Here is a 144,179-nt window from a genome sequence, read left to right as displayed (position 1 = left end):
GAACTAGAGAGCATAGGTTTAGGGTGAGAGGGGAAAGATATAAAAGAGACCTAAAGGGCAACTTTTTCACGCAGAGGGTGGTACATGTATGGAATGAGCTGCCAGAGGATGTGGTGGAGGCTGGTACAATTGCAACATTTAAGAGGCATTTGGATGGGTATATGAATAGGAAGGGTTTGGAGGGATATGGGGCGGGTGCAGGCAGGTAGGATTAGATTGGGTTGGGATATCTGGTCGGCATGGACAGGTTGGACCGAAGGGTCTGTTTCCATGCTGTACATCTCAATGACTCTATGACTCTATGGATAACTTACTCTTGCTTTCACAAAATCACAATTCATTAGAAAACTCTAATTGCTTAAACTGGTCTTTCAATTGTCTCACATGTTCTTCCATATGTTAATCTACATTAATTGACATTGGATAACCAGTTGGAATGATAAAAATGTATATTTTTTAGCCCTTGAGCTTAAAGGCAATAACCCATACTCCTTCAATAGATCAATCCTTGAAAGAAATGAGGCAATGCCAAACCCATTGTACATACCTTATTGTGGAATAAGAATCCATTTTTTGTAACTACATTTACCCTTCTATAATCTATACAGAATTTAGTTGACCCACTCACTTTAGGAACTAACATTACTGGTGACCTCCAGCTGCTTTGACTAGGCTCAATCTGCATGTCTTGAATCTCTGTTTCCACCTGAGCTTCCTTTTAAGGGGCCAATTGAGAAGGTAACTGTTTTATTGGTACTGATTTTCCTACATTCACAATATACTGAGCTAATGTAATACATCCAAGTGTAACTCTACAGTGATCTCATATCTCCTCAGTGTTCTTACAAGAGCATCTTGTTGATTGTTCTCTTATTATGAGAGCAAAGTATGTGTCATATCCATCCTGGTATTTCTGTGTTGACTAATCGAATTAAATGAGATTCACTTTGAGGATTGTCTGCCTCCCCTTCCACCTCATTCTTATTGTTTATAAGCCATTTGTGCCAATTTATTTGACTCTGGAACTGCATCTTGAATCTCAATTAATAAAGATATGCCAAATACCTCTTTTGTCAGCATTGACTGGTTGGACCAGAGAGTCTGTTTCCATGCTGTATGACTCTATAACTCAATGACTCCATGAATTATCCTCATTCTTGAATCGAGTTTCAGCTACACTAGCGTCTGCTTGCAATATTCATTTGACTAGTGATGGACTTTGTTTAGTCATTGCCCTGATCACAGCGCCTGATGGAAAAGTACCTGGAACCTGTTCTTGCAATTGTTCCATCTCTTTAGTCCCAACTGATCTCTCTGATTGCTTGACTAATATGTGAGATAGCTGACTAATTTTGACACAAGCCCCCAAATGTTAGCTAGGAGGAACTTGACAATACTGTGCATGCCATTGCCATTTCTGATGTCAGGATAGTGGATGTCAGGTGGTCCTGATATATGCTACACAATTAGCATTTCATAGCAGTTTAGAGAAGTGAGAGGCTTGCGAGTCAATTTCAGTGGGAAGCTAAAAGTCTGCCACTTTACTATGGGTTGGGGGTCACCTGTAGGCATAATAGGTAAGGATGGTAGTTCCTTGCCTAAAGAGCATTCGTGAACCAGATGGCTTTTACAACAGTCAACAATGGTTTCATGGTCATTAGAAAGTTAATTCTTGATTTTTCTTGAATTCAAATACAAGTACCTTGGTGGAATTAGAACTGGATCGCAGAATATTGCCTAGGTCTCTGCAACAGACACACCTGGCCATTGCCCCTCACGGTGGCTCCGTGGTTAGCACTGCTGCCTCACAGCGCCAGGGACTCGAGTTCAATTCCAGCCTCCGGTGACTGTCATGTGGAGTTTGTGCATTCTCCCCGTGTCTGCCTGGGTTTCCTCCCACAATCCAAAGGTGCAGGTTAGGTGAATTGGCCATGCTAAATTTCCATAGCATTAGTCAGGGGTAAATATAGGGTAGGGGAATGGGTCTGGTGAGTTATCCTTCGGAGAGTCGGTGTGCTGAAGGGCCTCTTTCCTTTCTGTAAGGAATCTAATAGACTGCAGAAGGGCATTGCAAGAGCAGCACCAGGCTTATATTAAAATGAGGGTCAACCTGGTGAAACTACAAACAGGAGAACATGCATGTCAGCATAAGCAGTAATTGATAGACAGAGCTAAATGATTCTACAACCAATTGATCAGATCTAAGCTTTGTAGTCCAGTCACAGATACCATAAATGGTGTTGGACAATTATGCAGTTCACTGGAGGAGGGGGCTTTTCAAATATCCCATCCTCAATGCTGGGGGAGCTCAGCACATCTGTGCAAAACATGAGGCTTAAGTATTCACAACGACAGGCACAAATGTTGCATGGATGATTCATCTCAGCCTCCTCCAAAGGTCCCATAATCACAGGCAACTCAATTCAATCCATGTGATGCCAAAAAACACAACTGGAGACACGGGATACTGCAAAAACTATGGGCCCTTACAACATTCCAGAAATAATATTGAAGACCTGTGCTCCAGAACATGTCATGCCACAGCCCAGGTTGTTCCAGTACACCTACAACATTGGCATTGTATCCCACAATGTGGAAAATTGCCCTGGTATGTACTGTACACAAAAGCTGGACAAATCCAACTTGTCCAACTGCCACCCATCAACCTACTCTTCATAATTGATAAACTGATGGAAATTACTTGTTTAACAATTACCTGCCTGCTGGCACTCAGTTTGTGTTCCACCAAGGCCAACTCCTTACCTCATTAGTCAAACATGAACAAATGAGCTGAACTCCAGAGAGGCGTGAATGACTGCCCTTAACATCAAGGCCACATTTAACCTATGGTGGCATCCAGGAGCCATAGCACAACTGGAGTCAATGGGAACCTGAGGGAAATCTCTCCAGTTGTTGGAGTCATACCTAGCACACGGAAAGATGGTTGTGATTGTTAAAATCAATTAGCTTACCTCCAGGACATCTCTGCATGAGTTCCTCAGGATCCCAGTTCCTCAGTGTCCTAGGCCCAGCTACTTCATCAATGACCTTCCTTCCATCAAAAGGTCAGTAGTAGGAATGCTTGCTGAAGCATGTACAATATTGAGTACTATTCGTGCTGAAATGATCCATTGCTGAACAGTTGTGGTGTGTCTCAGAATGATAAACAATCCAACCAATGTTCCTTTACTTCCATGCTTAAACACAGGAAACATGTGGGAATGAGTACAACCTGATTTCTTTAAAATGGAAGCGAAAATAGCATCTTATTTTGGTCGACATTGATCACAAGTAGACAAATATCAAGGCAATGTTTAATGCCCCAACTGTCAAAACTATTGAGGTTTTGAGAATTTGTTTTGAGTTTCCAGACGTGTTGGTAATACATAATGATTCCTAGATTAGTACAAAAGAATTTGAAATATTTCTGAGTAAGAATGGAGTCAAACACATTCTAATAGCACCCTGTCACCAAGTGGTGCTTCAAAAAGAAAAATACAGGTTATGATAAGGTCTTTGCTGAAGTATTTTCTAGGTGACAAGCAAGGCAAGATTTTTATGCTTCTCTTCGACACAGGCCAGACAATTTCTGTTTCCTTACAAAATAACCAGATTGCAACAGATTGCTCACTTAATGAGTTGAAGTCTCATTATTTATAAAATCTCAGTGTCACTGGCTGGGCCAATACTTATTGCTCATTTCTAAATGCCCTGGAAAAGGTGCTAATGAGCTGTCTTCTTGAACCACTGCGGTTCTTGACGTCCAAAGGCTCATCCAATGCTATTAGGGTGGAAGCTCTGGGAATTTGACCTAGCGACTATGAAGGCATTACAGCTCCAAGTCAGGATGGTGCACGGCTTGAGGGAGATCATGGTGATGTTCACATATATCCACTGCACTTCTTAGATGACAAAGATCAGGAATTTAAAAGGGCTATTGTAGAAAAAAACTGAGGTATTGAATTGAGGGTGAATTAGAGGTTTGGATCAGAAATTGGCTAGCTGAAAGAAGACAGGGGATGGTGGTTGATGGGAAATGTTCGTCCCAGAGTTCTGTTACTAGTGGTGTACCACAAGGATCTGTTTCGGGGCCACTGCTGTTTGTCATTTTTATAAATGACCTGGATGAGGGCATAGAAGGATGGGTTAGTAAATTTGCAGATGACACTAAGATCGGTGGAGTTGTGGATAGTGCCGAGGGATGGTGCAGGTTACACCGGGACATAGATAAGCTGCAGAGCTGGGCTGAGAGGGGTCAAATGGAGTTTAATACAGAAAGTGTGAGGTGATTCACTTTGGAAGGAGTAACAGGAATAAAGAGTACTGGATTAATGGTAAGATTCTTGGTGGTGTGGATAAGCAGAAAGATCTCGGTGTCTATGTACATTGATCCCTGAATGTTGACACCCAGGTTGATAGGGGTGTTAAGAAGGCATACGGTGTGTTAGCTTTTATTGGTAGAGGGCTTGAGTTTCAGAACCATGAGATCATGCTGCAGCTGTACAAAACTCTGGTGCAGCCACACCTAAAGTAATGCATATAGTTCTGGTCACCGCATTATAGGAAGGACGTGGAAGTATTGGAAAGTGTACAGAGGAGATTTAGTAGAATGTTGCCTGGTTTGGAGGGAAGGTCATATGAGGAAAGGCTGAGGGACTTGAGGCTATTTCCATTAGAGAGAAGAAGGTTGAAAGGTGACTTAATAGAGACATATAAGATAATCAGAGGGTTAAATAGGGTGGACAGTGAGAGCCTTTTTCTGAGGATGGTGATGGCGAACAGGAGGGGACATAGCTTTAAATTGAGGGGTGATAGCTAGATATTGGACAGAGGTCAGAGGTAGTTTATTTTCTCAGAGAGTAGTAATGGTGTGGAATGCCCTGCCTACATCAGTAGTAGACTCGCCAACTTTAAGGGCATTTAAATGGTCATTGGATAAACATATGGAGGATTATGAAATAGTGTAGGTTAAATGGGCTTCAGATTAGTTTCACATGTCATGCAACATCAAGGGCCAAAGGGCCTGTTCTGAGCTGTAATGTTCTATGTTCTGTTGAAGGATGTTTAGTGAGTTACTGCACTTTTGTCGATGTACACACAGTGCAGGGTGCAGCGAATGGATGTTGAAGGTGGTGGATGGGGAGAAGGTCAAATGGGTTTTTTTGTCTTGGATGGTGTCAAGCTTCTTACATGTTGCTGGAGCTGCACCCATCCTGGCAAGTGGAGGGTATTCCATCATATTCTTGACTTGTGCCTTATAGATATTGGACAGAAATTGGGGAGACAGGAGGTGAGTGACTTACTGCAGTATTCTTAACTTCTGATCTGCTGTTGCAGCCACAGTATTTATATAGTTGGTTCAGGTCTTTTTCTCGTCAATGGATGTTGATAAAACATAGAACATAAAACCGTACAGGCCCTTAAGCCCTCGATGTTGTGCCAACCTTTTTATCAAACTAACCTATCATTCATGTGCCTATCCAAGAGTCGCTTAAGTGGCCCAAATGTATCTGACTCTACTCTTATCGTTGGCAGTGCATTCCATGCACCCACCACTCTCTGTGTAAAGAACCAACCTCTGACATCTCCCCTATACCTTCCTCCAATCTTCTTAATTATGACCCCTTGTGACAGCCATGGGTCTCTGACTATCCATTCTATCTATGGACATCATCTTGCACACCTTTATCAAGTCACCTCTCATCCTTCTTCACTCCAATGAGAAAAGTCCCAACTCCCTCAACCTTTATTCATAAGACATGTCCCCGGAAAATCTCTGCACCCTCTATAAAGCTTCCATATCCTTCTTATAATGAGGTGACCAGAACTGAACACAATATTCCAAGTGTGGTCTAACCAGGGCATTATAAATCCGCAGCATAACTTTACCGATCTTAAACTCAATCCCCTGCTAATGAAAGACAACATACCATATGCCTTCTTAACAACACTATCAAATTGGGTGGCAAGTTTGAGGGACCTAAGAACTTGGACCCCAAGACCTCTCTGTCCCTCCACACTGCCAGGAATCCTGCCTTTAACTCTGTAGTCTGTGTTAAAATTCAACTTTCCAAGATGAATCACTTCATACTTTCCCATGTTGTGATAGTAACACTACCAAACATTGAAGGGTAGTTAAGATTCTGTCTTGTTGGAGATGGCCATTCTCTGGCTCTTGGGCAGTACAAATGTTACTTGTCACTTAACAAAACAAGCCTGGAAGTTATTCAGCTCTTGTTACATATGGACACAGAATGCTCCAGTATCTGAGGAGTCACAAATATGTCTAACTTTATCTGTATCCAACCTTTGTGTGTCTGAGCACATGCATAGGGGAATCTATGGTGCATTAATTCACAGTAGGTATGAGAGAATAATTGATCACCTTTAGTTTTCAAACTCGCAAAAATTTACTGCTGAATGATTTAATTGAAAATGCATTCCATGGGTAAGTTATATCTCTTTCCAAACAAAGCATACTGATTATGGACAGGAAAAGACTATGTATATTCTTTCCACAAAACCAGTGACTTATGACATAATTGAACAAATTAGTATAAGTTCAAATCCTTAAAAGTTTCATCACTAACTTCTCTGGTAGACACCAGCATGCTATTTTTCTGTGTAAATTAATTCACAGGAAATCAATTGACTATGAATGAATCAGATGAATCGGTATTCATAGGAAATCCATAAAAGAAATCTGCATTTGCATGATCTGCTGGCTTAAAATATTTATGATATACAGATACTAATTTTATATTGAACCACCTTTCTCAAAGACTACCTCATGCTTCCTTAGTAATTCCTCAATAGGAGACATACAATAACTGAATCCCTACTGTAAATAACTCAGCACAATTTAACTGCATCCTCTTAAGTCAATTTTTCTCATCAGGAAGACATGGCTCCTTCCCACTACTACCATTGCAATATTCTCATACTTCAACCTCATGGTAAGTTGACCTAGCACTGGAATGTTTTTATTAGAATCACTAGTTAAGTTCATACCAGTCTTGGGTAAGGGAACATGACTTAGGGTTTTCTTGTACTCTCCTTGTGAGATATCAGGCATGGCTGCAGCTGTGTCAACAATGCAAATCAATTGTAAATCTCTGTTTTCAATTTTAGTGTGGGCACTGGACTTATAGTTTCAAGCCTTTTATTCTTGTCTTCTGTTTGCTTTGATTTCTTGCTCACTGACAGTACAAGTCTTGATCTTCTTGCCTGATATCATCATCTTCTGTTCCCACCTCCATGTGCCTGAGATACATCATGGTTTGAACTTAGTGCATGGGTGTGATCCAGTGCTTTACCATAATGTGGAGCATTATTGTTTCCTCCATTATTGTTTCCTGCAGGCATAGACTGGAAACAGGGCCATTTAAATGGTTGATGGCCACCGTGGAAATGGTAACATCTAAATCTCTAACTCTGTTACTGTAAACTGAGCTGCCATGCCAAGATTCCATTAAAATCCAGTAGATCTCCCCTGTTGCTTCAGAAAAAAATACTCATTTTCAATCTTCATCTAGATTTTTCTGATCATGAAGCCCCGTGTCTCTAAGTTTGCACCACGTTCACAGTGATGAGAGAGTTTCTCTAGTTTGAGAACATAATCTGCAACAGTCTCTCTTGGCAAGTCTCCTTTTATGAAATGTATTTCTCAATGCACACAAAACAATCTGACAAATTGCTCAGAATTCCTCAAAATTAACTTTAGAATTTCATAAATATGTTATAATGTTTCTCAGGCCTTAAATTCACAAATGAAATGTAAAGAAAAATTCCATCCCAGCATCTTTCTATTGCAAACCTTATTATACTGAATAAGGCTTTTTAAAAATAACTTGTTATTCATCTCTGCGACAGAGAAGGCAGCAGAGAATGCAATATCATAAAATACTCAGATCTTGCAATTTACTCCAATATGGAAAGAAATGCTGCTTTTATTCTTAAATCTATTTATTAAGCTTTAAATCTAAACAGAGCAAGTAAAAATAAATAAGGCTTGTTTTTCTTAAGATCTCCTTATGATATCAATTCAAGAGCAAAGCAGAGAAATCAAAATGGGATTGAGGAGGAGAAAGAATGTTATTGATTTAAGAAAGGATAAATTTAATAAAAGAATAATTAAAGCAACTCACTGGACATGTTTGCTTGTGTATATTTATAAGTTAAGGTTTCTGATAAAGTTAAGCTCTCATCAGAATGTGCCATAATGAATTGGTTATAAATGCTCGGACATTGCCAAATATACCTGGAAATAATTCTGCTCTGGTCTCAGGTCATTGTAAAAGGCATTTTCCTGAGAATGACTACTCTCATCTTCAACTTTAAACTTTTATTGCAGCTTAAAAGCTCGGAGCACCCTCTGGTGGTAGGGAAATTCATACTGCAGGGAAACCTTTCGAATGCTGAAGTTGTAAATACCTAGAGGTACATTTTTGTTGCAAATTATTTTAAACAATGTTTTCCTTTCACTGAAAAGTCATGATGCAGATGAAATTTAATGTGGCGCCTTATACAGAAGAAACAATATAATGATATACAATGCTGAAAATGTGTTGCTGGAAAAGCGCAGCAGGTCAGGCAGCATCCAAGGAACAGGAGAATCGATGTTTCGGGCATAAGCCCTTCAGTCCTCACTTTCTCCTAAATGATATACAATGGCTAACTAGTGCTAAGGGAAAATGGTTAGTATGGAGATGCAGCAGGAACAGGCTTAGTGATCGAATTAAATTCCAACCAGACATGTCAGCAGTGATTGGTCAAGGTGTTGCCATGGGAATGCAGCAGCAATTGGCTTTCCTCACAACACTTTCCATGTCAAATGTAGCCCAATCACTTAGCACCCTTGTCCAAGTTCTATAAATTGTTGTAAGTAAATATAGGGGGACTTGGTGATGGAAACCTGGTCTCTGTGCAGCTATTTCTTTTTAAAGAAGCATTTTAGTTCATTAAGTATCTCAGTTAAATCCATTGGATGCTGGAAATTAAACTTTGACAGTTCATAATAAAAAATATATAAATTGTTGTTTCCTTTCTAAAGTTGTGTTTCTTGCACTTCAGTCCTGATGAGTGCAAGCTGTTAGAATGCTTTGACTTCTTATGTTTTTTCAGCAATAAATATATTCAAGTGATAAATGGTACCAAGGGAATGAAATAATAAGTGTACTCATATTTGGTAGTGACCTCATTGTCCAACAGTGGCTAAGCATGGTTAGTATTATAATGGTATGATGGGGTTAACACCTCCTCCTTTCCCTGCTCCATTGCTCTAAATGGTCCTCTCTCGAAACACAATAAAAAGGGGGTTCCCTTTGTCCTCACCTACAACCCCACCAGTCTCTGTTTTCAATGTATCATCTTAAACACTTCCATCAATTCCAACTCCGTCGCACCACCAAGAACATCTTCCCCTCCCAAATCCTCTCTGCCTTCCGCAAAGACCATTTCCTTTGCCAATCCTTGGTTTGCGTCACTCTCCCCACCAACCCCTCCTGAACCCCAGGTACCTCCCTCTGCAACCGGATAAGATGGAAAACCTGCCAGCACACCACCCCACCTCACTCCATCCAGCGCCCCAAACAGTCCTTCCAGGTGAGACAGAGGTTCACCTGCCTCTCCATCAACCTAGTTTACTGCATCAGGTGCTCCTGATGTGGTCTTCCCTACATCACTGAGACCTAATGTAAACTCAGGGCATGTTTCATTGAGCATCTCAGCCAGGCCCACAGGGGCTGACCTGACCTCCCAGTCACTGCCCATTTCAGTTCCCCTTCCCACTCCCTTTCAGACATGACCATCCCTGTCCTCCTTCATTGCCATGGCAAATCGGGCCGTAAATTGGAGGAACAACACGTCATTTTCCACCTGGGCAGCCTACATCCAGGAGGACTCAACACTAAGTTCTCCAATTTCAAATAACCTCCCTTCCCATCACAGTCTCTCCCTTCCACCTTCCCCCTTCCCGACCCCCCCTCCCCAACCTCCGCCCCCATTCGTTTGATCAACCCTTCCTTCCAGCTACCAACTCATTCCTCCCATCGACCAACCAGGTCATACCCTCTACCTGTGTTCACCTCACCTCACCACCCCGCACCCCCTCCCTTTCCCCCCTCTTTATCTGCAGCTCCCCTTACTCCCACCCAGTCCTGAAGAAGGGTTACACCCGAAACGTTGACATCTGCACATCTTGATGCTGCCTTGGTTAGCTGTGTTCTTCCAGCCTCCTGCTTACCTACGATGGGGCAAGAGGCAGCCTTCCAGACAGTACTCAGATTGAACCCACCGTCTTAGCATTATTTCAAATCATGCTATCGCAATAACTAGCGAACTGCATAAGTTTTAATGATAATGATACTAAATGTCATTAATCTAAACCTTGATGTTCCTGACATCAAAAGCAGTTTCCATATAAACCACAACATTTATTAGATTTTGAAACTTATGAGCTGCTTCTTGTCCCATTATTGATTCCAGTTTCCGCAGACTGCCACCTTGCAGTGGTGAAGCAGCTTGAGTATTCCATTGATTCTGAAAGCGATGGCATCAAGAGTCCTCAGCTCCTGGCAGAGCCACCCATGAAGGTGACATCGGAGGGGAGGAACCAGATGTAGCACAATCCAAAACAAGTCCTCAACAGCACTCTAGAAGGAAGATGTTTGTGTGAGATAAACATGTATGGAGGAGGATGAAGGCTTCAGCAATAGAGAGTTCCACAGTCATTAATGTTTCCTTGCTACTGGAACTGGATCTACCTTCTGTCAAGAACTGTGTGTCTGCTGATCTGCAACAGTAGCATACTCCCACGTAAAGAGATATCTCGCTCAAAGTGTGGACATTGGAGGAAATCAACCCCCACTCCACACACAACACATACTCTGCAACAATCAGTGAGAGGTGGTAGGCGCAGGATTATGAGTCTGGAGCTCCTCAGCCTCAGACTGGTACATACGGGCTGGTGTTTGACTCAGTCAGCTCACTCTTAGAATAGGAACAGGAGAGTGTTTCAGCAGCTTTCTTTACAACTGAGCAGCTCTCCAGGATCCACTCTGTTCACATTGCATAAGAAAGCGGGATAGAAAAGGTGCCCTAAAAATACTGTTCTGTCAATAACCTGTCTGGAAAACCACATCTAGCAGGCTCAGCTACCAGGGATTGAAAATCAAAGTCACATTCACTCTCATAACCTGGAATGTATAAATCCTCATAGCTAACTTACAAACCAATCGTCTGCAATGAACACCTGCCCTGTAGTGAACTCTGACACTGTGACATTGATATTGCTGCCCTGCAGGAGACTCAAACAGCAGGCAAAGGTCAACTGAGGGCAGAAGATGGTGGTTACACTTTCTTCTGAGAGGAAAACCGAGGTTCAATCTAAGATGTATGGATTTGGATTGTTATCAAGAACAAACTAAACAACCAACTCTTGACCCCTGTTGGCATCAACGATCACTTCATGACTCTCCATCTACAATGTGTCATGAACTAGCAGACAATGGTCATGAGGTGATTATGTTCCAACCCTTAATGCCACAGATGAGTCCAAACAAGACACTTTTACTTCCCCTGGATATCATACTCACCCACATCCCAAATGAAGGTAAAATTATCTTCCTCATAAACTTCATTCCCAGGGTTGGAAAAGATAGCCAACTCTGGAAAGAAACAATTAGAAAGGGGAAGGAGTTGGGAATTGTAACACCAACGGGATTCTCCTCCTCCTCAAATGTGCGGAACACCAGCAGGTCATTACCAATACACTGTCCCACCAAAATGATACGTATAAGATTTGTTCGAGATATTCACAATCAAAACATTGGCACTTGATTAACTACATCGTTGATTGATCTCGAGACCAAAAGGATGTCCTCGTTACCAAAGCAATGATCAGTGCGCATGACTGCGAGACAGCCCACTGGCTATCCACTTGTCAATGTCCATCAAATGACACTAGAAGCAGCTGAAGACAAAGAAACAGTTCAGAAAAAAGCTCAATATTGAGTGGCAACCAGAGCTAAGCAAATTAGTGACTTTCTAACAATGTCTTCACCAAAATCTCCAAAACACTCATTCTAATGGAGTGCAGAAAATCTGGCAAGAGCTGAAGACGGCCATCATCTCATGCTGTGCACAAACCATTGGCTACAAGATCAGCAAACATCAAGACTGGTTCAATGTGAATGATTACATCATCCAAGACCTCATTGACTAGAAGAGGAAAGCTCTCTGAGTCTGGCAAATTACCATCACCAGTGAGGCACAGAGAAGAACTCATCAAACAGCAAAGATAGAGTTACAGAGAAGAACGAGGGAAATCACAAGCCAACATTGGACTGAGAAAGCTAATGAGCTCCAACTCCTTGATGACAAGCATGACACCCAGGGTTTCTTTTGTGCCGCCAAGGGAATACATGGACCCAACATACTTGGCTTCAAACTGGGAGGTCATGTTACGGCTGTACAAGACATTGGTTAGGCTACTGTTGCAATATTGCGTGCAATTCTGGTCTCGTTCCTATCGGAAAGATGCTGTGAAACTTGAAAGGGTTCAGAAAAGATTCAGAGGGATGTTGCCTGGATTGGAGGATTTGAGCTACAGGGAGAGGCTGAACAGGCTGGGGCTGTTTTTCCTGGAGCGTCAGAGGCTGAGGGGTGACCTTATAGAGATTTACAAAATTATGAGGAGCATGGATAGGGTAAATAGACAAAGTCTTTTCCCTGGGGTGGGGGGTCCAGAACTAGAGGGCATAGGTTTAGGGTGAAAGGGGAACGATATAAAAGAGACCTAAGGGGCAACTTTTTCATGCAGAGGGTCATAAGTGTATGAAATGAGCTGCCAGAGGATGTGGTGGAGGCTGGTACAATTGTAACATTTAAAAGGCATCTGGATGGATATATGAAGAGGAAGGATTTGGAGGGATATGGGCCGAGTGCTGGCAGGTGGGACTAGATTGGGTTAGGATATCTAGTCGGCATGGACATGTTGGACTGAAGGGTCTGTTTCCGTACTGTCCATCTCTATGAATCTATGACTGTATGATGCAGAGTAAGGATGGCACGCTTTGAGAGTCAGAGAAAACATCAACCTCTGATGGACAGAATATTTCAAAGAACTTTGAAAATACAAGACGACCAATGACAAGAATGTATTTGAGCAAATCTCCTAACTCGCCAATAAAAATTATCTTGTACTCCCACCTAATGGTGCAGAGTTGAAACCTCCATTAGACTCATGAAGAATGTAAAAACTGTAGGAGATTTTCAAACTTTGAGGAACAGAGCATACCCATCAATTCCATCAACTGCTCCTGAAAGAAGAAAAACAAAGAAGAAATCCCTGCCCATCTCAGGGATGCTGTCATTACCACCAACGACAAGAAAGGAGACAAAGTGGACTGTGAGAATTACTGCGGAGTCTCAGGTCAAATTCTGATCCATCCCTCCATTAAGACCAAAGGAGAAATTTTTCCAAATGTGGAATATTTCCCCTTTCCCTTCTCTCACCTACGGCTGACGTTAATGCAGAGAATCAACATCACATCCTTTAGATGTGAAGCCTCCTTTAGATGCCGATGGATGAGAGTGTTTGATGACTATGATATCTATGCTGATACTAAGACCCTTAGTCACCCTTTCAAATCTTCTAGGAGAAAGTGAGGTCTGCAGATGCTGGAGATCAGAGATGGAAATGTGTTGCTGAAAAAGCGCAGCAGGTCAGGCAGCATCTAGGGAACAGGAGAATCGACATTTCGGGCTAATGCCCGAAATGTTGATTCTCCTGTTCCCTAGATGCTGCCTGACCTGCTGTGCTTTTCCAGCAACACATTTCCATCTCTTTCAAATCTTCTAACTGGCTCCAAGACTTCACCCACATATACAAGCTTGAGACCCTTGAGAAGTGCCATCAATGTTGAATAATATAGATTCTCCAGATCAGCTGGGAAGACAGGCATACTGACATCATTGTTGCTGAAGCAGCCAATAGCACCAGCATCGAGGCCAGGATCACCCGAAATTAACTCTGCTGGTCAAACACGTGTCGAGGATGTCCAAGTTCCTACTATCAAAGCAAATCTTTGTCCAGCTCAAGGAAGATACCCAAACAAGTGGAGGGCAAAGGATGTGATTCAAAGATTCCCTGAAAACTTCCTTCAGGGAATGCAACATAGATGTCAATGCATCGGAGACCTTCATTCAGAAGAAACTGACTTGGAGGAAACTCCTGTACGAAAGGATACAATTCTTTGAGAACACCAGGCAGCAAATGTAAGTATGGAAAAGGAACCAGAGAAAGGAATGCCAATAATCTCAAGGCCAAGGGTCAATTCCACCTTCCAGAAACACCTGCCAAATGTGTGGTGGCTATTGTGGCTCTCGGATTGGGCACATCAGCCACACAAGTACCCAGAGAACCCATGGTCAGTGACACCGGTGGGGGGTGGGGGGTGGGGGGGGGGGCAATCATATTCAAAAGCGAGTGATTGCCAATGATGCCAGTTGATTCAGTTATGATTTTACCTTCATTCATTGATTCAAGCTGGCAAGTGATTTGGCTGCATGAGCATATGTACTATTGATACCAAAGTTCAGTTTTAAATTGGGTTTGTTTTTTGTGGTTTTGATTATTTTTTCTGTCTAATTTAGTATTATATGAATTAGTGTGAACTTTACATTTACTTGATGTCTTGGCTTATACAGTTGTCAGGAGCTTAGTGATATCATATAGTTAGAACTCTGGCCTTCTTCTGGGCCGAAAATGTGTTGCTGGAAAAGTGCAGCAGGTCAGGCAGCATCCAGGGAACAGGAGAATCGACGTTTCGGGCATAAGCCCTTCTTCAGGAATGGCCCGAAACGTCGATTCTCCTGTTCCCTGGATGCTGCCTGACCTGCTGCGCTTTTCCAGCAACACATTTTCAGCTCTGATCTCCAGCATCTGCAGACCTCACTTTCTCCTCCTTCTTCTGGGCCTCCAAGTTTGAGATTTATGGAATGAAAGGCTTTTTTTCTCTCTACCTATGGGCAATACGTTTTGAATAAGTCTGTTTGGCTTCTAGTGATTTCATGTCCACATCAGAATATTTATCATCATTTTGTCCAACTAATTGTAAACTTTAGTGGACACTGTTTCAGAGGTTTAGAAAACTTAGTCTTAAGCTCATTACTAAGACACAGCAGAGGGAACTGTTCCCAATCTATGACAATGTTTAGGTGACATGTGAGGATTCACAGCTAATACTGGGCCCATAAATGGACGGTACTCCTTTGAGTAAATATTAATGTATTTCATAAAATAAATAATGCAATGTGAATTTTACCTTGAGGCAGTTCTCTAGTCTATCAGCACAAGTCTAGAATAAATGTAACAAATCTACCCTTTATTAAACCAGTTTTCGAAAAGGCAGGTATATGCTGTTCTACTGTATTCTAATTCAAAGACAGAGCAGGTGAAGCATACAGGCACAGCCTGTGGAGTGTACCCGGAGATGTTGGATGTCCAAGATGGAGATCTGGAGCAGGAAGCAGCAAGCTGGAGTTACTAGGTATCCACACTGCCTTTCATGTCAGAAATTATCAATATCTAATTTCTATTTGGTGGATAGAAGAATGGGAACCTGTACATTAATCTCACATCACATTTGTTCAAATCAATGTACTTCCTTCTTGATCCTTTTACAAGCAAGAACACTCTCTATTGCAACATAAGCATGATTTTGAAAATCTATCAGAGTTCCTCTTAGCCTTCTTCTCTCCAAAAAGAACAGTCAAACCTATCATCATAACTGAAGTCTTCCATCCCTGGAACCATTCTGGTAAATTGCTTCTGAACATTCTCCAATGACTTCACATTCTTTCTATAATGGTATGCCCAGAATTGTACCCAATACTCCAGCTGAGGTCTAACAAGTGTTTTTTACAAGTACCTTCTTGCTCTCATACTCTGCGCTTCTGTTAATAAGATGAGGCATTGTACACTTTATGAACTGCTCTCTCCACCTGCCCTGCCACCCTCAATGGTCTTTGCATGTGTACACCCAGGTACCTCTGCTCTTGAACCCCTTTTATATTTGTACCCCTGATTTTATAATGTCTTTCAGTGTTGTTACAACCAAAGTGCCTCACCTCTTCACTGAACCTCATCTGTCACATGACTGACCAGACTTAGCTATGTCCTTTTGGAGTTCTTCACTGTCTTACTTACAGTTTACAATTCTTTCAGGTTTTATGTCATCTGCAAACATTGAAATTGTCCCCTGCACACAGGATCTATTTCATTAGTATGTATCCTGAAGAAGGGTTTATGCCCGAAACGTCGATTCTCCTGTTCCCTGGATGCTGCCTGACCTGCTGCGCTTTTCCAGCAACACATTTTCAGCTCTGATCTCAAGCATCTGCAGACCTCACTTTCTCCCCATGTATCAAGAAAACCAAGGGTTCCAATACCAATCTCTGGGAACTCCATTACAAACATTCTTCCAGTCTGAAAATATCCCTTGACCATGACTCAATATCCTATCATTCAGCTAATTTTATATTCAAGTGACACTGACCCTCTTATTCTGTGGGCTATAAATTTTCTCACAAGCCTGTTGTGTGACATTGTATCAACCACCTTCTGGAATTCCTTTAAACCACACAACAGTCTCACCCTCATCGCGCCTTTCTGTTACCTCCTCAAAAGCCGCCAGCATATTAGTTAAGTATGATTTTGCCTTCATACGTTAATGCTGACTCTTCCTGATCTACTTCTTCCAAGTGATTACTAATTCTATCCTCAATAATGGTTTCCAGAATGTTCCCCATCACTGCAGTATTATGGCAATTAGGATGCAATGGGAAGAGAGTGATTTAATGATGATTCACAACTGCTAAAACACATGTGTTAAGCCAAAGCTAAGATAGTGGATGAGTATGGAGGTTGGTGGGCTTGCTTATGCATAAGATTGCTTGGCTTGCTGCAAGTTGCTTGGCAAGACACACATCATGCTAACTTGAAACAGTATCACAGTTCTTTCATTGTAGATGGATCAAAATCCTGGTATGTCCTTCCTAACAGCACTGACAGTACTTGTACCCTCCAAGAACTGACATTGATTCAAGAAAAGCTCACCACCATCTTCTCCAGGACAATTAAGGACTAGCAATAAATGCTGGCCTAGCCAGTGACACCCACATTCTATGAAAAAATAAAATAGGCATTCTTTTCCATGTGAATGCTGCTTATACACGAATGTTACTAAAGCATTGTTGCAGGATGACATGGACTGATGATCAGAGGAACTACAATGGAAACTGGACAATGTGGAATCATGTATGACCAGGTTCCTCCTGTTATACTGGTGAACCTGTTGAAGGGGAATGGGCAGAGGAAATTTCCAGATGATGTAGCACATCGGGCATTGTCATACTTGATATCCAACTGTCTTGAATCTGATTACTAGAGGATTTTTCCCTTGTCACTGGTCCAAGGAGATTTTATATCACTGTGCCCATCTCTGGTATGACCTTCCTGCCCAGCACCATAAGGCTTATCAAAGCTAAGTCAAGGAGAAATCTGATTTGTTGATTTCAAGGTATTTTCTGAGTACAACCATATCACACAATTGTTCGACAAGACTTTACAGCAATTCAGAAGGCAAGAAGGGATAAGTGTATATTATGAGGTTGAAGTCAAACATATAATAGACCCAAGCGAGGATTCCAAGTTACAGTCAACTATTGAATCAGATGAGATTTAGACATTTTGTTCTCTCCATTCTTTAATGAGATGTGGGTGTTACTGGCAAGGCCAGCATTTGTTGTCTTTGAACTGAGTGGCTTGTTAAACCACTTCAGAGGGTAGACATGAGTCAACCACATTACTGTGGGTGTGAAGTCTCCTGGCTGGAAGGGTGAACTATGAAGAGGAAGCAAATATGCTTCAATGTGATTTGGATAAATTGACTGAGTGGGTAAATGCACGGCAGATGAAGTATAATGCGGATAAATGTCAGGTTATCCACTTTTCTAGCAAAAATAGATTATTATCTGAATGGCAATAGATTGGGAAAGGGGGAGCCACAATGAGAATTAGTGCCCTTGTCCTCCAATCACTGAAAAATAAGCATGCAGGTGCAGCAGACAATGAAGAAGGCAAATAGTATGTTGGCCATCATTGCAGGAGGATTCGAGTACAGGATATGTTACTGCAGAAGTATGGTGCCTTGGTGAGCCTACACCTGAAGTGGTGTGCGCCGTTTTAGTCTCATTTTCTGAGGAAGAACATTTTGACGATAGAGAGAGGCAATAGACAACAAAGGTTCACTGGACTAATTCCCAGGATGGCAGGACTAACATATGAAGAGTAAATCAATCAATTTGGTCTATCGTCACTGGAGTTTAGAAGAATGTGGGGAGATCTTGTAGAAACCTATGAAATTCTAACGTACGAGACATGAATAATGTGGGAAGGGTATTTCTGATGATCAGAAAATCACTAAGGGCACAGTCTAAGGATATGGGGAAGTCCTTTAGGATGGAGATGAGAAAGAAGTTCTTCACCCAGACAGTAGTAAGCTTCTGAATGATCTGTGACAGAAGCATTTATGGCAAAAACATTAAAGGATTTCAAGAAGGAGTTAGTTACAAGTCTTAGAGCCAAAGGGTATGGGGAGCAAGAGGGATCAGGGTACTGGGCTGGATGATCAATCATGTTCCTGTTGAATGCTGGAGAAGGCTTAAAAGGGCAGAAAGGCTAGTTTTTAATGTTTTCTACATGTGTCAGACTGGGTAAGAATGGCAGATTGCCTCTCTGCATTAGTGGATCAGATGGGTTTTACAACAGTAAATGATGATTGCCATTACTGATCCTAGCTTTATATTCCATGCCTGTGACTTGAATTTAAATCCCACCAGCTACCATGGCGGAATTTATACATAAACATCCCAAGCACTACTGTCAGCCTTAGGATTACTCCCTCACTATCATTTCCACTGCATGACTCCCTCCCCACTTGGAGTCTTTCATGATCAATTTATCTGGTACCAAGTAATTTTTCCTCACTGTGACCAATGTGACCATGTAGGATTTCAATGTGGACCCAGTGAGTCACCAGACATTTAGACCCCTGCAAAAAAATTTAAAGGGCCCACGGAATACAAAAGTAAGGTTAGAGAAGCAATCCTTTTGCAATGCTATTTGCTGTATGTAACCCTATTTTTACTGTGTGGTATTTTTGCACATTCACATAGCGTTGGGAAACGTTGATACTATCCAAATTACTAAATTCATTGAATTCAATGTCACAAGCTGCTATGACACAATTTGAAATCACAACCTCTAGGTTGTTAATTTGTTGCTATCAACTCTAAATCCTCAAACCCAGATTCAACTTTAAGGGTCACTTATGTGATAATGATGTTCTAAAGCTAACAACACTTCCACCCAATGACAACCCAATGCAATGCAAACTCAAGTCTCAAATAATAAAGATGTACAATATGCATTTACAAGTTGAGGTATCAAAGAGGAAGTCATTATGATTATGAGAAAGGAAAATTCAATGCGGTGAAGACTGAAATATTATTTCACATGTTTATTCAGCATTGAATGCATGCCCTCAATGCACGCATGGACAAGATCATGTAGCACCCCCTGCTGTACTCCTATCCTCATTACAGATTTTTGTAAATGTTTTGTGTTATCCATTTTGTATCTAGAATTAAAATAAAATCATAGAGTCATAGAGATGTACGGCACTGAAATAATTCAGTCGAACTCATCCATGCTGACCCGATATCCTAAACTAATTGAGTCCCATTTTCCAACACTTTGCCCATATCTCTCTAAACGCTTCCTATTCATATACACATCCAGATGCCTTTTAAATGTTGTAATTGTACCAGCCTCCAACACTTCTGCTGGCAGCTCATTCCATACACGCACCACCCTCTGCGTGAAAAAGTTACCCCTTAGGTCCCTTTTAAATCTTTCCCCTCTCGCCCTAAACCTATGCCGTCTTGTTCTTGATACCCCCACCCCAGGGAAAAGACCACTATCCATGCCCCTCATGATTTTATAAACCTCTATAAGATCATCCTTCAGCCTCCGATGCTCCAGGGAAAACAGCCCCAGCCTATTCAGCCTCTCCCTGTAGCTCAAACCCTCCAACCCTGGGAACATCCTAGTCAATCTTTTCTGAATCCTTTCAAGTTTCACAACATCCTTCCCATAGGAGGGAGGCCAGAATTGCACACAATATTCCAAAAGTAGCCTAACTAATGTCCTGTACAGCTACAACATGACCTGTCAACTCCTAAACTCAATGTTTTGACCAATAAAGGAATGCACTCCACTCTTTACTTTCCTACCTACCTGTGACTCAACTTACAAGGAACTATGAAACTGCACTCCAAGGTCTTTGTTCCCAAAGACCCAAAACCTTACTCCCCAAGACCTTACCATTAAGTATATAAGTCTTACTCCATTTGATCTTTCTGAAATGCAACACCTCACATTTATCTAAACTCTACCTGCCAGTCCATTGGCCCATCTGATCAAGATCCTGTTGTACTTTGAGGTAACTTTCTTCGCTGTCCAAAACGCCTCCAATTTTGGTGTCATCTGCAAACTTACTAACCATACCTTCTATGTTCACATCCAAATCACATATATAAATGATGAAAGTACCCAGCACCAATCCTTGTGGCACACTACTGGTCACAGTCTGAAAAGGCAACCCTCCACCATCACCCGCTATGCTCTACCTTTGAGCCAGTTCTGTAACCAAATGGCTAATTCTCCCTGTTTCCATATTACCTGATTTGGAGATGCCGGTGTTGGACTGGGGTGTACAGAGTTAAAAATCACACAACACCAGGTTATATCCAACAGATTTTTTCGGAAGCACTAGCTTTTGGAGTGCTGCTCCTTCATCAGGTGGTTGTGGAGCATAAGGTCGTAAGACACAGAATTTATAGCAAAAGTTTACAGTGTGATGGAACTGAAATTATAGATTGAAAAAGACCTGGATTGTTTGTTAAGTCTCTCATCTTTTAGAATGACCATGTTGGTTTCAGTTCTTTCGTATGTAAATTGCAAAACTTTTTTAAAAGTTACACCCTCAAGTGAACTGTAACGATTGGTGTCATGTCGGCCCAGATAGTACATTGAAGGTGTGAGTTGCCCTGTGTGAGGCTGTCTGTGCCATAATGGTCAGACTGATTCTAATCTAAAAAACGGATTTACAAAATCTTACATGGATTCATGCAGTTTTTGTAAAATGTAATTCTGCAAGTACCAATGATCTAACCTTGTTGAACGGGCCTTACTAAAGTCCATATAGAAATGCCCTCATCAATCTTCTTTGTTATCTCTTCAAAAAACTCAATCAAGCTCATGAAACATGATTTCCCATGCAAAAAGCCATGTTGACGATCCATAATCAGTCTTTGCCTTCCAAATGCACTTAAATCCTGTCAGTCAGGATTCCCTCCCACAACTTGCCCACCATCAATGTCAAGCTCGCTGCTCTGTAGTTATGATTTGGAGATGCCAGTGTTGGACTGGAGTGTACAAAGTTAAAAAATCACACAAGTGCTTCCCAATAAGTCTGTTGGACTATAACCTGGTGTTGTGTGATTTTTAACTTGGTCTGTAGTTCACTGGCTTTTCCTCACCACCTTTCTTAAAAATTGGCATCACGTTAACCAACCTCCAGTCTTTTGATACGTCAACTCTGATTATCAATGATCCAAATATCTGAGCAAGGGGCCCAGCAATCTCTTCCCTAGCTTCCCACAGAGATCTACGGTTTATCTGATCAGAATGGGCAGCACGGTGGCACAGTGGTTAGCACAGCTGCCTCACAGCGCCAAAGACCCGGGTTCAATTCCTGCCTCAGGTGATTGACTGTGTGGAGTTTGCACATTCTCCCCGTATCTGCGTGGGTTTCCTCCAGGTGCTCCGGTTTCCTCCCACAGTCCAAAAATGTGCAGGTTAGGTGAATTGGCGATGCTAAATTGCCCGTAGTGTTAGGTGAAGGGGTAAATGTAGGGTAATGGGTCTGGTTGGGTTGCACTTCGGCGGTCAGTGTGGACTTGTTGGGCTGAAGGGCCTGTTTCCACACTGTAAGTAATCTAATCTAAAGATCATAGAGTCATAGAAACGTACAGTATGAAAACAGGCCCTTTGGCTCAACTCGTCCATGCCGACCAGATATCTCAACCCAATCTAGTCCCAAACTCTTCCTATTCATATACCTATCCAAATGCCTCTTAAATGTTGCAATTGTACTAGTCTCTACCACTTCCTCTGGCAGCTCATTCCACACACGCACCACCCAGCATGAAAAAGTTACCCCTTAGATATCTTTTATACCTTTCCCCTCTCACCCTAAACCTATGCCCTCTAGTTCTGGACTCCCCGACCCCAGGGAAAAGACCTTGTTTATTTACCCTATCCATGCCCCTCATGATTTCATAAACCTCTATAAGACCTCCCCTCAGCCTCCAACGCTCCAGGGAAAACAGCCCCAGCCTATTCAACCTCTCCTTCTAGCTCAAACCCTCCAACCCTGGCAACATCCTTGTAAATCTTTTCTGAACTCTTTCAAGTTTCACAACATCCTTCCGATAGGAAGGAGACCAGAATTGTACATTATATTCCAACAGTAGCCTAAGCATTGTCCTGTATAGCTGCAACTAGACCTCCCAACTCCTTTACTCAATACCATGTTAACCATCCTCCAGTCTTCCAGCAACTCACCTGTGACTATCGATGATATAAATATCTCAGCAAGAGGCCCAGCAATCCCTAGCTTCCCACAGAGTTCTGAGGTACACCTGGTCAGGTCCTGGGGATTTATCCACTTTTATGCATTTTAAGACATCTAGCATCTCCTTCTCCGTAATATGGACATTTTTTCAAGATGTCACCATCTATTTCCCCATTCTATATCTTCCATGTTCTTTTCCACAGTAAACCCTGATGCAAAATATTTATTTAGTATCCCCCCCATCTCCTGTGGTTCCACACATAGGCCGCCTTGCTGATCTTTGAGGGGCCCTATTCTCTTTCTAATTACTCTTTTGTACTTAATGCATCTATAAAATACCTTTGGATTCTATGATTCGGAGATGCCGGTGTTGGACTGGGGTGTACAAAGTTAAAAATCACACAACACCAGGTTATAGTCCAACAGGTTTAATTGGAAGCACACTAGCTTTCGGAGCAAGGCTCCTTCATCAGCCCTCCACAATCACCTGATGAAGGAGCGTCGCTCCGAAAGGTAGTGCTTCCAATTAAACCTGTTGGACAAAAACCTGGTGCTGTGTGATTTTTAACTTTGGATTCTACTTAACATTATTTGCCCTTTCCATTTTTGCCCTCCTGATTTCCCTCTTAAGTATACTCCTACTGCTTTTTTACCCTTCTAAGGATTCACTCGATCTCTGTTGTCTATACCTGACATATAGAACATAGAACATAGAACATAGAACAATACAGCACAGAACAGGCCCTTCGGCCCACGATGTTGTGCCGAACATTTGTCCTAGCTTAAGCACCCATCCATGTACCTATCCAATTGCCGCTTAAAGGTCACCAAAGATTCTGACTCTACCACTCCCATAGGCAGCGCATTCCATGCCCCCCCACTCTCTGGGTAAAGAACCCACCCCTGACATCTCCCCTATACCTTCCACCCTTCATCTTAAATTTATGTCCCCTTGTAACACTCTGTTGCACCCGGGGAAAAAGTTTCTGACTGTCTACTCTATCTATTCCTCTGATCATCTTATAAACCTCTATCAAGTCATCCCTCATCCTTCGCCGTTCCAACGAGAAAAGGCCTAGCACTCTCAACCTATCCTCGTACGACCTATTCTCCATTCCAGGCAACATCCTGGGAAATCTTCTCTGCACCCTCTCCAAAGCTTCCACATCTTTCCTAAAGTGAGGCGACCAGAACTGCACACAGTACTCCAAATGTGGCCTAACCAAAGTCCTGTACAGTTGCAACATCACTTCACGACTCTTGAATTCAATCCCTCTGCTAATGAACGCTAATACACCATAGGCCTTCTTACAAGCTCTATCCACCTGAGTGGCAACTTTCAAAGATCTATGAACATAGACCCCAAGATCCCTCTGTTCCTCCACCTCACTAAGAACCCTACCGTTAACCCTGTATTCCGCATTCTTATTTGTCTTTCCAAAATGGACAACCTCACACTTGGCAGGGTTGAACTCCATCTGCCACTCCTCAGCCCAGCTCTGCATCATATCTAAGTCTCTTTGCAGCCGACAACAGCCCTCCTCACTATCCACAACTCCACCAATCTTCATATCATCTGCAAATTTACTGACCCACCCTTCGACTCCCTCATCCAAGTCAATAATAAAAATTACAAACAGCAGAAGACCCAGAACTGGTCCCTGCGGAACTCCACTTGTAACTGGGCTCCAGGCTGAATATTTGCGATCTACCACCACTCTCTGACTTCGACCGGTTAGCCAGCTTTCTATCCAATTGGCCAAATTTCCCTCTATCCCATGCCTCCTGACTTTCCGCATAAGCCTACTATGGGGAACCTTATCAAATGCCTTACTAAAATCCATGTATATTACATCCACTGCTCTACCCTCATCCACATGCTTGGTCACCTCCTCAAAGAATTCAATAAGACTTGTAAGGCAAGACCTACCCTTCACAAATCCGTGCTGGCTGTCCCTAATCAAGCAGTGTCTTTCCAGATACTCATAAATTCTATCTCTCAGTACCCTTTCCATTACTTTGCCTACCACCGAAGTAAGACTAACTGGCCTGTAATTCCCGGGGTTATCCCTATTCCCTTTTTTGAACAGGGGCACAACATTCGGCACTCTCCAGTCCCCTGGTACCACCCCCGTTGACAGTGAAGACGAAAAGATCATTGCCAACGGTACTGCAATTTCCTCTCTTGCTTCCCACATAATCCTAGGATATATCCCGTCAGGCCCGGGGGACTTGTCTATCCTCAAGTTGTTCAAAATGTCCAACACATCTTCCTTCCTAACAAGTATCTCCTCTAGCTTATCAGTCCGTTTCACACTCTCCTCTTCAACAATACGGTCCCTCTCGTTCGTAAATACTGAAGAAAAGTACTCATTCAAGAACTCTCCTATCTCTTCCGACTCAATACAGAGTCTCCCACTACTGTCCTTGATCGGACCTACCCTCGTTCTCGTCATTCTCATGTTTCTCACATACGCATAAAATGCCTTTGGGTTATCCTTGATCCTATCCGCCAAAGATTTTTCATGCCCTCTCTTAGCTCTCCTAATTCCTTTCTTCAGGTCCCTTCTGGCTATCCTGTATCCCTCCACTGCTCTGTCTGAACCCTGTTTCCTAAACCTTATGTAAGCCTCCTTCTTCCTCTTTACAAGACATTCAACCTCCCTCGTCAACCAAGGTTCCCTCACACGACCATTTCTTTCCTGCCTGACAGGTACATACATATCAAGGACACGTCGTATCTGTTCCTTGAAAAAGTTCCACATTTCCACGACATCCTTCCCTGACAGCCTATGCTCCCAACTTATGCTCCTCAGATCCTGTCTTACAGCATCGTATTTACCCTTCCCCCAATTGTAAAACCTACCCTGTTGCACGCACCTATCTCTCTCCATAACCAAGGTGAAAGTCACAGAATTGTGGTCACCATCACCAAAATGTTCACCCACTAACAAACCCATCACTTGTCCCGGTTCATTACCAAACCCAATATGGCCTCCCCTCTGGTCGGACAATCTACATACTGAGTTAGAAAAGCTTCCTGGACACACTGCGCAAACACCGCCCCATCCAATCTACTTGATCTAAAGAGCTTCCAATCAATATTTGGGAAGGTGAAATCGCCCATGACTACTACCCTGTGGCTTCTGCACCTTTCCAAAATCTGTTTCCCAATCTGTTTCTCCACATCTCTGCTGGAGGGCCTATAGTAAACACCCAACAAGGTGACTGCACCTTTCCTATTTCTGACTTCAGCCCATACTACCTCCAAAGGCAGATCCCCCTTGAACTGCCTTTCTGCAGCCGTTATACCATTTCTAATTAGCAATGCCAACCCCCCTCCTCCTTTTTTACCACACTCCCTAATCTTACTGAAACATCTGTAACCAGGAACCTCTAACAACCATTCCTGTCCCTCTTCTATCCACGTTTCCATGATGGCCACAACATCGTAGTCCCAAGTACCGATCCACACCTTAAGTTCACCCACCTTATTTCTGATACTCCTTGCATTGAAGTATACACACTTGAGCCCATCTCTGTGTCCGCAAGTATTCCCTGTCAGTGTTACCTTCTTCACAGCCTCCCTACATTCTTGGACATCCTGACAAACAGCTAGCCTACTTGCTGGACTACAAGTCCGGATCCCATCCCCCTGCCAAATTAGTTTAAACCCCCCGAAGAGTGCTAGCAGGTGGGACCTGCTTGTACAGGTCCCACCTTCCCCAGAATGCAGTCCAATTGTCCAAATACCTGAAGCCCTCCCTCCTACACCATCCTTGCAGCCACGTGTTCAACTGCACTCTCTCCCTATTCCTTGCCTCACTGTCACGTGGCACCGGCAACAACCCAGAGATGACGACTCTGTCTGTCCTAGCTTTTAGCTTCCAGCCTAACTCCCTGAGTTAGGCTGGAAGCTTCCTTCTTTTTCTTAACCAAAACCTCACTTTCTCTAAACATCCAGCATTCCCTACACATACCAGTCTTGCCTTTCACCCTAAAAGGAATATACTGTCTCTGGACTCTCGTTATCTCATTTTTGAAGCCATCCCATTTTCAATCCATCCCTTTACCTGCGAACATCTGCCCCCAGTCAATTTTTGAAAGTTCTTGCCTAATACTGTCAAAATTGGCCTTCCTCCAACTTAGAACCTTAATGTTTAGATCCAGTCTACTCTTTTCCATCGGTATTTTAAAACTAATAGAATTACGGTCACTGGCCCCAAAAGTGTTCCCCGACTGACACCTCAGTCACTTGCCCTGCCTTTTTTCCCCAAGAGTAGGTCAATTTTTGCACCTTCTCTCGTAGGTACATCCACATGCTGAATCAGAAAAATTTCTTGTACCTACTTAACAAATTCCTCTCCATCTAAACCCTTAACACTATGGCATTGCCAGTCTATGTTTGGAAATTTAAAATCCTCTACCATTACTACCCTCTTATTCTTACAGATAGCTGAGATCTCCTTACAAATTTATTTCTCAATTTCACGAACTATAGTACAATCACAATAAGTTAATCATCTCTTTCTTATTTCTGAGTTCCACCGAAGTAATTTCCCTGAATGCATTCCCAAGGATATCCACCCTAAGTACAGCCATAATATTATCCCTTGTCAAAAACGCCACTCCCCCTCCTCACTTGTCCCTCTTTCTATCCTTCCTATAGCATTTTTATCCTGGAATGTTAAGCTGCCAGTCCTGTCCATCCCTGAGCCACGCCCCTGTAATTACTATGATATCCCAGTCCCATGTTTCTAGCCGTGCACTGAGTTAATTTGCCTTCCTGCTAGGCCTCTTGCATTGAAATAAATGCAGTTTAATTTCTCAGTCCTACCTCGTTCTCTGCTTTGTTCCTGACTGTTTGACTTGATCCTTTTCCCACTGTACTAGTCTCAGACTGATCTCTTTCCTTGCTAACTCCCTGCATCGCCCCCACCCCCCACACCACCTTTCCAATTTAAATCCTCCTGAGCAGCTCTAGCAAATCTCCCTGCCAGTATATTAGTCTCCGTCCAATTCAGGTGCAATCCATCCTTATTGTACAGGTGACTTCGACCCCAGAAGAATTCCAATGATCCAAAAATGTGAACCCTTCTCCCCTGCACCAGCTCCTCAGCCACGCATTCATCTGCTCTATCCTCCTATTGCGACCCTCATTAGCTTGTAGCACCAGAAGTAATCCAGATATTACTACCTTCGAGGACCTCCTTTTTAAATGCTTGCATAACTTTCTATATTTTCCCTCCACAATCTCATTCTTTTCCTTTCCTATGTCATTAGTTCCAATGTGTACAACGACCTCCTGCTGATCCCTCTGCATTCTGTCAGAGATATCCTTGACCCTGACACCAGGGAGGCAACACGCTGTTGGCCGCAGAAAAGTCTGTCTGTGCCTCGGACTAGACAGTCCCCTATCACAATCAATTGCTTGGAACATGACATACCACTCCTTACATTAAAGCCAATCTTGGTACCAGAAATGTAGCTGTTCATGCTACATTCCCCTAAGAGTCCATCACCCACTACATCTTCCAAAGCAGCATACTAGTTTGAGATGGGGATAGCCACAGGGGTCTCCAGCACTACCTGCCTCCCTTTCCTACCTTTTCTGGAGGTAACACATCTACCTGACTTTATCTGCAGTTTTTATCCCTTCCTATAACTGCTATCCATCACACCTCTTAGTTCCTGTAAATTCCTCACTATTCCTAATAGCCACTCCAACAGGATTCACAATCAAATACACTTTCTGCCACCATAATCATCAGTAATATGGTAACTCTCCCTAATCTCTCCATCCAACAGGAAGGGCACATCACTCTTTAGGGCAGCATGGTGGCTCAGTGGTTAGCACTGCTGCTCACAGCACCACGGTCCCAGGTTCAATTCCAGCCTCGGGCAACTGTTTGTGTGGAGTTTGCACATTCTCCCCGTGTCTGTGTGGGTTTTCTCCGGGTGCTCTGGTTTCCTCCCACAGTCCAAAGATGTGCAGGTCGGGTGAATTGGCCATGCTAAATTACCCATAGTGTTAGGTGCATCAGTCAGAGGGAAATGGGTCTGGGTGGCTTACTCTTTGGAGGGTTGGTATGGACTGGTTGGGCTGAAGGGCCTGTTTCCACAGTGTAGGGAATCTAATCTAATCTAAAAACCATCTTTGCACCTTAACAATCGACAGACCCCAAAAATAGCAGTCTCACTGCTCTAAGAAAGCTCCAGGCTAACTTAGTACCTATGTTTGCTATTTTTAAAATTTAATCAAGAGACAGATCTTAATACAACAGAAATGTTTTAAAAACCCACTATGTTCACTATTGTAGATTTACAGAAATAAAGAACATCACGATTATACTTAAAACCCATGCACTTAACGGGGCCCATGATGTGAACTCTCCCACACAACTCCTCCAAGGTCAGCTATGAATTTCATTGGAGTGCATCTAAGAAAAATAAACAAACAATGTCCAGATATACTTGAACTCTAACAGCAAAGACAATAGCTGTGCAGATTTGCCGCTGTGCCAGACAGCAGTGTAGGTTTCTTTCTCCGTTTTAATTACTGTCCACGTGGCCTCTGTCTTCGTCTCTCTCCCTCCTTTTTAAAGTGCCGTTGTTTTGATATTATTCCCCCCCAAAGTTCCAAAACAATGCAACAACTTATAAAATAATACTTAGCGCTCGTGGAATTCAAGGAAATCAGCTCCAACACCTAAAATACCTCAAGAAAAGGAGCAGCTCTTACAGCCACAATTTCTTCCCATTCTCTATCTTGGATTACCCAGAATATATTATTCTCAACCACATCTGAAATGTTCTTAAGAGGTTTTTATTGTACTTATAGTAACCATTGTACCATAACACTGATTTATGGCCCCAAGGTCTGGAATCCTAGCACAGAGTGTAGCCAAAGGGTATTAAAAGTGAGTAGCTAAAGGTCATTAATATCACCAGAGAGAGAAATGTAAGGGACTGAAATCTGACAAATCCCTAATAGGATTCTGAGCTGCTTTGATAGGGTAAATACTGGGAAGATGTCCCCTCCGGTTGCAGGAGTCCAAAACTAGGGGCATTGTTTAAAGATACAAGAATGCCCATTTAGGATGCATAACAGGAGGAATTTCATCTTCCAGAAGGTCATTAATCTTGTAATGTAGAATTCTCTTTCACAGATCGTGGTAGAGGATGGGGCATTGAGTATATCCAAGACTGAAAATATACAACCTTTTTCACTGATAATTGAGTCAAGGGGAACATGTGAGAAAATGATGTTAAGGCCACAAACATAGAACAAAGAACATTACGGCACAGTACAGGCCCTTCAGCCCATAATGTTGTGCCGAGTATTTATCTTAACCTAAGATCGATCTAGACACACCCTTCAATTTACTGCCATCCATTTGCTTGTCCAGCAGTCACTTAAATACCCTCATGTATCTGACTCTACTACCATCGCTGGCAGTGCATTGAAAGCACCCACCATCTACTTCTGCTATCTCCCCTAAACCTTTCTCCAATCACCTTAAAATTATGACCCCTCGTGACAGCCATTTCTGCCCTGGGGAAAAGTCTCTAACTATCTACACTATCTATGCCTCTCATACACTTCTATCAAGTCACGTCTCTTCCTTCTTCTCTCCAGTGTGAAAAGCCCAAGCTCACTCAACCTTTCTTCATAAGACATGCTCTCCAATCCAGACAGCATCCTGGTAAATCTCCTCTGCACCCTCTCTAAAATATCTACATCTTTCCAATGAGGCAACCAGAACTGGACACAATATTCCAAGTGTGGTCTAACCAGGGTATTATAGAACTGCAGCAAAACCTCGCAACTCTTAAAATCAACCCCTCGTTAATGAAAGCCAAAACAGCATACTCCTTCTTAACAACCGCATCAACTTGGGTGGCAACTTTGAAGGATTTATGTTCATGGACCCTAAGGTCCTGCTATTTCTACACAGCTAAGACTCCTGTCTTTAAGGTTAAATTCGACCTTCCAAAATGAATCACTTCACATTTATCCAGGTTGACCTCCATCTGGCACTTCTCAGTCTAACGCTGGATCCTGTCAATGCCCTCTTGTAGCCTGCAACAACCCTCGACAGTACCTCCACTACGATTAACCTTTGTGTCATTGGCAAACTTACTAACGCACCCTTCCACATCTTCATCCAAGTCATTTATAAAAACTACAAAGAGCAGAGGCCCAAGAACAGATCTTTGCAGGACATCACTGGTCACCAACCTCCAGCCAGAATATTTTCGATCCACTACCACCCGCTCTCTTCTTTTGGCCAGCCAATTCTGCATCCAGATAGCCAAACTTCCCTGTATGCCATACCACTTACCTTTCTGAATGAAACAGTTCAGCTATAATCAAATTGAACACAACAATGAGCTCAATGGACTGATGACAATCTTTTTTAAAATTTATTTTTGTGAGATGTGGACACCGCTGGCCAACATTTATTACCCATCCCTAGTTGCCCCTGAGAAGGTAGTAGTGAGCTGCCTTCAGTCCACCTGCTGTGGGTTAACCCACAATGCCATTAGGGAGGAAATTCCAGGATTTTGACCCAATGACAGTGAAGCAACAGCGATATATTTTCAAGTCAGGATAGTGAGTGCCGTAGAGGGGAATTTGAAGGTGGTGGTGTTCTGTGTTTCTGCTGCCCATGCCCTTCTCGATGGAAATGGTTGTGGGTTTGGAAGGTGCTGTCCAAGGATCTTTGGTGAACTTCTGCAGTGCATTGGAAAAAATATATTATCTTATGGCCTAATGGCCTGCATCTTAGGGATCTAAAATAGGTAGTGAAAATATTCACTATGCTAATTATGATTTTCTAAATTTCCCTAGATTCTCAATTGAAATTTAGCAATGTAACTACCCCATTCAGGAAATGAGGAAAAAAAGAAATCGCTAGTCAATTACCCTGACATTAATCATGAGGAAAGTGTTAGAATCTCTTACGGAAGTCTTAACAGTGCACCAAAAAAAAATATATCTCAAACAAATTCAACCTGGTTTTACAGAAAGAGAAATTGCAAGCTCTTTTGAGGAGATAAGCAATAGTGTAGATAAAGTGGATTTTGTCTACTTGAATCTCCAAAAACATTTGATAAGATGCCATATAAAGAGTTAATCATTTGAGGAGAACTGATATCAAATTGTTTAATGAATAGAAAGCAAACAGTAGGCACAAATTCAACATTTCAACTTGATGGGCCATCTCGGGGTGGGATGCCACAAGAAAGTGTGCTGGGCCTCAGTTATTTACAAATTATAGTACCAACTTAGTCATAGCGACATGGGTCTATTTCTATGCTGTGTATCCCTATCAGCCCAAATCATCCAGGTGACCAAATAGCCTATATAAATTGAGTGCCGTTTGTCAGCATTTGGCCTATATCCTTCCAAATCCTTCCTATTTATATACCCATCCAGATGCTGTTTAAATGTTGTAATTGAAGAGTGTGGCGCTGCAAAAGCACAGCCGGTCAGGCAACATCCGAGGAGCAGGAGAATTAATGTTTCAGGCATAAGCCTTTTATCAGGAATGAGGCTTGTGGACTATGGGAACTGAGAGATAAATGGGAAGGGTGTGGGGCTGGGGTGTGGGGGGGGGGGGGGGGGGGAGGAATAGCTGAGAATGTGATAGGCAGATGAGGGTGAGGGTGAGAGTGAAAAATCGAAGAGGAGGGTGGAGCAGACAGGTGGGAAGGAAGATGGACAGGTAAGACTGTTCAAGAGGCGGTGCCCAATTGGGAGGTTGGGACTGGGATAAGGTGGAGAGGGGAAATGGGAAAATTGGTGAATTCGTCATTGATTCTGTGTGGTTGAAGTGTTCCAAAACAGAAGATGAGACGTTCTTCTTCGAGGCATATGGTGGTTAGGATTTGGCAATGGAAGAGGCCCAGGGCCTGCATGTTCTTGGTGGAGTGGGAGGGGGAGTTAAAGTGTTCAGCTACAGTGCAATGGGTTTGGTTGGTGTGGGTGCCCCAGAGATGTTCTCTGAAATGATCTGCAAGTTGGTGTCCTTGTACCAGCATCCACTACTTCCTCTGGCAGCTCTATCCATACACACACCACTACCTGCACAAAAAAGTTGCCCCTTAGGTCCTTTTAATTCTTTCCTCTCTCGCCTTAAACCTATGACCTCTAGTTTTGGACTCCCCCACTCTAGGGAAAATACCTTGACTGTTCACCTTGTCCATGCCCCTCATGATTTTACAAACCTTTATAAGGTCACCCCTCAGCCTCTGACACTGCAGGGAAATAACCCTAGCCTAATCAGCCTCTCCCTATAGCCCAAACCCTCCAACTCTGGCAATATCCTTGTAAATCTTCACTGAATCCTTTCACATTTCACAACGTCTTTCCCATAGCAGGGAGACCAGAATTGCACGCAATATTCCAAAAGTGGCCTAACCAATGTCTTGTACAGCCGCAACATGACCTCCCAACTCCTATACTCAATTCTCTGACCAATAAATGCAAGCATACAAAACACCTTCTTCACTATCCTATCTACCTGCAACTCCACTTTCAAGGAACTATGAACCTGCATTCCAAGGTCTCTTTGTTCAGCAACACTTCCCAGGACCTTAGACAGATGTAGAGCAATGTTTCTACATTTGCGATGATACAATGCCAGACAAGCTGTTAGAAGGACATAAAGGGGCTGCAAAAAGACAGATAGATTGAAGTGAGTTGGAAACAAGTTGACACAGGGAGTAGAGTGTTTGGTTTTAAGAATGGAAAAGCAGAATTTTAATTAAAATTTTGTAGGATTGAACAAAAATCCCATAATCTAAAATATTGGGCAAGACTCTGGACTTTTCTAATATTTAAAACACTGGACAAAATCCTGAGCTCAGGCTGCAACAAAACACACACACAGCCAGAAATGATTTCAGTCTGGGACTATTGTTCAGCCCGAAATTCCAACTTACACCTCCCCTCGAAGACAGCAATCGACCAAACCTAACACTCTCGACTGAAACTAACTCTTACACCTCAGGCTACCCAATACAGACAATATGGTGGCCTACACAGATACTGAACTTTCAACTTCAATCAAAATTCACTCACACATACTATCAGAAAACCAACTGAACTTCAGAAGGAAACACCAGAAACACAATGGACAACACAGATTTGAGAGGAGATAATGGGTCTCACAGTCTGTATAACTGGATGCAAGTTTGCTCGCTGAGCTGCAGTGCTCAAATACCCAAAATTCACAAACCAGGACCCCCCTCAGATTTATAGTCTTGCTACCTGGAACATCAACGTACAGAAATAGCCAAGGAACTACAGCAAAGACTAAAATACTTAGTAGAAGAATCATGCCACTCCATTCATTCCACCCAAGAATTCCTGAACACCAAAGACATCAAGATAGAAGAGGATGAAATAATGGCCTCCTTTGATGTAACAGCCCTGTTCACAACCATCAACATCAATCTGGCCAAAGAAACACTAACTAGAGTATTAGGAGAACCAAAGACACATGCACCAAACACCACCAACTTCATCAGCAAAGACATCAAGCTAGTGGATCTATGCCTTCCCACCCACTTCACTTTCAACAACAAAACCTACAGACAAACCAACAGAACACCCATGGGATCTCCAATATCAGGGTTCTTAGCAGAGGCAGTAATGCACAGACTCAAACAAACAGCTCTGCAAACCTTCCAACCTAAACTTTGGGTCTGTGACATGGATGGCACCTTTGTCATCACTAAATGAAACAAATTAGAGGGAACTTTCAAGACCATCAATAATACCCTTATGGCATAAAATTAACTAAAGAGGAGGAAAACAACAACAAACTGCCATTCCTAGATGTCACAGTAGAACAAACAGCCAATGGGGAACTTCAAACCAGCGTCTACAGGAAAACAACACATTCAGACCAAATATTGAACTACAGAAGCAATCATCCCAACACCCACAAATGAAGCTGCATCAAAACATTGTTTCAACAAGCCACCACGCACTGCAGCACAGAGGAACTACACAGAGCAGAGGAAAATCACCTATATGGTGTATTCAAAAAGAACAGGTACCCAATGAACACAGTCCACCGATTTCTCAGTAACAAACCCCAACAAGCAGACAAAACATGCCCAGAAACCCTAATCACTCTTCCCTACATCAAAGACATCTCAGGAATGACTGCCAGACTACTCAGACCCCTTGGCGTCATGGTAGCCCACAAATCCACCAACACACTAAAACAGCAGCTAATGAACCTGAAAAGGCCCCATATAGACAGCAAGCAAAACAAACGTCATTTACAAAATACCTTACAAGACCTGTAACAAACACTATATTGGACAAACAAGCAGAAAACTATCCACCAGGATATATGAACATCAACTAGCCATAAAAAGACATGACCCACTATATCTCGTATCCTTACATACAGATGAGGAAGGACATCACTTCGACTGGCCCAACACATCCATCCTTGGATGAGTCAAACAGAGAGACACATGAGAATTGGTGCCCTAGAAGCACCACACTCCAACTGGAACCCTATCAACAAAAACATCGATTTGGATCCCATCTATCACCCTCTGAGAAAAAGAACAGGAAATGACAGTCACAGGAAATGACATCATCTACCCAAGGAAACCTAAACACAGATAGAAAGCAGGCCATAACACAGTGCTTCACCAGAGGCTCACTGACGATGTTACCTAGTATAGTGACAAAACATCTGAAAATGAACCTTCCAGCTCAGCGAGCAAATATACATCCAGAACCTCAACCTGAGCTACAAATCTTCTCCAAACTCACTAGTCTGTACAACTGTCAGGGCCAATCTCACCTGGAGAGAGCCTGTTTCAACAATAAGTTTCCACACAAACAGCTTCCCCACAGGCTTCCAGCCCCAACAAGCAGCTTCAGAACAAAGAACCACAGAGGCCAAATAGAGAAGCTGCATTGGGAAGCCAAATCAAGGACATCATTGCAACAAATGACATCCAAGAGGGGGCAAGCCAACCAAGCGCTATCTGAACAAAAGTTTCCAGATATTGGCCTGTTCCAAATCAAAAGAACCGACAGCAAGCACCTCAGCAATTGGACGCACTTTAAAATGGTTTTCTCCTCACGGAGCTGAAACTTGAGACTGCAAAGTTCTGACCTAGCTAGCAGGGAGGGAAAGGCGGGTGGTGACAGTGCATGGGACCTCAAGGGTAGCAAGTCTGATTAACGTTTCTGTGATTAAAATTGCTGTTTAGGTTCCAATTGTTTTTAGTCTGCATTTAATTTAATAGTGCATTTGATTACTGTCCTCTATACAGCTGATTGTTTCAATTTCATTGGTAATTATATTTGCCTTTTTTTTTGTATTATACTTACCTTTTGTATTGTAAATAAACATAAAGATCTTTTTTGCCCTGAAACACCTGTTTACTGCCTTCTCCATTTCATAATCCTAAATAAGTCGTGTCTAGAACCAGGGATTTGGGGGCGATTTGAAGCACCTAAAATCAGCAAATTATTGATTGCAAATCAGAACCCTACAATTTTGAAACTTATAAATGTCGTATGCTGTCACCTTTGCATTTCTTAATACTATTTAAGTCATAATTAACGATTAATAATCATACAAGTAACATGGAAAATTAGCATGCAGGTAGAGCAAGAAATGAAAAAGGCAAACTGCATGTTGTTCCTAATTGCATGGGAAATAAGGTGCATAAATAAAAAAATTATAAACAAAAACAAATTGCTGAAAAAGCTCAGCAGGTCTGGCAGCATCTGCGGAGAGAAATCAGTTAACAGTTCAGGTCAAGTGACCCTTCCAACAATTTCTGAAGTTGTTTCTTTCAGCTTTTAAATTTTTAAAAAGTTTGCTATAATTGTACAGGGCTTATGTGAGATCACACATTGACTATGTGCAGATTGCATCTCCATATCAAAGGAATGAAATACTTGCTTTGGAAATCGTTCAAAGAGTCACTAGATTGGTTCGTGATTAATTGATTGTTCTGTGATAAAGAGGCTGTGTAGTGATGAGCAATAAGCAGATTTTAGTCCTGACAAGATTCACATTTCTGAACAACATCAAATCAACTAGCATTCCCGGTGACTATGGGAATTGACAGACTCTTCTATTAATGGTTTATGTTGATTGGCCAGTTATAGAATGTTAAAGGATTAGCTTATTTGAGATTAAATTGTGGTTAGAGTCCTCAATGACAAATTCTGTTTTTTTGTCTAGTAAACTTTATGTTGGAGCAGACAATCAACAAAATGATGTTGCTGAGCAGAGTGTAAAATTTTGTCAGTGTTTGTCATGCAGTTGTAGCAATCCTGCCTCTAGGCCAGGAAAGGCTGAGGTTCAAATCCACTTGTGCTGGAAATGTCCCAACATATTGGAACAAAGTTGATTCAAAATACTTACTTAACCTGTGGAGCAGGCGATGTGTCAGTAATGTAAACTCTCTTGGAGCTGCACAATCTAGGTTGAAGTCCCTGAAGTGTGTCAAAAACATATTTCAACTGGCTGTCTGAGAACAGATCAGTACATTTTTAGGGAGCAGTTGACTGGACGGTTTGCAATGTAAAGGGATGCAAACAGTGCGGGTTCAACTCCAACACTGGTTGAGGTTACCACAAAGGACTCTCCTTCTCAAACTATTCCCTTGCCTGAGGTGTGGTGACCCTCAGGTTGAACTATCACTAGTCACCTCTTTCTAATGATAGCAACACCCTATATTCTGGTAAGGCAACAGCTACTTTATATATAAAAATGATTCCAATTGATGGACTGGAGAGGTCATTCATCATAATTTCAAGGCTCAGTCCAAACCTATTAGTTAACTAGAATCAAAAATCTCAGCCTTACTGAACAAATAGTCAACTGTAGCAAGGGAAGGCAGGAGGATTAAGGGGCCTGGTGATGGGGCCCAGTGAGATTGAATATCCAGTAACAAGGGCAATGAGGGGATCCCCAATTGCAGACACTCCACAGGCAGGCAACTGGATCCAGGGAAAAAAAATGCTGCAAAGTCACTTACCTCCTGAGTGAATGAAGACCTTGTCACAATCAAGTTGTGGACGGCACGGTGGCATAGTGGGCGGCACGGTGGCACAGTGGGCGGCATGGTGGCACAGTGGTTAGCACTGCTGCCTCACAGCGCCAGAGACCCGGGTTCAATTCCCGCCTCAGGCGACTGACTGTGTGGAGTTTGCACGTTCTCCCCGTGTCTGCGTGGGTTTCCTCCGGGTGCTCCGGTTTCCTCCCACCATCACAAAGATGTGCAGGGTCAGGTGAATTGGCTATGCTAAATTGCCTGTAGTGTTAGGTAAGGGGTAAATGTAGGGGTATGGGTGGGTTTCGCTTCGGTGGGTCGGTGTGGACTTGTTGGGCCGAAGGGCCTGTTTCCACACTGTAATCTAATCTAATCTAATCTAATCTAAAAAGTTGCTGGGTTTCCAGATCTTCAGCAAATGACAAACCAAAATCAGGTTGAAAAACTGAATGACAATGTGACTCAATGCCACATAAACATAATTTAAATGTCACTCCAGCTGCTTGGAGCAGGTTGATCATCTGCAGTCTCAGTTAAAGCTGAAAATGGATGCATTGCTGACAGCTCCGAGAAATACTGTTATAAAATATTGACACTCAGAGCTCTGTTGTAATAGTTATGTATTGTCTTTGTTACGCAAGCAGGGAAGCCAACATTGGCACTTCACCACTGAGGTTCAAAAAAATAAAGTTTTAATTATTAATCATGACTTAAATGGTATTAAGAAATGCAAAGGTGACAGCACAATGGCCTCCACAGGCTGATAATCATGATCCTGGACAGTAATCACAATTGCACAGGCTTATTATTGTCCTTCCAGAAACAGTAAAGAACATCTGTGTATTCTGCATGAAAGGTTTACTGGGGTGATTTGATATTGTTTAGGACCTTCCCCAGTTCTTAATTAGATCACCCTGTGCATTTTTGTGTCACCCATTGCTTATTCCTGTGTTTTTTAGTCTAAAATTCAACCGTTGTATTTACCCTTCACTAGAATATGGGCTTGTCATTCTATAAATAGCTATAGGAATCTCAAATTAGTCACAACTTAATATTACGTTGTCCATGCTGGAGTTGGGGTAAACCTTTCTTCATTATACAAAATGGCATAATTAGCCAACCATCAGCCGCTGAGGTTAGATTTCTGAAGAAATTGCAGCTCTGGTGTAAAGATTTGCAATTTTTTTTTGCTGGACTTCCCTCAGCATCAGCAGCTGGACTCTCCACATATGATGCAGCCCTTTAACAGGCTGTATGGAGACAGCACGATCAAATACTATAATACATATTGCCAACAGTCTTCAATTGTACAGTCTGGCAAACCCCATTTTAAATGCAAGTGTACTCAACAGAATTATGCTTTTGCATTAGGGAATAGATTAGCAGAAGCAGGTGAACATCAGATCTTCCTCGTCCTTGCAAATTCTTAAAATTATCTACTGCAACTTACTTTAACCAACATCAGTAACCTTTTACAACAGCCAGGAGTATTGAGAATTCAACCATCAGAAAGTGTAATGCTACATTGCAGCACTAAATTATAATCAATTTGGCAAAATACTATGAAAACATCTGCAAAATTATTCTTAATGAGGGAGTCAAACATTTATAGTGCCTTTAATGCTGTAAAGCACACCAAAGTGTTTCAAAGGAACAGTATCAAAATAAAATGCTGGCTATTTAATATATTCACTGAAATCTGAGCATTCACCTTCGCTTATATGTTAGGGATGTTGGAAATTAGACATTAAACAAACATACACTATTTGACCTAATGAAAAGAAATTTGTGAAATAAGCAAGGAATGGACCATCCATAGCATTTATTATACAATTAATCTTTACATACTTCAAACATGTTAATTTTTGGAAAATGAGAAAATTTGCAAAAGAATGGATTGTTTCACACTTTTAGCACCAAGAATAAAAAGAACTGAGCATTCCTGGATCAGTTGTAACATTGGGTAGGTGTAGGCATCCTCACACTCCAATCAGTTAGTCTTCATTTTCCTGCAAATTCAGAAGACCAACTCCTACGAAATTAGTGAGTCTTCCATTTCTAACAAAAGTTCCATTTATATAGTGCCTTTAATGCTTTAAAACACCCCAAGGCATTTCAAAGGAACATTATCAAAATAAACTTTTATGCTGAGTCACACAAAAAAACGTCGTGACCAAAAGAGGTAGGTTCGAAGTAGCATTTTGAAAGGAGAGAAAGGTAGTGAGGCAGAGAACTTTGTTTAAGGAATTCAAAAGCTTAGAGAGTAGGCAGCTAGATGATTGGCTGCCAACAGTGGAACAATTAAAAACGAAAGGTGCACAAGAGACCAGAATTGAAAGCGCAGAGAACTTAAAAGGTTTTACAGATGGACGTGGTTAAAGAGATAAGGATCAGTATGGAGAAATTAGGATGTATTTCAGTTATGATTTTGATCAATATATTTCTATATGGTAAGTATCATGCTAAGGATTCAAAACTCATTAGCAATTTAAGAGACATTCAAGACTGTGCCAAACTTCTTTCACTTAGAAATCTTGTCAAAGGTTTTGACAATATCAGTTTAGGTTAAATTTTAACTTGAGCTGTATATCTGAAAAGGATAGTGCTATAAATTAGGACTAAATTATTACTGATGACTGGAGTATTACTGTGAAGGTGTTAGAAACAGAAATAAAATCACATGTTATGAATAAGTGTTCTAATCACTATTTTCTCATGTCTTTATTCAGTATCTTAGCATAAGATTATGTACAAAGTTGAACAATCCCATTCATATCTTATGAACCGTGTAATAAATTTTGGGGATTCCATGAGCAAAAAGAAAGACAAATCACTAAAATGACTTTTCAATTTTAAAAAAATTAAAAATGCTCTCACAACATTGTACTTGGTACAGTTGGTATTTAAGGAAAATGATATTTTAAGCTTGTTTATGCAAATAGTTACAATTCATCTGATGGTATGGCCATAAATGGTTTTAAAAAACACTAGTATTGTATGCATACTGGTAATTGGAAAATAGATTTTTCCCCCTTTCTGTACACATCCATTTAATCCAGCCTGACCGAACCATATTCTGAACTAGTCAAAAATGTTTTCCAAATTTAATCATGTACGAATTCTTAAAATCCATTTACAACGATTCACATCTATTCTCTCAAAAATTCGCTATGCTGGTCTTTCCAGCAGAGTAGCAGTGAATTCATGAATCTAAACTCCTGATGCGTATAAAGTACATACAAATAAGAAAACTGAAAACAAAAATATTGAATTTTGTTGTATCTGCCAGTTCTACAATGGCAAACAAATAGCATGAATGATTGAAAGTTGAGGTATTCACTTAAAAGAAACCCTCTCCTAAAATTAAACCAGATCAACTGATATCTACAATGAACAAGACCAAACAAATCTGAATTGTTTCCTGCCAGTGTCTTCCTTAAGTAATCCCTATGTAACCCTCCAATGGTTGATTTCACTGAAAAGCTTAGGGTGGCAGTGCAGTCTGTCTACCATACAGTTTGCCCTAAAGTATTTGCTGAACTGTATGACTTTTCTGCATCTATAATCATAAGCTTACTTTCACAAAGGAGATACCTATGCAAAGTTCTGAGCATTTTGCTCTGAAACACAAATAGGTTTAAGTGGGTGAAAGGATTAAAACAGGAACAGCATGACAAACATTGTGCAAGAACCAATGTGATTTTACAAGGGTATTTTCTTGTAATACAGAGGCAGCACCATGATATTTTAACTGCTGCTGTACCACATTTCTAAGAGCAGCCTGTGAGTTTATAACCACCTTATAGCTGGTGCATGCCCTCTTTTTTAAAAAAAAACCCCAAAAGCTTTTGAATTTAAAATGTTAAAATTCTGTCTGGCCAAATAATAAAGGAATCGAAAAGGGTGCTGCTGGAACAGCATAGCAGTTCAGGTAGCCCTGATGAAGGGATTATGCCTGAAACGTCAACTCTTCTGCTCCTCAGATGCTGCCTGACCTGCAGTGCTTTTCCAGTGTTACCCTTTTCGACACTGATTCTCCAGCATCTACAGACCTCACTTTCTCCAAATAAAGGAGACAAAGAGATGCACTACAATGCAATTTGCTAATTTTGTTTTACAATTTCAGATTGAGGTTTGGGAATGTATGTTTTAGAACGTAACTTTTCATGCAAGAAAACCTTCACACACCATTCTTAAGCCCATTTGTCCTACAAATTGGAAAAAACTTTCCAAAATGGTCTTTAGGTAATGAAAAATATTAATTTATAAAAAAGGTACTCAAGTCACAAACTTCTCTTTTGAAGAAAACTCAGTTGACATTTTGTTGCCATTTATGCTGAATATACGGAATTGGTTGTATTACAGTACGTACTGAAAATAAGAACTTTCAGCTGGGCATCAACCTGTCGTACAAACCATATGAAAGAAAGTGGTCTCTTTTTTTTTCCTTTTTTTTAATATATAAAATCAGTGATTACAGCTGACAAGAAACAATAAAGAAATTATACAGATGATCGGGATTCTGATGCATGGACCAGCAATTAAGCTCTCAACCATCCTCCTGTCTGTTCCTGATAAACTTCAACCACATCTTCATCCTCCATGCCAAGCTGAGGAAGTTTAAAAAAAAAGTACATTAGTTAACTGAAAATGGTCTTAGTTTCTGAAAGATACATTTACTAACAGTCCTATTTTTTTCAATTTGTTTCAAGTGAAATGTAAAAAATGGTATAAACAGATGTCTGCTATTCATTACTATAAAAGCACAAAAGACTGATTAAAATATAACTAATAATTCTCAAAATTACAGCATATTTTTGTCTCTCCTTGCTTCTGTCTCAAGCTCCAATAATCTATGTTAATTTTATATGTAATTTAAATAATATTCATAATATGAATGAGTTACAGGCAGTCATTGCATCAATGAAAGAGGATTCAAACCAAGATTAATAAAAACAAGAAGTGTTCAGAAGTTTAATTGTACTTATTTTTATTAATTTAACGATTCACTTGAATCAGTTTAGACTTCTACTATATCTTTAGCTGCTGCATTCTTTTACAAAACTACAAAACTCACTGAAAACTTACAGCTTAAGCCCAGTCCCCCAATCCAGATATGTGGATTCGTTCTGGATGCTCAAAGCTCTTGCTAAGCAGAAATGATGCAGCATGACATTGCTGCACTGAAATCAGACTGAGGAGTCTATTTCATGTTACTATTGCAAGAGGTATTTACCCTGTACACCTTGTGACAAATCTACTGGAATTGAGCAAGACACTGGTTCAAAAGTTGTAAATCTGAAGTCGTCTCTGGAACTTCAGTCCATGCTGGAATCAAAGCAGTCAAAGGGTTGAATGTGCAAGTCTATCCGAGGCTTTGAAAGGAAAAGTGCTGAGATGAGAAATGCTGGACATGCTCAAGAACCAAATTTTATAAATAAATCTATGCAGGAAAGACTGCAGATTCTGTTTCATGGAAACTCTAGAACAGTCAGAGAAATATCTTGAAACAAGACGTTCACTTCCTTGCTATAAAAAAAAGATGCTGGGAAAATGGGAACGCCAGCATCCATATTCAGCCTGACCATCAAGTTTAAGCAATTGCATTAGTTTGGATTACCACATGCAACAAATCACATAATGAATTAAAACCACAAAGTGCTGGGGAAATACAGCAGGTCTGACAACATCTCTGGCAAGAAACAGAGCAACATTGAACTGATGTAATTCGTTAAACCAACAATTTATTACACAAGTTGTAAAGAGTCAACATCTAAGAAAATGTTGAACTATTAATACAAAATTAAGGAATATTGTAGTACCCTGAGCACAAACTAAAATGCCCCGAGTAGGCACTGTGTGGCCATCTCCAGCAATCAGCTAAATACGAATTTGAATCTGGGAGTTAAAAATCTCCAAATTGTAAACAAGTTAGTGATATCTGGTGTTGACATCGGAGGGCAGTGCTGAATGTTTTTTTTGGACGCTCTATGATTAGAGACTATGTACTGCATTGATTTTAAATTTAAAAATAAAATCAGTATATTTAAGCACCTGAAAAAGGTGCTATTAAAATAGCATACCAGATGCTTCAAGTAGGCAATTCATGTAGTATCACACCAAACTCAGTCACCCATCACATCTCTTAATACCAAGAATGATTATCAAGCTGGAATGGTGACATGGTTTTACAGCATTAAATGCTCATAGTTGATTGGTGCAAAAAATTCTAAATCTCCAGTTAAAAAAAAGTCTGTACTCTCTATTCATCAAACCACAAAGAGTTGTTTGTTTGTTTGAGGCATAACTTACTCAATGAAATGTTGATGTCAAACAACAAACAAAGCCCAATTAGACTACAAGAGTGCTCATATCCAATACATATTGATTTAAAAATAAACATTTTTAAACAATGCAGAAAGAGAAAATGAAATGTGTATTAATTTTGTATCTTTCACAATCTTTGGCTGCCCTAAAGCAGTCTGTAACCAAACTGTGACAATACATTGCTGCCACTTCTGTATGTAGGTAAATGCAGTATTTTTTTTAAAGTTTTTTTTGTTTCCTACAAACGACACCGTAATGTGGCTACTGTAAACTTTTCATTGTACTAATTTGAGTACAGTCATAGAGTCACAGATGTACAACACGCAAACAGACCCTTCGGTCAATGCTGACCTTATATCCTAAATTAATCTAGTCCCATTTGCCAGCACTTGACCCATATCCCTCTAAACTCTTCCTATTCATATGCCCATCCAGATGCCTTTTAAATGTACCACTTCCTCTGGCAACTCATTCCATACATGTACCATCCTTTGAATGAAAAAGTTGGCACTTAGGTCCCTTTTAAATTTTTCCCCCTCACCCTAAACCTGTGCCTGCTAGTTCTGGATGACTCCATCTCAGGGAAAAGACCATGTCTATTTACCCTATCCATGCCCCTAAAGACTTTATAAACCTCTATAATGTCATCCCTCAGCCTCAGATGTTCCAGGGAAAGCAACCCCAGACTATTCAACCTCTCCCTAAAGCTTAAATCCTCCAACCCTGGGAACATTTTTGTACATCCTTTCTGAACCCTTTCAAGTTTCACAACATCCCCCGAGTAAATGTGGCAATAAAACAAGTTCAATTCAATGTTTGTGCAGCAAGTAAAATGGCAAGTTGAAGTTCAGCTGATCTATTTGTGATGTTTATGAAGAGAGTAATATTAGAACACCAAGACAACTTTTTGCTCCTTTGAGAAATGCCTGAATTCTTTTGAATCTGAACAGATAGATAGGCCCTTTGCACAATGCCCCATTCAACTTGGGGTAACAACTGCACTGTCAGACAATTCTGAATAAGTTGGGGCAAACGAAAAAAAGAATGAAACTGAGCGCAAGTGGACAAAAATGTAACACGAAAGAAATGGATAGAAAAAAAATTGAAAGAAAAATACTATTAATCTGTCAGAGCAATTTGCAAGATTTTGCAAAAACACTTCAATAATCCAGACACCAGATTTACTGAGCAGATACTTTGGCATTTCCGTTGTTAGTTTACACCACAAAATATGACTAATGCCAATAAATGTCAAAGGAAATTTAAACTTAAACATTTATCACTTTGGCAATTACACATTGTGTGACAAATGTTTTGTACTGATAAATTATACCAATTTTAATACCTTAAATACTACAAACACAGCTTGCCAATGAAATAGATTCCACACTACAAGTGGAAAAACCTGGTCTAACTATACTTATTTAATAAACAATAAGAACAATGTGAATCTCATTTAAAATGCAACAACCAATAAGCAATGAAAATAATTCACCATGGTCTAAAAATCATTCATATAGCCTTCATCTCTAACTTCTGCAGTTTGTTTCCAGCTAGTTTCATCTATTTCATATGCTACCAAATTCATACTCTTCAAAAGAATACTCTCAAAGTCTAGACAAACTCAAATTAATACTAAAAGAAACCCAAAAATGCTTTATATCATACAACTGAGAACTACATACAACATTAACATTGAATGTTTTCAAGAAGAAGGAGTCAGATACTGTTATTTGGGCTAAAGAGATCAAATGGTGTGGGAAGAAAGAGAGAACAGCTATTGAGTTGGTAGATCAGCTGTCACATTGAATGGAAGAACAGTCCTGAAGGACCAAAAGTCCTATTCCTGCTCCTATTTTCCATGTTTCTATTAATTTGGATCTTTTGTTAGTACCTATGTATTCAAATTCAGTGACAGCAGTCAGTCCCAGTTTCCAATTGGGCATGGTTGGATGCTAAAACTATGCTCATTCACTGGATTGCATTAATCCCAGACAGAAAATCAGTTCTTTCTCAGAGCCATGGAATTAGCATACTACTTCTGAGTTGTCCAAACAATATGTAGGGAAGGCGGGATGATGGGTTAATTTTGTAAAAAGGAAGGATTTAAAATTTAAAGGAACTATAACATGGGTTAGAATAACATGCACCAACACGGAGACTGCAGCAACCACAACAACAACAAAAGTAGAGAAATCAAGGAAGATTAATCCTGGATCTCTCACTTGGGAGGTCTTGCTTTGGAATCTGAAGCGAGTTAAACTCTCCAAAAGGAAAGAACTTCTCCAAACAAGAAGGCATGGAAACATGATGTGCCCAGATAGGTCACAACAAACCAAAAGACGGTCAAAATATTTAAGAAAAACACCCCTCATACAATATTGCTTTTCTGTGGTCTAGGCCTGAACAACTACAGGTGCAGGCACAATGGGGGAGAGGAGGGGGGGGGAATATAGAGTTTAACTGGAGGAGTAGTGAGTGTGGGAGAGGCAGAGTGTGTGAGAAGCTACTCCTCCAGAGGTAGGATCAATGGCAGGAAGGAAGAAAGAAATTGTTGATTGCGGAATTAGCACAACTATATGGAAGGGACAGGAGAAATGCATTCGCAAAGAAACCAACCGCAAAAAAAAAGGATGTTTGGGGCTTGGAGTTTGCACACTCTCCCCATTTCTGCATCAGTTTCCGCTGGGTGCTCGGTTTGGACTGTGGAAGAGAACCAATGTGCAGGTTAGGTGGATTAATAAATTCCTTAAATTATTAAGTTTCTTAAATTGTGCAGTGTCTAAGCATGCGCAGGCCAGGTGGACTAGCCAGGGTAAATATGGGGCTACAGGGATAGGGTAAGGGAACTGCATCTGGGTGGAATGTTCTTCAGAGGATTGGTGTGGACTTGATAGGCTGAATGGCCTTTCTCAACACTGAAAGATGACAGTGTAAGAGAGCGCATCTGAGAAAGACAAAAAAGAAAGAATTCCATTTAGAGCAGAATCTCAGAATTTAGGAGTGAATGGATAGTTGACACTATTTGTCCTCCCTGTGGTGTTACTGTGGTGATTCCTTTTGAAGAGGAGTTATAAAATAAAGCAGCTTTCACCCTAAAACATTCGCAATCACAACAACCTTCCTACTTTAATACAAGTGAAAAAAAAGAATGGGGATGTTGGCACCATCACTGGCAGATCTTAGAGGTGAAAAAAAAGAGGCCAGAATGGCAACAGAACAAGTGCAATCCAACAGGATTGATGGAAGGGAGAACACGAAACAGATCAAGGGAGGAAAATAGAGAAAGAGCGCACACTGATTCATTTTCAGACTCGCAGTTTGTTTACTTAAAAAGAAAATGTTAGAAATTGCATACGCTTATGACAATGTATTTATCCTCTAAAAGGACTCTTCCGGTGTCTGGCTTCCATGGAAAAGAAATTCCTCGTCTATCTTAAATGGGCAACCACTTACTGAGATCAGTCCTCTGGTTCGAGACACTCCACAAGGGAAACAACCTCTCAGCATATACCTGTCAAGCCCTCTCAGGTATCTTATATTTCAATAAGGCCAACGCTCATTCTTCTAAACATCTAAAAAAGTACAAGCTCAACCTCCAGTCTTTCCTCAAGAAAATCTCGTGAGCATTCTCTGGACTGCCTCCAATGCCAGTATATATTTCCTTAGATAAGGGAACCAAAATTGTTCACAGTATTCTCGGCATCATCTGACTAGTTATCTTGCATAGTTGCAGCAAGGCTTCGCTTTTTTTTTTAAAGTGCTCCAATCCCTTTGAAATAAACATTGTTCATTTTGCCCACCACCCACTGACTTTGAATGCTAGCCTTTTGAGAGAGATTTACAAGGACCCTCAAATCTCTCCATGTTGCAACTTCCTCCAGTCCTTCTCCATTTAAACAAACATTCTTCTTGTCAAATACATTTTCCCCACATAACATTCCAGCTGCCAAGTTTCTGTCCATTCACTTGACCGATCTATTTCTCTTTGTAGACTCTATGTCAACCTCATTTGCCTTCCCAGCTATTTACAAACTTGACAACTGTAAATTCACTAGCCTGCTCCGCAATTCAGTAATATCATGCTGATCTGGCTGTACATCCTTTGATTCTCTTGCCTAACAAAAATCCATCTTCCCAATTTCTTAAAAATATGCAATCACCCTGCTATCACTGGCTACTAAGGCAGAGCTCCAAATTGGAAAAAACCTTTGGAAAAAAGAAATAGTCTTGTCTCTGCCCTATAAAAATGCTTAAATTTTACAGTTCTTTTCTCTGCATTTCTCCTGCTGTTGCAGGACTCAGCCACAAGAGGAAATATCCTTTCCACATCCACCTTTTCAAGGCCATTCAGGGTCTGAAGCACTTCAATCAAGTCAATCCTCACTAACTCCAGTGGAAACAACTCCCGCCTGTACAATAACCTACCACTGAAAAAGACACCCTTTCTTAAATGGTCTCACCAAGGCCCTTGATGGACTTTTTTTTTATATTCAATGTCTCTTGTAATAAAGGGTGAGCTGCCTTGATTATATTCTGTACCTGCATGCTAACTTTTTATGACACATGCACTAGAACACTTCTCGTGCAGTCATTCTCCTTTTAATTAAATACTCCTTTACTTAATTGACTCCACAGTCCACAGCAAAGCACTCCATGACGTCAGTAAAGTAGGAACCATAAAAAAAATTGTTTTGGGGTGTATTTTGTTTGTAGACTTGAGTTTTTGTACTGAGTAGTGTTGGCTATTTTACAATTACTATAAGCTTGGTTTAATGTTTATTTTAGTTTGTATAATAATTTCTATTTGGTCGTTAAAGAAAATCTGCATTATTGTGTCTCTATGCTGGCATGATTAAGCATCACATTAACTAACTAAACAGAAAAAAAGGCCGTCAAGCTTTCACTCAGAGATCTGAATGTTCCAGTGTAATATCAACAGCATCACGGGCAAGCTCCAAGATACCATAGTCGTGACCATTTTCAAAAATAAGAAGAAGTCGAACTGTGATACCTACAGGCGAACTTCCCCGCTGCCAACTGTTGGAAAAGCCATCGCCAAGGTCCTCATTAACCGTCTCCCCCTTGTAGCTAAGGAACACCTCAGTGCAGTTTTCAGCCACGGAGGGGCACAATGGATAAGTTTGTCACTGCGCAACAGCTGCAAGAGAATTGCAGAGAAAAGAATCTACCTCTGCACATGGCCTTCATGACCTTAAAAAGGCTGCTGACACCGTCAACCAGGAAGCATTAAAGGAGAATCCTTCTCCGCTCTGGCCACACCATGAAGTCTGTCACCATCCTTCACCTGCTCCAAGATGGCATTGAAGTCATAATAACAAATAACTCCACCATTAATCCATTGGTTTGGACCAGTGTCAAGCAAGGCTGTGTCATCGCCCCACCACTGTTCTTGATCGATCTCGCTGCAATGCTTCACTTCACCACCAAGCTCCCTGCTGGAGTGAAGCTAGCCAACAGAACCAGTGGGAAATTATACAACCTCTGCTGCCTTTAAACGAAAACCAGAATCACCTCAACCAGTATCAACGAACTGCTGGAAACAGTTGATAATATGATACTAGCATATGTACAAACTTGAGGACAACTTCAGACCACAGTCAGCACGCTCACAGAGGTACTGGAGGGCATGAGTCTCATGTTGAACATCAGCAGGATGATGGCCCTGCACCAACCCGGTCCGGCATTGGAGGGGCAACTCCCAAGCATTAATGTCCACAGGGCGGCCTTGGAGAATGTTGGCCATTTCCAATACTGCAGGGATGAAGACATCTAGCACCGCCTTCAGTTGCCCGAGGAAAAAGGGTGCTGGAGGACAACATCAAATCCGACACCAAGCTCATGGTATACAGAACTGTGGTGGTTCCCGCAATCTTATATAGATCTGAGACATGGACTGTATACAGCAGACACCAAAGCGCTGGAGCAGTACTACCATCGCTGCTTGTGTAAGATACTGAGAGTCGACTGGGAAGACAGACACACCAACACCAGCATCCTCGATCAGGCCAACATCCCCAGCAGGAAGACCTGCTGGCCCACCTTGATCAGCTGCGATGGGCTGAGCACATCATTCGCATGAAACTCCCGAAGCAGGTGCTCTACTCCCAGTTCTGAGATGGCAGGTGAGCCCAGGTGGACAGAGGTAATGCTTTAAGGACACCCTCGAGGCCTCACTGAGGAAGTGAGGCATTCCCACCTACACCTAGGAATCACTGGTCCATGATTGTCCAAAGTGGAGAAGGAGCATCCAGGAAAGAGTGGAGCACCTTGAGGAAAAAGTGCAAGCCTGGCAAAAACAGCAAAAAGGAGCACACTGTCACACCAACTCTCCACCCACTCCTTCCCACAACCACCTTCTGGCCCAAGTGTGGCAGAGTCTGCAGAAGCCGCATTGACTGTACAACCACCTAGCCTCATCAAGTCAGTCATCCTCGTCTGCAAGGGACCGCCAATGAGATGTCACGATCAACTATAAACACATCAATGCCATTGGACTCAAAAGGAATCGTAAAATTGTCTTCACAGTTCAGGAAAAAGGAACTGGACAACATTGGTTAAGTAAAAGCTTAAAGTTGAAATAAGAGTAATATTTCTCTCGACTTGAATCTCTAAGAAATTGTGTTGGGGAAAAAAGGTTGAAACTTTGTCTTAATGTTTGTGTATTTAGCTCTGTTTCGTAAAATGAACTTATGCTCTGAAGTTAAAGATGATTTGCAGGGTCATGTGAGCATGTTTCAGTGACTAACTACCATGTTAATCAAATGCAAGTCTTAAATGTATGGTCTATCAAGTCCACTCAGGGATCTGATTTGTCGAGTATTACTTTCAGTTCGGATCTAATCAGTATCAATACTCGAATTGCTGGTGCTGCATAGGAAATCAGTTCTCACTCCAATCATGAACGTATACACTCATTTTTCAGTGCTCTGGATAATGAGAGTTGTCTGTTAATGGGATGCCCATACCAAAACTATCATGTAACACTGACTTTTACTGAAGTAAAGAGATATGTAGATGATTGCATGGCATTATTATAAAACAATTACTTCTGGCATTTCTGGAAATAGCTCTGGTGAAAGCCAACATGATCATCAAGAAAGAGAAAGAGGAGAGAAATTTTCAAATTCCTTTTCTGAGCATTACTAACATTTGGCTGACATTGATATAGTATTCTTGAGAAATTGACAGAATTGGAAAATACCAATAGATGTTTTAGGAAGGAGCTCTGAGTAACCAGTAATGCCATATAACAGGAGTAGATTTTATTCTTTAACTAGTCAGAGGCATACACCATGGAAACAGACCCTTTGGTCCAACGCTTTTGTGCTGACCAGACATCCTAATCTGACCTAGTTCCATTTGCCAGCACTTGGCCCATATCCCTTTAAACCCTTCATATTCATATATCTATCTAGATGTTTTCATACTTAGAAGTAGTGCCAAGGGAGGCAAGAATCGTGATTGTGTTTGTTTTAAAATAACAACTTTATAAAGATGCAAGATTACAATATACTATAGTAAACCAAGCTTTTTTTAAAAAACTGAATTTCGCTATCATGTCAGAATGATTTAGAACACCAAATTATAAAAGAGCATGAGGGGAGAGAATTTAAAAATCAAAAAGAATTACAATGTATTTTATAGGATGGTAGAAGCAAATATAATCTTCAGAATATCGGAGAAGAAAAACAAACTGGAATACTGTGCTTCAACTGTCTGATTGTAACTTGAGTGATTATAGCTTGAGTATTTTGTGTAGTTTTGGTTCCCTTACAGAAGGGAATGACATCTGTACCAAAAAGGGAGTGCAGCAGAGCTTCACCAGATTAATTCCTGGGATGATAGAGCTGACCTATAAAGGAGATTGAGGAGACTGGGCTTGTATTGTCTAGAGTTTAGAAGAATGAGAGGTGACCTCATTGAAAATTATAAAATTCTTAAAAGGGCTAGATAGAATTGATGCAGAAAGGATGTTTCCCATGGCTTGTGGGGAAGGGGGCAAACATCATGGGACACCATCTTAGAATAAGAGGCAAATCACAGGATTGACAGGAGGAGAACTTTTTTCACTCTTTAAAATTCTCTATCATGGTACACTAAGTTGAGAAAGCTGTCATGATACCCAAGACAGCAGGTGCCAGTTTTCCTGATACCTCTTGAATGTATGGACAGTAAAGGAAGACTGTTGCCGTGAATGATCAGCCATGGTCTAGAATGGTAAAATAGGCTTGATGTGCTGAATGGTCTACCCCTACTCCTATGCTTCTATGTCTAAAGAGCGAAGAATTCATTGGATAGCTATTCCAGAGTACCCTGCAATAAGAAGGATATTATTAAATTGGAAAGGGTGCAGAAAACATTTACCTAGATGTTGCTGGGACTAGAAGACTTGAGTATAGGGAGAGGCTGGATAGGCTGAAAACTTTTCTCACCGGAGCATAGGAGGTTGAGGGGTGACTTTTAAGGGAGAGGGGAAAGAATTAAAAAAGGACCTGAGGGGCAACATTTTCCACACCAAGGGTGGTTCATGCGTAGAATGCGCTGCCAGAGGAAGTGGTAGATGCAGGTATAGTTACAACATTTAAAAGACAATTGGACAAGTACATGAATAGGAAAGGTTTAGATGAACATGGGCCAAAAGCAGGCAAATAGGATTAGTTTGGTTTGGGAAACCTGGTTGAAATGGACGAGGTTGAACCGAAGCACTGTGTTCTGTGCTGTATGACTCTGACTCTAACCCTAAAGTGGAGGGTTCCAAGACCACATTTCCTGTCAGCCTCAGGCTCATCTCCCAATTAAAAAGGTGGAGGAAAAACGCACATGTTGGCCCAATCAGAGAACCAGCAACTTCATTGCCTTAGCAGCACCAAAATCGGGAGAGATGGGCATCACTGGGGCAAGTTAAAGATTGAGGCACCTAAGAATGGGAAGTGAAAAGCTAAAAATTAGAGGCATCAAACAGGCATGTTCTCTGGATGATCCACTGGGTTAAGGGGCTGTGAGCTGCCCAGCAAAGTCAACCTTGACAGGGCCTTAAATTCTGTAAGCTGGTTGGTCATCTACTTTCACATCTGGAACCACCACTGGAAAACGTTTGAGAGACAGGATGGAGTTACGGAAAAATGATGACATGACTACTTGTCACTTTCTTGGCCCATCGTCCAATATGCCACTTTGGGGCTCGGAAATACTGCCCTTAAAATAATGCAAAGGCCTAAATGGTCTCATATCTTGTCAGATTTTTATTTGTACATATCCAGTTGCACAAAACAGAGGATCATAGAGCATATTTAAGCTCCAACAGAACTTTCAAATTCACGGTATTTCGGGAATTAGCTTAACCTATTACCTCAAATGAGTTTACTCACTCACTGGCTGAGAGACACAGCCATTAAAATCTTATGACTGCTGTAAGCTTGGAGTTAGCTGCCAGGAACTGGAGCAGTAGTAAAAAAGTGCTTCCCTGGTCAAAAAGGGGAAAAAAAGGATTTATTTCATCTGATTACTGTCTGGTGACTCTAATGGGAATGGATTTAAATGGATTTCAAGTAATGACTGAATGAGGCATTCAAAAGATGACTAGCATAATTAAACAGGTTGTTGACTTTCACAAGATACGACGACATCAGATATTTGGGAGTGCCTGACATCTACAAACCTATACCTCAACATGAATGGATTGGGAAAAATAAAATATTGCAACTTAAAGGTTTCCAGGAGGCGGTGTGTCTTGGTGTGTTACGATTTTGTTCTTGCAGCTGTAGCTCAGAGTCATAAATGAGTAGTTTAATTCTGCAAGAGTCAAGGATGAAAACAATTATCTGCAGTTTCACCTCATCTCCTGAAATTTGTTTCTAACTGTAAAAAAAAAACTTAGCAAATGTCACTGACTTGAGAAACTGATTGCTCAGAGAAGCTCTGCAAACAATTGTTGAGGGTTACATTTTCACATTGATCTGATGCAACATTATTTGTCTCCATTTGGGCTTAAAAAACATTTTGGCAGGGTTGAGAATGTTTCATTTTGCATCTCACTGTGTAACAGTTTAATTAGGTGCGTGATGCTGATTTGAGGTGCCAAATGCAGGAGATCATTCTAATCTCCAGCATCAACATCTCTCACCAAAATATAATAATCATCCAGTGTTGTTGCAATCTTCAGCAGCTCTCACAGCCTTCTCACTAGCTGCACTTCGTCAGAAATAAAATTTTCCCATACCTCTTTAGGTGTTTGGTGATCTGTGATCCGCTGACCTTCAAACAAAAATCGAAGTGAATTTGGTGGAACTCCCTGCATCAAAAGAGGGGCAAAAATATACAAAATTAAAGTCTGCTTCAAGTAGGAATTTCTGACTTAGAAGTTTTTTTTCTTGCACTATTTGTAATTTGCTAAAAAGGACTCTTTGAAAAGCAGTTTGCAGGTTTATGCTATGATTTACCCAAAGCCAAAACTCACCTCTCACCAAAAAGGAAAAAAAAAGAGAAAAATGGAGGTCAGACATTTTATCACCCCTTGTAAGTGGTTAGCTTAAAAGCTGGATTGGTGGAGGTGTTTTCATTTTAGGATTGAGAGCAGGGTCAAGATTCCCTCATGGTGTATTGCCTGTCTGGTGCTAAGGTAAAGGACATTTCGAGGCCCCTTGAAAATATACTGGAGAGGGAGGGGAAGATCCAATTGTGGTTCACATTGGCACAATGGAGGCAAGAGGGAGTCAGGAAAAAAGATTAGCTTGGCCTCAGTCATTGGAAAGATTTTACAGCCTATCAAAGGGATGAGATTGAGGAGTACATTGAAGTGCATAATTAAGCAAGGCCAAGTCAGCACAGCTTCATCAAGGAGAGGTCATTCCTAACAATTCTGCTAGAATTCTTTGAGGATGCAATAAGCAATGTTAGATAGAGAGCCAGTGGATGTTATCTATTTGGATTCCCAGAAGACCCTTGACAAGGTGCTGCACAGGAGGCTGCTTAATAAAAGAAGAGACAACAAAATGAAACTGCAGATGCTGGAATCCAAAGTAGACAGGCAGGAGGCTAGAAGAACATAGCAGGTCAGACAGCATCAGGAGGTGGAGAAGTCAACATTTCAGGTGTAACCCTTCATCAGGCCCTGAAGGAGGGTTACACCAGAAAAGTCGACTTCTCCACCTCCTGATGCTGCCTGGCCTGCTGTGTTCTTCCAGCCTCCTGCCTGTCTACTCTAAATAAAAGAACCACCCATGGTGTAGGGTTCTGGCATGGAAAGAAGACTAGCTGACTGGCCGAAGACACAGATGGTGTGTCTTCCTGAAGAAGGGTTTATGCCCAAAACATCGATTCTCCTGCTCGATTCTGCTGCGCTTTTCCAGCAACATATTTTTCAGTGGTGGATAAAAGGGCCTTTTTTGGGAATGACAGCTCGTGTCTAGGAGTTCCATAGAGGTCAGTGTTGGGACCACAGCTATTCATGCTATACATTTAACAATTTGGTCAAGGTAACTAAGGGCATTGTTACGTTTGCAGATGACAAAGACAGGTTTAGGGATAAGTAGTGCTGCGGAAGCAGGGAGACATCTGAAGGTCTTCGACAGGCTGGAAGAATGGGCAAAGAAGTGGCAGATGAAATACAAATGTGGGAAATTGTAAAGTTAAACATACTGGTAGGAAGAAGAGGTGTAGAATATTTGCTAAGTGAGGAAAGGCTTCAGAAATCTGAAGCACAAAAGGGACTTGGGAGTCTTAGTTCATGATTCTCATAAGGTTCAGTTGCAGGTTCAGTTGGCAGTTGGGAAGGCAAATGTTGACATTGATTTCAAAAGGGCTAGAATACTATGGAGGCTGTGTAAGGCACTGGTCAGACCATACTTGGAATATTGAGAGCAGTTTTGGACCCTGTATCTAAGGAAGGATGTGGTAGCTTTGGAAGAGATCCAGACGAGGTTCACAAGAATGTTCTTAAGGAAATCCATGTTGATAGATCATTGCTATAATAGTAATTTCTAGATTTTCTTCTGTTCTCTCCATTACTCAGAATTCCACTAAATTCCCTCCCACTGGTGTTAAGCTCACTTTTAATTCCTGGACATATTCTGCTCTCATTCTTAAATATAGGAATTCCTGGCTATCTGCAGTTATACTCTAAAGAGTATTGTGTCTAAGCAGAATTCAAATCCACACTTCTATGGGAGCTTAATTTCAATTAGTCACACTCCATAAAACTCGATCCACTGATTAGGGGTTCCCCAAATTTTGGACAATCAATTCATACATAAGTCAAAATTAATATAATCAGCACCCTGAACATTCATTCCATTCACCCTCGGACATCCTTTCAGATCACATTAAATGATAAGATTCCACCTTTCTTAGATAAATACCAGTCTCTACAATAGACTTGTGATTAAAACAAAAACACAAAATGGCAGATTATATTTGCACTTTTTTCTTTCCCCAAAGCTGTGAGCATCCTTTTATGTATGTTCAAGTTTCTTAGAACTTGCCACCCTCCCATTTCAATAGAGATCTCTCATCTTTTAAAACTCTAATATCAATCCTCAGTTTTTCTTCACTCACACATTTCATTGAGTGTACATTATCCCATAGGGACTTATATTCAATGTAGCACTCAATGTACCTTGCTACTGAAGTTCTTTCTCATATTTTCACCAAGGAAAATTCTAAATCTACTGCCTCACCAACAGCAAGCATCTCTGCCATAAAGATACAGTTTACTATTCTTCTGATCTTTTTAAACTTTCCAAATGAAAGGCAACATTTATCTCCTTTTCCCACGGGAGAAACTACAAACCCTCCATACCCATGCCACAAATAAAAGATCATCCACAAGCATCATAAAGATGTCTGAAAGTTGGCTCTTATATTGACTGGACTATGCCATGTGCAGTCTTAATTGAAGGCAATCCAATTCTGGTAAGACAGATCTTACTGAGAAATACCAAAATCTAGAAGCATTATTTAAGACATATATACATTTATTCAACTACCAAAGCGTTCCCACTGCCTTCACCGCCCTTTCTGGAGGATGAAGAACCACTTCTGTCTTAAGCTGATTTCCCTGTAGAAATGCACAGTTATTACCAATTGACAAAAGACAGGTGGAGGAATAACTAGTGCTGTGGAAGCAGGGAGATTTCTGAGGGACTTGGACAGTCTGGAAGAATAGGCAAAAAAGTGGCAGATGAAATTCAATTATGGGAAATTGTGAGATTAAACACATTGTTCAGAAGAAGAGGTGTAGACTGTTGGGTAAATGAGGAAGGGCTTCAGAAATCTCAAGCACAAAAGGAACTTGGGAGTCCTAGTTCAGGCATTTGTTGCTAACAAATCTAAAAACAAAAATCAAAATTGTATTTCCTGTTGTTGGTGAATCTCTCGATTTTGGTTCCCTCAGTTTTCTTCAAAATCTTGTGCCACTAGTCTTCCCTTAACCTTGTGATCCATCAGATGATACCTTTTCGGTGCACATCCAGCTGTGACAGAGCTGGGTGTCCTCTATCTGCCATGTCGGTGTACACCCCAAATTCTCTTCAGCTCTATAGTTCTTGTTGTCTTGCATCTTTTATTAACTTGTCTTCTAGTTTGTTCATGGACACTAAAACTTCCCCATCAAATGGGCTTCTGTTCCTCGTGGCATTCCTGGTTTGTATTTTTTTCTTGTCTTCATTAAACTACACCTTCTAGCTAGTCTTCGCTCTTTCTGGACTGCTCCTATTTGACCTCCCCCTCCTATTAATAGGATTGCATTCAATGTTAGGTGATCTCTTGCTAGAGACATGTTCGCTCCCATACCCACTGTTCGAGCTGATATCATGTTACTTGCTGGGATGATGCTGCCCCTTTAACAAGTCAGTTTGCCCTTAGGCAGAGGTGTCGATATGTCTGAACTGGTTATTTAATTATGGCTAACAGATACTGCCTAGGCAACAATCAGATGAAAAGGTACTTTTAAGTTTTTTTTTAAATTGTACAATGAAAGGGGAGTGGCCAGTTCTCCTACCTCAGGTTTTTTAAAATTTTGAAGCTGCTGATCAAAAAAAGCTCCTGGGGAAAAAAAAAATCCTGATTCCGCAGAGCTTTTCTGGCTGACTCTCTCTCTAACATCTTTCCTGTAAGAATCTGTATTTGATTTTTCTTTTTTTTTGTCTAGAGTTTGTTTATGGGATGCTGCAGGAAATCAGAAAAGTTCGATCATGTCTTCAAATCATTGTTATTCCAAATTCTGTTTTCCTTTGCATTTCATTCTATAGTCTGTAAATAAATTCTGTTTTGTTTAAAACTGAGTGGTTGGACCAACTGCATCACTCCTGGAATATCCACATTACACCTGCTTTAAAAAAAATAGAAAAAAAAAGTTAGGGTCTGGGCTACATTCTTGACATGTTTTCAGGAGGTCTAGCCAGGTCCATAATACTTTTCTTCCAGCTTTGTACTCCATGCTCCCAAACTATGGACAGCCTAACCTGTTCCTCTCATTCTTAACATTCCACCAGCTTTTATGTTTTCCACTTGTCTTCTCTGCTACACTTACAATAATCACATTTCACCATCAACTAACATCTTATGAATATTTGATTTTGATACCCACCTTTTGGCAGTTGTCATGTATAATTATTTTTTTCTGTCTTCACTAATAATCTTTCTCAGGCCGCTCCATTCCTTAAGCCCCTCTCTCACTTAAAATAAACCATATCTGCCAGATTGAAACTGGTTTCCATTAGCCTTATCTCACACCTTAAGGTTTTCTGAATTCTTTCTGACACGTTGGCTTTAATGAAAGCCTTTCTACCTGAATGCAGTGCAACTAATTGTAGCTCCTTCCCACAATGTGGCTGATCACTTAGTGTTTGAAAACTTTTGGATTCCAACCAAAGGCTAACTCATGTGGTCTATATCCTCCTAATATTTGCAACAAATTCTTATGTGCAGCCAATGCTAGTGCAGGCAAAAAAAGTAAAGTTTGGCTTATTTAACAAAATTTTATGAACTATTTGGTCTAGTAATAAGTGATTTCATTTGCATAGCCCATTGCTTAAATGGCTTTCTAAAACTGTATTCATATTTATTACATTCACATTTTGACATATCTGAATTTATCACTGGCAAATTATTATTGAGAAAATTTGCTGGTGGTCCAAGTCTGGTCCTTATGTACATTTCCATTAACTTAACCACAATTATTTTACCTTAATTGTGCAGTATTGTCGAATGACAAAATCTGGTTTGTAAATCTACAAAACGTGAAACGAAAATGGTTTCTGCTTTACTCTATAACTCAATCCATAGCCACTTCCACATCAAAATCTCTTGCCAACAGCAGAGTTACTATAACCAATGATGGTGATCGTTGATATTTCTTAAAAATCTCACATTTGTTACTTATCTCTTCTTTAAGCCAGTTGTACATCTCATCCCTTATTCCTGTATTATTTGTAAAAAAATTTCATCTTAGAGAAGAAGAACAAATTGCCTCAGTAATTTTAACAATTGACTTTTTCCTTCTAAATTTCTACTCTCCATGTCAATAACACTGCTTTAATTTCTTTTATATTCCATTAAAAGGAACACAATAGTGTCCCGACTGCTTATGGTCTACTTCATAACGGTATTTCAACAAGGCTGCTACGCCTGTGTTGAAAACATTTTATTCTTGCTATTTTACAAGGCATAACCACTCTTTTCAAAGATTGCAGTGTGATATCATCCCAAAATCTGACATTGGTGTAACTCTCAATTTCCTGAACTTTGTCCTGATCCTTTTTGCTCACAAATCAGGTAGCTTTTAGCCAGTCTATTCCACACACAGTAGGAGCAAATCTACTGTTCTATACAGCATTATTTTCAGACTTTGTAACCAAACATTCGCTTCTCGTTAACAAACATGGGTTGTGTCAGTCCCTCTGTTCTACCTTCCTTATAAGTATCAAAACAAAATGATTAACACATATTTATCACCTTCCATCACTCTCTAGGTGGGAAAAATCAAGGTAGTGGTGCAATTAAAAATCAGGAATGCTCCAGACATAGGACTGGAGATAAATCAGAGTTGTAGGACTGGAGAATGTAACAGAAGTGGGAAAGAATTAGGATACGGAGGCATTTAAAAACAAGCAAAGGATTTTCAGAATAAAAGCACTGCTTAAATCAGAAGTCAACCAGGACTTGGTGCAAGTCGCAATATGGGTGCAGAGGTTGGGATGAGTTTAGAATTCTGGAGAATGGAAGATGGTGCGCAGCCAGCATGGCATGAAATACTCATCATCTTGTGAGGCTTGACTGAGTGCTTCAGCAGCTTTTGAATTGAGTTGAGGCAAGGGTTGAGTCAGGCAATGCTAGAGAGGTGGAAGGTAGGCAGACTTAGCAATAATGTGGATGTACAATTGATGCTGATCTTGGCACCAAGGCTGAGCACCCATATCTTTTGGCATCAGATAGTCCCCAGAGCCAGAAATGGAGTCAGTTGCTGGGAAAAAGAAGTGATGGTGGAGACTGAAGACAATATATTGGCTTTCACAATATGTAGTTAAGAGAAATTTCTGTGTGTTGAAGTCCGACAACTCAGAAGCAGTTGAGGAATGGAGAAAGGTAATGATATTATAGAAGTGTGGCATCAATATTTACACTGATGCATAGTCTTGCTGTCTTTTAGGACACTGTTGTCATGTGGATAAGAGGGAGACCTTGTTTTTCTAATTTAAGAAGTATCAATCTCTTCCAAAGCTCTACTCAAACTGAAGTTTAAAAAATTTCCAAATAAGAAATGCAAATAGGCTGTGGGGCACAGACTGTAGCTATGACAACTCTGGTTTAGCTTACTAAACATGGCAAGTCTCGAAATAAGGAATTGTAACTGCATTGTTGAAAAACAAATCAACATGTTCACTACAATGTATATTTTTCAACAATAGGGGGAATGGGTCTGGGTGGGTTACTTTTTGGAGGGTCGGTGTGGACTTGTTGGGCCCAAGGGCCTGTTTCCACACTGTAGGGAATGAAATGAAATCTAAAAAACCTTTAAAAAAAATGAAATGAAATGATATTATCACTGAGGAAAATGGAGAGTTACCTAGCCAGCCAACATAATGGTGTCAAATCAACACAAACATACAATGAATCCAAATCATGTTTACATTACAAATAATTCAACAGTCAAGCACTGCAGACTCAAGAATAACTCCCAGTCAACTATTCTGATTGCATGATTAGCTGTTGACTTTTAAATATTTATTCTTAAAGTGGAAGAGAAACAGAATGAATACAGAACCAATGCAATAGCTTCATTTTTCAAAAATGATGTATTAATATGTGCTTTATTGTTTTCACAATTTATCAACTTACCTGAAAAATACAGTGTTCAGTGGATTGATCTGATATTCAATATCTAGAAAAGGAAATCAGTGATTCCTACTTCTTGAAAACTTATGGTAATCATGCGTATTACAACAAAGGAAAAACCTTTCACAGTAGGATTCCATGTGATGCTGTCGAAAACAAGATAATAGATAGTACAGCCAGCCTTAGCTCAAGCTTAGACCTGTGAGCCTTACTTCGGTTGTGGGTAAAATTTTGGAAAGGGTTATAAGAGATAGGATTTATCGTTTGGAGAGGAATAAGTTGATTAGGGATAGTCAACACGGTTTTGGCAAGGGTAGGTTGTGCTCACAAACCTTATTGAGTTCTTTGAGAAGATGACCAAACAAATGGATGAGGGTGAAGCACTTGATTTGCTGTTTGATAAGGTTCCCCACAGTAGGCTATTGCACAAAAAATAGAGGCAAGGGATTGAGGGTGATTTAGCTGTTTGGATCAGAAATTGGCTAGCTGAAAGAAAATGGTGTGGTTGATGGGAAATATTCATCCTGGAGTTCAGTTACTAGTGAGGTACTGCAAGGATCGGTTTTGGGTCCACTATTGTTTCTCATTTTATATAAAAATGACCTGGATGAAGGTCTAGAAGGGTGGGTTAGTAAATTTGCAGATGACACTAAGGTCAGTAGAGTTGTGAATAGTGACAAAGGATGTTGTAGGTTACAGAGAGACATAGATAAGCTGCAGAGCTGGGCTAAGTGGTGGCAAATGGAGTTTAATGTGGAAAAGTATGAAGTAATTCACTTTAGTATGAGTAACAGGAATGCAGAGTACTGGGCTCATGGTAAGATGCTTGGTAGTGTAGATGAACAAAGAGATCTGTGTCCAGGTACATAGATCCTTGAAAGTTGCCAACCAGGTTGATAGTTTTAAGAAGGTATATGGTGTGTTAGTTTTTACTGGTAGAGGGATTGAGTTTCAAAACCATGAGATCATGCTGTTGCTGTACAAAACTTTGGTGCGGCCACGTTTAGAGAATTGCTTACAGTTCTGGTCACTGCATTATAGGAAAGATGTGGAAGGTTCAGAGGAGATTTGACTAGGATATTGCCTAGTATGGAGGGAAAGTCTTACGAGCAAAGGCTGAGGGACATGAGGCTGTTTTCGTTAGAGAGAAGAAGGTTGAGAGGCGACTTAATTGAGACATAAGTTTATCAGAGGGTTAGATAGGTTGGACAGTGAGAGCTTTTTCCAAGGATGGCGATGGCTAGCACGAGGGGACATTGCTTTAAGTTGAGAGGTGATAGACATAGGACAGATGAGAGAGGTAGTTTCTTTACTCAGAGAGTAGTAGGGGCATGGAACACACTGCCTGCATCAGCAGTAGACTTGCCAACTTTAAGGGCATTTAAATGGTCATTGGATAGACCTATGGATGAGAATGGAATAGCGTAGGTTAGATGGGCTTCCGACTGGTTCCACAGATTGGTGAAACATCAAGGGCCTTAGGGCCTGTTCCAAGTGACTACAGAATTTAGACACTTGTACGTGTGTTCATGTTGATTTGATGCCATTATGCCATCTAGCTTGGTAGCTCTCAATGGTTTGCCGAAGGACTGTTTTCAGATTACACATTAAACCAAGATCATATCCACCCTTTCAGGTGGGCATCCAAAATGACCATGCAGTTTATGGAAAACAATATGCATATTCTCCCAGGGTGTAACGTACGCCCAAGTGGAAAAGAGCTTTGGAAGCAGGTGAGATGCTTAATCAGGTTAGAGTGTTTTGGGGTTGAGTGAGACTCTGAAGTCTAAAGCTTGAAGATCTCAATCAAGATCCTTAAGTAGACAATTAATGCCCACTTAATGGACTCCTCACGTCACATCTAGTATTCAGAAGTTGGTGGAGCATATGCCTCTTGGAAAGCCTGAAAGATAAGCCCTATAGAGTTTGTTAACAGACTGTTGGATTGGAAGAGACACATTTTCTTCACTCAAAGACAGTCAATGCATGGCAGTTATTTAAAACTGAGAAGGGGCACCACCATGAGCTACCCTTTGCCCTTCTAACCACCAACATTCTGGTGCCAAAGAAAGTCATGCAGCATGCCTCAATGACTACAACCTGGTGGCTCTGACCTGGATAATTATGAAGTACTTTGAAAGGTTAGTCATAGCTCACATCAATCCCAGCCTACCAAATTGCCTGGATTCTTCACAATTCACCTACAGCAATATCCTTGTAAATCTTTTCTGCACCCTCAAGTTTAACAACATCCTTCCTATAGAAGGGCGACCAGAACTGTACACAGAAAAATGGCCTCACCAATGCCATGTACAGCTGCAACATATCCCAACTCCTAAACTCATCATTCTGACCAATGAAGGCAAACGTGTCAAACGTCTTCTTCACCATCTTGTCTACCTGAAACTCCACTTTCAAGGAACTATGCACCTAGGTCTCTGTTTGGCAACACTCCCCAGGGCCCTACCAGTAGCTGTGCAAGTCCAAACCGGTTTTGCCTTCCCAAAATACCTCACATTTACCTAAATTAAACTCCATCTTCCACTTCTGGCCCATTGGCCCATCTGATCATGGTCCTGTTGTACTCTGAGATAATCTTCTTCACTGTCCCTTATACCACCTATTTTGATGTCATCTGCAAACTTACTAAACATGTCTCCTATATTCACATCCAAATCATTCATATAAACCCTGTACAGATCCTTTTAGCACACCACTGGTCACAGGTTTCCAGTCCGAAAAGCAACCCTCTCTCTTTTAAATATAAGATGCAACCAAAATGCCAACCCCTGCCCCTCCGTCAGACACTCAGGAGGGGGACAGTACTGGGTTAAGTACAGATATAAGCTCGCTCTATTTCCTTAAAACAGAAAAGAGAAAGTTGCCCTAATTCTTGACCTGAAATAAAGTTCCAGTGATTCTGGAAAAATAAAAGAAAAAACAAATAAACAAGCAAAAGGTTTTCCTCAACTTCCATCAACCACTATTGCGGTATGGACAATAAGGGGTTGAAATGTGAAATAAACATTTCTTGACTTAATTAAACACAAAGGAAACCAAAAATCAAACCCCTTCAGCTCCATCCTCATCAAACATTCCGAGGACTGGGTCAGCAATGGTCTAATAGTCAGAGGTAAATGGTCCTCTACCAATTGCAAATGAAAGCAAAGTTCCCTTTACACTGACCTCAAACACCTCTGGGACAAGGACAAACATTTGGTTAAAATAAAAGCCCATCTTGGTTCTTTCATGGGGTCCAAAGTCAATACAAAAAAGGTAAATTAAAACCGCCCTCTTCCTGCGGAAACAAAAAACCATTTCAAAATAACATTATCCAGGTTAATGCACTCCAGCCCCTGCAGTGCACAGTGGTCACAAAAGGCCTCCATCTTACCGATGAACACCATGTACTCCTGCTCCAGAAAGCAGTCATAACCGCAAAAGAGGGGCAGATAGTCAGAACAGTCAAGCCATTCTTTGGCTCAGTGCCTGGACCGGTTAATGGCCATCTTGACCAGATTCACAGGCGAAGCCACAAGACAAAACATAGACTTCCCCACTCCTCCCTGTGCCATGTGCCCGTCTGGAATGTGGGGCTGAAGTGCAAGCAAAATTTCAACAGCAGCACCTTTTAAAAGAAAACTAAAAAGAAAAAAGTGGCTACAAACGGATTCATGCAACATAAATGTGAAACAGTTTTCTCCAGGCCACAGAATGTGCACATAGTCTGGTACTGGTAAATTTCCTCAGTCGTAAGTTGCATGGGACAGACGCATGCAGCACTTTCCACCCCAGATCCCCAATGTAACAGGGGAATACCTCTTTGGAGACAGTGTTGAATAGTCTAACACTATTGTAAAGCTGTTTGAGATAGCTTATCTGCCTGCTGGAAAACAGGACTTCTCCCTTGGCTCTCACCTGTCGCTGACAGTAGGACTCCTTCAGCTTTCTTAGTTGCGTGGTCATTTTCACTTTGAAATGGATCTCACTGTTGTCCTGCAAAAAAAAAAGTGTTTATTTTGTAGTCCCTAGTTTCCATTTGTTGTGCAACCGCAGAACTAAATAAGACAAAGATATTCAATGACAATGACACTGACCTGGCCTATAACTTTTAATTTAATGTATTCACCATCCTTCTTTTCTCCTGTTTGGCTGGAAGGCTTTGCCTCCTATTCACAATACAAAAAAAGGAGAATTTTGGTCAGAACAATTTTATTTTCAAAATCACTTTGTACAGCATCCTGTTGCCTAGATCAGTGATCAGCTCAATTGTCCCTTTAGTGTTGGCAATGTATCACAATGCCATTTGCGTTTCAAATACACAAGAAACATGAAAGAAATCATACCTGAGTTTTTTAACAAAAAAAATTTTAGGAAACAATATAGCAAAAATGTTACATACGAGCAGGTAAAGTTGAATGGCTAGATGCAACTGGCACTCACTTAGCTAGTGCTTGCTGCAATCACAAAATGCTGTTTCGTAGCAGACATAAAACGTTACTTTATTCTTACTAAAGGAGCATGCAAACATGTCCTAGTGTAGCAGCCCAAGGTACCACTAATGCTAGCACATGTGATATTTTCCCATTGGAGTAGTATATTAACATTGTTTAGTTATATTAAACCAAATGTTATTTATTAATGCTATAAACTGAAAAAGCTAGCAATGAATAATTTAGAAATACTCAAATTTAAATTTGGATTTTTTCTAGCATGTATGCCTGGGTTTCTTTAGAAATATATCCACAGTGCAGCATTTACATTATTCTATATTCTAAAGTGACACCATGAAAGACAAGACAAATGGGGCTTGTCTATCTCAAAATGAAACGGGGCTTCAAGTGAAACATAGCAAGCAAGTGCCTACCATGCCTGAATCATTTACCTCGAAATCAAAGATTATTTCCTCAGCACATAATGCAAAAAGCCACCATTATTCGAAAATTTAAATATTATGTGTGACAAAAGACTACCAGTTTACTGTATTACAGTACATACTTGGTCAATTATAAAGATAGAAAACACCTCAGGCCAACTGACTTATAGCCAAGCAAACTACTGAACTAGCAAGAAAATGTAACAATTAAAACACAAACAGCATAGCAGCTATAAAATTATGGTTGTACCATGTTTCTACATTTATTTAGTTAACAGTAACACTTAATCTAATGTTCATACTTAAATCTTGTGTTCTGATTACCCATTCTTTGCAGATGTGGAATTGGTCACAGTTTAATACGATGGTGATGTCAGTCACAATTCCTTCAAGCATTACACACTCACTGTCTTTGTGAAAGCCACTTTCTTTATTATGGAGCTCTCTGCAGGGGAGAATGAGAGATAGGCACACAGAGCAAGCTGGTGACAAGCCAAGAGAAAGAAAGAAAGAATAGGGATAACAAGAGGGGACCCTAGAAAAAGTGAACATTCTTGCATGTTTCCAGATTGAGGTAACTGAAACATGATAAGGAGAAACAGAACTTAGTAGAGAAATAGCTATTATGGGGAAAACAGCAAAATCAAAAGACAATTAGGGAGATTAAGAAACAAATAAAACACAGCAAACTGGACTCAGCTCCCATATAAATAATGTTTTTGCTGTTAGAAAGCTACTTTTAGATGATCACTCATTGTGTTTTACAACATTTTCCAAAACTAAATCCTAGTTACTTGAATTTCTTAGCTTATCAATTAAAACCAGCTTCATCACCACCTGCAAATTGAAAATATTAAATGTATATTTCAATAAAAAAGGATGGTTACGACCGAGAACCACATTAATACTCAGACAACACCCCTATGGCACCAGCAGGAGCTGTGTGGTTTATATATAAAGGACTGTGCTTTCTAAAGGGCTAGCAAGTTGATGGTCACTTGAACCACGTTTTCAAAACCAACAGTGAAAGAATAATTGTTTCTTCAAAAGGGCTCACCCTATTATGTACTTGCAGAATATGGTGTTTAAACTCATTTTAAAAAAAGGTTAATGTTTCAAGTATGGCCCTATGTTAGAAAAGTGGCCTGCTCATTTTATTGATCCTTGATTATTTGTTGATTCAAGTTAGGCACTAGGATGGGGAAAAGCTTGAGCAAATGCAATCTTTTAATTCCGCTTCACTACCTTCTGTTTCAGGGTTATTCCTATGAGATTGAAAGTGACAGAAGCCATGAGGAAATAAGTAAACTCAACTGAATTAGAGTCATAGAGATGCACAGCACGGAAACAGACCTTTCGGTCCAACTCATCCATGCTGGCTCGATATCCCAACCCAATCTTGTCCCACCTGCCAGCACTTGGCCCATATTCCTCCAAACCCTTCCTATTCATATACCCATCCAGATGCCTCTTAAATGTTGCAATTGTACCAGCCTTCACCACATCCATACTCATTCCAGCTCATTCCATACACGTATCACCCTCTGCGTGGGTCTCTTTTATATCTTGCCACTCTCACCATAAACCTATGCCCGCTAGTTCAGGACTCCCTCACCCCAAGGAAGAGACTTTGTCTAATTATCCTATCCATGCCCCTCATGATTTTATAAACCTCTGTAAGGTCACCCCTCAGCCTCCGACACTCCAGCGAGTTTGAGGGACATGATTTCACACGCACAAAGTCATGTTGACTATCCGTAATCAGTCCTTGCCTTTCCAAATACATGTACATCCTGTCCCTCAGGATTCCCTCCAACACAGAGGTCAGGCTCATTGGTCTATAACTCCCTGGCTTGTCCTTACCACCTTTCTTAAACAGGTTTTATTCACTTTGATGCATTTCAAGATATCCAACGCTTCCTCCTGTGATATGGACATTTTTCCAATATGTCACCATCTATTTCCCTATGTTCTATACCTTCCATGTCCTTTTCCACAGTAAATACGGATGTAAAATACTTGTTTAGTATCTTTCCCATCTTCTGCGGCTCCACACAAAAGCCACCTTGCTGATCTTTGAGGGGCCCTATTCTCGCCCTAGTTACCTTTTTGTCCTTAAATGTATTGTAAAAGCCTTTGGATTCTCCTTAATTCTATTTGCCAAAGCTATTTCATGTTTGCTTTTGCTCTCCTGATTTCTCTCTTAAGTATACCCCTATTGCCTTTATACTCTAAGGATTCACTCCATCTGTCCTGTCTATACCGGACATGTGCTTCCTTCTTTTTCTTCACCAAACCCTCAATTTCTTTAGTCATCCAGCATTCCCTACACCTACCAGCCTTTCCTTTCACCCTAACAGGAATATACTTTCTCTGGACTCTCGTTATCTCATTTCTGAAGGCTTCCCATTGTCCAGCTATCCCTTTACCTGCGAACAGCTGTGCCCAATCTGCTTTTGGAAGTTCTTGCCTAATATTGTCAAAATTGGCCTTTCTCCAATTTAGAACGTCAACTTTTAGATCTGGTCTATTCTTTTCCACCACTATTTTAAAACTAATAGAATTATGGTTGCTGGCCCCAAAGTGCTCCCCCACTGACACTTCAGTCACCTGCCCTGCCTTATTTCCCAAGAGTAGGTCAAGCTTTGTATCTTCTCTAATAGGTACATCCACATATTGAATCAGAAAGTTTTCTTGTAAACACTTAACAAATTCCTCTCCATCTAAACCCTAAACACTGTGGCAGTCCCAGTCTAAATGTTTGTAAAGTTAAAATCCCCAACCATAACCACTATTATTCTTGCAAATAACTGAGATCTCCTTACAATTTTTTTCCTCAATTTCCCTCTGACTCATAGGGGGTCTATGCAATCTAAAGATAATTCTGGGTCAACTATACTGCCATTTTAGATTTCTTGCTTTGGCAAAATAAAGTATGCGTGAATCCTGGAATACAAATACTCTGCATTATTTACTGAAATATGCAATATTTTTGAGTGACAATCTAAAAACAAAATATTAATAGACGCCAGACATGTTTGAAACTTGTGACTTGTGGATACAGTTAATAATCAAAACAGAGACTGGATCAAAACAAAATTATGTTACAGGTGGTTGTTGTTTGATGTACACATTGTTAGAACCAATACTTGTCTTTTTCATTTCTCACTCCACACCATGTTCCATTTAACATGTCAATAACAAATAGTATGCATTCATCTGCAACAAACCAATTTTCTCAAATTATGCAAGTATATACGAGAGATTATACAGATCACTCTAGATGACTCTTTAGCATTAGCTTGCTGTCTCTCCATGGATGCTATCTGACCCACTGCGATCTCCAGCAAATGTTGTTTTCAGTAGATTCCGCCATCTGCAGTAATTTGCTCCTGCTATGACCTTCCTACTAGCAAAGACAGCCAGACTGAGTAATGAAGAACACTACCAATTCAATTACGTTGATTAAAATACAAAGAAAATTCAAGTATACCTACGAAAGAAAATTTGTTTGAATTTGAACATTAAAAATGGGGCAGGAGTGGGCAATGTACTCGTATGGAAACTGCATTCAGTTTCAATACAAGTGTGAGAGAACTTTCAGAATTGAAAAAGGTAGTGGCTCAAGTTCAAGAAGTTAAAGGTGGAGAGCCTCTGTTGGGAGCTCTTTTGGGAAAAGAGGAAGATCTTTTGTGAAAATTTTTCCTGCTTTTTGAACAATTACTCTGAGATTGGTGGAAAAAAATTGGATATAGGTTTTCATATTTTATCTAGTATTTTGTTATCATACATTTCCTTGGTAATTCTATTTAATTGCAAAATTAGGAGGAATGTTTTTTTTTTAAAATTGGTATTTATCTACATTCAAAAAAAATATACTTAAGCAATATAAGCTTCTTCAAAATAAAATTTGCCTCCTCCATCCACTACTCATTTGTGAAATGACAAAGATTTTACTTGCTCTCAATAATTTTCCAACAACACTCCTCTGTTAATGATTAAAAACAAGTGACAGAAGCCAAGGGTGACATCTTTTAGGGGACTTTTCTCTGCTTACTTAACATAATCTCCTGTCGTGTGACAAGGTTTGAGCATCATAGATAGTACATCTTGTCCAGGACTTTAAAAGCAAACATACATAGAAGAATGCAAATAAAGATCATTATTCCAGAACTATTAAAGTGCAGAGCTTCTGTATCACAAACATAATTACCCTGCATGATCTGTGGTTCGGTGTTCAACGACAGAAATTTAAAAGTAGAAGCAAGAACATATTAAAGTGGAGGAAACTGGTCTGTTGTTATTAGACAAGATTACCTTCCTAGAGCCATAAGTATTAATTCTTCTATTTGTGGAACAGATTTTTGATGTTATTTTCCTTGTGGAAAAATCTCAACTGAGCCAAGGGCAACCTGACTTTATTAATGTTAAGTCATGTTTGGTTAATCCAGTTGATTTTTAAAAAGCACAAACAAAAACTAGGGAGTGTGTATGGATGTCATCTAGATATTTTCTACTTCACCTGTTCACAGCACTGGGCCTTGAATCTGGGCTGCCTCTGGTGCTTCAATACTTCTGTGGATGGCATCTATATTGGCTTGCAGATGGCATACAATAAAGTTCTACACAAAAGAGTAATGGCATAAAAGACATTAAGATAGCCTTTTGACTGTGTAAATGTTTGGGAGGCCAGAAAGTGGGTATAAAGGGCAAGTGCTTAGATTGAATGTTATTTTCTTCATATATATTATTGCCTTAGAGGAAGGTAAAGGGTTGAGTACGCAATTTTACAGTATTAAGACAGTAAATAATACAGGTGGAGGCAATGGTGTAACAATATCATCGGGCTAACAATCCAAATCCCCAGGGTGTCATGGGGACAGATACAAATACCACGACGACGAAATAGGAATTCATAAAAGATAAACCTAAACCTAATGGCAACCACTTAACCACTCAGGATTGTCAAAAAAATCCATCTTTATCACTAACATATTTTAGGTAAGGAATTCTGCAATCCTTATCTGGTCTGGCTTACATGTGACTCCAGACCGAAATGCAGATGTCAAAAAGATTAGGGAGCCCAAGACACAAATCATTTAAAGTGCAAAGACATTTACCAAGAGTAGTCAACTGGAATAAATGTAATGTTGGCCTATCAGAGATGGTTGGAAAAGAAATGGGAGGAAGTGATGCTTCAGCTATCTAGAATCTGAGTCAAATACAATTGAGTACTGCATTCAGTTTAGGACATTGCCATCTCAGTAAGATACAGGTGTAACATAGATACCCAAGAGCAATACTAATATTTACAGTATCCAAATTGCCTTCACAATTTAGCAAAGTTGGAAATATTGTCTTTACTGTCTAAAATTTCTCACCTGAAGAATAACCTGAACCTAAGGCTTTTAAAGTGTTAAACTGATTTGACAGTTTCAAATGCATCAACCCTATTCCTTCCAGAGGTAGAATCAAGAACAACAGTATATAACCTCAGAATAAGATTAAAAATCACACATCAGGTTACAGTCCAATGGGTTTATTTGGAATAGTGGCTTTTGGAGTGCTGTTCTTTCATCAGATAGCTAGTGGGGCAGCATCAGAGGACACAATTTATAGCAAAAGATCACAGAGGGTGGTACATGTATGGAATGAGCTGCCAGAGGAAGTGGTGGAGGCTGGTACAATTGCAACATTTAAGAGGCATTTGGATGGGTATATGAATAGGAAGGGTTTGGAGGGATATGGGTCAGGTGCTGGCAGGTGGGACTAGATTGGGTTGGGATATCTGGTCGGCATGGACGGGTTGGACCGAAGGGTCTGTTTCCATGCTGTACATCTCTATGACTCATTTAAATGATGCGATATATTGAACAAACCTAAATTGCTGTTAAGTCTTTCAACTTTTACAATGGGTTGCAGGTTTCGATTGTTAAGACAGTTCGGTGAACCTTTCTGCTAATTAAACCAAATACCCAGTAAAGCTCACTTTGTCTCGTAATCTGTTAAAGTATGAGTAACAGAGAATTCCCAAATTCTGCTATGCAAGGAAAGATATTAATTTATTCTTGAACTCTAAAAAAGTGAACATTAAACAACATTTATTCACAATTCTTAGCCGCCCCTTTCTCGAAAATGCTTGTTATCTGCCCCCAACTCTATAACATACTGTGCCAATAAAAACCTATAGTAAAATCATAATCAGCTTAATTTCAAAAGCACACAACAGCTATCGTCTCCGGTGTCTTTTTCTTTTCGGGTGAAGATCTCCCTGGGTCATCTTCTGTCTTTTACTGCAAAAGATGTTTCACATAAAAGAAGGTACCTTTGATAGAAAGTGTTTTGAATGGCAGTCTTTCTTGATGGCAGTTACTCTCGGTCTGACTTTCAAAATGCCTGCTTTTATTAAAATACTCTAAACAAACATCGGATTAGTTCGTGGTTGGCAAAAACAATAAATTCAAACTCGATTGGGTTTTAGTATCCTGGATCATAATTTAAACTGATTGACAACAATTTAAATTTAGCCAAAATAGCAATCACCTCAGGTACCTATTTCACAGCTAAATGTTAAATATTTTCAATTTGCCAGTACACGATGGGACTCCTAGCTCGTCATATGACAGGTGCTTGTAAGCTCTCGGTGTAAAACGGCATACACTCTCTCTTAAAAAGGTACAGTACACACCTTCAACTTCATAACACGATTCATTAATATGCAAGTACCAGAACATCTTTCAAATCACATTCCTGTGATAACTTAAGGTTTTATTTTAAAAAAAAGGTGACATCTCAACTCAGACAATGCATTAAAACTGTGAGGTTAAAGTCTGTCTCCATCCCTACCTTGAGACAGAGTGGTTCTATTTCCAAAGTAGGAGTTTATAAAATGTCACATGGATTGACTGCCTATACATTGTGTGCTTTTTGAACAAAATATAAATGTATCTGCTAAATGCAAATTCACCCCATAGACTTACATACATGTGTATGTGCATGAAACAGCCAGCCAGAGCAAGTGTTTGTGCATGCATGGGAGAGTGTGTGAGTGTGTATGTGCGCACGTGTTTAGGCTTGATAGTGTGTGAAGAGCCACACTCTTCAGGAAAGAAATCAGACTTTTCACAAAAATGTAGTAGAAATCTGGAACTTCATATCCCAAAACGCTGCAGCAAAGCTGTAAGACAACTGGAGTTTTCAAGAATTCGAACAATCTTTTTTGTTAAAATATGGGTATCAAGTTAATGGGAGTTATGACAGGCAAAGTTGAGATTTGAATCAGTCACAATCTAGCTGAATAGTAGAGTAGGTTTGAACAGCTTATGCTATTGCAAAAAACAAAGGGCAGTATGACTACAGCATGACTAAATTCCCAAAGAAAAAGGTGTCTAGCCTTTTCTTTTGATTAAAATGATTTTTTTTTTAAATCATGCTTTCCATTAAAGGTTCAAGATAAATTAACATAAACACCACATAAAGAATTAAATAAGTCCTAATAGATTGTGGCCCTGATACTTATCCAGTACTGCAATAAGACTGTAATAACTCAGTAAGCTGTGCACTTAGTGTAGTGCTGTATTGGATAGTGGCACATGTCAGAGTATTTACATTCTAACTCCCAAAAATGCTTTCATCACAGCAAAAGTAAATTTGCTTAAAAAGCTCAATACAAACAGAAATCTCTAAAGTAATACAATGTTGATTCACTAATTGAAGGTCCTTCTGGCTAATAAACAGTCAAATGTTATTTCTTCTGCTCCAAAAAAATCAAACATTTTCTGGATTAAGTTGAAGGAAACCACCAAAGCTCCACTCTTAATCACGACCAGTGAGCCACTGTTACAGGTATGTGCATGCTGTAAACATGTACATCACATGCAATACAACCATAGATCCCACGTGGAGTTACCCGTGTTGTATCATAGGATACAGTGGAAATCGACTGACCCAATTGCTGGTATGCAGCTATATTTTCACCCAAGGCTCTTAATGGAGAAAAACCACATTACAGAAATGGCTGATTTCAGGACTTGTGTCTGTGCATATCATTATTATAAATATCTATCTCCACATTTGTACTGGAAACTGCCCATGAAAGATTGCCATGTTGTAAATGTACTTTCTGGTCACTACATTTCCATTTTGGCTTTCAGTGCCCTTTCCAACACTTTAATAAAATTCAAGCTTTGGTTGCTCAAATAGCCACAAATTTTGTTACTTAAATCAGAAACAACTTAAAAGCCAATCAAAATGAGATCAGAATTTATGAAATGTGTAACAGAGATTCAAATGACTGGATTTTCAGACTCACTATGAAACTACAGAATAGATTCTATTGAATATAATAAAAAAAGAGCTTTCCAATGTTATCACTTCTATTTAATCCTCAAGAGCAGAATATGCAAATTATAAACCCCTGTGGAAACCTCTCAGAAATGGGCTTTGTAACTAATTTTACACTGTACCTGCCCCTGTTAAAAGTCTGGATGAGAAATTGCCTTATACAATGTTTTCATGCAAAAAAAACAAACAAACAGTGGTCAGGATTGATATTGCAAAATTTTTAAAAAGTACCTTCATCTTCTGTAAGGCTCTGTAGGCTTATAACTTCACTTTGAAGGAAAATTGTATGGTCTGTTTCTCCACGATTAACCAACCAGAAATTAACACATTACATAAATTGTGAAAGTGCACAAAAATAAGTTTGTTTTTGGAAAAAGGAAAATACTGCTTTAAAGGAAGAAACCTGTGCAAAAAGATGGTTGCAGTTTTAAAAAAAAAGTGTTTTAGAAGTACAGAGTTTAAGCAATCGCTAAAATGAAACCAGAAGTTTAAGCTTTTTGTCTTGCAGTCATCAGAGCTAGGATGCAAGAAATGGACTTGAACTGGAAAAAACATTTTATATGGAATGAGAAAAAAGCAGCTACTTGGTTGGGCTACAAATGTTCTTGCTGCATCTCCATGCCAGTTAACTGTCAATCTTAATTCTCAGGCACGGCAAGTAGATTCTGATCTGTGAGCATTGCCTTGGCAATGTAACAAGGTTTGGCTGTCTCCATAGATTTTTTTTGATTAAGGTGCAATGAAGGTATAAATGTCAGTCTCTATAAAACAAGATTTGGAGATGCTGGTGTTGGACTGGGGTGTACAAAGTTAAAAATCACACATCACCAGGTTATAGTCCAACAGGTTTAACTGGAAGCACACTAGCTTTCGGAGGGTCGCTCCTTCATCAGCTGGTGAAGAGACCACCTGATGAAGGAGCGACGCTACGAAAGCTAGTGCTTCCAATTAAACCTGTTGGACTATATCCTGGTGTTGTGTGATTTTTAACTCTATATTACAAGATACTGAGTATTTATGTACATAGCTTCTAGCATTCATGAGTATTCACTTGATGATCTTGAAACCAGTTTAAGTGCAACTCTTAGCATAGTCTGGATTAAACAACATATAACTTTCAATGGCAGAATCACATCTAATGTTGGATATACTTTTCTGATGCTTGGAAGCACAGGCTGGTTGAGTGACATACTGCAAGTCACAAATGGTCAATGGGATGCTTGATATAGTCCGCCAGTCATATGACCCACACGTAATAGCACAATCATTTTACATTATTCATTTATATGGTACGCAAACCATCTTTCTGGCTTGTCAGCAACATGATTTAATGAAAGTAGCACAGAGAGAGAGAGAGAGACATCCAACTTCAAATATTGCTCAAATTTTTGAGACAACTTCGCTTTCCAGAGGAATCCGAGGTAAACTGGTTTCTTGCATCATAAGTGGGCGGAACGGTGGCACAGTGGTTAGCACTGCTGCCTCGCAGCGCCAGAGACCCGGGTTCAATTCCCGCCTCAGGCGACTGACTGTGTGGAGTTTGCACATTCTCCCCGGGTTTCCTCCGGGTGCTCCGGTTTCCTCCCACACTCCAAAGATGTGCAAGTCAGGTGAATTGGCCATGCTAAATTGCCCGTAGTGTTAGGTAAAGGGGTAAATGTAGGGGTATGGGTGGGTTACGCTTCGGCGGGTCGGTGTGGACTTGTTGGGCCGAAGGGCCTGTTTCCACACTGTAAGTAATCTAATCTAAAGTGCAAGATGAAAAGTTTCAATTTCTGCTCTCTATTTAGCAATGTATAAATCATGTTCATTGGAGCATAGTGTGCGTTGTAAGCAATATTGTATTTCCATAGAACATTGAGAGCAAAAACAGTCAGCATGGAGCCAATGAGTTTGACAACAATATTTTGATTGGCTCCTTGACTAGGTGACTATGGCTATGTGGGATCAATGCAGCAGAGAATCACCGAGCATGAAAAGAGAAAACACAAAGAATCTCTCTCCTGTTTGAAGGCACCAAAATGTCTCCAGTAACAGCTAGCCATTTTCCAATCACTTTTCTCAGTAAAAATCTGATTGAAAGAGGAATAAAATGCCCTTAACTGAAGTGAAAGGACAACTTCTTAAAAAACAAATGAAATAAAGAACCAACATAAAACAATGTTGCAATCAGTAGCAAAGAACTAAAAGGAATTCAACACAAGAGAGAGAAAGAAACTCATCAAATCTTGTAATCTAAACTGGTGCTATTGAACTGTTTCTCCTAAAATTTCTTTTCTCTTTTTCACACTTAATATTCAGGTCACAACTATGTGTTTGTGAAGGGGATAAAGTTTAAGAAAGAATAGAGTTTAAGTTGCATAGTTATAAGTTAAAAAATATGAATTGCTAATTGCCATTGATCAAGGACATTTTGTTTGAAATAATCAGCTATTTGCTTGTTAAATACAGAAGCCTAGTGAGCACAGTTGCTTCTAACCTACACCACTCTGACATTCTTCACCACCGATTAGTATGGTGACATATTGGTTTTGGGAACAGAAATCAATGCCGTGCACGGACCTAGAAATCCGACCAGCAAAACAAAATTACAGCAAACATAGTTGGTGAGTACAATCTTTTAACTGGAGTGTATCAGTCAGGTAAACTGGGGACTTTGGATTGTTCGACTGACTCTTTTCACATTTGTGATGATGCCAGAAATGCAGCACACTACCCAGTGAATTGTAACAAAAATCAAAGAGGAATTTCTGATCTCAAATATCTTGGTTTATCAATATAACTTTGTTTCAGCAAAAACAGTTATAAGTATTTTCAAACAAATAAAATGCTCCAAAAATGAAACACACAAGTATTCCTCATCTCAACTGATTAAGATCTATATAATAAGCTTGCTTTCAAGCCAACATAGATATGTTAGGAATGTAAAAGCTTAATGTGCTCAATCACACCTCTACCATGAATAAGTAATCCAAAGAATGGATTTGTAATTTTGTATTTGATCTGCTTGGCCAAACAGACAGTTAAAACTCAATTCACTCATATTTGTTGCTGTGCGGCTCAGTTTAAGTGACTTACTTGACAGTACAGTCTAAACTTAGTAACTTGTATGAATTAGAACACAACCAATTCTGCTGGTGACAGAGGAATTAGTATTGTTTTGTTCAACACCCCAAACATAGACTATAAGTATTGCCTCTACAGTCACATGATGCAGAATTATACTGTAGACATGTTTGAAAAATAAAAATCAGATTCAAGCAGTTATTACAGTCAGCACACACACTGCTGAACTAAGCACCTTATACTTTTAATTCTCTGTTCCCTGGCCTAACTGGGAACAATTCTATTCACTAGCTTCGATTAATAATTTTAATTAATTAATCTCAAAAGTACTTGAACTAGAGTTGACAGATCTCGTCGTGGTAAACAAGACTTGAATATACGTAATCCATTTTATTAAATATAAATATTTTACATTAACATCCGTGGATTAATTAGATACTCTCTTCACTCATGTACAATCTACTGACCGCGCAATTTATAACTGGTGTATTTTGTCATGAAAAACCTGAAAGATTTAAACCAAATACAACACAAATAATGTACATGCACGCCAGGATAGGCTAATTACAACAATCAAAACTAAGCCACAATCCATCTCTAGCTGCTCGACCTCATTGTTCAGTCATTAGGCAGAATTCGAAAGTAGCCCCCCCCCCCCCAAAGTTGTACTTTCACGATAAGAAGTACATTATACAACCAATTTAAACCAAAACAGAACTGCAAGGCGCGCCCCCGATCTACGAAGCGCGCACCCAAGCTTTACTCAGCTTCCTTCCCTTCCGCCTCCATTTGAACCCCGTGTTGAGTTGCAATGTTACACTAAGCGACGAAAACACAATATTATACTGGCACAATATTTGTTTGTTTTTAAATGAAACGTAAACATCTACCTGATCAGACATATTAACGCCGGACAGATGTAGTTTGAGGGAATTCAACCACCAATAAATAGCAACACTCTCACCGGTCACTTCTGCGTACCGACCCAGCACGTAAACGCGTCATATACGTCATGACGTACAAAACACTTACGAAGAGCCCAGTTCTCGTTGCATCCTGGGAGTTGTAGTTTTCCCCATCCGTATTCTCCACTTATTCAGTGCCTCTTGTCACCGAATGGATTTCTAGTTCCGGGTGCGCTTTTCTCCACCATCAATTGACGCAACAAAAGAGAAACGACATTTCGCACAAGGAACTATGGGAATAAGCTTTACTTTAAATGTTAGTTGAAAGGCCTAATCATAAGTTCTCCAATTGTATCATCGTTTTTCAAATGCTTTGACACGCAAGTATTACCTTGCAGGAATTTTAGTTTTTATTTGTGGTTTGCAGGAAAGCTAGACTGGTAAACTTCTGACTTGTTAGCATTGTAATGGGAGTGGCCGTGAGGTTGGAATTCTTGCTCGAAAATGCAAGAAGCATTTTGCAGATAAGGCCGTAACTAGAAACTTTCAGGTGGATGATTTAGAAATAAACAAAAGGGCTTTTGTGGAGAAGCGGTTAGGTGTCTCTATCTCTGAAGTAGCCTGTGCTGGAGGTGACCTAACATATCTAAACAGCTGTTTTAAAAAAAAAACTATAGCCCAGAAAAGGTAAAGAACAAAATAAATGCTCATGTATTTTGGAGTACAAGGCAGGAGAAATCTTAACTTCAGTTTTGTAAAGCAAGAGCCAAACATTGAAACATTAAGAACATTTGTATAAATATCATGATTTTTTAAAAATAAATTATAAACTAAAATAGATTATCTAGTTTGTTATAATTTAGTTAGTTTGGCTGACCAAAATTTACAGTTTTACTGGGCTGGTACTTGTGTCCTGACATGTTTTTTTCCAATTTGCTCAAATGCCCTGGTTTTCAGATTCCATAAGCCCTTTCTTCTTTAACCTGCCTCTTGTATTTACATTTAGCAAAACTCAAAACCTGCTTGCCCTGGGAATTGGCATGCCACTCACTTGTCAACCTAACTCCAGCAGATGCAGAAATTCTTCTCTTATGAAATTTGAAGCCAGCACGGAATCATCCTGGTGATGACAGCCAACCATGGGTCGTGCAGTCAGAGATGTACAGCACGGAAACACACCCTTTGGTCCAACTTGTCCATGCCAACCAGATATCCTAACCTAATCCAGCCCTATTTGTCAGCACTTGACCCTCTAAACCCTTCCTATTCATATATCCATCCAGATGCCTTTTAAGTGCAGCTTGATAAAGTAGTCTGAAACCCAAACATATAAATAGAAAGTAGGAATTTTCAGCATTGTTTTGCCTGAGGCCCACTGAAGATGTTACCTAGTAAGGTAACAAAACGTCTGGAAATGAACCTTGCAGCTCAGCGAGCAAACCAACATCCAAAAGTCTGATGGTGATTTACTGATGGACATCCTTCAGGACGATGCAAGGTGGCAGCAAACTTGATTGGGCCATATCATGTTTCATCAAACTTTCCACTAGAGATACATTTGTTTATGATAATTTTCATTCAACTGTTTTTAAGAAAATAGGGCAGAAACGTTATTGAAACTGAAGTCTGTCAGTTGCAACAGCTGTCTTCATTAACTTAACAAGATCGCCAACTCTGACTGGAACATATTCTGGGAGTTGTCATCACATGACAGCCAAAATGCCTCCAATATTCTCATGCTGTTGGCAAGCGCAACATGGATATCATCACGGAGCTCTACCTTACTAAATGGCTCCTGGCTTTGACATTTGAAAATCTGGGTAGCCTATCATTAGTGCGTAATTTAGTCTTTTAAGATGCCAGAGGCCTTTAAAAATATTTTATTATTGCATTTGAAAATAATTGACAAGTTTTAAAAAATCCTAATCATTATCAATTGTGCATTCTGTCTCAGCAGACAGCATTTAATGATATCTAGCCCAAAAAAGTATCTCTGCTTGTGAAGAATGAGGCAGGTTTCTGAGGGATATTATATTCTAATTGACTATTTCTCCGTAGTCAAAAACTTCTTAAAGCTGACATTCAATCAATCATGTCCATGTTTGTGCCTAAAGTCTAGACAGCGACAAAAGGAAATCAAAGTATGGCCTGTTGAAACAAAGTTTTTTCCAAGCTTGGATCTCATTAATGCAATTTTGATTAAAGAAGCAACCAATCACAATTGGCTCATGTATAGTATACAACTTGGAAACAAGTTCATCAAATGTATGAGCTTTTTATGAAGAATATTGTGGTTCGCATGAAACTAATAATAGTGAACTCTAAAAGTATTGTGATCAAAACAGCAATCAATCTACAATTAAAGTAGAAAGATTAATTTCTAGCAACACCAGTATGAATAAAGATTAATTAAAGCAGCAACGTTCTACTGATGTTAACTACAAAGCACAAACAAAGGTATCAAGATCCAAGTACTAAGCAACTTCAGGAGTCAGGGAGCAAGTAGCTTTAAGTTATGAGCAAGGCAGGTAGCAAAAACAGCTTCAGGCAAGACAAGATGGGCAATTTCAGGCTATAGTCATAGCACAAGCAAGCAGTTTTACTTAGAAATTGCAATCAAGTTGTAAGTGTTGGCATAAGTGCAACAGTAATCAAATGACGAGATTATGGTGTAATTTTACATAAAAATCTGAAACAATGCATTTAAGACATTATTTAAATCATATGCACTACAATTAAGCAATATGCAATGGATAGTAATTTATCCCAGAGGTTAAGATCATCCAGTAAGCTTTTTCTGGTACTTCCCTCCCTTCCTCTTGTCCAAACATCCCCTCAGAGTTTCCCTGCCTAAGACTGAACTTGCATCTTTTCCTTGTTTCTCTCCTGTATTTCCCTAGTTCGCTCTCCCAGCTCAACTCGTCCATGAGAAACACCTCCTGCTCTCTTCCTGTTCTGACTAAACAGTTGACCACCCAACTTTTCCTTCTTGGTTTGGATGAAAAACCATCTAAAAAACGGTATTTTAGAACCACACTATGATTCATATTCTTGAAGAAGAACTTTTAGGGATGAGTGATTATAATGCGATGCAATTTTAGATTATGTTTGAAAGTGAGCCAAGGTGTAATTATAACAAAGGAAATAATGAAGATATGAGGAACAAATTCTAAGGTGAATTTGGAAAATACATTAAAAGATATGTGATATACTGGAAAACAGTCTTTAAATAATTACTACATGGTTTACAGTAGTAATTATGCATTTCTTCAAGGCAGAAGATTACAAAAGGACGGGTATGAGTTGCCGTTGATAATGGTAAACTTAAGGGCTAGAAGGATTTCAGAATCCAACACAGGAGAACCAATAAACTGAAAGGGAGAATAGAATATGAATGTAAACTAGCAAAACATGAAAACGAACTGTAAAAGATTCTAAAGATAAATAAAAAGAAAACATTTGGCTACAATTGTAGGTTCATCATACTCAGTCAGGAGACTTTATAAGGGAAATAGAGAAATAGCAAAGAATCTAAATAGTTAATTTACGTCTGTATTCATTGAAGATAATTTTTTTTAAATCCCAGAATTAGAGAGGGGAGAGAAAACAGAGATACAGACCTGTTAACCATACCTCAGTAGTAGAGAAAACAACCTAATTTATTTATAAAAGATGTGATAAATATACACTTGGATCATAATGATCTGACTAGGCATAGCCTGCATGGATTTGTGAATGGGAAATCATGTTTGACAAGCCTTTTGGGGATTTTTGAAGATGTTACAAACAGAATTGATAAAGGCTAAGTCAATGGATGTAGCATACTTGGGACTTTCAGGAAGGTTTTGCTCAACATCCCCCAAATGAGGTTGGTAAGCACATGATGAGAGGTAGATAGACTGGGATGGATGTAGGATTGGTTAACAGTCTCTAAATAGTCTAGGAATAAAGGTGTTATTTTTGCATTGACAGGCTGGATCACTAGAATTAGTGAACCCCTGATATTGCCGATGACTTGGATATGGGAACCATAAGTAATATTTTCAAGTTTGTGGATGACAATGTTAAGTGGGAATGTGTGCTGTGAAGAAAATGCAAAGTAGCTTCAAGATGATTTATTGAGTGGGCAAGAAATTAGCAGATGGAATATGATAAGGAAATACAAGTGAAGTTGTCCATTTTCGTGGAGGCTTGCATCCAGAGTATTTCACAAATGCTAAGAGATTAGAAAATGTACTTGCACAAAAGGAATCTTCGTTTTGTCGTCAATAAGTCATTGAAGACTGATGTGAAGGTGCAGCATGAAATAAAGAGATCTAATTGACCACAGGAGTAGCAAAGTCTTGTTTCAATTATAGATATTTCTAATCACCCTGTTCAAACATGTTATGACATACATCTGGGCTGTCAGGACCTAAATCTAGGCTTTCTGGCCCAGAGTTTGAGACACTCCCACTTAGAGTCATAGACAGGTATAGCAAAGAAACAGACCCTTCGGTCCAACTCGTCCACACCAACCAGATATCCTAACGTAATTGAGTCCCATTTGCTAGCACTTGCCCATCCCTCTAAATCCTTCCTATTCATATACCCATCCAGGTGTCTTTTAAATGCTGCAATTGTGCCAGCCTCCTCCACTTCCTCTGGCAGCTTACATGCACCACCCTTTGCATGAAAAAAGTTGCCCCTTAGGTCTCTTTTACATTGTGCCCCTCTCACCCTAAACCTATGCCCTCGAGCTCTGGACTCCCCCACCCCAGGGAAAAAGACTCTCTCTATTTTTCCTATCCATGCGCCTCATGATTTTATAAACCTCTACAATGTCACCGCTCAGCCTCTGATGCTCCAGGAAAAAACAGCCCCAGCGTATTCAGCCTTTGGATACAGCACTGGTTCAAAAGTGGAAGACAGTGATGATGGAGGGTTGTTTTTCAGACTGGAGGCCGGTGACCAGTGGAATGCCACAAGGATCGGTGCTGGGTCCTCTACTTTTTGTCATTTACATAAATGATTTGGATGTGAGCATAAGAGGTACAGTTAGTAAGTTTGCAGATGACACCAAAATTGGAGGTGTTGTGGACAGCGAAGAGGGTTACCTCAGATTACAACAGGATCTGGACCAGATGGGCCAATGGGCTGAGAAATGGCAGTTGGAGTTTAATTCAGATAAATGCGAGGTGCTGCATTTTGGGAAAACAAATCTTAGCAGGATTTATACACTTAATGGTAAGGTCCTAGGGAGTGTTGCTGAACAAAGAGACCTTGGAGTGCAGGTTCATAGCTCCTTGAAAGCGGAGTCGCAGGTAGATAGGAATAGTGAAGAAGGCTTTTGGTATGCTTTCCTTTATTGGTCAGAGTATTGAGTACAGGAGTTGGGAGATCATGTTGCGGCTGTACAGGACATTGATTAGGCCACTGTTGGAATATTGCGTGCAATTCTGGTCTCCTTCCTATCGAAAAGAGACCTCCAACTCTGGTAACATCCTTGTAAATCTTTTCTGAACCCTTTCAAGTTTCACAACATCCATCCAATAGGAAGAAGACCAGAATTGCACACAATATTCCAAAAACATCCTGAACAGCCACAATATTACCTCCTAACTCCTATACTCAATACTCTCACCAATAAAGGAAAGGATATCAAATGCCTTCTTCCACTATCCTATCTACCTGTGACTCTGCTTTCAAGGAACTATGAATCTGCACTCCAAGGTCGATTTGTTCAGCAACACTCCCTAGGACCTTACCATTAAGTGTATAAATTCTGCTAAAAATTGCTTTTCCAAAATGCAGCACCTCAAATTTATTTAAATTAGATACCATCTGCCATTCCTCAGCCCATTGGCCCATTTGATCAAGATCCTGTTGTAATCTGTCCACTGCACCTCCAATTTTGGTGTCATATGCAAACTTACTAACTATACCTCCGAACCATTAATATAAATGAAAAAGTAGTGGACCCAGCACTGATCCTTGTGGCACTCCACTGGTCACAGGCCTCCAGTCTGAAAAACAACCCTCCACCACCATCCTCTGTCCTCTACCGTTGAGCCATTTCTGTATTTAAATGGTTAGTTCTCTATGTATTCCATGTGATCTAACCTTGCTAACCAGTCTCCCATGAGGTACCTTGTCAAACACCTTATTGAAGTCCACAAAGATCACATCCATCACTCTGCCCTCATTAATCCTCTTTGTTGCTTCTTCAAAACCTCAATCAAGTTAGTGAGGCATGATTTCCGATGCACAAAGCCATGTTGACTATCCCTAATCAGTCCTTGCCTTTCCAAATACATGTACATCCTGTCCCTCAGCACTCCCTCCAAACAACTTGCCACCACCGATATCAGGCTCACTGGTTTATAGTTCCGTGGCTTATCCTTACCACCTTTCTTAAATAGTGGTACCACGGTAGCCAACCTCCAGACTTCCGGTACCTCACCAGTGACTATCGATGATACAAATATCTCAGCAAGAGGCCCAACAATCACTTCCCCAGCTTCCCACAGAGTTCTAAGGTACACCTGATCAGGTCCTGGGGATTTATCCACTTTTATGTGTTTCAAGACATCCAGCACCACCACCTCTGTAATGTGGACATTTTTCAAGATGGTACTATATATTTCCTCACACTTTATACCTTCCATGTCCTTCTCCACAGTAAACACTGATGCAAAATATTCGTTTAATATTTCCCCCATCTTCTGCGGCTCCACACATAGGCTGCCTTGCTCATCTTTGAGGGTCCCTCCTCTCCCTAATTACTCTTTTGTCCTTAACATATTTATAAAAACTTCTTGGACTATCCTTAAACCCTATTTGCCAAAGCTATCTCATGTCCCCTTTATGCCCTCCTCACTTCCCTCTGAAGTATACTCCTAAGGATTTTGTACTCATAAGGATTCACTCGATCTCTCCTGTCTATGCCTGACATATGCTTTCTTCTTTTTCTTAACCAAAACCTCAATTTCTCTAGTCGTCCAGCATTCCCTACACCTCCCAGCCTTTTCTTTCATCCTAACAGGAATATACTGTCTCTGGACTCTCGTTGTCTCATTTTTGAAGGTGCCCCATTTTCCAACCATCCCTTTACCTGCAAACATATGCCCCCAATCAGCTTTTGAAAGTTCTCGCTAAGTACCTAATACCACCCTATTATTCTTACAGATAACTGAAATATCGTTACAAATTTGTTTTTCAATTTCCTGCTATTAAGGGGTCTATAATACAATCCCAATAAGGTGATCATCTCTTTCCTATTTCTCAGTTCCATCCAAATAGCATCCCTGGATATATTCCTTGGAATATCCTTCCTAAGTACAGCTGTAATGCTATCCCTTATCAAAAATGCCACCCCCACCTCCTCTCTTGCCTCACTTTCTATCCTCCCTATAGCATTGTATCCTGGAACATTAAGCTGCCAGTTCCTTTCTATCCCTGAGCCACATTTCTGTAATTGTTAGGATATCCCTGTCCCATGTTCGTATCCTTGAGTTCATCTGCCTTCCCTGTTAGGTCTCTTGCCCTGAAGTAAATGAAGTTTAATTTACTAGTCCTACCTTGTTTTCTGTTTTGTTCCTTCCTGCCCTAACTGTTTGACTCGCTCCCTTTCCCACTTGTACCAGTCTCAGATTGATCTCTTTCCTCACTATCTCCCTGGGGCCCACCCACCCACATTCTCAGTTTAAATCCTCCCAAGCAACTCGAGCAAATCTCCTTGCCAGTATATTATTCCCTTCCAATTCAGGTGCAATCCATCTTTCTTGTACAGGTCACTTCGACCCCAGAAGAGATTCCAATGATCTAAAAATGTGAACCCTTCTCCCATGCACCAGTTCCTTCGCCACGCATTCATCTGTTCTATCCTCCTATTCCTACCCTCACTAGTTTGTAGCACTGGGGGTAATCCAGATATTACTGCCCTCGAGGATCTCCTTTTTAAATTCCTGCCAACCTTCTATGTTCTCCCTTCAGAATCTCATCCTTTTCCTATTCTATGTCATTGGTTCCATGGTGATCCCTCTCTCTTTCAAAAGCATTCTGCACTCTCTGAGACATCCTTGCTCCTGGCACCAAGAGGCAACACATCGTTCTGATTTTTTGCTGTTGGCCGCAGAAATGTCTGTCTGCCTCTGACTAGAGAGTCACATATCACACTCAATTGCTTGGAACCCATTGTACTCCTAATTACATTAGAGCCAGTCTTGACATCAGAAACTTGGACATTCGTGCTACATTCCCTTGAGAGTCCATCACCCCTGTATTTTCCGAAACAGCATACTTATTTGTAATAGGGATAGCCAAAAAAAGACTCCTGCACTACCTGCCTACCTCTCCTGGAGTCAACCCATCTGTCTGACTGTATCTGCAGCTTTTCTCTCTTACAACTGCCATCTATCACACCCCGTTGCTCTTGTAAATTCCGAATTGCCTCTAACTGTCGCTCCAGCCGATCCATTCAATCTGATAGGTTTCACAACCAAAGACATTTCCTGCAGACATAATTCTCAGTAAAATGTAAACTCTCCCTAAACTCCCACATCCAATAAGATGAGCATATCACTTCACTAAGGACATCTTTGCTCCTTCACAATCTACAGACCCAGAAAATAGCACTGTCTTATTGCTGTTAACAAAAAACACAACTCCAAGCTAATGCAACACTTCTGATTAAAATTTAAAAATATAAGCTATGAAATTTCAATAAAACATAGAATCAAGAAAGAACCCATTCTGCTCACTATTGTAGATTTACAGCAAGTCTACACTTAAAAACTATTCAAATATCTGTTCCCTGTGCTGCGAGCTCTCCCAAACAGTTTCCTCCAAGATCAGTTGTGAATTTCAGTGTAAAGTTTTCCAAGATGCACTCCAATGTCCAGAGATACATGAATTCAAACAGCAATGCAGTAACTACACAGATTCACTGTCAGTCAGCAGTGTGGGTCTCTTTCTCTGTCTCTCCTTCACTGACCATGCGCTGCCTATTCTCTATCCTTCTCCCTTTTAAAAGTGCCATTGTTTTGACTTCTTTTCTTCCAAAATTCCAAAACAATGCAACAGCATATAAAACAGTTGTTGCTGTTCCTGGAATTCGAGGAATACCTCCAACACCTAAAACACCTCGATAAAAGAGCAGCCCTTACAGCCAGACTTTTTTCCCATCCTCCATCTTGGGTTACCCAGAATGACAGTTTTTCTGAAGATTGCCATCAACAAAGTATTTGAGCAGACACACGCTGTAATAAACAATGTGTTACAGGCCAAGGGAATGTATAATCTGGCAGTCTGAACTTTTGGGCTTAAAACAACATTTTGCAACATTCATGTAAAGTGGACTTGCAGGAGACCTCATGGACACAAACACTGAACTACATTTTATGTGGCCTTGCAATGATTGAAATAAAGAAGTCCCAGTTGAAACAGTTTCTATTTGATTAATTCAACAGTCATACTTGCCAAGCAGAAAGCCAAGTCATAGAGTCGTAGAGATGTCCAACTCATCCATGCCAACCAGATATCCCAACTCAATCTAGTCCCACCTGCCAGCACCTGGTTCATATCCCTCCAAACCCTTCCTATTCATATACCCATCCAGATGCCTTTTAAATGTTGCAATTGTACTTACCCACACCACTTCCTCGGGCAGCCCATTCCACACACGCATCACCCTCTGCATGAAAATATTGCCGCTTAGGTCTCTTTTATATCTTTGCCCTCTCACCCTAAGTGTACTGATCATCTACATTTGCCAACAATAAGGAAAGAAAACTCCACTCAAACATTATGGGAAGCACAACCAACATTTTTAATTCAGATTTCCTCTAATTAAAATCAAACCATGATACAGGCAGAAATTCCTGTGTCCATCACATCTTCCTAAAAGTATATAAAGAATACTATAGGAATGTAAATTTGAATCATTAACAATGCTATGCATGAATCTTGTATATAGTCAAAAAACATGCTTCTCATAGAATCAGAAATTTAAAGCACGGAGCATGGCCATTCAGTTGATCGTGTTATGGCATATAAGAAAGCACTATCTAGCCTATTCCTACTTTCTAGTTTGTGTGCAGCCTATAGGTTTTATAACTTCTAATGCATATCCAAATACATTTTAAATGTAATGAATGTTTCTTTTTCTACGCCCCATTCAGATAGTTGTAGAACCGCTTCACTGTCTGGATGAAAATATTTTTCTTGAATCTGCCTTAAATCTCCGAACTCTTACTCAAACTATTCTCCTTGACAACTGACCCCTCAACTAAGGGGTCAATATCCAGATTCCTTATAATTTTATACATTTCTATGAGATGTCCAACTGGTCTATTTTGTTTAAAAACAATCCTAGCCTTTTTAAACTTTCCACAATACTAAAATGTTCCATGCAGCATTCTGAGGAATCTTCTTTGAAACCTCTACTGTTATCACATCTTCCTTTGGTGCAGTGACCAGAACTGAATGCAATATACCAATTGTGGTCTCCCTAGTGTTTTGCACAGTACCAGCAACCATTTTCCTCCCTTCATGGCTCTAGTATCCAAATCTTAGCCAATCAAAGCAAACGTCCTAAACGTCTTCTTAACCACCTAATCTACCTGTCCAGCTTCAGGGATTTGTGGACATACAAATCCCTTTGTGCATTATTACTTTTCATCTTATTACTCCTAAAAAGATAAATGTTTTTAGACTCTTTGAAGTAACTGCATTAGTTCTTAATATTATAACATTTCCCCACTTCAGTGCATCAAGTACTTCCGGTTCTACTTCTCATTCATACTGGAATACTAAATTAATTATGCATTAGCACAACCGATGGGGATGACTCCACATTTAAGAAACTATAATATAGATAAGGTTAAGAAGTCACTTTTGGGAGTGGTGTTCAAACCCACTCACAGTAATCACACAATAAGATGGCATTATAAGAGAAGAAATAATGGAAGTTTGTGAGAAAGTTACAACAATACTCTTTGGGATTTTAATCTGCATATAATAGACTGGATGGATCAAGGTAGCCTAGAAGAGGAATTAACAGAATATTTTTGGGATATTTTCTTCGAACAGCACATCATGGAGCCAACCAAACAACAGGCTATATTGACCTGGGTGTTGTTCAACAAGAATAATTATTGACTTAATGGTGAAGGTACCCTTAAGTAGCAGCAATCATAGTATGATTGAATTTTACATTGAGTTTGAAGAACCCAGGAATGGATTCAAGACCAGTATTTTAAAATGAAATACAGGCAATTATGAGGGCATGAAAACCAAGCTAACTAAAGTTAACTTGCAGATTAGGTTAAGGGATAAGTCATTAGAGATACAGTGGGAGACATTTAAAATAATATTTCAGATTACATAAAAAGTCAGATTACTTAAAAATAGTCCCATTACAATGAGAAAGAAAATTTCCAAGGGAAGAACTCACTGTGACTGTAGTCAACTAAAAATATTAAAGGTAGCATCAAACCAGAAGAAAAAAATATATAATTGCACAAAGACGTTTGGCTCATTGGAGGATCAGACATTTTTTTTAAAAAATAACGTGGAAACTGATCAAAAAATTTAAGGAGGGTAACATTAGAATACAGAGAATGAGCTAGAAGTATAAAACAAAGATAGTAAGAGTTTCTGTTGATATTTCAAAAAGAGTTAAAATGAACATTGGTCCTAAATAAACAGAGTCTAGGGAATTAATAATGGAAAAAACGAAAATGTAGATGAAGTGAACAAGTATCTTGCATTGATTTGCAGTATAGAGAATACAAATAACATCACAGAAATAGGTTTAAATCAGGAAATGGAAGGAAGGAAGGAACTTATGATAATTATAATGACCAAGGAATTGTTGGAAATATAGGATGACAAGTATCTGGGTCCTTACACACTCCATCCCAGGGTCTCACAATAAGTGACTAGTGAGTGATTTAGATTTAGCTTCCCAAAATTCCCTAGTTTTAGGGAAGGGTCCATCAGAAGATTGTAAATCTTTCATTTAACAGGGGAGAGAAACCAAAAGCAAGAAACTACAAGCCAGTTAGAACATAAGAGCTAGGAGCAGGAGTCAGCCATCTGGCCCTTTGAGCCAGTTCTGCCATTCAATAAGATCATGGCTGAACTTTTCATGGACTCAGCTCCACTTACCCACACTTTCACTGTCTTCCTTAATTCCTTTATTGTTCAAAAACATCTATCTTAGCTTTAAAAATGTTTAAATATAGCGTCAACTACTTCACTGGGCAAAGAATTCCATAGGTTTACAACCCACTGGGTGAAGAAGTTTTTCTCAGTTCAATCCTAAATCTGTTCCAACTAATTTTGAGGCTATGCCTTCTTGTTCTAGTTTCACCTGTCAGTGGAAACATCCATCTTATCTATTCTGTTGATGATTTTATATGTTTCTATAAGATCCCCCCTTCATTCTTCTGAATTCCAATGAATAGAATCCCAATCTACACAGCCTCTCCTCATAAACCAACCTCCTCAACTCTGGAATCAATCTGGTGAACCTCCACTGCACCCCCTCAAGTGCCAGTACTCCTTTCTCAAGTAAGGAGACCAAAACTGACGCAGTATTCCAGGTGTGGCCTCTCCAGCACCCTGTACAGCTGCAATATAACCTCCCTGCTTTTAAACTCAATTCCTTTAGCAATGAAAGACAAAATTACATTTTGCCTTCCTAATTACTTGTACCTGCAGACCAACCCTCTGTGATTCATCCACAAGGACACCCAGCTCCTTCTGCATAGCAGCATGCTGTAACTTTTTACCATTCAAGTAATAATTCTTTTTACTGTTACCCCTACCAAAATGGATGACCTCACATTTATTAACATTGTATTCCATCTGCCAGAACTTTGCCCACTCAAAGCATGTGTTCCTCTGCAAAAGTTTCATAGTCCTCGCTTACTTTGCTCTGCTACTCATCTTAATGTCATCTGCAAACTTTGACACACTACACGTGGTCCCCAACTCCAAATCATCGAAGTAAATTGTGATTAATTGCAATCCCAACACTGATCCCTGAGGCATACCACTAGTTATTGATTGCCAACCAGTATAGCACTCATCTATCCCCACACTTTGCTTCCTGTTAGTCAACCAGTCCTCGATCCATGCTAACACTTTACCCATAAAGTATTATCTTTATCTTGTGCAGTAGCCTCTTGTGCAGTACTTTGTCGAAGGCCTTTTGGAAATCTAGGAACAACGACATCCACTGGGTCCCCATTATCCACCTTGCTCGTAATGTCTTCATAGAATTCCAGGGAGAACTAGCCATTTGGATACAGAACTGGCTCAAAGGTAGAAGACAGAGGGTTCCTTTTTCAGATTGGAAGCCTGTGACCAGTGGAGTGCCACAAGGATCCGTGCTGGGTCCATTACTTTTCATCATTTATATAAATGATTTGGATGTGAGCTTAAGAGGTAATAGTAAGTTTGCAGATGACACCAAAATTGGAGGTGTAGTGGACAGTGAAGAATGTTACCTTGGATTACAACGGGATCTTAATCGGATGAACCAATGGGGTGAGGAATGGCAGATGGAGTTTAATTTAGATAAATGCGAGGTGTGCATTTTGGAAAAGCAAATCTTAGCAAGACTTATACACCTAATGGTAAGGCTCTTGGGAGTGCAAGGTCATAGCTCCTTGAAAGTAGAGTCGCAGGTAGATAGGATAGTGAAGAAGGCATTTGGTATGCTTTCCTTTATTGGACAGAGTATTGAGTACAGGAGTTGAGAGGTGATATTGTGGCTGTACAGGACATTGGTTAGGCCACTGTTGGAATACTGCATGCAATTCTGGTCTCCTTCCTACTGGAAGAATGTTATGAAACTTGAAAGGGTTCAGAAAATATTTACAAGGATGTGGCCAGGGTTGGAGGATTTGAGCTGTAGGGAGAGATTGAATAAGCTAGGGCTGTTTTCCCTGGAGGATTGGAGGCTGAGGGGTGACCTTATAGAGCTTTATAAAATCATGAGGGGAATGGATAGGGTAAATAAATAAGGTATTTTCCCTGGGGCTGGGGAGTCCAGAACTAGAGGCATAGGTTTAGGATGAGAGGGGAAAGATGTAAAAGACATCCAAGGGACAACTTTTTCATGGAGAGGGTGGTGTGTATGTGTGGAATGGGCTGCCAGAGGAAGTGGTGAACGCTCATACAATTGCAACATTTAAAAGGTATCTGAATGAGTATATGAACAGGAAGGATTGGAGGGATATGGGCTGGGTGCTAGCAGGTGTGACTAGATTGGGTTCGGATATCTGATCGGCACGGACGAGTTGGACCGAAGGGTCTATTTCCGTGCTGTACATCTCTATGACTCCAATTCCAAAACATCTGTTAAGCATGACCTGCCTTTCATAAACCCATGCTGCATCTGCCCAATGGGACAATTTGTATCTAGATACCTTGCTATTTCTTCCTTGAAAATAGACTCAAGCATTTTTCCCAATACAGAGGTTAGGCAAACTGGTTATAATTCCCCATCTTTTGTCTACCTCCCTTTTTAAACAGTGGCGTCATATTTGCTGTTTTCCAATCTGCTGGAACTGCCCCAAGGTCCAGTTATCTTAATATCAGTCATATAGAAGAAGTTAGAAGCTATCATTCACGATGGTTTAGCAGATTAGAAAAGTTCATGATATTAAGACAGAGTCAACATGGTTTTGTGAAAGCGAAATCAGGTTTAACCAACTTATTGGATTTATTTGAGAAGGTAATGTGCTGTAGATAAAGCAGCACATCTGGTGGATATATTGTACTTGGATTTTCAGAAGGTAAATGATAATGTGCCACATTAAAAGTTATTACTGAAAATCAAACCTAATCATGTAGAGGTAATATATTGACATGGATAGAAGATTTGATGGCCCAGAAGAAACAGCAAGTCAGCATAAATGGGTCTTTTGCTGGTTTGCAAGATGTAACGAGTGATGGGCCTCATGAATCATAAATTTTTACAACTTATATAAATGTAAAGGTATGGGGTTCCTAAATTGATGATACAGAGACAGGTGGGAAAATCAGTTGAAAAGGACATGAGGAAACTACAAAGGGATGGGGACATGTTAAATGATGGGCAATAATGTGGCAAATTTAATACAATGAGGGAAAATGCGAAATTGTCCATTTTGGCAGGAAGAATATAAAAATCATATTATCTAAATGGTGGGATGTTGCAGAGCTCTGAGCTATAGAGGGATCTGAGTGTATGGTACATGAATCGCAAGAGTAGTATGCTAGTATAGCAAGTAATTAGAAAAGCTAATAGAATGTTATTAATTATTGTGAGGTGAATTGCACATAAAGGTAGGTGGTTATGCCTCAGTTACAAAGGACATTGGTGAGAACACACCTGTAGTATTTTGTACAGTATTGGATTCCTTATTTAAGGACAGATGTTATTGCTTTGAAAGCAATTGACAGAGAGTTTACCAAACTAATTTATAGGGTGGGTGAGTTGTCATGTGGGAAAGGTTGCATATGCTAGTATTGTATCCACTAGAGTTTAGAAAAGTAAGAGGTGACTGATGAAGATATAAAAAGATCCTGAAGAGTCTTAACAAGGTGAATATGGAAACAGCATTTCCTGTTGTAAGGTAATTTAGAATGAAGGACACTTTAAAAGTAAGACGTTGCATATTTAAGATAGAGATGAAGAGAAATATGTTCTCATGAAAGGTCATAAGCATTTGAAACTCTCTTCCTCAAAGTGTGGTGGAAGTAGAGTATTTGAAAATATTTAAGGTAGAAGCCAATAAGTTCTTGATCAGTAAAACGTTGAAAGGCTATCAGGGTAGGCGGGAATATGTAATAAAAGTAATCAGATAAGCTAAGATCTAATTTAATAGTGGAACAGTACTGACAGACTCCTAGGTCCTAATTCCTATGTTGGTATGTACATTTATCATAGTCAGATGTAAAGTTTGTTCGCCCATGTCTAAAATTTAAAGAAGTGTTCCCTGCTCAAACCGGTATAACACTTTCCCATTTATTAAACAGTCGTCCTGTGACCTCAGTGAAATTGATAGTTTAGGAATAGTTTTGATCCATGAAACTGTCCACTAAATATCAGATAATGGAGAAAGACTGAAGTTCACTTTAAAGCATGAAAAATCAACGGGTATCTAACTCATTCATGTATAATTTGCTGTTGAACTTACTTCGGGATTATCTTCCACACATAAAGAAACTTACATTATTCATCAACATATGTGGTAATTTTTGAAAACTTACAGGAAGCTTTGGAAATTGCTTATAAGGGACCTTTTAAAGTTGAAGACCAGTTTTGGCTGTAATGATAAAATACTGTACCTCAAACACTGATATTTTTGCAAATCATTTTGATGATCAGACTATATTTTTCTTACTTTCTGCTACACATTTAATCACAGGTTTCATAGTCTATTACTTAACCATATAGCGGTTGTTTGAGATCAATCAATTATTCTACCTTTTTGGTGTTGTTTTTGCATCTGTGATTAGTAAAGATAATAATTGTATAACTTTTATAAATTCCAGAAGATGAATTTCCAACCCAGTATGCAGTGCCCAAGATTGTAGAAGAGGAGAGCTCTGCATTTGCAATGTTCTTCCCATTAAAGTTATAAAAATAATGTAATTTTCATGCATGTTTTATGTTGCCAGTCTCTGCTTTTTACTGCTAGATAGCAGATGATCATGTAGGTACAAGTCAACAGTAAAATACCCTATTTAACTGCAACATTCCAGAAAAAGCCCATTCAAGATGCCAGCTGCAAAAGAATCATTGCCTTTTTCAACACAGCAAGTTACAATGCAATGAAATGATTGTGTGACTGCGTCAAAATGTCAAGTAACATACTTATATACATGGTGAACAAAGTTCATATCATTGTTAGTTGTTAAGCTTTGTTATAAATATGGACAAAATATACTATCTAGTTAAGAATTTTCTTCAAAGAAGTTAAAAATATTAAAATGCGTGGCAAAAAGTCGCATTTCGCCATGGAGCTGATACATTTTATGAAGGAGCAAATTGCCTACACAACTACAAAATACTATAATCAGTTATCAGCACTTTAATATTCAGTGAATCCTAACCAGCAAAGCTTTTACAGTATTTGTTTATGCTGGAACCAGATGGCAGCACTATACCTGGAGTATCAATTTAATCATCTAGCATTCAGAATACAACTAGTTATCACACATTTCTTCAAAGCAATCACCAGTAGGCTCAAGTATTGTATGAAAAATACTGTGGAACTTTCAGTTTGTAGCCAAAAATATTTGTTACCAGCTGTTAAAAACTGAAGTTTCGATGATCTATGATGACTGAACACTGACAAAAAATGAAGACATAATGGAAAACAATATGAGGCAAATAGTTTATCAACAGGTTAATTAAGTTTGGGAGTGGGATACTATTTGTTCAAAATAACCTGTAAATTCTTTTGCATCAAATTTACATCAGATTAACAGGCCATTGAGCTCAATTTTTTCAATACTGGTGTTTATATTCCTTACAAGCATCCTCACATCTTATTTCATCTTCTTTTATTGCCATATCTCCTTTTATATAATGATAACAACATTTTAGAATCAGATTTCCTTGAAACACAGTGGGAGACTGCTATCAAGTCCTCCAGTCGTTGCAATAGGGGTCACATGTTCAAACTACTTATGAGCTGATTTGAAGCAGCCTAATTATTGGAAAGGCCACTAACAGCTGGGTTACTTTTTGGGAAAATTATGGTGATTTTATATCTTAGTGTATCAAAGGCTGAAATATCTTACATTCCATTGTCCCATGGAGTCTAAGGAAAATTTCTACATAAATGATTGTCTCAGCATGATCTAGTAGTTGTAGCCGAAGAGCATTGAAATTTCATTTAATGGATACATGTTCAAGGTGCAAGAAGACATCACAGTTGCTGGGGGTGGAGGGGTGAGGAGGGAAGAGAGGAGAAATAGAAAGAGGGTACTGGTATGAGGGAAAGAAGACAGTACAGCAGGAGAAAAATGTCAGAGTGACAGCATAAAGAGACCACATTATAGTAAAGGAAGAGATGGCAATGCAGTGTGGAAAAGTATATCTGCTGCAAAAAGGGAAGGCATTGTGGCAGAGGAAGACAGAAGTTTGAGGTGGGGTTGAGGGAGCATTATAGTGAAGTTATGGAGGAGAGCATGGCACAGGAATAGTGTGCCACAGCAGGGGAAGAGAAAATATCACAGATATGAGAAATAGGGCTTTAAGTTGACCAGCAGAGGACATTGTGGTGGGAGCAGGAAGAGACAGCATTGGAACTTGCAGCAAAATAGAAGTGGAACACAAGAAATGAATGATTGGCAAGTTGAATAAGGCTATGATCAGGAGCAGAGGCGGAAGAGCCTCCTTGAGCAACTGGGAGGGGCAATCCAACTGCTCATAGTCCATGAGTACTAGACAAAGCATTGATTTCGTGGAGCACACAGTTCCGAGAATCCACTCATCAGCCATAAATTTAAAAATCAACCACAAAGTTCTATATTTAATGTTAATGAGTATTCTATATTTTCTTGATGAGCACCAAGATGTCAAAAAATTTGATGTCATAAGAACAATTGTGTGAGTAGTTGGTTAGTATGTATTTGATAGTTTTTAATAGTATGTATTTAATAGTTCAATTGCCTCTCTACAACCCATGTTGGTGGCAGAGGGACGATTATCAAAGTATCTTGGCAAAAGTTAATCCCCTCCTCCCAGGAAAGGTTGCAGGTTGGAGGCATTTAGAGTAATAGAGATGCACAGCACGGAAACAGAGTCCTTGGTGCAACTCGTCCACGCCAACAAGATATCCTGAATTATTCCCATTTTCCAGCACTTCACCCATATCCCTCTAAATCATTTTTATTCATATAACTATCCAGACGCCTTTTAAATGTTGTAATTGTACCAGCCTCAACTACTTCCTCTGGCAGCTCATTCTATACACGCACCTCCTTCTGCGTGAAAAGATTCCCCCTTAGATCCCTTTTAAATCTTTCCCCTCTCACCTTAAACCTATGCCCTCTAGTTCTGGACTCCCCCACCCCAGGAAAAAGACCTTGGTTGTTTATCCTATCCATGCCACTCATGATTTTATAAACCTCTATAAAGGTCACCCCTCAGCCTTTGAAGCTCCAGGGAAAACAGCCCCAGCCTATTCAACCTCTCCCTATAGCTCAAATCCTCCAACCCTGGCAATATCCTTGTAAATCTTTTCTGAACCCTTTCGAGTTTTGCAACATCCCTTCTACAGGGGGGAGGCTAGAATGGCACACAATATTCCAAAAGTGGCCGAACCAATGTCCTGTAGGCTGCAACATGACCTTCCAACTCCTAAATTCAATGCTCTGACCAATAAACCAAAGTCTTCTTCACTATCCTATCTGCCTGCGACTCCACTTTTAAGGAACTATGAACCTGCACTCCAAGGTCTCTTTGTTCAGCAACACTCCCCAGGACCTTACCACTAAGTGTCCTGCCCTGATTTGTCTTTCCAAATGCAGCACCTCACATTTATCTAAATTAAACTCCATCTGCCGCTATTCGGCCCGTTGGTCCATTCGATCAAGATCCCATTGTACATAGAGGTAACCTTTGCTGTCCACTACACCTCCAATTTTACATAGAACATAGAAAAGTACAGCACAGGAACAGGCTCTTTGGCCCATGATGTTGTGCTGAGGTTTAATCCTAATGGAAAATATAGTAACAACCTACGCACCCCTCAACTCATTGCTATCCATGTGCATGTCCAGAAGTCACTTAAATGTCCCCAGTGACTCTGCTTCCACCACCATGGCTGGTGACGCATTCCATGCATTCACAACTCCCTGTGTAAAAAACCTACCTCTGACGTCTCCTTTATAGCTTCCTCCTAATATCTTCAAACCATGACTTCTCGTACCATTCAATCCTGCCGCGGGGAAAAGTCTCTGGCAATTGACTCTATCTATCCCTCTCATTATTTTGTACACCTCTATCAGGTCTCCTCTCTTCCTCCTTTTCTCCAGAAAGAAAAGTCAGAGCCTATTCAACCTTTCTTCATACAGCAAGCCCTCCAGTCCAGGCAGCATCCTGGTAAACCTTCTTTGCATCCTCTCCAAAGCCTCTGTATCTTTCCTATAGTAGGGCGACCAGAACTGGACACAATATTCCAAGTGTGGCCTCACCAGGGACTTGTAGAGCTGCAGCAAAACCTCATGGTTCTTAAACTCTATCCCCCTGTTGATGAAAGCCAAAACACCATATGCTTTCTTAACAACCCTATCCACCTGGGTGGCAACTTTGAGGGATCTATGTACTTACACACCCAGATCCCTCTGTTCCTCCACACTGCCAAGAATCCTGTCTTTAATCCTATATTCAGCATTCGAGTTTGACCTTCCAAAATGCATCACTTCACATTTATCCAGGTTGAACTCCATCTGCCATTTCTCAGCCTAGCTCTGCATTCTGTCTATGTCGCGCTGCAGCCTGCAGTAGCCCTCTATACTATCGATGACACCTCCAACCTTTGTGTCATCTGCAAATTTACCAACCCACCCCTCAACCTCCTCATCCAAGTCATTTATAAAAACTACAAAGAGCAGAGGCCCAAGTAAAGAGCCCTGCAGGACCCCACTCAACACTGTCCTCCAGGCAGAATACTTTCCATCTATAACCACTCTCTGCCTTCTGTCAGCCAGTCAATTCTGAATCCAGATAGCCAAATCTCCCTGTATCCCATACTTCCTGACTTTATAGATGAACCTACCATGGGGAACCCTAGCAATGCCTTGCTGAAATCCATATACACCACATCCATTGCTCGACCGTCGTCGACCTGTCTTGACACCTCCTCAAAGAACTCAATAAGATTTGTGAGGCATGACCTGCCCCTCACAAAGCCATGCTGACTGTCTTTAATCACACTATGCTTTGCCAAATAGTCATAAATCCTATCCCTCAGAATTCATTCCAAAACTTTGCTGACCACTTTTGGTGTCATCTGCAAACTTACTAACTATACCTCCTATGTTCACATCCAAATCATGAAAGCAGTGGATCCAGCACCAATCATTGTGGCACACTACTGGTCACAGGCCTCCAGTCTGAAAAGCAGTCCTCCACCACCACCCTCTATCTTCTAACTTTCAGCCTGTTCTATATCCAAATGGCTAGTTCTCCCTGTATTCCATGTGATCTAACCTTGCTACAGTCCACCATGAGGAACCTTGGCAAACACCTCAGTGAAGTCGATATAGATCACATCCACCACTGTGCCCTCATCAATCCTCTTTATTACTTCAAAAGCTCAATCAAATCAGTGAGACATGATTTCCCATGCACAAAGCCATGCTGACTATCCATAATCAGTGCTTGCCTATCCAAATACATGTAAATCCTGTCTCTCAGGATTCCCTCCAACAACCTGCCTACCACCCACATCAGGCTCACTGGTCTGTAGTTTGCTGGCATTTCCTTATGACCTTTCTTAAACAGTGACACCACGTTTGCCAACCTCCAGTCTTCCAGCACTTCACCAGTAACTATCAATAATCCAAATATCTCAGAAATCACTTCCCTGGCTTCCTATAGAATTCTAGGGAACATTTGATCATGTCTTGGGGATTTATCCACTTTTATGCATTTCAAGACATCCAGCACCACCTCCTCGGTAATATGGACATTTTTTAAGGTGTCAACATCTATTTTCCCACATTCTATATCTTCCATGACCTTCTCCACAGTAAACAATGATGCAAAATATTTGTTTAATATCTCCCCCATCTCCTGCGGTTCTACACATAGGCTGCCTTGCTGACATTTGAGTGGTCCTTTTCTCTCCCTAGTTACCCTTTTCTCCTTAATGTATTTGTAAAATCCCTTTGGATTCCCCATTAACCATACTTGCCAAAGCTATCTCACATATCCTTTTTACCCTCTTGATTTTCTTCTTAAGTATACTCCTACTGCCTTTATACTCTTATGATTCACACAATTTCTGCTGTCCATACCTGACATATGCTTCCTTCTTTTTCTTGACCAAACCTCAATTTCTCTAAGTCATCCAGCATTCCCTACACCTACCAGCCTTGCCTTTCACCTAACAGGAACATACTGTCTCTGGACTCTTGCTATCTCATTTTTGAAGACTTCCCATTTTCCAGCTGTCCCTTTCCCTAAAAACATCTGCTCCTAATCAACTTTTAGAAGTTCTTGTCTGTCAAAGTTAGCCTTTCTCCTATTTAGATCCCATCACTATTTAGATCCCTTTTCCATCACTATTTTAAAACTAACCGAATTATAGTCACTTACCCCAAAGTTCTCCCCCACTGACACATTTTTTCCCAAGAGTAGGTCACGGTTTGCACCTTCTGTAGTAGGTACATCCACATACTAAATCTGAAAATTTTCTTGTACATACTTAATAAATTCCTCTTCTTCGAAACCCTTAATACTATGGCAGTCCCAGTCAATGTTTGGAAAGTTAAAATCCCCTACCATTACCACCCTATTATTCTTAAAGATAACTGAGATCTCCTTACAAATTTGTTTTTCAATTTCCCACTGACTACTGGGGAGTCTATAGTACAATCCCAATAAGGTGATCATCTCTTATTTCTCAGTCCCACCCAAAACTTCCCTGGACGTATTCCCAGGAATATCCTCCCTTAGTACAGCTGTAATATTCCCCCTCCTCTCTTGCCCCCTTTCTGTCCTTCCTATAGAATTTGTGTCCTGGAACATTAAGCTGCCAGTCCTGTCCATCCCTGAGCCATGCCTCTGTTATTGCTATGATATCCTAGTCCCATGTTTCTAACTATGCCCTGAGTTCATCTGCTTTCCCTGTTAGGCCTCTTTCGTTCAAATAAATGCAGTTTTATTTATCAGTCCTTCCTCGTTCTCTGCTTTGTTCCTGCTTATCCTGACTGCTTGACTTGCTCCTTTTCCCAACTGTTCCAGTCTCAGACTGATCTCTTTCCTCACTATCTCCCTGGGTTCCCCCATCCACCCAGGGAGATAGTGAGGAAAGAGTTTAAATCCTCCCGACTAGCTTGAGCAAGTCTCCCTGCCAGTATGTTAGTCCTGCCAGTATGTTAGTCCCCTTCCAATTTAGGTGCAATCGGTCCTTCTTACACAGGTCACTGCTACACCAGAAGAGATTCCAGTGATCAAAAAATGTAAACCCTTCTCCCTTGCACCAGCTCCTCAGCCACACATTCATCTGCTCTATCCTCCTATTCCTACCCTCACTACTTATGGCACTGGGAGTAATCCAGATATCACTACCCTTGATGACCTTTTTAAACTCCTACCTAACTTCCTATATTCTCCCTTCAGAATCTGTTCTTTATTCCTTTCTATGTTGTTAGTTCCAATGTGTACAATGACCCCTGCTTGCCCCACTCCCTTTCGAGAATATTCTGCACTCAGTCTGAGATATCCTTGATCCTAGCACCAGGGAGGCAACACACCATTCTGATTTCTTGTTATCGGCCTCAGAAACTTCTGTCTCTGATGAGAGTCCCCTATCACAATTGATTAGTTAGAACCTGACATACCCCTCATTACATTAGAGCCAGTCTCAGTACCAGAAACGTGGCTGTTCATGCTACATTCTCTTGAGTCCGTCACACCCTAAATTTTCCAAAACAGCATACTTATTTGAGATAGGGATAGCCACAGGAGATTCCTGAGTACCTGTCTCCCTCCACTACCTTTCCTGGAGGTAATCCATTTACCTGACTGTATCTGCGGTTTTTCTCCCTTCCTATAACTGCCATTCATCACACCCCCTAGTTACTGTAAATTCCTCACTGCCTCTGCTGCTCTAACCAATCCATGAAATCTGATAGGATTCACAACCAAACACACTTACTGCAGATATAATCATCAATAACATGCAAACTCTCCCTAATCTGACAGGAAAAACACTTCACTATAAGGAAGGCCACCTTTGTACCTTAATCTACAGTCCCAGAAAATAGCACCATCTTACTGCTCTAAAAAATACTGCTCCTGGCTAACTTAGTACCTATGTTTTACATTTTTAAATTTTAATCAAGAGAGAGATCTCAGTACAACATATAACCAAAAAGAACCCACTCTACTCACTATTGTGGATTTACCAAAAAAAGAGAGAGCAAGGTTACACTTAAATACCATGCACTTATCTGTTCCTGTGCTGTGAGCTCTCCCAGGCAGGTTCTTCCAAGGTCAGCTGTGATTTTCACTGTTTGTTAATTTTTCTTAGATGCACTCTGATATCCAGAAATACTTGAAATCAAACAGCAAAGATTCAAAGGCACTGGGTGGGGACCCTGCCAGTTCCCTGGCAATGACCTGATTAAGTCTGGGATGGACAAGCTGTTTGATGGCCATCTCACAAGACTGCCCACAAAGGTCCTTAAGTGAGCAATTAATGCCACTTTAAGGGTCTCAGCCTACTTACGTAGGTATTGAAGCACTAACTCCCCTACCCCAGGGAAAAGACCTTGTCTATTTACCCTCTCCATGCCCCTCTTGATTTTATAAACCTCTGTAAGTTCACCCATCAGCTTCTGAAGCTCCAGGGAAAACAGACCCAGCTTATTCAACCTCTCCATATAGCTCAAACCCTCCAATCTTGGCAACATCCCTGTAAATATTTTCTGAACCTTTTCAAGTTTCACAACATCCTTCCGATAGGATGGAAACCAGAATTGCACACAATATTCCAAAATTGACCTAACCAATGTCCTGTACAGCTGCAACATGACCTCCCAACTGCTATACTCAATGCTTTGACCAATAAAGGAAAGCATCCAAAATGCCTTCTTCGCCATCCTAACTACCTGCGACTCCACTTTCAAGGAACAATGAACCTGCAGTCCAAGGTCTCCTTGTTCAGAAACATTCCCCAGGACCTTACCATTCAATGTATTAGTCCTGCCCTGATTTGTCTTCAAATTGCAGCACCTCACATTTATCTAAATTGAACATCAACTGCCACTCCTCAGCCAATTGGCCTACAGTACTGTTGTACTCTGACATAGAAGAACATGTGCTGTCTGAGGCAAAACAAACCTCAATCCAAATTCATAGAGTCATACAGATGTAAAGCACGGAAACAGACCCTTCGGTCCAACTTGTCCATGGTGACCAGATATCCAAAACTAATCTAGTCGCACTTGCCAGCACCTGGCCCATATCCCTCCAAACCCTTCCTAGTCATATAAGCATCCAGATGTCTTTTAAATGTTGTAATTGTACCAGCCTCCAACACCTCTGCTGGCAGCTCATTCCATACACATACTACCCTCTGCATGAAAAAGTTGTCGCTTAGGTCCCTTTTATATCTTTCCCCTGTCACCCTAAACCTATGCCCTCTAGTTCTGGACTCCCCCACCACAGGGAAAAGACTTTGTCTATTTATCCTATCCATGTCCTTTATGATTCTATAAACGTCTATAGGTCACCCCTCAGCCTCCGACACTCCAGGGAAAACAGCCTCAGTCTATTCAACCTCTCCCTATAGCTCAAACCCTCCAACCCTGGCAACATCCTTTTAAATCTTTTCTGAACCCTTTCAAGTTTCACAACTTCCTTCCGATAGTGTTATGACACTGGGTAAACCTTCCTTCTTAATTTAAACCAGCAAATGTCTGAGTCTCAGAACTTTTATCTGCCACCTGTTCATTCTATACTGTGCCCTCTTTGGGTACTGTTTAGCAAACTCACCAACTCTACTTAATCTCTCCCTCACCTCCAATACACAGTCTAAGTGTGAGATCTCCGACTTTGGTCCTGTCAATTTTTCTTGAATTTCTAAGGGCCTCTCACTTCATGCCCGATTATTAATTCGAAGGGAGTGAACTGAGTAGACTTGTTGGGGCATCTCTAATGGCAAACAATACGAATGGGATACCTTCATGTCAATCATTCAGGTAGTCCTGACAGTATGCTCTCAACATGGTCTTCAAGGTCTGATGCCACCTTTCTAAAGCTCCTTGGGATTCAGGATTATATGCACTGGATTTAAAGCGCTGTATGCCTAAGCTATCCATAACCTCCTTAAACAGCCTAGCAGTAAAATTTGACCCTTGGTCCAACTGAATCTCTCTGTGAAGAAAGCTATTAACTCCTCTACCACCTTTTTTGCCTTGATACTCCGTAATGGAATTGTCTCCGGAAATCTGGTAAACACAACCATTATGGTTAACAAGTACTGGTTCCCACTTTTAGTTCTCGGGAGGGGACCTACATGATCAATTATAACCCGCGTGAAAGGTTCTTCAAATGCCGGAATTGGCAACAAAGGTACTGGTTTTATTTCAGACTGTGGCTTACCTACCATTTGGCCTGTGTAACACTTACAGCAAAAGTTAACCAAATCCTTGTGCATTCCAGGCCACTAAAGATGTTTTTGTACCTTAGCCTGAGTCTTTCCTACCCCTAGGTGACCTCCTACAGGTAGTTCACGTGCTACCTGTAACAATTCCTTGTCAGTATGCTATCAGCAACACGATCTGGTGCACTTTGGCCCATTTCCCCTCTGTACTAACCTGCCGTGGTCTCTATTTCCATCTTAGATTAGATTAGATTAGATTAGATTACTTACAGTGTGGAAACAGGCCCTTCGGCCCAACAAGTCCACACCGACCCGCCGAAGCGTAACCCACCCATACCCCTACAATTACCCCTTTACCTAACACTACGGGCAATTTAGCATGGCCAATTCACCTGACTTGCACATCTTTGGACTGTGGGAGGAAACCGGAGCCCCCGGAGGAAACCCACGCAGACACGGGGAGAACGTGCAAACTCCACACAGTCAGTCGCCTGAGTCGGGAATTGAACCCGGGTCTCTGGCGCTGCGAGGCAGCAGTGCTAACCACTGTGCCACCGTGCCGCCTATCTTTTTGAAAATAAGCTCTGGAATACTCTCTGCCTCCTTTTTGGAGTACACATCCACATATATATCTTTTATTGTCTTGTCTGGCTGTTGCAAGTCTTTCAACCTTTCAGGACTAAACATTTCTGTCTGACCCTCTGTTCAGTTTTTCCTGCAGCATTGCATCAAATGAGGGTATCCAGTAACTGAACCTCAACTCCTTCATCTTTCTCTTTATTTTTCACTTTGTGCGATGACTTATGATAGTGGGATCTGGTTACCACGTATTCTGGGAAAATACCAGGATATTTCTGTTTTAACTCAGTTTCTTAGTCTTCCTTGGGCTTCTCCACAACAAAGGGTGGCACTCCCACCTTGGATCCTGCCAAATCATTCCCAAGAACAAATTGAATTCCTCAATCTGATACTCTGTCAATCACTCCCACTGTAACTTCCCCAGTCTTGAGTTGGCACTCCAACCTGATCTTACATAGGGGAACACTAAATGTCTGTCCATCTATCTCACAAATTACCACACTCTCGGGTAACAGATCAGAAAGAGTGCATATTTGCTCATCCCTTACTATCAGCGACTGGTTAGATCCTGTATCTCTCAAAATTATAACTCCTTGTCCTTCTCCCCCATCCTTTGAGTAAACTTTACCCACAGAGGCAAATTCTTTGTAGAGATCAACTACAACTAACTCCATATCTAGCCCCTGCCTAGGCTGTGCACTCACCTGCAGCTCCTCGGCTCTTCTTAGACTCTTCTTTACTACCTTCACTAATGCCACTGACTTAGCTTCTTTTACATCTTTTCCCAGAGCACCTTTCTTTAATGACCAGCACTGTGTCTTTACGTGTCCCACTTTCTGGCAGTGAAAACACCTTTTCCCAGTGCCCTTCAGAAATCACGGGCCTGTGTGTCCCACTCCAATACAGTGAAATACCTGAGGCCTCTCACCTTCTGTCCACCCTCTTGGGCTTCTTTGACTTGTGGTAAAATCTTACCAGTGTTCTCTACTCTTGGTTTCATAGTGCAGGATCTCCGCTTCTCCCAACATCAGTCCCTCACAGGATGATATTCTGGCCGGAAGCTTGTCTTGTGCTCCAACATGTATTAATCTGTTAATTCTGCTGCCCTTCTCACTTCCTGAACTTTCTGCTCCTCCATGTAAATTCTTACCATCTCTCAAAGTGAGTTTTTAAACTCCTTCCGTAGAATAATCTCTCTTAGAGCCTCAAAGGTCTTATCTATTTTTAAAGCATGCACCCATCGATCAAAATGACTATGTTTAATTCTTTTGAACTCAGCATAAGTCTGACCTGGTTCCTTCTTTGTGTTTCTGAACCGCTGTCTATATGCTTCTGGTACCAATTCATAAACACTTAAAATAGCCTGCTTAACCTCTTCATAATCTCTTGACACCTTAGCTGACAGTGCGGCAAATACCTCACTAGCTCTGCCTAGTCTGAACTAGCATTACCCATGAATCCTTGGACTACCCCATCTGCCAAGCCAAATTTTCAAATGAAATGAAGAAGGCTTCAACATCTTTCTCATCAAAATATGGCAGAGTTTTGACATATTTATATATCACTATCCTTTTTAATCTCTATCCTGTTAACTTGACATTGTTGATTAAGTCGCAAGTTCTCAAGTTCAAATTCTCTCTCCCTTCCTTCCCTCTCTCATTGCTCAGTAAAGAACCTTCTCTCTCTCTCTTTTTCTCTTCCTCTCTTTATCTTCTAACTCAATTTTCCTCAATTGCAATTTAGGTTTTTCTACCTTTAGTGCACTTGTCTGTTTCTCTGACACAGTTAAGTATTCGAGTAATTCCCTTACAATTTCAGCTTTACTTTTGTCCTTGGTTAAACCCAAATCTAATTTCTTTGCTAATTCTAAAAGTATGGCCTTTTTCTTTCCTTCTAAACTTTCTTGGCAAAATTGACAACCATATTTAATTCTCAGAACCTCTTTAGAAATTTTAAGAGCCGTTTCTCTCACTTTTAATTTAATCAACCGCAAATCACCAAAATTAAGCAAATTGTCTCACTTACATTTTATTTGAAGATCTAGGACACTAAAGTGCAAGTGTTTACATCTGCTGGGATTTTTCATACCCCCAAATCTATTCAAATCTATCTAAACCAGTTCAAATCCCGACAACAAGCCCCCAAACTGTTACAACATGGGGCTCAATTTAAACCAGCAATACAGAAAAGATTTATTCCATGCAGTAATTTGTGAAAATTTGAGATGCCAAGAACTAGTTAAAGTAAAAGTAATAACTATTTCTTAAAGTATAACAGAATAATTAACTAACAACTATTTACAACTCCTTCCTCTAACCTATCTTTTACTTGCCCTTCTATAATATTAGTCTGATAAAACCCCCAATTCAGATTTACCAAAATTCAACTTCTCAAAATCCAGCCAGATTTTGAATCATCTTTTCTCCTTCTTAGGGATTTCTGTTTCATAGGTTACTGATTGAGAAAGGTACCTTTAAGAGAGCTATTCTCTGGGCAATCTACACATGTTGGTTTGGCAGTTCTCTTCCCAACTCTTCATTTTCCCCTGCTCTTATATTCCCAAAGCATTGTATTGAGTTATTGGCTTTTTAGATTGTCAATATACTAAATTCAAACCTTATTGGAGTTTGGGTGTTTTTCAAGGTATAATGAATTCCTGTCCTTCAGGATTCCCTCCAACAATTTACCCACCAGTGACATCAGGCTCACCGGTCTATAGTTCCCTGGCTTGTCCTTACCACCTTTCTTAAATAGTGGTACCGCGTTATCCAACCTCCAGTCTTCCGGCACCTCACCTGTGACTATCAATGATACAAATATCTCGGCAAGGGGCCCAGCAATCACTTCCCAAGCTTCCCACCGAGTTCTAGGGTACATCTCAACCAGTAAAAAATGCATTTCTTTTCACTTATGACTTTATTTATTTTATTCTGATTACATTGCCATTTGTATTGAGATAATTGTCTCATATTCAGTCCAAATAAGTACCATAGTTAGAAATCATGTCATTTTATTGCTGGGGCACATCCTATCATTACATACTGATAGTATTTCATCAGACTATTATTTGTACCTAGCAGCTCCATAGTATAATCTGTTCAAGGAAAGTAATTGCTCATTTTAGTTTCTAAGGCATATAAATCCTCCAAATAAAATTGCTTTAAAAAAATGGATGACATGATATATGCATATTCCATACATTACATATTTATTTTGGAGCTCATTATTGGTATATCGTCTCCAGACTATATAGTGGTCTGAACACTTTAAACTCAGTAAACGAGGCAGCCATCGTTTGGCTTTGGGGATTTGCATTCGCTCAATAATAAATTGCAAAAGTATTTTCTTTTTGCAGTTGTTAATGTCTCACAAGTTGAGATCTTTTTAAAATTCCAGCCTTCAGTGTATGTTTCTACCAAAATAGTGCTAAAAGATGTTCCATTGGGTTGATGTCTTCACCTTCCCCACCACCCTCCATATCACCATAAAGATTTAACCAAAATTCTGGAAGGATTTTTAACCTATCTTTACTGTCTGAACTTAACGGCAGACAACATAACATCGACATTATCTTATTCGTTCACCATTTTTGTTTTGCAAAAAAATGCTATATTTTCTCATTAAAAAGTAAATGGAATATTTAGTCTTGCACCTAGCAGCAGAGTTTATTCGGAACGGAAGCAGTTTATTGGTCCCCCTCTTGCCTGTTTGCCATTCTATTAATTCTTGAGTACAGGCAATCTTCGGATTGAGAAAAAGTTCAACTCCTCTGACACCTTTCGCAAGTCGACGTGGATACAAGTCCGAACACAATGCAGGACAAAAAGTTCGGAAGTACAGGAATTGTTCGTATGTCGTATATTTGAAATTACACCCTTGTGTTAGTAAATACGAGTGTTTGTAAAATCGGATCTACGTAAATAGGGGACCCCGATAGTTCTGTACCTTGCTTGACTCCTCGAACTGACTTTGTTCAATAGCCTTTAATACCCCTTGCACAACAAAAAAAAACTATTAATTTCAAGTTGTAAAAATGATCAACCTTTTGTGGAAAAGATCAGATATTCAGGACGTTTTACATGACAAAATGCTTCCTGACAGCGACTTGCACAGAATACGTCTATGGTTGTTTCTTCTTGTTCTGGACATTCCTAACAAAGAAACTCTCTCTATTTATGCTCCCAATTTGTTGCTTTTGTATTCTGTACCCACCCCAAATGTTGATTACAAACCTAGTTATGCAGCAGTTGGTGCTTTGAGTAAGCCATTAGAAGACAAAATTAATTGAAAAGGTGCAGCAGCATTAAATCATTGGAATGTTGCAGGTGGTAAGGAGTTATAATAGAAAGCTGAGCGTTGGACAGTTTCACCAGACTGTCCAAAATTAAAGGCTGCGCTGAGCTACCTTCAAGAATAAATTAGAATCCCTACAGTTTGGAAACGGGCCCTTCGGCCATCAAGTCCATAGCGACCCTCCGAAGATTAAATCACCCAGACCCCTACCCTATATTTACCGCTGATTATTGCACCTAAGCCTACACATCCCTGAAGATTATGAACAATTTAGCATAGCCAATTCACCTAACCTACACATCTTTACATTGTGGGAGGAAACCCACGCAGACATGGGGAGAATGTGAAAATTCCACACAGTCGTCCAAAGCTGGGATTGAACCCAGGTCTTTGGCGCTGTGAGGCAGCAGTGCTAACCACTGAGCCACGGTGGCTAAATAACGAAACAAGTTGTGAGGGCATCTTTAAGTTAATTATGAAGAAAAATTAAAAGGTTAGAAAAAAAATCTTCACTCAGATGACTCAAATGTAAAAACTTTTGGCACAGCAGCTGGTGAAGATAAGTCTATTAATGCTTTTCTTTAAAAAAAAAGTTTATGGGCGGCATGGTGGCACAGCAGTTAGCACACTGCTGCCTCACAGCGCCAGAGATCCGGTTTCAATTCCCGCCTCAGGAGACTGACTTTGTGGAGTTTGCACGTTCTCCCCGTGTCTGCGTGGGTTTCCTCCCACCGTCCACAAATGTGCAGGTCAGGTGAATTGGCCATGCTAAATCGCCCGCAGTGTTCGGTGTAGGGGAATGGGAATGGGTCTGGGTGGGTTGCGCTTCGGCGGGTCGGTGTGGACTTGTTGGGCCGAAGGGCCTGATTCCACACTGTAAGTAATCTAGTCAAGTCCTAATTGCGAGAAAAAATAGACGAAATGCCATATGTGTGGACATTTTGAAGAAAAAAGTTGCACTGATTTGATTAGCAAAGTGATCTATTTCTGAAGATATTCAGATTATTTCTTCTAAAATGTACAATCTCAAACAAAAATTAAGTTTTTTGACATATTGGAATAATGTTCGTGAAATTGTGGGCATTACTTGGATGGGTTACTCTTCGGAGGGTAAGTGTGGACTTGTTGGGCTGAAGGGCCTGTTTTCACACTGTAGGAATCTAATTTTTAAGAATAACCACATTTCTGTGGTCTGGAATCACATGAAAACAAGGCCAAGTGAGGATGACACATTTTATTCCCAGGAGAACATAAGTGAACTGCATGAGTTTTTACAACATTGGATTATAATATCATGGCACAATTTCTGAGATTGCCTTTCAATTGTAAACTTTCTGCATCGGTTAAATTTAAATTTCATCAGAATTCATGATGGAATTTGAACTCCTGTTCCCACAGCATTGGTCGAGATGTCTGGATGTTTGGCCTAGAGACATTACACTACACAACGTCGGCGCAATATCGGGGGCCGAACGGTCTGTACTGCGCTGTAATGTTCTATAGACACCACCACATGAACTAAAGGATGTATTAAGGACCAGTTGGTTACACACAGATTTTAGGGTAAGTAGAGGTCAGTTCTAAAGAGGGGTCACTGGACCCGAAATGTTGCCTCTGCTTTCTCTCCATAGATGCTGCCAGACCTACAAAGTTTCTCCACCAATGTCCATTTTTGGTTCAGATTTCCAACATTAACAGTTTGTTTTTACTATTTTTGTTTGTGTGGTTGATTTATTTCCCATATTTTATTGAGCTCACATGGGATACATCAAGAAACACTTATTGCAGTTTGGGAAAGGGTTAACAGAATTATTTTAATCTATTGTTACTCATATGGCTGCCTTTAACTTTTAGCTAGGCGAAAGAGAGGACTGCAGATTAGAGTGGTGCTGGAAAACCACAGCAAGTCAGACAGCATCCGAGGAGCAGGAAAATCGATGTTTCGAGCAGCAACGAAACGTCTATTTTCCTGCTCCTCAGATGCTGCCTGACCTGCTGTGGTTTTCCTGCACCACCCTGATCTTGACTTTAACTTCTAGCTGCCAGTTATTAAGTTTTGTCTGTAAAGTCTGTGGGATACGCTAAGCGACGTTCAAACAAACATGGTCTGATTCAATTTCATGATCAGCTATTTTTGAGCCCATTAGTTATTTAATTAAGCTGTTTGAATACAAGTTGATGTGGAAATTTTCAAAGAATGATTTAAGGCAATTACAGCTCTCGTGGAAGGAGTAAAAACAAGAGTATTATACAAACGAGTAACAGCATTAAATGGAAACCTTTTACCATTTAGAATCAAATAAAATGACGTGGGGTGATTTTAATTGACCAATTGGGTAGTAAACTGAAAGCTCCTTGTGAAATTTTGTTTTCACAAACTTCACAATTAAATTTGGGAGGGCGGGCAGGCAGTTGGACCTGTCACCTGTTTACAACTTCACTGAAGGGGAAAAGGCGGTGTACAAACACACGTGCAACATACAGATTATTACACATGAAGGAGATCTTCAGTTGTGTTAGCGTATTACTTGGCGAAGATAGAGAAGAAATTGTGGAAGCAACGGGTTACCCCATCATTCTGATTTTTGAAAAGGTCATGTTTTAGAAGGTCTATTCGCCCACATAGCAAAGCGTTTCTGAACGTATTAAAGAACTACGCCTAGATAATCTTTAATAAGAAAAGCCCCCAGAGAAGGGAGTAATAAATTCAATCCCAAACTTAAACTAAGAAGTCTTGATCTTGATTGTCACCTGAACTCCAAAATGATTTTACAGTTTTGTTTTTCCTTGGTTCGGCATGCTTACTACGTAGAAAGAATCCGGTGCAGCAACTTCATTGTTTTCCAAACGGGTTTAACTCGGATGGCCTGGAGAGATGTGGAACGGATTCACTTCTGACAAAACTCGAAGCTCTTTCCAACAGTCGGGCGATTTCTTACCTCGCGAAGAGGCGGAGTCATTACAGGGTCCGCACCTCGTGCCGCCGTGTCACAAAGAAGGGGGCGGGCTTAGTCCCTCAATCAATAGGAGGAGGCCCAGCCTCCCTGACCCTCTCTTCTGGGGGGGGGGGGGGGGGTGGAGAACAAACTGCCTCCCTCGCGCCCCGCACTTTTCAAGCCTGAGCTCATTCTCCTCCCCTTCTCAGCTGGAGCTCGAGCTCGCTTCGTGCGCTTTCCCCCCCCCCCCTCCTCCTCTCGGCAAGGCCCAGAGAGGCGGCTCGCGCTCACCGACCCCACCCCAAGGTTCCGATTGGACCAATGCGACGGACTGCTCGCGCCGAGGGCGGGAAGGGGCGCGAGGTTCGGTCGTCCGTTCGGCGCGTGTGCGCGAGCTGGCGAAGCGATCAACGGTCCGCGGCCGTCAGTCAGTGAGGGGGCAAAATCAGAGAGGGTCGGAGGGGGAAGCGGGCAGCAGATGGGCAACTCCGGCATCGAACCCCAAACTACTCGTGAACCATACCTGACCCCTCTTCCCTGCTCGAGAAAAAGCTACTTCCAACTGAGGCGAAACAAATCTGGGGATCCATGGAGGTGAGATAGCAGGGATGGCTTTATTACAGCTTAATGTAAATGTTCCAACCTCGTAAATTTAACACCAGCTTGCCGGGGAAGGGCAACTTATGTGGACGCAGTTTCGACTTTGGCATTATTTCTCACAACATTGACAAGCCTTCCACTGTAGGGGAGGCCAACACACCCGGCTTTTTTTGGTTGACTCGCGGCGTCGTTATTTTCGAAACCTCCTCGTAAACATTCTTTTTAAATTACAGCGCATTGTGCACTTCCCAGCATTGAGCCTCGATGTCAGCGCGGGAGGAATTATGAGGGTTTAAATTTAGGCTACGCATGTCGTGGAAATTTTAACGAAAGCTTATGCATCGAACGGATAAATTCGGGGTAGTTTAAAGCGACGAAACGTTTGGTCTCTTCCTCCCCGCCCACGGGAGGTGTGAGTTACCGATCCTCGACGAACTGGATGCATGTTATGGAAGTGGATGGTGGGGGGGGGCGACGCCTTTTAGTTTAACTTTCAATTTACTAGGAAGGAGAATAGAAATTATTTTTGAGAAACCAACGTGTTTTGTGTTTTTTTTTTCCCCCTGCTGTAAGGAGCCACCCAGTGCTCACCCTCGGGAGTCTATCGCTTCCAGCCCTTCAAGCTGAGCATGCGCGGAGAGGGGGAAAAAACTGCTGCTTTGACCTCTTGAACTCGCTCGAGGGTCACGTGGTTATGAAGCAGTCACGTGGGACTGAAAACGTGATTTTCTTTTCGCTCCCCAGAGATTGAGGACTGCTGAGATTTTCCCAGTGCTTTCTTTTAAATTTCAGGCCTTTCGTGTCGGAAGTATTTTGTTTCTTCTCTATCTGGTTCGATTTATCGTGGTTTTTCTTTGTCAAGACGATATGTTAATAAACAACCCTACGTGTTGTCTTGAAGTATATTGTTTTTAATCGATCCTGTGGTGTCGCCTGCAAGGCAAGTGGAGATTGAAATTGGACTTTATGGCTCAGGTTTAGCGACGACACCACCACCGCAAGGCCGCTACACTAGTCAATATAATTTTCTTGCTTGGTGAAATACATACCTTTTGCTGAAAAGGTACATTGAAGGCATCTTTCAGGACTTCATCCTTATCTGGGCTGCACCTATTTTGGGCGGTACAGGAAAGCCTTGGCTGGCTGTTTAACTAGTGTCTGGAGTGTGGTCCTTCAGCAGAAAAGTGTGCATGATAGAGGGACTGGAGATAATTTGTGCTATGCTACTATGGAGTTCTGGAGTTGTTGGCCTCTGACCAGAAGCATTTGAAGGCTTGGAAATCCTTATGAGATCCTGGCACCGCTGCCAGAACTGAAAATGTGTTGCTGGAAAAGCGCAGCAGGTCAGGCAGCATCCAAGGAACAGGAGAATCGACGTTTCGGGCAAAAGCCCTTCTTCAGGAATCCTGAAACCACTGTCAGAACTCAAGTAAAACTAAGTCCTTTCCTCCTTGACCCACACAATATTAAAATGCAAACCAAACTTAAAGCTATTATACTTATATCCATTAGAACCATATTGTTCCATTTTATTCATTTGCATACCTTATATACCACTCCCTATCATCCTATTAATAAAATGTCTTGATCTCTGAGGCTGTCGACCTGCTCGCTGGGCTGGTAATTTTTGTTTGAAGTTGTTTCATTATCAGAAGCGTTGGTGTCTGTCCTGGTTTACTGAGGTGGGTGGATTTGTTTTTTAGTGCTTGGTATATGTGGTCTGGGTTGAATGCCAGGGCTCGAGGAACTCCTGTTGTCCTAGTTGAATTGGTGTCCTTTTTCCATGTGTATGGACACAAATGATAGTTGATCATGTCTCTTAGTTGGTGTTTCTGTACCCTGATGGTTAGTTTTAGATTGGATTCCCTACAGTGTTAAAATAGGCCCTTAGGCCCAACAAGTCTACACCGATCCTCCGAAGAGTAACCCACCCAAACCCACTTTCCTCTGACTAATGCACCAAACACTATGGGCAATTTAGCATTGCCAATTCACCTGACCTGCACATCTTTGGACTGTGGGAGGAAACCAGAGCACCCGGAGGAAACCCACGCAGACACAGGAAGAATGTGCAAACTCCACATAGACAGTCACCCAAGACTGGAATTGAACCTGGGACCCTGGTGCTGTGAGGTAGCAGTGCTAACCACTGAGCCACTGTTAGGGCAAACCATAACCATATGTAATATTTGTGGAGTCTTTACATGGTATTTTGTATATAGCATTGGTTCTGTTAGTTGTGGGTATGGGATCCTTTATACTCGTCAGTAGCTGTCATAGTGCTACCATGACAGTTTAGGGGTTGGAGTAGTTTGGTCGTTTCCAATATGTCCTCGATGTGTAGTAGGGTGACCCATGTATCCTAACGTGTTGTGCCTTCCTGTTCTGTAGGTACTGGCAGACTGTGTTTTTTGGGTAACCATTGTTTTAGAAGACGCCATATAGGTGTTCTTTGGCTTTGCACAGGTCCAGGGTGCTGCAGTGTGTTACTGCTCACTTGTGCAATGTTTTGATGCAGCTCCGTTTGTGGATGTTGAGATGGTTACTGTTGTCATTGAGTATTTGATCTGATCATTGACCTTGCGTGTGACTAGTATTCCAGGAAGGGAAGTGGATTATTGTTCTCTTCCTTTGGTGAATTTTATGCTGATGAAGGTGTTGTTTGAGTTGACGGGTTTCTTCCAGTTGAGCACATTTGATAGTGGCAAAAGTGTCATCCACATGGTGGATCCAAAGTGTAGGCTGGATAGTGAGAAGAACATTGCAGCTTCTGCTGTTAATTTTTATTGGTGATCCTATGTGTATTGTGTTGATTTGTCTGTACAGAACAACCTCGGTTCTCCGCACAAAATCTCAAGGTCCCGTAAAGACGTTATCCGTTACCCAAACCAAATACTCCCCACCCGTCTCGTTCATATAATCGAGATTGTTCTGTATACCTGGCCATTGAAAATGAAGTGAGTCATGAGGCACAGATCCAATAGTGTGCTGTCTTTAGTGTTGTTGCGTGTCTGCATCACTGCTTCGTCTAGTAGCAAGGCTAGTATTTCCCTAGCTTGGGAAATGTCTATGGAGGTAAATAGTGCAGTCATGTCGAAAGAGATCATAATCTCATCCTCCTCTATTCTGGTGTCCTTGATGAGGAATTCTTGGGCAGAGTGGATGGAATGGGTTGAGCTGTTTACTGGGTGTTTCAGTCTCCGTTGCAGTTTTTTTTGCCAGCTTGTATGTCGGTGTGCCTGGAAGTGAAACTATGGGTCTGAGTGGGACTTCTGGTTTGTGAGTCTTGGGGAAGCCATAGAAGCGGGATGTGAGGGAGCTGTAATGCAAAGACTAGAATGGCTAGCCCTTCCCATGATCCAGTCTAAACTTTCGATCCGCTATGTGGATAGTACCTTTGTCATTACCAAATGCGCTCAACTGGAAGAAACCCATCAACTCATAAACAACATCCTCACCAGCATAAAATTCACCAAGGAAGAAGAGAATAACAACCCACCCATTACATCCAGGAAAGGTTGAACGCAAGACCAGCATATACAGGAAGGCCACCCATACAAATCAAGTATTCGACTACGACAGCAACCATCCCAACACCCACAAACTCAACTGCAGCAGAATATTGCTCAAGTGTGCTGTCACACCTTTTCCGTCCTGGAGCTGCGCACAGTCAACGAAGAACACGTGTACAGCATCTTCAAAAACTATGGTTACTCAAAAAGGATAGTCCTCGTGAGTTTTGAGAAGATTGAGCTCAGCGAGCAAACCTACATCCATCCAAGGATAGTCCACCAGTGCCTACACCACAGGCCACAGCCAGAAGATACAACACTTATGGATACATGGGTCACCCTGCCACACATCAAGGGCATATTGGAAATGACCACCAAACTACCCTGACCCCTAGGTAACATGGCAAAAGGATCCCGTACCCACAACTAACAGAACTAACATTATATATAAAATACCATGTAAAGACTGCCACAAATACTACATAGGGCAAACCAGAAGAAAACTAGCAATCAGGGTATATAAACACCAACTCGCCACCAATAAACATGTTCAACTATCACTTGTGTCCATATACGTGGACAATGTATCTGTCCTAGAACAAGCCAAACAAAGATATAGATGGGCATTTCTGGAGGCCTGGCACTCAACCCAGAACTCCATTAACAAACATTAACAAACTGCTACTGTAGAGTTAGACCTCGCGTACTAACCACTAAGAAAACCGGAAATGATACCACCCACCTCAGCCAAGTGGGACAGAACACCAGTGCTTCAGTGGAGGCGGACTGGTGATGTTAACTAGTATGGTGATGAAAAGTCTGTAAACAAACAACAGTTCAGCGAGCAAGTCAACAACCTCATCCGCAACCTGAGTGACAAATCTTCTCAAGAACTTCATCTTGGTCTATGTTATCTGAGCTGTTCAGATACTGAGCTTATCATTGTCACACTGCAGTAATGCTACATTGCTTACAGACCTGTCCTGAATGGATTTTGATTATACTGTCAACAATGGAGAATGTTTAAGCTGTATTTATTGCTTAATTACTGCAGGGGAATATCTCCGTAGAACACAACTCCTAGTGCCAAATTTTGCCAATGTTAAGCATTGTTATTGGCAACTAATTTTTTCTGTAAAAACTGCTTTTCTTTACAGAGGAATTTTTTCATAAAGAGCAATAGTAGTCCTCAACCATCTCAACATTGAAACTATGGAGTTTGCACCTAACACTGGCAATGACCAGAATTACTAAGGTAATAAGTGGTCACTACACATCATCGGTTCCCAGTCATTCTGTACAGATTAGGGACAGCAATGCATTAAAGTTTGGACACTGTGGTCATAATAAATTAGAGCAAAATTGTTACTGACCTGCATCTCATTTCATACTTTTAACTACTTTCAGTTTGTTTTGCTCAATGTGCTGATTTCATAGGGCCTCTCTTTATGGTATCTCTGAGGAATTGATGCTTAAAAATTTCAACGTCTTTATAGGAACTCATTGTAAGTATTACTACTATAATAGTTGTCGAACAAACTTTGGTGTTAGTTCAAACTTCAGAAGTTGTCAAAATCAACTCGTCTTTCCTCGAGGAAGAGGAGACTGACAATGAATTTGAAGAATTAACAAAGCAGCTATTGATCAGACAGTAAGGTTAGTTAACTAGGGTTCCTCCAGGATGAGGCATCTACACAGGGTCTTATAAGGACTCCAAGTTTCATTATTTTTTTTAGAATTTGTTCTACTTTCTCCCTGCTTCTTGAGAAATCTGAATAGACATTCATAAGCAGCAATTAAATTACATTTATCCATTTTGATCATGCTTCAGTTGATTTTCTGTTACATCTCAAACGTAAGAGTTCAGTAACTATTGTTAAGATGCTACATTGCCAGCGTAAGGCAGCAGCAAATGATGTCAAACTGAAAATAAACAATTGATTTATGGACTACTACGGCTTTTTTTCTGAGTGGATTTTATAAATATAGAGCATTTCAAGATTTGTTTTCATAACAAATCTCTTCTGTTGATCTAAAATCTTGTTTTAACTTCTAAACTGCACTAACTCCTAAATGATCAATTTTCTCATGGATTGTCATCTGCAACTCTACGTAGCTGCCAAATTTTCAAGAGTGTTAGCTCAGATTATTCCACTTGAAAATTGAGTTTTTGTGAAAAAATGGAGGAGCTGCTTGAGGGTCATAAATTTTATTGATACAACATTACTTTGATTTCACATGGTATTTTGCTGATGAACTGCATACTGATATGCCCAGTTATAATATAAAACTTTCTTATGTCCATTGAGGGCTTGTAGTTTCATCAGTGATGTTTTGTTCCGGAAGGAAGCACAACAGGATTGATCCTTAATTCAGAAATAACACCATCAAAGAATATATGCATTTTGGTAGCAGTGTCAGCTCTATATGTTTAAGTTCCACAACTGGTACTAGAAATGATACTAGTGAGATACACGGTCTTACCTGGTCTGCAGAATTCAAACGAGTGTACCTAGCTTATAGAAGAAATGGCTTTACTGTGATTTTCAATTTCCAGGAGTTTGCTTCCTGATTTTGAACTCTGAACCAGTTTTCTAATTAGTAGACATTTTAAGGTAGTAATTAATCAGGTAGTGTGTCCATGTAAATGATCGGTCAAAAAGGACCCAAGGTTGCCTTATTCTTACACCAACATTCATCATCTTTACTAGAGGTTCTGAAGGTTCATCTTTAAGGAATAAAATCTAGGCTTCCACACTTAGATATTTGCCCCTGAGCACACAGGCAATAAAATTAGATGAAAGGGTATCTCATTGCTGACATGTCTTGTTTTCTATACCCCTTGTTATCAACACTGATGGGTTGTCCATTAAATATTATACAACCTAGGCAAATATATCACCTGCTATATTAGGGTAATACTCAGATAATTTTTTTAAATATCAGAATGTCTTGACAACGTCGATATTGACCCAGGTGAGTTTTTTTGAGTGGCTAAGCTCAATAAAGATACAATACTTTATTGTAGATTTGTGTTTTATTCTCAGGTTTGGCCAATATATTTTGTAACTTCTGTGTTAGGTTGCTTAAGATATCAACATCAGAGGAAAATGAGTTTTCTAAGTAGCAGCTGCAGTTTAACTGCAGGATTCCTTATATAAAATATTTCACAACTTTTTTTTACATAAATGCTTTGCAGGATATGTCAGGATAGTGGAGATGTAGCAGATTCATTGGGAGTTGGATACATTCATAGCTCTGTTAGATAATCATTTATACAACTTTGGCCCAAAGACTGATATATTTCCAATATTCCGAGCTTACAAATAATCAAAACATGAGGACCCAGGACAGAAAGTAGTAAAATGCTGGTCTGAGTCAGTGGAAGATCTTATGCGAGAGTTTTTGGTGTACTGGTCCACATTCATGAATTCGGCAGCCACTCTAGACGAGAATGCCACCATCGTCACAGACTTCATTAGCAAGTGTATAGAGGACTGTTTACCAAAGAAGACAATCAGTATGTTCCCCCACCAGAAACGTTGGATGAACTGGGAGATCTATTGCCTGTGGAATACCAGTCCTGTGGTGTTCAAGTCAAATGACATGGACCTTTACAGGGAATCCAGATATGTCCTCCGCAAGGCCATTAGAGATGCCAAAAGGCAATACCAGACTTAGTTAGAGACCCAAACTAGCCAAATGGGCATCCAGCGTCTCTGGCAAGGCCTATATGACATAACAGGCTACAAAATGAAGTAGAACAGGATAGGTGACAAAAAGCATCCTTCTCTGATGTGCTCAATGCTTTTTAGGCTCAGTTCAAGCAAATAGTCAGTGAAACGGTGTCACCTGCCCCAACAGTCCGGGTGTAACTGTTCCCTTAGTCACCACTGCAAATGTCAGATGACCTTCTTGAGAACTAACACGTGGAAAACTAATGGGCCAGATGGAATCCCTGGTTGTGCACTCAGATCCTGTGCAGACCAAATGCTGGGAGTATTCGTTGACATCTTTAACCTCTCCTTGCTACAATCTGAAGTCGCCACCTGCTTCAAGAAGATCACCATCATCCCAGTATGAAAGAAAACACATGCAGTGCTTTTCAATGAGTACTGCCTAGAGGCTCTAACCTCCATAATAATGAAGTGCTTCGAGAAGTTAGTTGTGGCTCCTATCAACTCTAGCCTCCCAGTCTGCCTCGTTCCATTGTAACTTGCCTACCAACACAACGGGTCTACAACAGATCCCACTTCCCTAGCCTTACACCCTCCCTTGAGCATCTGAATCATAAGAATACCTTTGTCAAGCTTCTGCTTATTAACTACAAACCAGCCTTCAGCACTACAATCCCAACTAAACTAGCTTCAAAACTCTGAGACCCAGGCCTCTGCTCCATCCTTGCAGCTGGATCCTTGACTTCCTGACCCAGCATCTGCAGTCCTCACTTTCTCCTTCCTGACCCACAGACCACAATGAACAAAGATAGACAACAGCACTCTTTCATGACAACCCTGAACACCCAGGTCCCATAAGGATGCATACTCAGACCCCTACTTTACTCCCTGTACACTCCTGACTATGATCCCATGTTTCATCTGAACTGCATCTAAAAGTTCGCTGACGACACCAACATTGTAGGCCAGATATTAAACAATGATGAGACAATACAGGAATGAGCGAGAATGCTTGCTGACATGGTGCAAAGATAACAATCTCTCCCTCAATATCAGCAAAACTGAAGAGCTGACCATCGACTTCAAGAAACAAGAACAATAAAGCCAATTCAATATGTACCAACATGTTCAAGAACAGCTTCATCCCTGCTATTTATTAGACTTCTGAATGGACTTCTCAAATTTCAAATCTAATGTTGATTTGCTTTTTGTGTACCTTCTTTGTAGCCATAACTTTGTATTCCTTGCTCTGGTTAGTCAGTCTGAGCTTTGTGTCTTTGTATGCAGTACAGCAGATCATAATATACAAACAGAACTTTTCATTGTACTTAAGTACATGTGACTTAATAAATCAAATCAAAAATCAGTTTGCTGAGTGAGTTGACGTTGAATTTTATATATGGGAACATCATCATAATGAGCTGCAGTTATTCCAGCGAACGTCATAGGCTTGGAAGCTGCTCTTGAAGGACACTTCACAAGTTGTTGCAATGCATGCTCTGGATGGTACATCATATTCAATGTACCAGCAATAGGGAAGTGAATGTTGAACATGGTTGTTAGGTGTCAAGCCAAGTAGACTGCTTGGTGCTGGATGACGTTGAACTTTGAAAGTTGGAGCTGAACTCATTCAGACCTTTAGAGAGATATCCTATCATATGTTGTGTCTATTGTGGCAAGGCTCTGAGAAGTGAAAAGGTGGCTTACTTCTCATCGAATCGTCAGCTTCTGACTTTCCTTTGTAGCCACAGAATATAACAACTACATTCTGTTCACTCAAAACTTTTGGAATGTTGATTTATAAAAGATCTATAACCTACTATTACTGTAAATGCTTATCTTTATTTGAATTATTATTGTAAGTGCTCCGTTTTGAAAGATAGCTGAAGCAATCGACATTCCATTGTCTACAATTATAAGGCTTGGTACAATAAATTAAAATTAGGCTCATTTCCCAGATATAATGGAGAGTGGGGAAATCTTGCTATTCCCAGACAAGTATCCAATTCTTCAGAGATCATCTTCCCTTTGCCTTGGGACAGTAGAAATACAGAGTTGTTTCGTGTGCATAGTTGTTGTTTAATTGTTCATGCATAGCGATGTTGCCTCAGAGGCATGATCAAAAATAATGGAGACCAAGACAATGGGCTAAATAGCCTCTTCACCTAACGATCCTGTGACGACAAGAGAGCATATTAGGAGTATTTAAATTAATTGGATTTTGAAAGTGATAATTATTTAAACTGAAAAAATTGTGGTTGCTGGAAATTAATGAAAATACAACATGCTGAAAATAGCTAACAGGTCAAGCATTACATCTACAAGTTGTTTTTATTGATCTGCTGTATTAACTCAGATTCTCTGTCATAGGTGCTCTCTGGGCGCCACTGACACACCTTTTATATTCAAAATGTCCATGTTAATATGATTTTAATATTATTGGTTTCTAAACATTTGTACCTCTTATTGTGAGCTCCAGTCTGGATTGCATTACATTGTTGCTGCAGTGCTAAACTAAATACAGCAACTTAGTGGTTTTCTATTTTAAAGAATTTAGGTTTCTGTCTTGATTAGTGGCTCTATACTGCACCAAGTCTCAAATTGAAAGTATCGTTGGTTAAAATCTGACAGTTCAAATGTTTAGTCTCATACGATGAAGGTTATAATGAGCATGTTCCAAGTGGATAGAAAGGGATAGTCCAAGCAATGAATGTCACCTCCCAGCTTCTCAATGATGTAAATTGTCAGCAAGTGACCTAGAAGGAAAATCACGGTAATGGGGGACAGCCATATCTTGTAAAACATAATAGTTCACTTATTACTGAACATGTAAGGAAACAGTGTTAGACCTGAAAGTAGGAAATTATACCTTGCTAATTGTACATGACCCAAACATTTTTTATTTTTGACTTAGGTTTTCAATATATTTTTCACTCTAATTAAAAACAACTGCTAATTTTAAAATAATATCAAGGGCAAAAGGGCATATTGGCTTTCTTTCATTTTTCAGCCTAAAACTATTCTGAAAAGTGCGAATCGTTACTACAATGGTATTGATGCTAACAGCAGAGTGACAGATGTATTCAGTGATGCATTGGTCAACTGCAATTCATTCTTCAGTCCTTATAAAGCACAGGTAAGAATAGCATGTTATTTTCTAAACTTCAGTTGGAATGCAAATAAAATGTAACTTTTGTAAAAACAGCATTTAAAATTGTACAGTTTTACACGCTGGAATTCAAATGGAGATGGTGGATCGAACCTTCCTGTAATGGTAATAGCAAGTCCATGACTGATGCATACATACACTGACCAGTAAGCTTAGAAGAGGAGATAATGTGAATCCTCAGAAATTGCTGGTTGATGCCCCTTACTCTTCCCATTATTCTTAAGAATTTGCTGGAATTGCACATGAATTGCTCAGTAAACACACCATACGAATGTAAAATTCATTAACAGCATAAGTAGCACTCAAAAAGATTCTGGGTAATCCAAGATGGAAGATGGGAAAATATTGTAGCTGTAAGAGCTGCTCCTTTTGAGGTAGTGAAGGTATTGGAGCTGATTTTCTCAAATTCCAGGAGCAAAATTACTATTGTATAAGTGTTGCATTATCTTGGAACTTTTGGGGAATAAAATCAAAATAATGGCACATTAAAAAGTAGGAAGAGAGACAAAGGCAGGGACCACATGTCAGTGAGAGAAAGAGAGACACTGCTGATTGACACAGCAGTGACTCTGCACAGCTACTGCTTTTGCTGTTTGAGTTCAAGTATTTCTGGACATCGGAGTGAAAAATTAACAAACAGCAAAATTCACAGCTGACCTTGGAAGAACCTGTGTAGGAGAGTTCACAGCATGGGAGCAGATAAGTGCCTGGTTTTTAAGTGTAACCATGCTTTTTTCTGTAAATCTGCAATAGTGAGTAGAGTGGGTTCTTTTTGATCATATGTTTTATTGAGATCTGTCTCTAGATTAAAATTTAAAACATAAACATGAATACTACATTAGTCTGGAGCAGTATATTTTCGAGCAGTTAGAAGGTGCTATTTTCTGAGTCTGTGGATTAAGGTACCAAGATGGCCTTTAGTAGAGTGATGCGCTGTTCCTGTCGGATGCCAGAGATTAGGGAGAGTTTCTGTGTTACTGGTGATTATATCTGCAGTAAGCGTGTTTGGTTGAGAATCCTATCAGATCGCATGGATCAGTTAGAGCGGCAGTTAGAAGTAGTGAGGAATTTACAGGAACTAGGAGGTGTAATGAGTGGCAGTTATAGGAAGGGAGAAAAATTGTAGATACAGTCAGGTAGATGGGTTACCCCCTGGAAAGGTAGGGGAGAGAGGCAGGTATTGCAGGAGTCTCCTGTGGCAATCCCCATCTCAAACAAGTATGCTGTTTTGGAAAATGTAGTGGGTGATGGACTCTCAGGGGAATGTAGCACGAACAGCCAAGTGTGTAGTATCGAGATTGGCTCTAATGTAGCGAGGGATATGTCAGAATCCAAGCGATCGATTGTGATAGGGGACTCTCGAGTCAGAGGTACAGACAGATGTTTCTGCAGCCGTGAGCAAGAAATCAGAATGGTGTGTTGCCTCCCTAGTGCCCGGATCAAAGAGACTGCACAATATTCTCAAAGGGGAGAGGGACTAGCAGGAGTCATTGTACGCAATCGAACCAGCACCATAAGAAGGGAAAAGGATGAGATTCTAAACAGAGAATAGAGAAGTTAGGCAAGAATTTCAAAAGGAGGTGCTTGATGGTTATCTGGATTACACCTGGTGCCACGAAGTTGTGAGGGTAGAAATAGGAGGATACAGCATATGAATGTGTGGCTGAGGAGCAGGTGCAGGGAAGAAGGATTCACAATTTTGCATCATTGGAATCTCATCTGGGATAGAAGTGACCTGTACAAGAAGGATGGATTGTACTTGAATTGGAAGGGGACTAATATACCTGATTCCCATGGGACATGGTTAGCAAGGTTGGATCTCATGGAATACAGGGAGAGCTAGCCATTTGGATATAGAACTGGCTTGAAAGTAGAAGATCAAGGGTGGTGGTAGAGGATTGCTTTTCAGACTGGAGGTCTGTGACCAGTAGTGTGCCACAAGGTTTTTCTTGCTGGGTCCACTGCTTTTTCATAAATGATGAAATAATTTGGATGTGAATATAAGTATAGTTAATAATTTGCAGATGACACCAAAAGTAAACAGCAAATCAAGTTACCTCAGAGTACAAAGGAGTTTTGATCAGATGGGCCAGTAGGCTGAGGAGTGGCAGATGGAGTTTAATTCAGTTAAATGTAAGGTGCAGCATTTTGGAAAGCCAAATCAGGGCAGGACTTATACACTTAATGGTAAAGCCCTGCCCTGAGCAAAAAGACCTTAGAGTACAGGTTCATAGTTCCTTGAAAGTGGAGTCGCAGGTAGATAGGATAGTGAAGAAGGTGTTTTGTATGCTTTCCTTTATTGGTCAGGGCATTGAGTTTAGGAGTTGGGAGGTCATATTGTGCTTGTACACGACATTGGTTAAGCTATTTTTGGAATATAGTGTGCAGTTTTGGTCTCCCTCCTATCGGAAGGATGTTGTCAAATTTAAAAGGGTTCAGAAAAGATTTACAAGGATGTTGCCAGAGTTGGAGGATTTGAGCTATAGGGAGAGGCTGAATAGGCTGGGGCTGTTTTCCCTGGAGCGTCAGAGGCTGAGGTGCAACCTTTATAGAGGATTGTAAAATCATGAGGGACATGGATAGAGTAAATAGACAAGATCTTTTTTTCCCTGGGGTGGGGGAAGTCCAGAACTAGAGAGCATAGGCTTAAGGTGAGATTTAAAGGACCTAAGGGACAACTATTTCACGCAGAGAGTGGTACATATATGGAATGAGTTGCCGGAGGTACTGGTTGGTACAATTACAATATTTAAAAGGCATTTGTTTTGGTATATGAATAGGGATGGTTTCGAGGGATATGGTGCAAATGCTGGCAAATGGGACTAGATTAATTTAGGATATCTGGTTGACATGGACGAGTTGGACCAATGGTCTGTTTCTGTACTGTACATCTGTGACTAATTGTGTGACCTGAGTTGAAGGCAAATTTCTCCTTTATGCAACAAGTAAATTGTTCCTGGAAATTTATTTGTTCTTTCCTATCTTTTAATATCGTCTTTCTTGATACCGCCCTGAATATCTCTTGTACCTGATATGACCTAATTTTAACTCCTCCATTGCTTTCTCAATCCATAAATTTCACTGACTGAAGAAGTTTACTGTTGACCTGCCATTTACTAAGGTTTCAGTTATACTTCCACATACAATTTCACTTCCTAAATGTTCATGTTATCAGTGATCAGTAAAATAGATTCTATTTGCAGCTGCTGCTAAATCTGGAAAATAAACTGTCACTGTTTCCTGAGGAATTCCATCACCCCAGTTTTATTCAGTGAAGTGTAGCAATGGCTTTTAGGATCTCTTTACAATTTGCAGTTAAATTTGTGAAAACAGCCATCTAGCAGACTTGCATTGACCAGTGTAAGAATGGTAAATTTCGAACAATCATAACAGTTTATGCCACAGAACAAAGGGATGCAAATTGTTTGCTAAGTCGACTCTAGGTATGGTATTGCTATGGAGAAAACAGGGAAACTATAATTTTCTCCCAGTTTGGCGTAGTTAAAATGTATGAAGCTTGAACATAGAATCCCAACAGTGTGGAAACAAGCCACTTGGCCCATTAAATCTACACCATCCCTCTGAAGAGTAAACCACCCAGATCACCCGCCCACATTTCTCATAGCTAATTTACCTAACGAGCACATCCCTGGACACTATGGGCAATTTAGCATGGCCAATCCACCTAACCTGCACATCTTTGGACTTTTGTTGCAGAGAACAGCTCCCTGCATATGAAGGCATGTTGCTTTTAGCAAGTGTGAGTAAACTATACCACAAGTTTAATTGTCTTAAATTATTTGTTAGTGTAGTTATTAGTGCAGTGAGGATTATTCAACATGTCTATTTGTGGAATCACATCTAATCATAAATATATTGTTTTGGATTTTACAAGCCATACCTGGTTTAGTATAAGTCATATTTAGCCTATTGTAAGCAATTTAAAGGAACATGATTTTTCATTTGCTCAACCAATTGCTGGGACATGCAGCCTACATTCCTGGTAGTTACCTGGCACTGAAACTCATAAGTGACATTATTCGGTTGTGTGATTAACAAAATAGCTTATTGGACTGCTGCAGTATGCTGTTAGTGGTAAGTATTACATTTGTGTGCAATAATATCTACATAGAAGCAAAGTGAAATGACTTTCTTATTGTTGATCAAATTTCAAGATAATTTGCCCACCCAGGATAATTTTGAATTTAACCAGGTGCTTTTCCGGGCTGAGCAGCTATGTCTGGCCCACAATACTGATCGGGTTAGCCATTATCCCACAAGATAATTTTGCACAAATCTCTCGTGCCATATTTTGAAGATTCCTGATGAGACCAACCTTTAAAGTATGTTTCCCAGTTTATATATATTGATTGGTGAAAGTAGGCTTCTTTTACACATTATTGAACCCATTAACAAATTTCCCAACTAGCAGAAAATGAAGGAGAGAACAGCCAAATGTTTCTATCTCAAAAGTGAAATTGTGAGGAGATATAGAGTGCACGTAAGAAAGGCAGTATATTAATTATGGGTGACTTTAATCTTAATGTAGATGGGGACAATCAAATTTGCCGTGAGGAATAATGCGTAATATATCTGGAAAAGATTTGTAGAACAATATGTTATGGATCCAATGTGGGATCAGACTTATTTTGGATCTAGTTATGTGCAATTATATAAGTTTGATAAACTTTCAGTGTAATACATCCCTTAGAAAAGAGTGACCATATATTCTACCAGAGCTAGGATTTAGTATTCAGATTGAGAATGCGAAACCTGAGTTAGAAACAACCGCGCTGAGCTTAAATAAGAGTAATTAGAAAGTAATGAGGGCAGAGTTAAGTGGACTGGGAAAGGGATTAAAGAACTAGTACCAAGACTCCAGGATATTAAAGGTTAGTGACAGAGATAGTCAAAGTATTAGTAATAATCTTCCAAGAATCCTCAGATTTTGGAAAGGTTCTGGAGAATTGGAAGACTGCCAGTAGAACACCTTTGCTCAAAGGGGAGGAGGCAAAAGAACAAGCAACTCTTAAGTCATATAACTTACCACTTGTCACTGGGAACGTTACAGTCCGTTTCAAAGGATATAAGACAGACCATTTGGAATTCTATAAAATCAAGCAGAATCAGCTTGGCTTCATGAAAGGGCCCCAGAGGTATTTCATAGCAACTGTGAACAGGTTGATTAGAACAGAAAACAAAGAACAGTTTATCCCAAGCTGGGACTATAAGTAGTGGCTGTACTTTGGTGTTCAATAATAAACTATGTTCCTTTTTAGTTGAGCTTCCTGAGTAAGTCGATTTATATACAAGTCTGAACACAATGCAGGTTAATATAAAGCAGCCATTTGTAAGTATAGGACAGGTTCATGTATCGGGTCTTTAAAATTACCCATGTATGGGATTGCATTCATAAGTCAGACATTCATAAATTGGCAACCTCCTGTTTACTATTTAAGGAATGTTTGCAGATTCAAAGATAGTGGTGATATCTGCATATCCTAAATATATGAACATATGAAATAGGAGTAGAAGTAGACCATTCAGTTCCTGAAGCTTACTCTCATTCAGTAAGATCAGGCTGATCTGTTTGTTTCAGATTCCACCTTTGCATCTAGTCTGATAACTCTGCCTAATAAGAGTCTATGTACTTCGGTCTTAAAAATATTCAATGACTCTGCCTCTACTACCTAGTGAGCCACTGTTCCAAAGTCAAACAGCTTCTAGAGAGAGAACATTTCTCTTTACCTCTACCCTGAAAAGGTGACCCCTAAATTTAAAACTGTACCTCTAGTTCTGGACTGGCCCACAATAGGAGACATGCTGTTCATGACCTTGTCATGATCATTCAGGATCTTGTACGCAAATCATCCAAAACTCTTCTCAACTCAATTGGAAATTAGCCCAACAGTACAGGTCAGAGTGGTGCTGGAAAAGCACAACAGGTCAGGCAGCATCCGAGGAGCAGGAAAATCAACGTTTCAGGCAAAAGCCCTTCATCAGGAAATTCCTGCTGTGCTTTTCCAGCACCATTCTGATCTCAACTTTGGTTTCCAGCATCTGCAGTCTTCACTTTTGCCCAACCTGCACAACCTATCCTGAGAAGATGATTCACTCATTCAAGATATCAATCTAGTGAACCCCCTCTAATGCATTTGCATCCTTTCTTAAATAAAGAGACCATAACTATACTTGGTGTTCGAGATGTGGCCTCACCATTGGCCTATATAACTGTTATTACTTTAATGTTCAATTCTACTTGTAATAAAGGAGAGCATCCCATTAACCTTTTTGATTGTGCTATTAGAGTCATAGAGTCATAGAGATATGCAGCATGGAAACAGACCCTTTGTCCAACCTGTCCATGCCGACCAGATATCCCAACCCAATCTAGTCCCACCTGCCAGCACCCGGCCCATATCCCTCCAAACCCTTCCTATTCATATACCCATCCAAATGCCTCTTAAATGTTACAATTGTACCAGCCTCCACCACATCCTCTGGCAGCTCATTCCATACACGTACCACCCTCTGCGTGAAAAAGTTGCCCCTTAGGCATCTTTTATATCTTTCCCCTCTCACCCTAAACCTATGCCATCTAGGTCTGGACTCCCCGACCCCGGGGAAAAGACTTTGTCTATTTATCCAATCCATGCCCCTCATAATTTTGTAAACCTCTAAGGTCACCCCTCAGCCTCCGACGCTCCAGGGAAAACAGCCCCAGCCTGTTCAGCCACCCCCTATAGCTCAAGTCCTCCAACCCTGGCAACATTCTTGTAAATCTTTTCTGGACCCTTTCAAGTTTCACAACATCTCAACACTCTGACCAATAAAGGAAAGCATACAAAACGCATTCTTCACTATCCAATCTACCTGCGACTCCACTTTCAAGGAGCTATGAACCTGCACTCCAAGGTCTCTTTGTTCAGCAACACACCCTTGGACCTTACCATTAAGTGTATAAGTCCTGCTATGATTTGCTTTCCCAAAATGCAGCACCTTGCATTTATCTGAATTAAACTCCATCTGCAACTTCTCAGCCCAGCTGGTCCAGATCCTGTTGTAATCTGAGGTAACCCTCTTCGCTGTCCACTAGATCTCCAATTTTGGTGTCATCTGCAAACTTACTAACTGTACCTCTTTTGCTTGCATTCACATCATTTATGTAAATGACAAAAAGTAGAGGACCTAGCACCGATCCTTGTGGCACTCCTTGCATACTAACTTTTGCCTTGTGCACTGGAGCTGTTAACTCTCACTGCACCTTGGAATTCTGCAGTCATTCACCATTTAAGTAATGCTTTTTAAAATTCTTCTTATTTTTCTGCATTATATTCCATCTACTAGATTTTTTGCTTATTCACTAAGTCTGTCTATATCCTTATGCAACTTCCTTGATTATCCTTCATAACATACTTTCCTAACTATCTTTGTGTCATTTACAATTTTAGCTGTCATGCCTTGACTTGCCTTATCTAAATCATTGTAACTTGTAAAAAGTTAAGATCCCAGCAGGACTCCACTTGTACATCCTGAAGTATGCATTACTATGTGTTCAATCTAAGCCTCCAGAAAATTATCCAATTCTGTTTTGAATAGTAAAGAAACATCGCATTGCTACAGGAAATGGGACGAGGAAAGTTTCTCTCACTCTTCCGGCATAAAGAACAAATGCTAAATGGTTACAGCACAGAATTAGATCATTCTATGAAATTGTAATTTCAAACCTGTCAATTTTTAAAAATGCATTCATAAGATGTAAAAATTGCCAACAGTTATCGGTGTAAATGTTATATTTTATTTTATGATACTATTGTGAAGCCCTTTGGAAGATTTTTTTTAAGTTGAGCTGCTTTATAAATATACATTGTTGTTTTGTACATCTACTAAAGCTACTCTATCTTGCTGAATGGACACCTTTCCTGATTTGAACCAGAATTGTTTGGAGAATCAAATTGAAACAGTTTTAGAAGGACTAATATTTATAATCTAGAGTATTGCATTTCAAAAGTGTTAAGATTTTTCATCTTGCAACTGAATTCTCTGTAGATACCTCAATATGAAGAAAATATAGATTCACATCCGTCCTATACTGCATCAGTGTCAACCACTGATTCCTCCTTGTTTTACGTTCCTTGGTCAACATCTGGAGATGATTATAAGCAACTCGCTGGGTCTCAAAATCTTAATCGGTATGTGAATGATCTATTTCCAAATTTAATGATATGAAGAAAAATGCAGTGCACGGATATTTTTTGTGTTTTGAGGTCTTTTTTAAAACCATGATAGTGTCATAAGTTATCACATGCTGGGGAAGGCCATTATTCCACACAAGGCAGACTGAAGGGTCTGTTTCCATGTTGTACATCTCTATGACTATGACTAATTCATTTAATCTCTAGAGCTTTGGTTATCAAATGAGTTTTTTTTTATTTGTTTTACTTGAGATAAATCAACTTATTTTAAAAATAGAATACATTTGTACCTGTAATCATTTTATTATGTTTTGCAAGTTGCTATTTCTGCCTTATTGCCACTAGAATGATCTTCAAATAAGTTATGTGAAACTTATTTTCACACTATTTAGTCAGTGAGATAAACATTAACATTACAATCAGAATGGAATAGTATAGAAACCTATGAATATTATAAATAAGATCTAAAGTTATTTTTTTCAATACTTGATTAAACCAATACTGGAGTGAATGTCGTGATCATAGAACATATGAATTCATGATCAGGGTATGAAAACTCATTCACAAAACTGGGGTGGAAGATAAGAATTTTTCTAATAATTTTGCAAAATCTCCCTTCAGCTTGAACCTTTTGTAAGAGCTACTGAATCAAAAGCACATAACTGTTCCAAACTAAAAAGGAAAAGCTGGACAAATTGTCATGTAGGAAGCTGGAAGAACCTAACAAGCCAGGCAGCATCAGGATATGGAGAAGTCAATATAACCCTGTGTCAGGACTTGTAGCATTTGCAGGTTTTTTACCTCTAGACAAATCGTCATAGCAGTATACACCTTTTATATGAGAGTAAACGTGAAGCTTACAGGATTGGAATGGTGAGTATACTGGTTAGTAGACAGGAAACAAAAACTAGGAATAAACAGGTCATTTTCCAAATGGCAGCCAGTGACTAGTTGGGTACTTCTTGGATCAGTGCTTCGACCCCAGCTATTCACAACACATATTAATGATTTAGATGAGGGAGCTAAATGTAATATCTCCAAGTTTGCAGACAACACAGTTGGTTAGGAAGGTACAGAGATTAGATTAGATTAGATTAGATTACTTTACAGTGTGGAAACAGGCCCTTCGGCCCAACAAGTCCACACCGACCCGCCGAAGCGCAACCCACCCATACCCCTACATTTACCCCTTACCTAACACTACGGACAATTTAACATGGCCAATTCACCTGACCTGCACATCTTTGGACTGTGGGAGGAAACCGGAGCACCCAGAGGAAACCCACGCAGACACGGGGAGAATGTGCAAACTCCACACAGTCAGTCGCCGGAGGCGGGAATTGAACCCGGGTCTCTGGCGCTGCGAGGCAGCAGTGCTAACCACTGTGCCACCGTGCCGCCCACGATATTTTAGTTAGATTTAGACAAGTTGAATGTGTGGGAAAATGCATGGTAGATGAAGTATGTGGATAAATGTGAGGCTATCCACTTCGGGAGCAAGAACAGAAAGGCAGTTTATAACCTGAATGGAAATTACTTTGAGAAACGGTGAGGTACAGTGAGATCCTGGTATCCTTGTACCCCAGTCACTAAACCTAAGATGCAGCAGGCAGTAAAGAAAGCAAATGATAGGTTGGCCTTCATGGTGAGAGGATTTGAGTACACGAGCAAAGATGTGTTGCTGCACATGTACAGGTCCTTTGTGAGACCACACCTGCACAATTGTGTGTAATTTAATTCTCCTCTAAGAATGGATGTTCTGGTAATAGAGGGAGTGCAACAAAGGTTTACTATACTAGTTTCTGGGAAGGCAGGACTGCCATCTGAAGAGAAACTGGATTGGTTAGCACAGTATTTGCTGGAGTTTAGAAGAATGAGGGGAATCTTAGAAATCTTTAAAATTCTAACTGGATTAGACGGGTAAATGCAGGGTAAATATTCCTGATGACTGGGCAGTCTAGAATCAGGGATCATAGTTTAAGGATACGGGGTAGGCCACTTAGGATTCAGATGAGAAGGAATTTCTTCACCTGGAGCTCTATGAGCTTGTGGAATTCTCTTCCACAGAAAGCAGTTGAGACCAATATATTGAATGTTTTCAAGAAAGAAATAGATATAGTTCTCAGAGATAAAGGGATCAAAGGATATGCTGAAAAAAACTGGAACAGGATACTGATTTGAATGATTCTGGATTTGTGGTGCTGGAAGAGCACAGCAGTTCAGGCAGCATCCTAGGAACAGCGAAATCGACGTTTTGGGCAAAAGCCCTTCATCAGGAATAAAGGCAGAGAGCCTAAAGCGTGGAGAGATAAGCTAGAGGGGGTGGGGGTGGGGAAAAAGTAGCATAGAGTACAATAGGTGAGTGGGGGAGGGGATGAATGTGATAGGTCAGGGAGAAGAGGGTGGAGTGGATAGGTGGAAAAGGAGATAGGCAGGTAGGACAAGTCCGGACAAGTCATGGGGACAGTGCTGAGCTGGAAGTTTGGAACTAGGGTGAGATGGGGGAAGGGGAAATGAGGAAACTGTTGAAGTCCACATTGATGCCCTGGGGTTGAAGTGTTCCGAGGCGGAAGATGAGGCGTTCTTCCTCCAGGCGTCTGGTGGTGAGGGAGCGGTGGTGAAGGAGGCCCAGGACCTCCATGTCCTCGGCAGAATGGGAGGGAGAGTTGAAATGTTGGGCCACGGGGCGGTGTGGTTGATTGGTGTGGGTGTCCCGGAGATGTTCCCTAAAGCGCTCTGCTAGGATGTGCTCAGCCTCCCCAGTGTAGAGGACACCGCATCGGGAGCAACGGATACAATAAATGATATTAGTGGATGTGCAGGTAAAACTTTGGATGTGGAAGGCTCCTTTAGGGCCTTGGATAGAGGTGAGGGAGGAGGTGTGGGCGCAGGTTTTACAGTTCCTGCGGTGGCAGGGGAAGGTGCCAGGATGGGAGGGTGGGTTGTAGGGGGGCGTGGACCTGACCAGGTAGTCACGGAGAGAACGGTCTTTGTGGAAGGCGGAAAGGGGTGGGGAGGGAAATAGATCACTGGTGGTGGGGTCTTTTTGGAGGTGGCGGAAATGTCGGCGGATGATTTGGTTTATGCGAAGGTTGGTAGGGTGGAAGGTGAGCACCAGGGGCATTCTGTCCTTGTTACGGTTGGAGGGGTGGGGTCTGAAGGCGGAGGTGCGGGATGTAGACGAGATGCGTTGGAGGGCATCTTAACCACGTGGGAAGGGAAATTGCAATCTCTAAAGAAGGAGGCCATCTGGTGTGTTCTCTGGTGGACTGGTCCTCCTGGGAGCAGATACGGCAGAGGAATTGGGAATACAGGATGGCATTTTTGCAAGAGGTAGGGTGGGAAGAGGTGTAATCCAGGTAGCTGTGGGAGTTGGTGGGTTTGTAAAAAATGTCAGTGTCAAGTCGGTCGTCATTAATGGAGATGGAGAGGTCCAGGAAGGGGAGGGAGGTGTCAGAGATGGTCCAGGTAAATTTAAGGTCAGAGTGGAATGTATTGGTGAAGTTGATGAATTGCTCAACCTCCTCGCGGAAGCACGAGGTGGCGCCAATGCAGTCATCAGTGTAGCGGAGGAAGAGGTGGGGAGTGGTGCCGGTGTAATTACGGAAGATCAACTGTTCTACGTAGCCAACAAAGAGACAGGCATAGCTGGGGCCCACATGTGTGCCCATGGCTATCCCTTTGGTCTGGAGGAAGTGGGAGGATTCGAAGAAGAAATTGTTAAGGATGAGGACCAGTTTGGCCAAACGAATGAGAGCGTCGGTGGAAGGGTACTGTTGGGGACGTCTGGAGAGGAAAAAACGGAGGGCTTGGAGGCCCTGGTCATGGCAGATGGAGGTGTAGAAGGATTGGATATCCATGGTGAAGATGAGGCGTTGGGGGCCGGGGAAACAGAAGTCTTGGAGGAGGTGGAGGGCATGGGTGGTGTCTCGAACGTATGTGGGGAGTTCCTGGACTAGGGAGGATAGGACAGTGTTGAGGTAGGTAGAGATGAGTTCAGTGGGGCAAGAGCATGCTGAGACAATGGGTCGGCCAGGGTGGTCAGGCTTGTGGATCTTGGGAAGGAGGTAGGACCGGGCAGTGCGGGGTTCCCGGACTATGAGGTTGGAAGCTGTGGGTGGGAGATCTCCTGAGGTGATGAGGTTCTGTGTGGTCTGGGAGATGATGGTTTGGTGATGGGGGGGTGGGGTCATGATCGAGGGGACAGTAGGAAGAGGTATCCTCGAGTTGGCGTTTGGCTTTAGCGGTGTAGAGGTCAGTGTGCCAGACTACCACTGTGCCCCCTTTATCCGCTGGCTTGATGGTGAGGTTGGGATTGGAGCAGAGGGATTGGAGGGCTTTGCGTTGTGAGGGTGAGAGGTTTGAGTGGGGGAGGGGAGCAGACAGGTTGAGGCGGTTAATGTCCCGGCGGCAGTTGGAAATGAAGAGGTCGAGGGCAGGTAATAGGCCAGCGCGGGGTGTCCAGGTGGATGCAGTGTGTTGGAGGTGGGTGAAGGGGTCCTCGGAAGGTGGGTGGGAATCCTGATAGTGAAAATAAGCTCGGAGGCGGAGGCGACGGAAGAATTGTTTGACGTCACAGCGTGTATTAAATTCATTGATGCGTGGACGGAGGGGGATGAAGGTGAGTCCTTTGCTGAGGACTGATCGTTCGTCCTCAGTGAGGGGAAGGTCTGGAGGGATGGTGAAAACTCGGCAGGGCTGGGAGCTGGGATCTGGTGTGGGTGTGGAGCTGGGAGTGGGGGCGGAACCTGTAACTGGAGTGGGTGTGATGGTGGGGGTAATGGGGGTGGAGTCATGAGCAGGGGTAGTGTTCCCCTCGGGGTTCTGGGGGGTGGAGATAGTGACAGTGCGGTCTGTGGGGGGCGTGTCAGCAGAATGCAGGTGAGTGGCACTGGTGGGGGGGAAGTGGTGGTGACCACAGCAGTAGGGGTGGTGGAAGTCACTGAGCGTGTGGCATCAGCGATGATGTGAGGGGCGGAAGTGATGTTTTTACTGATTTGAATGATCAGAGTAAATGGCAGAGGAGGTCCAAGGGCAGAAAGGCCAATTCCTATTTTATGTGCCTATGTGATTTATAAGTTAGAATCATTGAATGTAGCAATTTGGACCATCGAGTCCACCCTCAGAACATCCCAACCAGACACACCCCCTACCCTATCCCTGTAACCCTGCATAGCCATGGCTAATCCAATTAAGCTACACATTCCTGGAACGAATGGGTAATTTGGCACGGCCAATCCACCTAACATGCACATTTTTGGACTGTAGGAGGAAACCAGAGTACCCAGCAGAAACCCATGTAGACATATGGAGAATGTGCAACCTCCACACAGACAGTTGTCTGAGAGTGGAATTGAACTTGGGTCCTGGTGCTGTAAGGCAGTCGTGCTAACCACTGAGCCACCATGCTGACCTAATGCCTCATCTAAAAATTAGACAAGTCAATAGAGACACAAAATGAAATATGAACTAAAAAGACTTTGATTATGCCATAATCGTCTTTACAGTCTGATGCTTGTTAATCTCTTTGCCATGCCATCTTTCTTTCTGTACAATCTGGCACAAAACTCAATATTTTAAGATTGCATTTTTTAAAATCAGATTAATATCCAGGGCAAATAAACTCTGCTACAGATTCTTTAAAGATATGGGGAGATTGGTTTGAGTATAGGATCATAGTTAAATCTCATAAATCTACGGATTTCACTGGGATAGGATTGAAGGCAGCGAAAACATTTTGGGTCTGCAACATGTAATTAAGGTAGCTAAAAAGCCAAATTAGAACTCCTTTAAATGGCTGTTAAGCACTGGTGGCAGTGGTACTGCAGCTACCTCTGGGCCAGAAGGTCTGGTTTCATGTTCTACCTGTCACGGAGAGTGTTATAATATATCTGAAGAGGTCGATTTGAAGAAAAGCCTTTTTAACCCTCCATGCTTGAATTGACAGCTACAGCACCCATTTCTAATCTGTCAGCAACATGCTAGGGTCACTGACGTAAGTGCACAATGGGAAGAGCTACTTTAGTGAAACTGATAACGTTGATCAGTGAAATAACAACAGCTTCCGGCCAGGACCATGACCACCTTTTCCAAGCATTTATTCTGCCAGAATGCAATAATTTATTGACACAAGATTGCCAACTTCTAGAAAGGCACTTCTGCTGTTAAACACTTCAGTCAATTCAACACTTTCCAGCCGCAAGCCATTGTGATAGCATGAGAATAGAGTATACAGCTCTACCTTGCAGCTCTGGTGAACGGTGACAACAGAAATGACACCACCAGTATGTTCTCCAGTTTCAGTCTCTGCTCAATGCTGTATTCCATTAAAGAGTCATTTTCAATTCAGAGTGTTGACTTTGTTTCCCTCACCACAGGTGCTGCTGAACCTACTGCCTTTCTCTGGCATGTTGTTTCTTTTCTATATTTTCAGCACCTGCAGTATTTTTTTCTATATCAGTTGTGTTACCCACTGCATATTGGGCAGATGGGATGGATCCCAAAATCAAACTGGAAGGAAGTGAGACCTCCAAACCGGCCTATAATCGAGGGGTCACTCTCTTGACATATCTACACATCAGTGCATAGAAGATTGAATCTCTTGTATCAGTTTCCTGGTGATATCTTCAGTCTGCAACAACACCTTCAAGTAGAACAGGTGGGCATGCAATGCCAGGGCCTATAATGTATTTATCACCCGAGGGCCTTCCCCAGGCTTTGTCTCTCATCAAATTGTTTTCCCTATTCTGCAGGTAGAGAAATGAGAGTTGTGAATGGTTGAATTAGGTTGTGTGCAGAAAAGCACAATATTTGTAGAGGTTGGTACAAGAGGAAATAGAATAAGGGTGACCATTTAGAAAGGGATGTGAAGTTTTTGCAGAGAGAGGAATGAGTGGAACTGCCTCAAGAATGGTGGGCTGGTCAGAATATAGAGTTATATCACCTGAAAGCGTTATGTCACCTGCCGTGAACTCCTGCGGTCCAAGATCCTCTTGGTGCATTTTCTCACATTGGAGGGATCACAATCATGCTTTTGACTTCCTCAGCCACTTTCATCAAACCTGTTTCATAGAAAAGGATAGTCTTTTCAATAGTCCTTGGGAGAAAAACCGCACCCCAGTACCTCCAGTCCCACAACAGGATCCTTGAATCATGCTGTAGTCTGAAGAAACAAAGTTCTTCCTTGGACAGAATAGGTGTTTCATCCTACCCAACCTCCCTAATTTACAAGAAAATCCCAAGAAGCAGTGGCTGTAGAAAACGGTGACTGTCTTGGAAAAGTGAATCCTTCGCTTTTCAGAAACCCAACACACAAAATTGACCTGGTATTCTGATAGAGACTAAATTGATAAATTTCTGTCCATACATGAAGGCTTTCCTTGACAACCACCTTTTATGGTGATGCTGTTGAAAGTGTCTTTCACACCTTGAGTGAAGTACATTGCCCATTCACCGTAATGATCTGGCTGAAGATTCTGGTAGCAAAGTAGTAGTTATGAAAAACAGAAATGGGCTTGACAGTAGTACAGATCCCGCACTATGTAAAATAATAGAGATCCAGGATCTGAATGAAGGTGGGACCTAGCCAACCCCTGGTTTCTGAATTTGACTGTTGAATTCTTGGATGGCCCGTTTATATCAGGTGCGGTCTAATTAATGGAGACCAGGAATGATTTCTGGCTTTGTTTGTCATAAGAATCAGTACATTGGGTCATTTTCAGTCAAGATTAGTGTGTTTTCAGTTGAAGTAGGTGGGCTGAATTGCAGTATAAAACATTTGCCATGCAAGTGTGTATCATAGGTGTGGAAACAAGCCATTTGGCCCAACAAGTTCACACTGACCCTCTGAAGAGCATCCCACCCAGACCCATCCTCTCACCCTATCCCTATAATCCTGCATTTCCCGTGGCCAACGAACCTAACCTACATTATAGGCAATTTAGCATGGCCAATCCACCCGACTTGCACATCTTTAAACTGAAGTAAGTGGCACGTTTGGCTTCATCATTCTATAGGTATAGCTTTAAAGATAGGTTTGATCTGATCCAGGCTTTATGCAGGCAGGCAACAGACAGTGGGATCCTAGGTTTTATCCAAATTTCAAATTCTCACTGTACACTTGGAAGGACTATAACATTAAATCATGGAGAAGAGTAATGTAACTGTAGTTGTTTCTTCGTAGTTTATAGCTTAATCTCTACAATGTTGCACAAGTTGTATTTCTTTTTAAATAGAATTTCCAGTCTTTCAGCTTCAGAGGTGGCACTTGGAGGAAAAAGGCAGTTTTTAGGGCTAAGAGAACTCCTCTTTTGAGGTGGTATGTAAGATTGTGGGAGGAAGCATTCTTTTCATTGACTACAGTCTGCAACATTGAAAGAAATGAGAAAGTTGTTATCTGGTGTGTGAAAAGGTGTAATTTGTGATTATGCATATAATGAAAGAAAAGGAATTCCTAGATTGTTGGTGCATCACGTACTGATCCACATTTAGTAAAGCATGAATGCTCTGGTCTTACGTTTTACTGTTCGCTATGTAAAATTGTTGTTTAAAATTGGTGGTTGCTGAAAGGAAAGATTTCCCTGCCTTGCTGTATATTTTATCACAAATGTGGTGTAAATATAGATTTATCAGAATTGTAAGGTGAAAGAACTAGGTGGATTCTTGACCACTTGTCCAATGAGTGTTACTATTTGAAATGAAGCTTTGACATGCTTCATTGTAACTGAAATTGCTGAAAAGGTCTGGAAGAGAAGTTAAATTGGTTTCGTTTAAACAGGATTTTGCATATGGTTCTGGATGCCATATTTTAGGAAGGATATAAAGTCATTACAGTAGAATGCAAAAAAGATTGATAAGAATGATTCTAGCGATGAGGAAATGTAGGTACAATTGGGTTGGTGATGTCATTTCCTGTGGTGTTATCATTTCCTATGGTGATTGTCATTTCCTGTTTTCTCAGGGGGTGGTAAATGGGATCCAAGTCAATGTGTTTGCTGATGCATGCTTCTAGGAATTCTCGTGCGTGTCTCTGTTTGGATTGTCATAGGATGGAACTGTTGTCCCAGTCGAGTAGTGTTCTTCCTCATCTTTATCTAAAGATACTAGTGAGAGTGAGTCATGTCTTTTTGTGGCTAGTTGATATTCATATATCCTGGTGACTAATTTTCTGCCTGTTTGTGCAATTTGTGTTTGTTAGTTATTGCAAGGTATTTTGTAAATGACGTTAGTTTTGCTTGATGTCTGTATAGGGTCTTTCAAGTTCATTAGCTGCTGTTTTAGTGTGTTGGTGGGTTTGTGGGCTACCAGGGATAGCCACCAGAACATGAACATCAACTAGCCACAAAAAGACCTGACCCACTGTCACTAGTATCCTTACATACAGATGAGGAATGACACCACTTTGACTGGGACAATACATCCATCCTAGGAAAAGCCAAACGGACACGCACAAGAATTCCTCGAAGCATAGCAATCCAAACAGAACTCTGTCAACAAACACATTGACTTGGATCCTATTTATTATCCCCTGAGAAAAAGAACAGGAAATGACATCACTGTAGGACATTCCATCACCAACCCAAGGAAACCCAAACATATAACTAGAAAGCGGGCTACACCAGTGCTTCATCTGCAAGCTCACTGAAGATGTTACCTAGTATGGTGACGAAACGTCTGAAAACAAACTTTGCAGCTCAGCGAGTAAACCTACAACCAGAACCTCAACCTGAAATACAAATCTTCGCTGTTCTGTGATTTTAAGAGTCAAATCTGTCAAGTTTTTTTTCACATTTGTTCATGGGATGCAAGTCATTAGCATTTATTGTTCATTCTTGATTGCTCTCAAAGGTGATGTAGTTCATATTGTATGTCGGCATCTGAGTGCTGTACGAACAGAGTTCCAATGTTTGACCAAGTGATTATAAAGGAACAGTGATATAGTTCCAAGTTAGTCTGTGCATGACTTGGAGGACAACCTGCGAATGATGGTGTTGCTTGAGTCTGCTGCCTTAGGTTTTTCTTCTCCATGATAGAGATTGCAGGCTTGGTGTGCAATTAAAGGAGGCTGGGTGAGTTACTGCAGTGCCTTTGTGTGTTATTTATGGACAGTAGGAATGCCTATGGTGCTGTATGGGATACTGGTCAAGCAGGCTTTCTCTTGAGAAATTTGAGGGCTGCATTGATCCAGACTAGTGGGGAGTATTCATCAGACCTCTGACTTTTGTACCTTTGTAGAATGTAAAGGTCAGTCACATGGTACAGAATTTATAGCCTTTAGCTTGCTTTTACAGATACAGTATTTATATAACAGGACAGTTCATGTTCTACAGTGGTAATGCCCAGGATGTTGATCCCTGGGATTCACGATGTAATGCTATTGAATATTATTAGGAGTCAGTTAGATTCTCTCCTGCTGTAAATAGCCATCGTTTGGTACTTATGCGGCACAAATGTTACTTGCCATTATCAGTCTAGGCTTGAATGTTGTTTAGATTTGCAAGTGGGCATTGACTGATTCAGTACCTGAGGAGCTGTGAATGATACAAAACAATGAACAATATCAGCAAACATCCTCAATTCAGTGATAAGAGGGAAAGTCATTAATAAAGCAACTGAAAATGTTTGGACTTAGGAAACTACTCTGAGGAACTCCTGTAGTGATGTCTTAGGAATGAACTGTGATATCCAACAACCACCTTCCTTTGTGCTAGATATGATTCCCATCCAGAGGAATGTTTTCTCAATGATTTCAGTTTTGCATGAGCTCCTTGATGCTACTCTCAGTCAAGTAGTGCGTGAATGGTAAGGGTATTCACTTTCACATCACCTCTGGAGTTTGACTGTTTTGCACACATTTGGACCAAGACTGTGAGTGGTAGTGATAGAATCCCCCAAACTGAGCAGGTTATTGTTGAGTAGGTGTCTCTTTTTAATACTGTCAATGATACCTTCTTTCACTGTAATGATTGCAAATGGGCTGATGCGGATGGATGGCAAGGTAAAAGGTAAAATCACTATAGTCCTAATGTACCATAAGGCTGCTTTCTCAGAGAGAAAGAGATGACTGGTGGTGAGTTAAACCTAAAGGTCACCATGCCTCAGATCAGGGCGAGTTTGAGAAGGTGGAATCTTCAAGTGACCTCAGCTGCTACAGAAATTGGACCTGCGTTACTGATAGTACTTTGCATCACAAACCAGTTGTCCTGTCAACTGAGCTAACCATCAGTTACTTCCAGAGAGTTTCTTTTGATTTCTAATTGACCTCAGGAAAGTATAACCAGTTGCATGGACAGCTGCTCTTTGAAGGAATAAAAGAGTACACAAGGTTTAAATCTCGTAATATTTCTCAATTTAGTTGATAAAACAATTACGCTGTTTGAGATTTCTGAAAAGGTGTCCAATTTAACTTGTTTATAGTGCATTTAGTCTCAATATCAAGCAAAATGCTTGTTTCTTATTTCCTTCTTTTGAATTGTGTATTGATCCTAATGATTCTGACTTGTGGATTTTAACACAACAGTCAAAAATTAATTGTCTTTTTGGATGATCTTCTTCCTGGATAGGTCTCAGACTGAATTGAGTGATTTTGGGAGTGCTGCAGACCTGTATGGACTTGTTTCCAATATTTTAGAAGAACCTGATCAATCACAATCCCTGTTTGTTGAAGGGTATGTTCTTATATATGAGTATTTTGGTTAATAAATGAAATATGTGTAATCTTCAATATCTGCAGGGGATTGGGACATGGATCTCCACACATAAAACCACAGATAACATTAGAATGGGAATAGCCTGAACCTATGCTGGCGAAGCTGGAAATACCACTGGATCTGTCGGGACCTGTTAATGAGTTGGGGGTGGAGGGGGAGATGTCTGGGTTTTATCTCATAGTTATAATGAGGACCAAGTGTAAACCATTTTTGAGTGATGAGTGCTCCTTGTAGTTTGACCTTCTGCGAGTATTGGACCCCTAGTTGTAGCTGAACAGTTTCTTGTCACTGTGAATTGGGCATAAGGAGAAGTACAAGACTATTTTTACTGAATTTCTTAGTACCTTAATGCTTTGACCTCCCTAATTGTTACAACTGTATTGCTGCAATGAATTATAATAGTGCAGAGAATATTGCCTACATTTCTCCATTGCTGTGATGTAGTGCATTGGATGCCTAGTTTGCTGTTACATCATGCCAAACAAAATACA

The 144,179-nt window shown here is 40.7% G+C and overlaps 1 protein-coding gene across 1 annotated transcript; it reads right to left on the bottom strand.

The window, feature by feature from the left end:
- Positions 1 to 39,624: 39,624 nt before the first annotated feature.
- Positions 39,625 to 78,783, bottom strand: sumo1 (small ubiquitin like modifier 1). Its single transcript, XM_043675224.2, has 5 exons — positions 78,675 to 78,783; positions 65,597 to 65,668; positions 65,418 to 65,495; positions 54,388 to 54,459; positions 39,625 to 42,427 (listed from the first exon to the last, which is right to left on the bottom strand). Exons 1-5 carry the CDS (start codon positions 78,684 to 78,686, stop codon positions 42,359 to 42,361), a joined length of 303 nt encoding a protein of 100 aa, XP_043531159.1. The 5' UTR covers positions 78,687 to 78,783; the 3' UTR covers positions 39,625 to 42,358.
- Between the last annotated feature and the right edge of the window lie 65,396 nt (positions 78,784 to 144,179).

The sequence above is a fragment of the Chiloscyllium plagiosum genome, unplaced genomic scaffold (assembly GCF_037043375.1).
Source record: "Chiloscyllium plagiosum isolate Xiang-an unplaced genomic scaffold, Cpla_swu_hap1 HiC_scaffold_32, whole genome shotgun sequence".
In the NCBI taxonomy this organism is placed as follows: domain Eukaryota; kingdom Metazoa; phylum Chordata; class Chondrichthyes; order Orectolobiformes; family Hemiscylliidae; genus Chiloscyllium; species Chiloscyllium plagiosum.
Note: the sequence above shows the minus strand (reverse complement) of the source record. Positions and strands in the feature narration are given on the sequence as shown.

Excerpts from the sequence above, each read along its gene's own strand:
- sumo1 (XM_043675224.2), bottom strand. Across the intron at positions 65,496-65,596 it reads AATTAAAAGTTATAGGCCAG|GACAACAGTGAGATCCATTT; the intron begins GTCAGTGTCATT and ends TTTTTTTTGCAG. Across the intron at positions 42,428-54,387 it reads ATCACCAAACACCTAAAGAG|CTTGGCATGGAGGATGAAGA; the intron begins GTATGGGAAAAT and ends AAACTTCCTCAG.